Below are 144,179 nucleotides of genomic sequence, written 5' to 3' on the forward strand. Positions count from 1 at the left end.
TCCTGTGACGTGTATCCCCATGGCCTCAAACCAATCGAGTCCTATGAGACTCGTTCGTTCACCCCCTACTACTAATAAGTCTAGTGGACCTTCAAAACTCTTGTATTGCACGTTAAGGGTGGCCTCCCCCTTAACACACACTCTTGAGTTCTGTAAATCTGTTAATACAATATCAGAAGGCCTTAACTTGGCCTTAGACCCACTTCTGGAACAAATCTTCCTAAATGTATGCAATGAAATGATGGACAGGGCAGACCCGGTGTCTAGTTCCATAGATAATGGAACCCCTTGTAGCTTCACGTTGAGTGACAGCTTTTTCTTCATGGGCTTGTGTGTGCCTGTTCTACAGATGCTTCTTCGCGAAGCGCAAAAACCTACCCTATTCTGGCTGGGGAATCTGGTACCCTTCAGGCGTTCTTCTTGGGGTTGTGCCTTTCGTCGGCCCAGGCACACAGCTGCAATGTGCCCTTGTTTACCGCATGCCCGGCAGGTAGCGGAGCGGAACTTGCAGTCGGTTCTTCTGTGGCGACCTCCACAGCCGATGCACTTGAGCGGAGCCGAAGAGCTTCCCTTCTGGTTCTCTTCCTTCGCGGGGTGTAGACGGTCGACTTCCTCGTCCGGATCCTCCTCGGAGTTTCGTCGGACGTCTTCCTGGTGCACGGACGCGCCTCTGCACTGTTTCTGATCGGCCGCATGTTTTTGATGGACGCCTGCTGCTTCTTCTGCGGTGACTTCCCTTAAGGCGTCTTGGAAGGATAATTCTTCCTTAGCGAAAAGTCTCTGTTGTAGCTCGCGATGCCTTAACCCGCACACGAATCGGTCCCTCAGTCGTTCCTCGAGGTCCTTGAACTCGCAGGGCTTGGCGCCTTCCGTAGCGCGGCGATGTATTCCTTGGCTGTTTCACCGGACCGTTGATCCCTCTGCTCGAAGGTGTGGCGCCATGAGATAACGGACACCTTGGGGTGGAAGTGCTCTTTCAGCAGCTTCTTCAGGTCTGCGTGGCTTACAGACTCTACTGGAACAGGTGCTACAAGATTTTCTGCGATTTCGAAGGCGTCTTGGCCGCAAACGCAAAGCAGGGTGGCGGCCTTCAAGCTATCTTCCCTCACTTGGTTTGCCTTGAAGTAGTTCTCCATTCTGGATACGTAGGACTCCCACCGCTCTGGATGTGAGACGTCGAATTCCGAAAGCCTTCCGATTTTCGCCATCTTCGGATCTTCAGGAGACGGGTCTATCAGCCAGCCTACCCCCGAATGCGCACCGGATTGGCGGGCAGCTGCCGAGTCGACGCCGTTCCTCTTCCGCCGCTCAGGACTCCTTGGGTAAGCTTACACTTCTTCCTTTCCAGGTAGTGCAAGGCATCCCACCTTCGTCGCCAGTGTTGAGTCCGTGGCGGGAAAACAGACACGAGAAGCAGCTGGAGTTCTCAGTTTCTTTTATTCAGCGTTCAGCTTACAGGAAGATGGCTTCAGCCTCGCCCAAACGCCTCGCAGCCTCTTATATAGGCAACTCCCGGGTAAATGGGTTACTTTTCCCGCGCCAGCACCCGCGCATGCGCACGGCGCTGGCGACAGCCTGTCTGGTCCCGGGCAGCTTTGCACCTGCCCGGGACTGCCTGCAAACGCCCGAGCCGTTTGCAAAGGCTCGGGACATAACAGTTCCCATCTTCAAGAAAGGGGGAAAAATGGACCCAGGAAACTACAGACCAATCAGTTTAACATCAATACCTGGGAAGATCCTAAAAACGATAATAAAACTGCGAACAACTAGAAGCAAACAAAGTTATAACTAGTAGCTAGCACGGGTTTGTTAAAAATAGATCATGCAAAACCAATCTTATTTCATTCTTTGATAAAGTGACTAAACTAGTAGACCAGTCTAATGCTGTGGATGTGGTATACTTAGATTTCAGTAAGGCATTTGATAAAGTAGACCACAACCTACTCCTTAGTAAGCTAGAAAAAGATGGAATAGAGTAGACAATATACCACCAGATGGATCTGTAGCTTCTCTCTTTGATCAGTTTCCAACCATTGTTTCTTGTCCAGCTTTGTCCTGATCAAAGAGAGAAGCAACCTGGAATTAAGGAGAAACTTCCTGACAGTGAGGACAAGCTTGCCTCCAGAAATCGTGGGCACTCCATCACTGGAGATTTTAAAGAAGAGGTTAGATAGTCACTTGTCTGAGATGGTATAGGTCCTCCTGCTTGAGCAGGGGCTGGACTAGAAGACCTCCAAGGTCCCTTCCAGCTCTATTCTATTCTAAGAAGTCATTTAGCCTGTAACTGCCAGTTGCAATCTTAGACTTTCCATAGCTACTCAACACTCTGGTTTCTGTTACTCTTCTCTGCCAATGTTGCAAGACTTTCACTTGCATTTCTACTGCATTCATTGGGAGTTGCATTTACTGTAGATTAGAGAAACCAGAAATAAGCTCCCTTATTTCTGGTTTCTCTGGAGTGATATGGAAGCCTGGAGCTACTGGTAAAAGCACTTGACTCTGCAATTACCATAACTCCACAATTGGTTAGTAACGGCTATAACTTCCTGTATTAGAAGCAAAACTTGATTGCTGTTTCTTCCATGTTATATACTTCACCGTGTTTTTCAATCAACCATCAACACATAGTGGGAGGACATTCTTAGTGATGGCTTGTACTCTCTGGGGGATTTGGTTGGTTCCGAACAGAATTCCAGATGCAAACTTCTACAAGTCAATTCTACTTTAAATTGATTTGTATAGGATTGCAATTGTGCTTTTAAGCTAGCATTCAGTCATGAAAAGTGGTAATAAGGCTAATAAAAACAATAAGTAATAAGGCTAATAAAAGCAATAAGTAAATCATGCATACCTATTTTAAAGACCCCTTAGATTTTTATCAATAGTTTATTTATTTAAATTCATTGGCTACACGCCTCCAGTGGACTTTTATATTTTCCTCCCATGTTTTTCTCTGTAGAAAAAAAAAATCTTTCAAGCCCCGTGTTCCATTTCTTCATGAACAAATTACAAGTTGCATCAGAGTCTAATGCAACGTTTGCCTTAGGTATTGATGTAACTTCAGCTAACTTTATACTTTTCAGGGGCCCCAATACTGGCGCTTCACCAATGATATAATGGATGCTGGCTATCCTAAGCTGATTGTAAAAGGATTTCGAGGACTGAATGGGAAAATTATGGGAGCTCTTTCTGTGGCCCAGTACAGAAGCAGGCCAGAATCTGTGCATTTTTTCAAAGAAGGTAGGTCTGTTGTTTTCCCGTGTCTATCAGGTGCATTAAAGAAAGCGGTAAATCCTTTTATATTCTCTATCTATGTGGGTTGTCTTGGTAAAAATACAGGAGTGGTTTACCACTGTTCTTTTCTTGTGTAGTCTGCATTGATGCTTTTGCCATTGTCGCTAAAGTGATCATTTGCCTCCAGCATTTTCTTATATGGCTTCTGCCCAATAAAGGTGGCTGCACAGTGGGATTTTAGCTGTGAAGTGGGATGACCTTCACATATATTCCTGCTGGAAATGTATAACACTTGACATTTGCTCTCTCCCAGGAACACCCTGGACCACAATAGAGCAATACTGCAGGACTTAGTGGGAAGGTGCGGTTAAAACCTAACTAATGAAGCTGATTTCTTTGAAATATATTGCATTGCAGGCTTTTCTCTTGCTGGTACAGCTGTCATTCAGCACAAAAACGACAGTCTTTGATGCTTAAGTCAAATAAGTGACTTAATTAAATCAGCAGGAAAGTAGTCATTTCAAAGGGAAGCAATGGGATGAACTAAGCATTAGACCAGGGGTTCTCAACCTTGGCAACTTTAAGACTTGTGGACTTCAACTCCCAGAATTCCTCAGCCTCTGAGGACTTCAACTCCTCAGAATTCCTGGGAGTTGAAGTCCACAAGTCTTAAAGTTGCCAAGGTTGAAAACCCCTGCATTAGACATTTCATGAATGTGGCAACATGTTAAAATAACATCCACAGCATTCAGATTTTTTTTAAAAAAAAATTCCTTAAACTAAAAAAAATGTGTTGCTACTTTATTCTCACTGATCAAAAGATTTTAAATGGCTATATCTAACAATTTAAACATGTATTTTTAAGTCTGGTTATTGTTTAATACTGTTAAGCTTCTTCCTCTATCAAAAATATTATTTTAATTGTTGCCTTACTGCATTTGCATTCATTTTATTGCATATAAACAATTAATATGGTCCCCCTATCACAGTTGTTTTTGAAATCAAAATAATTTAAGGATATTTTACTCCTGTTTGATTTAATGGACCATCTCGTTCATTTAGCAGTTTGGCTGCCACAAGCCAAATTTCCATCCAGACTCTTCCCTGAACACAGTAATGTACAAATCCACTGAATGCTAAGTAATTAGGATGAGGCACTTAAATTTGCATTTTTTTTTTAAAAAAAATCCTGCAATCTATATCATTTGTGAAATGTAATCAGTTATTACACTAGTTACTTAAAAACTAGGTTTCACTGTATTACTTTTCTACTCTAGGTGGCAATGTTCAACAATATACCTACAAGCAAAAACCAAAGAAGTGTAAGAAGAAAGTTGTAACTGTGAATTATCCGATTTATAAACCAAAGACTTTGGTTCTGAGGCAGAGGCGCTTTGGACGTGCAGTACAATCTCGTCAGATCTTCCGAAGCATCCGAATAAGGCACTACCCAGTCATTCGGATCACCCATCATTTGACAGGCATGGTCCTTGTTTTGACTTGTTTGGAGGCTACGGTTCAATTGGGTTGTGCAATGCTACAGTTCGAAAAATGAGCTCCGTATGAAGCAGCCTAACCCTATGGAGGTTGATGATATCTTGCTCTTTAAACACTTTGTCCCAGGGCTTGTGTGCCATTAAGACATCTTCTGAATGGTTTCATATCATCTTCCTAATCTCAAGAGATGGTTTTGTATTTGCAGGAATACTGCAGCCAGAGGTTAAAATTACGTCATATTGGAGAGGATTTCCGAAAGAATTTAATTCTGTTATCTCTGTTCCTAATGAAGAGAAGGTGGATGGATATGATTACTATGCCTTCGCAAAAGGTATGTTGTGGTTGTATGACAATCACTTCAGATGGTGCCAGCTATTTGAAGCTGTTGTATTCCTCGAGATTCTCAGTTTCAGAATAGCCACATACCACACTTCTAGTCTATTTTTAAAAACAGTTTGAAGGGCTGGACAAAAATATAGCTTTGAAAACAGAGAAACATATACGGTTCACATGAATATGAATTTCAAATATGAAATAATTGCTGAGTAGCCATTTTTACAGTCCCATTTTATTGTACATATATATAACATACACTTGATAACGGATTTCTTTGGGTGGAATGAAACTACATTCTTTCATAGGCTACCAGGTACTACACTCAAAGCTTATCAAAAAACTCAGTAAAGGTCCTGGAATCTGACTTGACTCCTGAAAACCACATCCATGGAATTTTCTTGATAGTTATGGAAGAGGCTTGCCATTACCTTTATCCAGAAAATTTTTAAGGAATTGCAATAATGGCGGATATCTGTAGCTCAGGTATAGGATAAGGGTGAAGGTTCATTCTCCGAGCTTGTGGGTTGGTTTCTGAATGTTTCATTACCAGGCTAGGTAACATCTTCAGTGGAGTTTAGGGGATGTCAGTGTTCTTCTGTTTGTAAGGGCTTCGTGTGGTCAAGTATGAGGTCTTGTGATGAGTTAGGTGTGGATGTGTCAAGTGGGGTCTTGTAATTGGTCTTGTGTTTGGGAGGTTAGCATCAGTTGAGGCTCACTGGGAGGTCAAGAGTTGGTTGGGGGCCTTGTGTGGGATGGTTGAGGGTCAGTGCTCTCTCTGGTTAGCTGTGCGGTTGATTTGGATTTTGAGGGGTTCGTAGGCTGGTTATAGGTCAAGTATCTGTTGATGGAATGCCAGGCTTTGATGAACTCACAAGCGTGATGGGTGGTAGCGTGGCTGATGATTTTTGCTCCAATTGAACTGGTGCTGTTTGGTGTCGGTATGGGATAGAAATTAAGGATTTTGGATCATGGCATTTGACTACCAGCTGGTGTTCATGGATCCTGGTTTCCTAGTATATACAACCGTAACATTCAGAGTAACTCTCTTGTTGTAGTACTAATCTGACCTTGCTTGGCCATCTAAGAACAATGTCGCCACCTGTTCAGAAATATTAAATAAATAAAAATTCATCTCTATTTATTTATTTAGCTTAGAAGTACTATCTTACAGTGATTTTTTTGAGAAATATGCCTTTATATCATTTATACCATTCAAAATAACAAAACAGTGTTATTGTTCGCTTTTTGATAGCAACTGTATCTTACAGTAGCAAGTGTTGTGCAGTGTAAAACATTCTTTTTTTTTTTTTTTTTGCTGCAACTGATATTTTAAAACAGGAGTTTTAAATTAGGAATTGGCCAAAATGTGCAAGGCAAATTTGAAAGAAAAACACGACTTTGTGTGAGATGTAAAATCAGATAGCCTGGATTAAACAGGATATTAAATCTAATCCCATGAATCATGCTGCAACTGAATTTGGATACTTTGCTCTCAATAGAACCATTTATCTCAATAGATAATAGATAGATAAACGCTAGCAGGACCATAGTTGGCTAACATTTGTCCTTTCTGGGTAAAGAACAAGAGGTATTGACAGTGAGGTAGGAAGAGTTTGCATTTTCTAAAAGTTTAAGATGGTCTAGAGCAGTGGTGGCGAACCTATGGTACTCGTGCCAGAGGCGGCACTCAGAGCCCTCTCTGTGGGCACTCGCGCCATACCCCGGAGATGACAACTGTCCCTCTTCAACCAGTTGCTTGCTAACTTGCTGAGGTCCCACGTGGTCGGATGCATCCTGGCACAGCTGGTTTCCCTCCCCTTGTCCCATCCCTCCTGGCCTTGCATGCTGTCAGAATCCAATTATATTTCATCTTTAAATTATCAAATATAGAAACTCCCAATTCTGCCTTCTCTGGATTCTGCCATAAGAGGGAGAGAAGGGGGAGAACAAAGGGGCTTTATGGCCCTCACTTCCTTCTTTACACTTCAAAGAGCTGAATGCTGAATGTGTGTTTATTGTAACCTCGAAGTGTTAACATACCAAAGGAGGGAAGTTGCCTTTCATGTAGTTATCTGAAGTCTCCATCCAGACGGAAGAAAGAAGAAAAGGGAGTGGAATTGTGATACTTGAAACTATCACTGGAAGGGGGGTTGATTGGGTGGGACTACTGGGGAACCCCTTAAAACCTTGAATGGGAGAGCTTGAACCCCAAGTCCTGTCTAGCATGCCTGCAACCATTTTCTCTTAATAAAGGATTCCTGTTGGAAGAATTATTCCAAGAGTTCTGTCTTCTTAAGATGCAAAGTGGGGTGGGTCCTTACATTAGACAGGACTTGCAAAATTAATCCACCTGGAAGGAAGACCCTTGCCGGGGGATTTTGCAAAAATTTACCATGTCAGACAATGGAGCAAGAGAGGGGGAAAACTCCCTGGAAAGAGAGCCGCTGACCCAGTTGGAACCTTGCCAGATGTTGGGATCCGAGAGGTCAGATTCCTCAGGGAGAAGAAGTGGTGGAGACACGGGACCACAAGCCTCGCTGGTCAATGGGCGTTGGAAAGAAAAGTGAGTGGGGAAAGGAATCAAGAAAGGTGACCCTGAGACGGGGGACCAAGCAACCAGAATGGAAGCAGGAGATGGAGAAATCCCTGCACGCAAGTGAAGAGGGAGGAAGCTGGGCACCGTACTCAGACTGGATCCTAGAGAAAGCTATTGACCTGATGAAGAGAACTCTCAGCTCCCTAGGAGAGGAGAATACTGAACCCTACGGCCGCCCCAGTTCCTGGAGCCGCAAAGGGAGAGACACCGAGGGGGACATGGAACCTGCAACCCCAGGGACATCTACTGATCCAGGAGCTCCCACCCCCTACCGGACCACAGATGGCAATCTGGACGGAAGGCACTACCACCCACAACAGAGGCACCGATCCATTCCAAGACGTCCACCGTTGGAAGTGAAATTCAAAGGGGAGCCAACACGCTTGGGGTTTTTTCTAACCCAAGTCCTCAGCTACATGGAGGAATATGGGCAGGATATTCCCAGCGACAAAGCCCGCATCCGGATCGTGCAATCTGCCCTGGATGGACCAGCTGCGGATTGGGTAGTGAACTTGCATGACTCCAATGCCCCAGAACTCAGTAACTTCAACCGTTTCATGTCCTCTTTGAGAAGACGATTTGAAGACCCCCTGGCTGATCGCAAAGCCCGTGAAAGAATAACAACGATGAGGCAGGGCAAACGCCCAGTGGCTGAGTATACACAAGATTTCGGGCCATTGCCAGCAAACTGAATTGGCCAGAAGACATCCTCCTTGGCCATTTCAAAGACGGACTAAACTATGATCTATATGATGCTTGCCTGCCCCGAGGGGACCCACATCGACTTGAGGAATGGTACGTCTTGGCAGAGGAAGCAGAGATCGACATATTGAAGAGGCACCGCCGAGGAAAACAATGGAGCCGCCCCCCGCCTGAGCTGACACACGAACCGGTGAAATCATCGGCTACAGCCAAGAAGCAAATGGGGTGTTTCAAGTGCGGAAGAGAAGGGCATCGAGCTGTAGAATGCCGCTCAAAGGCCCCCCAGCACAACCCAGACAGATCCCAAATCAACAAACCCGGAAAGTATTCAGCTAAGCCAAAAGAAACGGCCATGAGAATGATGGAAATTGCAGAAACCCCCACCTCTGCTCACCAAGGGGAAAGGACTCCAGCCTACACCACAGGGCCGGTGGATGCCTCAGATGACAGCTCGGAGGGCGAACCCCTGGTAAGTGGATGCATCACACCCATCTTCAAAACAGTGACTATATTAATCCCCCCCATGCCCGAAGCTGTGAAGGTGAAAGCCTTAATAGACTCTGGCTGCACCCGCTGCCTCATTAGCCCAACACTAGTGGGGAATCTGGGCATCCCATCCAGGAGACTGGAACAACCAATCTCATTTGGCCAGCTAGATGGATCCATAGCAGGGGGGGTACCAGCTACCCTAGCCACTCTGCCAATACACTCTCCCTGGGCAACCATGAAGAGGACTTAACGTTTGTGGTGACCCCAGGTATGGAATGCCCAATGATTCTAGGGATGGAATGGTTGAAAAAATGGAACCCCTGGGTAAATTGGAGGACGACAGAAATCAAATTCCCGAAGGGGGACCCTATGGACTTAAAACCCCAAGGGAGGCTACCAGAATCAAGAATAGAAAAAGCATCCATAGGAGAGGAAAAAAGATTAACAGAAATACCAGAGGAATATAGGGACCTTGCTGAAGTCTTCAGTGAGGAGAGGGCGAATGAGCTTCCCCCCCACCGACCCACAGACTGTACCATTGAATTCAAGCCTGGGGCAAAACTCCCGAAGCCCAGATTATACTCCATGAGCCCAAAGGAGAAGGAGGAAATGGAAAGATTTATAAAAAAAAAACCTGGAGAGAGGTTTCATTGAGCCAGCCAAGCCTAAAGTGGCTGCCCCGGTCCTTTTTAGAGAGAAGAAGGATGGCTCTTTACGTTTATGCGTGGATTATAGGGCCCTGAACACAATCAGTGAAAGCAACCTATACCCGCTGCCCCTCATGAAAGACATGCTGTCACACCTATCGAAAGGGAAAATTTTTTCTAAACTAGACTTAAGGGAAGCTTACTATCGCGTGAGAATCAAGGAAGGGGACGAATGGAAGACTGCATTTAACTGCCCCATGGGGTGCTATCAATTCAAAGTCTTGCCATTTGGATTACAAGGGGGCCCTGCAGTCTTTATGCAATTAATCAATGACGTTCTAAGGGAGCACCTGTTTAAGGGGGTCCTTGTTTACTTGGACGACATTCTTATCTTTACTGAAACAAAAGAAGAACACGTCAAACTTGTCAGAGCGGTTTTAAAGAAGCTGCGAGCCGCTCACCTATATGCCAAACTCTCAAAATGCGAATTCCACCAGGAAAGGATAGACTACCTAGGCTATCGCATATCCCCACAGGGCATTGAAATGGACCCAGAGAAGGTCAGAGCAGTATTAGAATGGGCACCACCCCGCACAAGAAAGCAACTACAAAGTTTCCTGGGCTTTGCAAATTTTTACCGCCAATTCATCCCCTCATTTGCACAGATAGCCTTGCCCCTCACTAACTTACTAAAAACGAAGGGAACATCCTCAGTAAAACCTAGCCAGCCACTAACATGGACAATGGAGTGCCAAGCAGCGTTTGAGAGACTAAAGAGACTTTTTTCTGCCGAACCAGTACTAAGGCACCCAGACATGGACAAACCCTTCATAATACAGGCAGATGCAAGTGATGTGGCAGTGGGGGCTGTGCTATTACAAGAAAATGATGATGCAGTATTGCAACCCTGTGCATATACATCTAAGAAACTCACGGAAACAGAACAGCGCTGGCCCGTATGGGAGAAGGAGGCTTATGGGATACGTTGGGCATTACTCACGTGGCGACAGTTCCTGGAAGGCAACAAAATCCCCTTCCAGGTATGGACTGATCACAAAAATTTAGAAGCCCTGAAAACTTCCAGGAAACTCAACCCAAACAAGCCCGCTGGTCCCAGCATTTTCACCAATTCCAATTTAAGCTCAAACATTTACCAGGAAGAAAGAACTTCCTGGCAGATGCACTATCTCGCATGCCCCAATATAACAGCGCACGAACCACAGACTCTAGACCAATAATGGCAGAGTCACAACTGGCAGCGCCAGTAACCACAAGAACCCAAGCCAAAATAAAACCACAACTGGACAGCCAAACTGGGATTGAATTCAGAAAAAGTTTGGAAACAGATGATTGGTTCCAGAAAAACAAACATGTGTGCACAATGAGAGACGGATTGCCTTGGGTAGGGGAAAAGTTATATATACCAACAACTCAAAGACTAACTTTCATGCAACTTTGCCATGACACAAAATCAGCAGGGCATTTTGGATTTGTAAAAACTTTACATTTAATTAAACGGCAATTTTGGTGGCCATCCATGAAAAAGGACATTGAAAGTTATATAGCCAGTTGTCCAAAATGTGCCACGGCAAAGAGGTTGCAAGGGAAAGTGCCAGGACTATTGCAAACAGTGGCAAGTCCCTCAGCCCCCTGGAGAGAAATAGCCATGGATTTTATAGTGGAATTGCCAGAAAGCAATGGGAATACTGTGGTCTGGACGGTCACGGACTTGTTTTCCAAACAGGTGCACTTTATCCCTTGCCAAAAGATTCCCACTGCAAAAGCCTTAGCAAAACTTTTCATCCAACACATTTACAGATTGCATGGGGCACCCCAACGCATCATCTCTGACAGGGGGGTGCAATTTACGTCTGCATTTTGGAAAGAATTTTTATCCCTCTTAGGAACCACTCAGGGACTGACATCTAGCCACCACCCTCAAGGAAATGGGGGGGCTGAAAAAATGAACTCAGTACTTAAGCAATATTTAAGATGTTTTCTTAGTTTCCAGCAGACCGAGTGGGCGGACTTACTCCCCTTTGCAGAAGTTGCCTACAATAATGCAGTCCACTCCAGCACAGGTTACACTCCTTTTCAAATAGCCACCGGTCAAAGTTTCAACCCCATGCCAGAATTAACCCCAAACGAACCAACGATCCCCTCGCTGAAAGAATGGATGGAAAAATTACAAAACACCTGGCCAATAGTCAGAAAAGCACTAGATGAAGCTAGGCAGGCTTACAAAACACAAGCCGATAAAAAAAGGGTTGAGCCTACACCATTCATTATAGGAGAGATGGTGTACTTATCTACAAAATACCTAAAGTCCCTACAGCCCTGTAAAAAACTTGGACCAAAATACATAGGACCTTTTCCAATTAAAAGAATCATAAATCCAGTAACAGTAGAATTAGAATTACCCAAAAATCTCAGGCAAATACACCCAATTTTTCATTGCAGCTTGCTGAAAAGAGAGCATCAGTCACCTCTACGGCCAAAAATCCCCCCCCCCACCACCTCCAATCATGGTGGAGGGTGAACAACACTTCGAAATAAAGGAAGTCCTTGACTCTAGGAGATATCATGGAGCAACTCAGTACCTAGTTGCCTGGAAACACCTCCCTCCCTCACAAAATGAGTGGGTCCATAAACGTCATGTCAGAGCCCCGAAGCTATTGAAGAAGTTTCACACAGAGTATCCTAACAAGCCTGACTAAATTTTATACTTGTGTTTTCTTTCAGGTGGATCTCTCTTATTGTTAAGAGGGGCCGGATGTCAGAATCCAATTATATTTCATCTTTAAATTATCAAATATAGAAACTCCCAATTCTGCCTTCTCTGGATTCTGCCATAAGAGGGAGAGAAGGGGGAGAACAAAGGGGCTTTATGGCCCTCACTTCCTTCTTTACACTTCAAAGAGCTGAATGCTGAATGTGTGTTTATTGTAACCTCGAAGCGTTAACATACCAAAGGAGGGTAAGTTGCCTTTCATGTAGTTATCTGAAGTCTCCATCCAGACGGAAGAAAGAAGAAAGGGGTGGAATTGTGATACTTGAAACTATCACTGGAAGGGGGGTTGATTGGGTGGGACTACTGGGGAACCCCTTAAAACCTTGAATGGGAGAGCTTGGACCCCAAGTCCTGTCTAGCATGCCTGCAACCATTTTCTCTTAATAAAGGATTCCTGTTGGAAGAATTATTCCAAGAGTTCTGTCTTCTTAAGATGCAAAGTGGGGTGGGTCCTTACACATGCTCTCCTTTTCCTGGGCACGACCCACTGTATCGCCTCCTCAGCTGTTGGCCGGCCATCCAGCTCAGAGGTGGCTTCTTTGAACTGCTGGTGGCGGGCTGCAGCTCGCTGGCCTGTGTGTGCAGGGGGCCGATGGTGTCAGGCAGCAGCTGCCCTGGCTCTTGCCTTGCCCCATGGCAATGGCACCTCTGCCCTGCCTCGCCTCACCCCTCAGGACGAGCCTTCTGCCTACTGCCCCAACTGCCAGAGACCCCCTGGATCTCCCCCAACCCTGCCCACCCCCACAGGCGTCCCTCCCCACGAGCAACACTTTGACCACATCCACCCAATCTGCCATGACCACCACAGCCACGACCACCCAGTGGGCCACGCCCACCTGGCACCCGGCAATAAATAAGTAGGGTTTAGGTTGCAGTTTGTGCACTCAGTCTCTAAAAGGTTTGCCATCACTGGTCTAGAGGTTTCTTCCATCCTCCTTTACTCTTTAAAATGTCTCGCGTGCTTATAACATCACTGGGCTGTTTCATAGATGGGGTTTCTTTCCCTGACTTTTTTTTGAAGGAAGCCTGTAGTACTTAAACAGAGTGGTACTGAAAGAAAACCTTAGTCCCTGGTTTGATTTGACTGAATTTTCTAGGGTTTCTTTCTGACTGAAAATTCAACCCCATTTTTCCCAACGTGAGCACATAAATGAGGCAAATGTACCTTAGTCCACTCATCTTCCAATTGCTTGAGTTGCCCAATGCTATCTGTCCACTGGAGCAATCTATGAAGTACCAAGGTTTCTTCTGCAAGCTGTGAAACGGGGGTGGGGGGCTGTCTCATTGCCTCTTTCCAAACAACTGAAATTGCATGGAAAGAAATGCTCACCTTGAACTGAGGATACACATTATCCATGGTTTTTCAACTGTTAATACTTGTGAGATGTGATCTAACAGCCCTGTTCTCCCGTTCCATTCCCTTTCAGATAACTACTACAGCTTGGATGTGGGCAGCAGAATAGCAAGACCAGTTACAACGCAAACTGGGCAGACTGTGTCTAATGCTTGGTTCAAGTGTCCTGCAGAATAATTTGGAAACTCAAAGACCTGAAAGAGATACTTTTGTGTGACAGTTTCTCTATTTTTTATTAATAAAAGACAACCAAATGTTCATACAACAATCTTTTTTTAACATTTAAAAAAAGACTGCTTTAAGCTTGGCAGCTATTATACTAATGCAGAATAAAAGCAGACTAAACAGTATACACCATTTCCAAAATTTGTACAGCATTTAGTTAATATTGCCTCTGTTCAGGCCTCCTCTGCCACCCATTGCATGAGTTATACCTGCAAGAAAGATACAGCAGTTATATATATTTTTCAATTTTCATTTGCCTTTTGATATTTCAACCATCTACAAGAATTTCCCTGCCACTATTATTACTGTAAAATAATCATTCCATATCTTATCTTGAATATCATTGTCAAAAGCTTAACAGCCAACACATCCTCAATTTGGAGTGGAGAATTCTATTCCATTACACCCATCTTAACCAAGTCTAGATCAGGAAGCTGAATGGGAAATATCCTAAAGTTCCTTCAAATATTAATGGGAACAAGCTTTGGGATTTCTGGAAATTACAGCAACATGATTAGCAAAAATGAGGTCTTAACATTACCACTAAGTAAAATTAACATCCATATTTTAACACAAACAGCTTCTTCTAGTAATTGCAAATATTGCTTCTAACAAGATTTTCAATTTTTAAAAAGTTTCAGCTTAGAAATCACTATTTCTTTTTTAAGTCCATCTAATTTTACTGTGAGTCACGAGTCTTGTTCTGTTCTTGATCTTCTTTAAATGTTTTAATTTTCTTTGTAACTGAAATAACTCATTAGTTGGTATATAAGCTGATTTATCACTAAAAGCTTATGCCTAGGAATCTTCTAAACTAAGGCTCAGCACCTGCGTAAGTTAGATAAGGGTCAACGGCACTTAAGGGGATTAGATCTAGTTTGCTTGTGACTACGTACAGATTCCAGACTGATTGCTCTTTTCACTCTGCCCCCAGGTTCTGCCATTTCCTCTCTTACAATATGTAAGCTAGCAGGGGGAAAAATCCTACATTTTTCAAAAATGTTTATGCTGTATGCGTAGTTCATTTTTCTCAACAGTAAGTAACGTAACTTAGTTAACTAAGCCCCACTGTGATTGAAATATACTCACCCCTGTGTCTATTAAACTGACGACCACGGACTCCAGCCCTTAAGGTTGGGGGCTGAAGTCTAACGCGTCGGAAGGGTTTGGGATGATTGCTGCTTGTATCTGGAAAAGAAATAGTGGGGTATTGATTTTCTCATAGTCATAGAAGTATTATTCCTGATTTTTGTACTGCAGGACTGTGTGGGTATAACAAATAAAATCTTTAACTAGAAAATGAGTACCAGGTTTTTTTTTCTACATGCAACTTTGTAGATCATGTGAATGGTTATTTTTGTATGACACTTCAATGAATGGAAATACAAGCAAATTCCTGTATACTTTTAAAGTGTTTTGTCAAACATTTGGAGGATTGATGACCAGAGTTCATGCCCTAATGGATCTTTAAGTTGCAGAGAATGATTAGTGAGAATCCTTCCTTTTCATATCTACAGACTGCAATCTTTTCTAGAATACAAACTGTAATGGGGGAGAAATTCAAAACCATCACACGCTAAATTATTCTTTGTCTGATGTCCCATATCAATGAAAATTTATAAGAAGAGATGGTCCTCAATGTATTACTATAACATAGACCACAATTTCCATCATAAGTCATGACAGTTGTTAAGTCAAGGCACCCCACTTGATCAGACCCAACTTTATGATTTTTTGTGCAGTTGTTGTTAAGTAAATGCCACAATTGTTAAATGAATCCATGTATTCCTTTTTTTGGGAGGGAGGGTGGTCCATCATAACTTCAGTCCTTAACTAAGGACCACCTGTACTCCAAATGGTCCTCTAGATCCAGGATTTGATGGAGCTATATATACCTGCAGATGAACTAGAAGGAGGATCTTGACTGGTAGAAGGAAGATCTGATTCATCAGGAGTTTGAGATGATTCCTCCTCTTGCTGGCTATCAATGTCTAGACCCACCTCTGAAGAAATTCTATAAACAAAGGGATGCACAGGGAAGAAATGTGAATAACAACACAGGAAATATATACAAACATATCCCACAAGGGGCTTCAACCAGCCTAACTTGGAGCCCAGGAGAACAGCCTGGCTTTTAAGGCCCTCTGAAATATCTTAATTTTATTCAGAAAACCATCATAACTTTGAAAGCAGCCTAGGCTTTATGTTCAACCACACCTAGTGATGGCACAGATGACATATACCAGGGCTTTTCAATCAGTGGTATGGGTACCACCTATGGTACATTGGCACCTGGCAGGTGGTACGTGACCATCCTAGAAAAGTGGTAGCGGAGGAGGAGGAGGGGAGTGAGCTGAACCAGTGGCAGCACCGCACAAGCCTGAGCAAGAGATGGCTGGAGCTGCAGGGCTGTCAGGGCTCAGCGGAAACGCCAGGATCAGTGCTTCTTCGGGGCTGTCAGGGCTCAGTGCCAGGCTCCAGCTGGAGCTCGGCGCTGATCCTGGTGCTTCTGCTGAGCCCAGAAGAAACGCTGATCAGCTGGAATATTGTAGCATCTCCAGGGTCTTGTGATTTACATTCAGATGCTTGGCAACTGATTCATATTTACGACGGTCAGTGTCCCAAGGTCATTGAAGTGACCAAAACCTGCTGTAACCACCCAGCAGATGGGGGGAATAAAAACCAAACACCCTCCCACTCCATCCCCGCTGCCAATCCTCAACAGAAATGCTAACAACAATGAAAACCTCGGACAGGAGGAAGAGCGCCGCGGGGTGGGCAGGCAGGTGTCTTGCTCGGCTGTGCCTTGGGGGGCACTTTTTCAGTGCCATTGTAACATCGAACAATCATTAAGCAAACTGTTGTAAGTCGAGGACTACCGTACTTTATCACTTTTTTCCTTTTTTTTTTTTTGGTCATCAAGTTTTTGACACCTTGCTAGGCGACTGGTGGTACTCGGATATTGCCATATCCTAAAAGTGGTACAGTGAGTGAAAAGGTTGAAAAACCCTGACATATACAATGGTGAAACCTGGGTTTCGTCTTTATTGTTCTAGCAAAGTAACAGTAACATATCTGTGAGAACTAGAATGGAAGCTTTTATTTTGGAAGGATTGCTCCCTTTAATGGTGGGGTAAGGAAAAAAATGGAAGCATTGAAGTGAATCTCTCACTGATTTTCTCCACCTCTGTGTCAGTTCTCTGCTTATTTTTACTACAAGCAGTATGTATTGAGACTATTACTATTACAGCTGAGCAAAATAATAATGCTTTGCTCCAAGAAAATCTAGTCAATTTTACAAAAAGCTCAACTGGACAGTGTGAAAACTGAACAATGAAGTTATCAAACCTATCTATCAAAATTACTTCAAGTGGCTCTATAGCCAGATTATGATCAATAAAAAAAGAATTAACTACACTTAGCCTTAGCCAGACCAACAAAGTTGGATAAAAGAAAAAAAAATCATTCTGGTGCATAGAAATGTCCCCCCAAAATTTACCGGTGTTTCCTAATTTTACCTGCTGTTAAGTTTCAATACCCCCCAATGTCAGAAGAGAACTAGTCTGAACTAGAATGCTATAGATGCTATTTTTTATTATGACCCTAGTGAACTTGCAAATCATTCCCTGGAACCAATAGGGCAATTTTATATAAGGATTATATTCTTTTTTTTTTATTGAAAATTTTTAGATTTTACAAAACAATACAAATCCCTTCCCCAAACCCCCCCAATCCTCCCCTACCCTCCCCCAACCTTCCCAGAGCTGAATACAGGCTTAATTAAAAAAATTTCAAAAAGTCATAAAACAGATATAAACCATAAACAAATCTAAGTACATTAATTAAACAAGTTATAAAATAGATAACAATAATATATATATAAAAAGACAAAAATACAAGGAAATACAAGAAAATAGAAAAAAGGAAAAAGAAAAGAAGAAAAGAAAAAAAAAGAAAAGGAAAAAATAAGTCTAAAAAGTCTATAAAGTCTATGAAATATCTTAAGTTTTAAATATAAGTTATTGAAAAGCTAAATAATATTTTTTTATATCCAACTTATATTGTATAGTCTATCCATTTTTTCCATACCAAAAAATACTTCTCTTGCGATTGGTCTTTCAAGAAAGCCGAAATCTTTGCCATTTCCGCCAAATAAGAAACTTTAAAAAACCACTCTTGCGATTATATTCTTGAATAGGGATCAAAAAGGAAAAACAACTCACAAAGATCACTACCAATAAATAATTGGCAGAATGCCACAGGCCCAGATGCAAGTCATTCTGGCCAGGAATGTACAATTGAAATTCTGCCTTGGGCAATCCACCTGTGATGGCACAACACCTCCTACCCAAACAGATTAGCGCTTAAGAGGGCTCTCAGACTGGGAGGTAGAGTGGCTCTCCCAGAACCAAGTCCAAACAGATGTTAAGAGTATATTATTCTTGGAGAGATGGGAATAGGAGGGCAAACTCATATCGTTTGTTTTAAAAATACGAAAGTTTTAGTGATGGATAACGAATGATCAGAACTTCAGCCATTCAGTTGGATTGCATCCATCTTGTTCAGGTGCTTTTGCAGGCAAATTCTGATCTTAGCCAACCCAAACCTTCAACTTACCCTTCTGATTCTGCCTCCACAAAAACCTCGTCACCATCATCACCTGTTCCAGATTCTGAAGTGGTTGATAAGTTACCAGTGGAAGTTGTAACCATTGGAACAGACTGGGAGGCATGCTCGGAAGCATCGGCAGAAGCGCTTTCAGTAAATACAGACACTGGAAATGGGGGGGGGGGAGAACAGAGTGTAAGCCAAACCTATCCAAAAAGACAATGTTTTCTCTCTCTCCATCACACCGAATGCTATAAACACCCCCCCCCCCAAAATCTGGAAAGTAGAAATGTGTGTTATTATATATAGATACGCTTATATTGTTAAATATTCTTGCTTCTGTTTCACGCCAATCAGAACGATTGGCAGCATCAAGATGTTGCTAAACACTGGTAGTGTAGCATCTTACCAAGTTGTTCAAAAGATTTAATATCGCTTTCAAATTAAGCCCAGCACTCTCAAATTTCCTAGTGAAGCCAAGTCATACCAACCCTACCCACCATGATTCCTGGACTCTCAAAACAAGTTAAAAATGAACCTATTCCTGTATTACATATTTATAAAACATATTTTATAAATAAAAACATATTTATTGCTTTCATGACACAGTGCAATCATAGAAAAATTGTAGTCTGTGCTTAGAAGTCCCTGGTTGCAAAGCAATGGCCTTCTGCCTTCCTTGTGGTGACAAAGATTGAATTGCGTGTTGATTTGGAGGTAGGAAACAAGATCAAGATGAGAGAGAAGCTAATTCGGGATTTGTGGGATTTTACGTGAAAAACAGATGCCTATTTCTGCATAGACACAGCATCAGAGGAGGTGGAAGAAACTGAGGAAGGAAAGAGACTAGAGTGTCATAAACTACACTTTTTGTTACGTGATAATAAACTTCGATCCTTTGCTTATACTGACTTACAAATTTTCTAGAGATTAGTTAAGGTTTTCTGATTTTTCTTTTTCTAAAAATGCCCTTAACGCTCCCTGAAAAATAAAGGATTCTTTGTTCAAGAATGTAAGAAGTTTAGCACCACAGATGCCTTGCTTCTCTACTGACACCCGTTTGTTTTCAACTTCTACTTGAGAACCCACCAGCCAGTGTTTCTCTGGATGAAAAGCATCAACATCAGTTTCCCACCAAATAGCTCCATTTCTGTCAACAAACATTCTGTCTAATAACACTATTAGGAATGTAGAATCTGTACAAACTGGGCTCACCAGGTGCTGCAACTTGTAGTGGAGTTGTAGGGACACTACGACCTCCGGATTCCTCTTCATGGGCAAGAAAGAGGGGTGTTTCATACATTCCTAGACCTATCAAGAATTTGAGAAGAATTACTTTGATGCAACTCAAAAGCACAATATTCAGCCAAGAAAGCATTTGCTTCCCTGCTACCTTAATAGAAAGGCCCAAACAAGTTATTGTTTTTTTTTTTTTAAAAAAAAGGAAAACTCACCTAATATTCATACTTTGAAAAAGCAGAGAAAAATACAGCAATTTACATGGGAAACCTTTTGCACTTTTTAACATACTAGGCTTAATGCAACAATTAAAAGATGATCAAAGGCCTGGAGACTAAAACATATGAAGAACAGCTACAGGACTTGGGTCTGGCTAGTCTAAAGAAAAGAAGAAATAGGGAGACATGATAGCAGTATTCCAGTATTTGAAGGGCTGCCACCAAGAAGAGGGGGTCAAACTATTCTCCAGAGCACCAGAGGGCAGGACAAGAAGCAATGGTTGGAAATTGATCAAAGAGAGAAGCCACCTGGAATTAAGGAGAAACTTCCTGACAGTGAGGACTATTAACCAGTGGAACAGCTTGCCTTCAGAAATCATGGGCACTCCATCACTGGAGATTTTTAAGAAGAGGCTAGACAGTCACTTATCTGAAATGGTATAGGTTCTCCTGCTTGAGTGGAGGGTTGGACTAGAAGACCTCCAAAGTCCCTTTCTATTCTGTTTTGAAATATCTGTATCCTATATGATTTAGAAAATTTCATCAGTGCAAATCCTAACAAAACGTAGAGAAATGTGTGGGTATGTGCTTTCAAAGAGGCAGTAAATGATCTTAGAATTTGGTATCAGAGATTCTTTTTCATATTTGTATTTGTTTGTAGAGCATCTGCTAGAAGAGCATCAGAAAGTTCTCCAGTTTGAGTTCTTTTTGACTTAAATTTAATGCCACCTACTAAACATAAAGGGAGCTATTTTGTTATAGTGGTTAAAGCATAAGGCTAGAACACGGGTGTCAAACTTGCCACATCACGTGACGTGTCGTACCGCAATTTTTTTTGCATTGCCGGAACTGGGGTGGGTGTGGCCTCCATATGATGCCAATGGCCTGCGGGCCAGTAGTTTGACACCCCTGGGCTAGAAACTAGGAGATCCAGAGGAAAGCCAGCTGTGTGACCTTGGGCTACTGTCTCTCTCTCTCAGACCTAGCAAGGAGACAGTAGCAAACCACTTCTGAAATCTTGTCAAGAAAACTGCAGGGCCTTGTCCGATGGTCACCAAGACTTGAAGGCAGACAAAAAACAAAACAAAACAAAACATCACCTAGATATAAAAGAGAAGCACAAGTTCAGATATCTATACCTCCTTGTGATGCAAGTTGGCCAAGATCTGATTGGCCAGAGGTTTGTGGCATATCTTCAGGAGGTCCAAACCTGAACCGAGGAACTCCGGCAACCTGAGGAGAACTGAAAGACAGGTTACATCCCGTTTTACCCATCATTGACTAATTCTGCATCACTATGAGAGTTAGGGGAGGAAAAAAATTGAAATTATAAAGAAATTACAGTAAATTATTTATTAATTTATTAATATAGAAAATATATTTCTGTAAGGTTTTTAATACTGGAGTCCTACAATTTTCATTGTTTTTAAATACTTGTCATCATTATGATTTTGGTTGTTGTCTAAGACCACTTATACAATCTAAACAAACAAACAAACAAACAAACAAACAAACAAGGCATAAGGTTAATAGTATATATTAGTGAATACTAATATTCTGTAACATTAAAAAGGTTTGCTGCTCTTTTGCTGCTCGGAATCCACTTACTGAATTGCTTCTGCGAACCCATCTGTACGATGCGGTACCACCAATGTTGGGGTGCTTGGAACTGTCCGGTCCTCATCATCAAAGAAATGTTGCTGCTAGAGGGAGATTTTAAAAACTGTAAACAAACAGCTATTTGCATTGCTTGCCTTGAAAAGCATCATCTATTATGCTGGGCCCACTACTAAATGGGTTTTTAAAAAGCTAGATTCATTTTATAAGTCTGTACGGTCTCTGCCTTGGATCACCGAACCACTTCGTGAATTAGTACTTTGAGGAAACTCTAGAATAATTAAAACATGTCAGCTGAAGAATTCTATACTGATTTCCTAATCATGCTGAATTCAAAGAATTTTGTTGTTGTTGTTGTTAGTTGCAAAGTTGTGTCCGACCCATCGCGACCCCATGGACAACATTCCTCCAGGCCGTCCTGTCCTCTACCATCTTCTGGAGTCCATTTAAGCTCACGCCTATTCCATCCAGCCACCTCATTCTCTGTCGTCCCCTTCTTCTATTGCCCTCAATCTTTCCCAGCATTAGGCCCTTCTCCAGTGAGTCCTTCCTTCTCATTAGGTGGCCAAAGTACTTGAGTTTCAACTTCAGGATCTGGCCTTCTAAAGAGCAGTCAGGGTTGATCTCCTCTAGGACTGACCGGTTTGAACGCCTTGCTGTCAATAAGCCTTTGACCCATCTAGTTTATATCAAGGGTAGGAAACAAAATAGGAACATTCCATCCAGAAAGCAAAATAAACTATATGGCTGGATAAACAATGCCATCCCAATGAAAGAGGAGCAGGTTATTTCATTTGTGAGAAAGCATTCCAAATTCCAGAGGGGAGGTAAAGTCTACCTGGGAGTGAAGAATTTGCTGCAGTATCACAATGATTTTCAATCAGGAGCAGATGGGCTTGAATTTGTTACAAAGCCTATTTCATTATTTTTAATTAAACACATACTACTCTTTCTTCAATCAAAATGGAGCTTAATTTCAAATAACACCTCTGCCTCTCAATAGGATGATTTAAAAGTGCTGGGAAGCAGGTAAGTAAACAAAAGGCCTGCCACAGCACAGCTGAAATACAAATTCTGCATTTAGAAATAACAATAATTACTTACCATGCCACCTATACCTGGAGTTAGTTGAAGTCCACGCCCCACAGACTGTCTCCGAGCCGTTTGTATCCTCTGTATAGCCAAGAAAATTTTTAAAAATCAGTGACTTTAGTAGAAAATACCAGTTTTGTTTTTTTTTTAAATAGGATTGGGTAGATTGTTCTTTTTGAGACGGATTGGACTCTTACATTGTGATTTGGTTGTTTGTTAATAATGATTTATGGTTCAATGTTATGTTGGTTATTGCTCTTCCAAGAAATGACAAGATGCAAATATGAAGTCAGCCACCATCAGTTCTGCAAATGCTTATTCTTAAATCAATTTGCCTGCTGATATGCTATTTGAAAATGCAGCTTTGCACTTGACTATAAAGACTAAATGAATTTTCTCAGAATACATTCTCAACAAAGGCACTTCAAAATATATTTCCACTTAAAATAAGCCCGTGTAGGCATTTTAAGAATTTCTTTTTTTGGTGGGGAGGAATGCAACATCCAGATGGTCTAAAAGATAAAACTCTACAACATTCAAACTCTAATCCAGAAAATCGAGATCAATTTGGTTCACTTTAAAATCACATTCTAGAACATCCTGTCTTGAAAAGATCTACTTTATTGAAACTGGCCCCTGCTGACTCTTTCAAATTGTACTGCACAAAATAAATAAGCGATAGATACATCGCACCGTTTAATGGGAAATGGAAGCAAGGGGAGAAATGTGCTCTGTTTCTCATTTTTCCTTAAATAATACCATTCCTTTCTGGGGGATGCTGACGCATTTAGGAAAGAGAACATAAAGGCATCGAGCAAAAGACCACAGAGATATATTTTGGGTAGCCCACCGCACTAAGACAATTTAAAATTGAAAACTTAACTTAATGGGTTTGTGTTGGGGAAGGGGAATACCCAAAATAAAATGAAAAGAGCCAACAGTACACAAATTATTGGCAGGCCAGAACACTAGACATCAAAGGCAATCTTTGGTCCTTAAAAGAACATTTGGAGAGCCGCAGACTGCCCATTTCTGCTCGTAACAGTTTGCTTACTTGCTTAGTGAGTCTAACTGGACACAGTAGGATTTAAATTCTGAATTGGGCTACATGGGATTGCATTGTACAACTAGGAAATGACCTCAAATCTCACATTACTATAAAGAATACAGAGTAATTTGTTTTTGATCTTCCAGTTCAACTAAAAACTCTATCCTAACGTAGGGATCTATCTATTTACGAGGATCGAGGGTTAATCTATTTATCTACACTTAACATAAAGAAAAATCTCCAAATAGCTCAACATTCACATTGAACATGTTTTGGACAAATATGAATCACTCACGTGGTAATCCATTATCTAAATTATGCCCCCACTAGATAAATATGCAGAAGTAATATTCTTCTTTGATTTTACTTTTAAAGGGCTAGAATTCCAAAATATGTGCTAAATGCTATAATCCTGAATATTTTTGATGCACTTTTTGTCCAAATATCCTGCAATATTGTAGAGAAAAATAAAAACGTGTCCTGATATGGCAATTCATGATTATCCAAGAGATATTTGTATTTTGCTGATACAAATAAAGCAATGAGCAATCTTTCAAAGGCACGTTTCCCTGTGGTTCTCGCACCTGGACTGGGGGTCCCAGCTCCTGGGGTGGAGCAGGAATAGCATGGATAGTTAATCGTGGAGGTAAGGGATGAGGTCGAGGTGGACGGGGAACTTGTCTCTCAGAAGCAGATGTGGGCTGCTGCTCCCTTGGGCTTTCCTGAGAGAACGTAGACTCTACAGCACCTGTGCTCCCATCGCCTGATGATATACAAACAAATAATTACAAAGGCACACATTTGTAACTCCAAATCATTTCATGCTTCCCAAAACATGCTCCATTATATTTTCTGGAACAAATATTTCTATATATCACCCCCCCCAAAAAAAAAACACCCTCAAGCTAACAAAACAAGGACATTTTGTTGTGGCAGAGAGGTCTGATTTTAAACTTTCAGCGATTTCAAAGCGTCTTTGCTTAGTTGAGATAAGGAACTAGATGTTCATCCAGCAAAAAAAATCAGAAGCAATGAGCAAAAAATCAAAACAAAAAACCAAGCTTTAAAATGTTTTCAATGATTTAAAACCATTTATACACATATTTCTATAATCAAGGGCATAAAACACAGATACTGCTTAGAGAATAACCTGCTCAAAAAGATTTGCTTCCTTTAAACAAGCATAAACATCCAGTTAATCGTACCACAGTTCTGGGAGTCAGCTGCCCTCTGGCTATTTTCACCTCCAGCAATACTCTCTTCCATTTCTGTACTAGGATCCATTCCATCAGCAGCCTGAAATAAGGAAAAGGGGGGGGGGAGGGATATCAGGAATTAGCTGTTAATACCAATAGGGGCGGAAAGGGGGAAAAAAGAATATTTTCCCCAAGAAGTTAAAAGTAGATTTGCATCTAAAAGATTATTTTTTAAAATCATTAATTTTATCCAGATTAGGAACAAATAATATTCATACCTCAGCATCATCTGCTTCATATCCATCGTTACCATCCACGCTGCCAGTGCTTTCATTGCTATCCTCGCCTTCGTCCCCCATTCCTGTGTCTTCATCATCATCGTCGTCATCCTCATCTTCTTCATCTTCATATTCCTAAAAAAAAGAGATGGTTTTCTCTAAGTATGCTGAACTCTGCAGAAAGGGATGAAGTAATGGTCTTTGGGAACTAAATGGATCTTCCTTTGAGAATTAAAAGGTGTGATATTTCAATCAATAAAGTGCTATTGTCACAAAAGGCAGAAAGGGTCATAAAAATGAAAATAGGATTATGTTCTTGGATAAATGTCTGAAATTATTCCTAGCAGTCCTAGCTGTTGGAAATACAACCCTCAGTTCAGAATTTATGTAACTTTTAAAAATAAAAGGATAATGCATTTTTAAATTAGTAAAACACATTCTTTTTTATTGACTAATAGAACCAAGCACATCCTTGTTCTTGGTATTTATTGTGAAAATTAGACTGGACCTAAACTCTTTCTGGTAGATTCAGGAATATCAAAGTCTAATGTATTAGTTGACTGTGTGTAAAGATATGTAACGGTTGCTTCTACAGTGCCTGCAAAAAGCCACAACCGATACAATAATACTCAATCAGAGCCAATACATAGAAACTGAGGAGTCACCATAGGAATTTTGGGGACGCTAAATAGTTTCTTCTTCACTCGCAGGCACATACTAAATAAGAAAATAAATACAGTAGGCATTACTTCTGCTTCACCATCATTTTCCTCATCGTCATCCTCTTCATCATCACTGTCAATGACAATGACATCATCTCTCTTGCCCTGACACTCTTGGGATGAGGTTGTATTCTGCTGATCTGATTGAAGAGGTCCAAGGTCTATAGGGAGGGACTGAGAAGTTTCCTCGCTATCCTCCATAGGTGTATACTCGCCCTGCGTGACACCCTTCAAATAAAGAGGAAGACAATAATGGTCAGCGGAATTAAAACAAATGCTATTAACAACCATCCTCACAACTTTTTTTTTTTCCCTCTTTCACAAAACTGGATACAAATGAAAGAAAGTTTTTCGTGGGGCTAAAACCTTTGCTAGCTCAGTTTTAAAGGCTGTAGCAAATAGGAAACTGGTTTATAGATTTATAATGCTAAGCTTTAATCTGCCCCAAGGAAGAAGCCATGCTTTGATTTTGAGCAACAAGCTAGTAATAAATGGGACTCTGCATTACAAATTCTGCCCCTTTTGAATGTGACATCACAGTGGAGGTAAAAAAGGGGTGGGGCTTCCACTGCAACACGGCTGACCCCCTTCCCTTGTTCTCTTCTCCCCATGGACACTAGTGTGGTTCCTTGATTCTGAAGCGTTCTTAAAAAATCAACTGTGTAAAACTTTGTGTGAAACTACTGTGTGAAACTTTAAGAATTAACATGGCTCAAAATGCGAAGCACCCTTTCAGAACATCTGTCTTCAGAGGACATGCCCCTGAACTGACATCTATTTAAGTGGAATTAACTACTGCAAAGATCTCCTAGTTCCTCCTAATCACTGAGTGGAGCTATATAACTGCTCGTTTAAGCAGGAAGGTAGTAAGAAATCAGGTACGCATGCCAGGAGGATAGCAATGCAAAGAAAAGCTTCCTCGGAGAAAGAAAGGCTGGAACATTTGCAGAAATTCATAGAAATAAAATACAGGAAGTCTAAATTAGTAGGCATGACTCACACAGGGAGAGGTCACTGTCCTATGTAGCAACTACTTACTGAGAGTTGCCAGTCCCAACTGTGGTCGCTAAATGAGGACTAGCTGTAGGTGAGTAAAAGCCTACTGATAAGTGCAGTATTATACGCAATCGGATCCTGCATATATGCATGCACATATATACGCTTCTTTAATTCTCTCTTCTGCTAGCACCTCCTGTCCTGCATGAGAATTGGAGGGTTTATTTTTAAAAGCCCATGTAAAATCCTCTTATAATAAAAATTGTATGAGGATTGAAGGGGCTATGGAGATTATTGCTAGAGAGAAAAACTGATAAGCAACTCTAATTCATTCAGAGGGAAATTTCTGGAAGTTGCTACAACCTACAAATAAGATGTGGAAATTGTTCCTGCAATCAGGAACTTACTTCACCAATGGAATCCTGTGAATCCTGATTGTAAGTCTGAGCTTCTATTTCTCCATCCGTGCTCTCTTCTGCAGTTACTTCCTCCTGAAATATTATAGAAATGCATGACGTTTAATTGGGAAACGTTAAGATCGATATATGCAGATCGAAAACATAGTATTTTACAGTAGAGGCTATTACTGTAGCTGTAATAATTTGCAAATCTTAGTAATATTGTTACTGATCCACGAATACCAAAGTCAAACCTTTAAGTTTTAACAGCCTCCACGGGCAGTTGTTAAAACTGAACGTGTAGAATTATTGATAACTGGTCGTATATACACTCACTTAAATCTGCAATCACTTTATAAGTTGACATTTGATATCTGACAAACGAATATATAAGACAATTTTAATGAGAAACATGGTACAGGGAGTTCCTTGACTTATAACAACTGAGCCCAAAATTTCTGTTGCTAAGCAAAACAGCTGTTAAGTGAGTTCTGCCCCATTTTATGACCATTCTTGCTATGGTTAAGTGAATCACTGCAGCTGTTAAGTTACTAACATGATTGTTAAGTGAATCTGGCTTCTCCACTGACTTTGCCTGTCAGAAGGTCGCAAAAGGAGATCACGTGACCCTGGGACCCTGCAACTAATTCAGCAGGGGTCCCCAACCCCCGGGCTGTGGACCAGTACCGGGCCATGGCATGCCAGCAACCGGTCTGCACAAACAAGGAAAACCCCATCCACAGGAGGCAGGCAGCACCCAAAGCCAAGCCCCCTCTCTCCACGTAACCGGTTCCTGGTGCCCAAAAGGTTGGGGACCTCTGTAATACAGGATGATGTTCAAATTGGTTGAAAGCCAATATCTAAGGCTGCATTGTTGTTGTTTTTTTTTTCTTGAGATGCTCATAATCCCACAGTTCCCCTTACAAACCTCTGGCCCAACTCTTTGCAAAGTTCTCAGTTTCTTTGCAAGAGGCAGATCAACCATTTCCTCGGGCATCTGTTCTGAGTTTTCGACGGCATTCTCCTCTTCTTCCTCTCGTGCTCGTTTGGGCAGAGATGAGCTGGGAGTAGCTGAAACTAAAAGGGAAATGTTTTCCTTTAGTCAAACACATTACATTAAAGATCTAAGAAAAAGAAACAAACAAGCAAACAAACAAACAAACAGTGGCTATGGAATTCTTCTTTCAATGGACAGTGTCACATCCCCAAACTCTTCTTGTTTCACTTCATATGTATTCTTGTTTGGGCCCTGCCATTCTGCTGGGGGGGGGGGTTTCCTATTTTTCCTCTCCTGTCTCTATCCAAATGAGAGAAGAAAGTGCCTCCCTTATCAGGGAGACAATTACTGAGAAAAGGAAACTGGAAAAGACCTTGAGATGCGGGCCAACTTGTGCCAGTTACCCAAACATCGTGTCCCCTGGGGATTGGCTGCATTTCAAATGGACATTATGATTTTGGTGGGAGGAGGGAGACTGCTAGTTTAATTATACCGTTTAAGCGGGATTTTCCCCAGATCTTGCCTTGACTTTCCTACTATCACTAGCCCCTAATAAAAGTATCCTTTTGAGACAATGCCTGTTTCAAGAGTTCTGCTTTCTTGGGTGGTTAGCTGAGGTGAGTCCTTACAGACAGCTTGGTTGCTTATAATCAATGCTTCTAAAATGCTGATTTTTAATTAATTTTAAATTACATCATCAACATTTACATCACGCATTCTTTCCTAATCTGGGTACAATCTGGGTAGATTTCAACTCCCAGCCAAAGTGAATTTTTTTCCCTGAAAATTTGAGAACTGAGTCTAGACCAGGGGTAGGCAACCTTGGCTCTTTTATGACTTTGGACTTCAACTCCCAGAATTCCTGAGCCAGGCTGGCTCAGGAATTCTGGGAGTTGAAGTCCACGAGTCATAAAAGAGCCAAGGTTGCCTACCCCTGGTCTAGACAACTGAATCAAGAAGGTGGATGTGGTGGTTTCCAGAAAGCCAACCTGTGCCAAACACTGCCGTTGACGTAGAAGGTCTTTCTATCTGGGAGCTCTGCACCACCTCCATGATGGCTGGGGACGGTTCTTGGGCAGCCGGTTCGATCTGAGGATGACTCTGTTGAGTAGGCTGTACAAAAGCTGTGGCCTGAGTCTGTTGTGGAACCGTCAAGATGGGCTGGGAAAGAGAGGTCTGCACATTGGGGCTCGTGGAGCGCACAGACCCGCTTGTGCTTCCAAAGACTGGAACATGTTCAACTGGTCCTTCTGACTGCATGGCTGAAATGAAGTTAGGATGCGGGTCAGTTTCACACATCGTTTTAATGTTTAAGGTGAGAGCTGGAATCTCAGCTCAGAATGCGGGAAAATAATTCTAGAAGTTATGTCATCTCACTTCCTTAAAAAAAATAAAAACAGTGATGTTGCTGCTGACAGAGTCAAATTAATCCATATTTATGTTTTCTACCTTCAGGTAACTGTTACACTGAAATATGACTCATGTTAATATAGTATGGCATTTAGATATTGAGACAAGAGTCTCTTGCAATTTTAAGATGGATGCTATTTTCACCAACAAGGAACAGAACAACCTAGAGTAAACAAATACTACACCTTATAATAAATTGCTATCTTTTCCATCATTAAAATGAGTTCAGATTACATCCCACCAAATAATTTTCCCCCCAAGTTCCATTTCTCATCTTTTCACACTTTTAAGTAGATTTTTGCAACAATGCTCAAAAATTTCTAATTTACAAGATACTATCACAGAGATTTTTAGAGTTTAATGAGAAGACTCAGGCTGCATAAAATCCTTGAATTAGGAACATCCCAAGTGTTACGATGGGGGTGTTATAACCTTTCACTCCATCTGTGATTTTCTCAATCTCAAGCCGAATATACATTTTCTTTCTTTTAATTAAGGGGCTTTACATAGTGCTGAATACTAGCAGGTGGGTCAACCTTTTGACTTTGATCTAGAGGTTCAAAAAAACTTGCCTACATACTTACCTATTTATAAGTACCGTATTTTCCGGCGTATAAGATGACTTTCTAAAGCGCGGAAATCGGCGCCGAAGTCGGGTGTTGTCTTATACGCCGAGTCGTCTTATACGCCGGAAATTATGGTAGTTTCTGGCGGATAAGATGACTTTCTAGGCATGGAATCGGCGCCGAAGTCGAGGGTCATCTTATACGCTGGGTTGTCTTATACGCTGGAAAATATGGTAAGCATTTGATTATTATGTCTTTAATTCAGTATGTTTCAATCAGAAATTACCTTCCTGAGTCTCCACTTGTGTTGTTGGCATAACAGTGGCTGTTGGAGTAGTTGTAGGATTGGTGACTGTAGCAGGTGTAACCATTGGACGGATGCTAGCCCTTGGGGTGGGCTTGTTCCCGGGTATGGCAGCAGCTGTCACTTTGCTTGGGGTAGACACCACAGGAGTTGGCTTGATGTTGGCTGTTGGTGGATCTGAAGCACTAGCTCTAGAAATAATCCAAAATGGTATGTTGGTGGATGTTTTAAGCATGTAATTATGATTACAATGCAGCTTCTCTTTAGTAAAGGAAAAACCAACCAACCCAACCAAAAAACAAATAAAAATCTAAACATTTTTTTCCTTTCGGTGTTAAAAAAAAAGACTAAAATGTAGGGATCTTCCCTCAAAGGGAAAGAACCCTAGCTCCTTGACAGTTGTGGACATCTTTTCATACATGTTTCTCAGCTCAAGATCCTTGTGAAGGCAAGCTGACCATAATTCTTCATAGCACAAGTGTTGTGGGGAATGGGTGGAATCAGGGACAGGACCAAGAAATTCAAATTGTAGGCTTGATTTCATGGTGGTGACCGTCTTGAACATCTTTTTACTGATCCCTGTGGACTCCCCTACTTTATGATATTTCAATTGTGGCTGCATCATAGATTTGTCTACAAGTCTTATAACTTAAAAGTTTTTTTTTTTAATCTATTCTTAATTATTTCTGCTACGGAATGTGTCCTTTCCAAAGCAAAAAGGTTTAGAAATATCCATTTGGTGGTCTTTATTATTTTCACTATCATTAAAAACTTAGCAACTTTCATTCTTACGAAAGAGGAAAACTAAAGAAGAAAGGAGACAAAATGAGCTATGCTTTGCTTCTAAATTAAATTTAAGAAGATTCAAAAAGTATAATAGAAAAAAAATGAAGAACTCACATTCCTCGGTCACCTGCAGCTTGAGTTGATTTGAGAGTGATCTGCCTTTGCTGTTCTGGAGCCTAATGATAAGAATTAGTTTAAGCCAGAGGAGGCAAAAGATAACCACAAATATAATTGCAGTTAAGTTATTCATTTAATATATTTGAATACTGCTACCTATTCTTAAAATCTTGAAATAGCTTACAATCAATAGATATTCCAGGATAGGGTGGTATTTATCCTGAGCCTTTACTGCAATTTCATCAGGTTGGTAAATGGATGGTGTTTGCCCACATATATCCTCAAGCTGGATAAAGCATAGGCTCCTGCATATCATTTTTACTCATTCAGGACAGAACTGATGATTTTCCCATCTTAAATTATTCCTGGTTGCCTTGGGATAGGAGTCTAGAGAAATGGACTCCAAGGCAATCTACCAATAAAGGAGAATATTTGTAGCTAAGAGTTGAGGTGAGGGGTCCTTGGTGCTCTTTGGACTTGGCTGTTTTCTTGCAGACATTTCATTACCCAAACTAGGTAACATCATCAGTGCTAGTCTAGGCAATCTCTTTCATTAAACTTATGCAGAGGATGAAAGGCAAAGAAAACATAAAAATGTCCAATCTGCAGAGAAGTCTTGTTTAGCACAAAACATTTACCTTGTTAGTAGATTCTGGAGGCTCATCTCGCTGTTCATGATGTCTCTCTTGTTGCTCTCTGAGTTCTCGCTCTAGACGACAAATTCGGCCTTCATATTGTGATTTAAGTGCACTCATCCGAACTTCTAACTCTGTCTTTTGTTCCTCCAATGTGCTACTCTTTTGCTTCCATTCCTCATTTTCTTTAGTCAGCTGATCTTTTGCCCCTGAATTAAAGAAGAGAAAAATCAATCACTTCATTTCGATAGCGCTTACCAAAGTATTTCAGTAAAGAGATACATTTTTTGAAGAACCGGACAGTTTTATAAGCGTTACAAACTTCTTCCTTGGAAGAAGGAAAGAATTATATGCCTCAGCACTTGCTGTCCAAGGAATGTGCAGAAGCATCTCCAACACCACAGTTCAAACAAGCTGATTTTTTTACAAAAGGGAGGAGGATACCTCCTTCTTTATAGTGGTCCAGCACTAGCTTCTAAGGCAGCGTTTCTCAACCTTGACAATTTTAAGGCATGTGGACTTCAACTCCCAGAATTCCACAGTCAGCAATGCTGGCTGTGGAGTTCTGGGAGTTGAAGTCCACATGCCTTAAAATTGTCAAGGTTGAAAAACACTGTTCTAAGGATTCTGTTTCCTCTTGCAGAACTTTTCTACTTTCCTCCTTTTTCAGAAGAATTGGCTCCAGATTCTAAAGATGGCCAAATCTGCTTCTCTCCTCTGAGAAAACTAAGCATGAGCATAAATTGAACATGCATTTCCTACCAAGGGGGAAAAAAGAAGCTCTTGGCCTTATCTTATCAATAGAAGAGAGAGAGCTAATCTTATAGTATTGGCTCCACTAATGTGAAAATTTATTTACAGGACTTATATGGCTTCACATAATGATTCCAGGTGACTCACAACAATCCAGAAAAGATAGCTAAAAACAAAAGTATCAAAAATCTCTCTTTTCTCTAGTTCTCCTTCCTTCTCTGTTCTTATTAAATCTTTTCCAAGACAATAGCAGTTAGGAATTATCTGACAAAGACTCTTCTTTCATGTTAGCCCATATGCTACTTAGTTCAACAATCACTTGAAAAGCCAATAGTAATTCCCAAAAGCTAATTTATATCAAAATCAGATAGTCAATCTTCTACAAACTCACCAGTTTAAAACCGCATTTCTTCTAGAATTTAAAACCCTTAAAGCCAACTCACCTGCCAGCTGTGCAATCCTCTGCTTGGCAGCCAGAAGTGTCTTTTTAGTTTTCTCCTCTTTTTCAGCCACTTGCTGTCTGAGTTGTTCTTCCTGTGTTGTTTTTTCCTGTAGATCTTGTTGAAGGCGGGAAAGCTCTGATTGCAGCTGGGATACTTGCTCCTGAAGATTCTTTACTTCAGTCTCCTTCTCTCCTAGAGTCTATTGAAACCCAGGCATGGAAACATTAGGCCCCTGCAACTTTCCATAGCTGATGGATTGGTAAAATGCTAGAAATTCTTCACATAAACCTGCTACAAGAACTTTGAAGCATGCTATAGTTTGCTATTGATCAGGCTTCTATTATTTTTTTTCCCCTATGGTAGGAGACCAATGAATGGATTCTATAAAGCAGGGGTCCCCAACCCCCCAGTCCATGGACCGCACTGGTTCACGCAGCGAAGCCCTATCTGCAAGGTGCAGGCAGCATGCAAAACTATGGCCCCTCTGCTCCACGGAAAAACCTTTCTTCACAGAACCGGTCCCTAGTGCCCAAAAGGTCGGGGGGGGGGCACTGCTATAAAGCCTTTTGTCTTATTGTATAATTTCCCCAAAGGACTTCAGGTACCCAGAGGGAAATCTCCTATTTTATTCTCAGAACCACTATTTGTGGAGGCTTAAGCTTTAAATGCTTAAGAGTGACACAGTTTTCAAGTGACAATGCTCCACTTCTGTTTTGCTAGTAAGGGCATCAGAGCTGCACAGCTACTCCCCTTGAAAGTTCTCTTACCTTCTGAAGAACTTCAATCTGCCCCTCTAAAGCTTTTATTTTGACCTCAGCTTGGTTTAGAGCCTCTTTCATCTCCTGATGTTCTTTGTCTGACGCATGCTGTTCTGGCTGCTCCGCAAAAGACTGCGTGGAAGCCTCAGCAACCATCTGCAATTTTAGACCATTAATAATAATGTTTGTACAACCACATCCGGTCTTATAGATGCTGCTAACTTCTACAACAGCACATCGTACAGAACTCCTACACACTGGCCTGTCTTCTGCACCAAGGCTGTAGAGATGAAATTTAACATTGCAGGCCTATGCAGAGTAACAAGAGAGCTTCAACTGGATTGGCAAGTTTTTGTTTTGTTTCATATTTAGAGGCTAATATTATTAGTTGTTTTGGATGGTGAGATGGGGGCATATAAATCTAATAAATAAGTAGCTAAATAAATATTTCTTCCCCTAGTATTTGGGATGTGAGAGATAGGCAAATGAACAGACACACATACACATGTACACACAGATGCACATGCACATACACATAAACACATATGTACATATATTTTATTTCTCTTGTTTTTCTGAGAAAAAAACAGACAGATAAGTTTTCAACAGAATTACAGCACATGCTTAAAAGTGATAGGAGTTGATTGCACGCAGTCCATTTAGCCATTACAGAAGATCATTGAGCATTTCAGGCTATCCACATAGACTGGTTATTTGAGAAGATGAGTGTTTGTGAGTTGAGGAAAAGGAAGTTTTGCTTGGCTATGGCCCTAAGGCAGTGATGGCGAACCTTTTAGAGACCGAGTGCCAAAAAACCACCCCCCCATTGCCCCTCCTGCCCGCAGGGCCACTCACCGCCTCCATGGCCCTCCGCAGATCGCCCAGGCAGCCCAGCAGTGCCATGGCAAACATGCTCTCTGCCCCCGCCCCACAGCATTGTCTGCACACAACAGAATGTAAGGGCGGAGTTTTGTTCCTGCTGCTCAGCTGCCATGTCATTGGCTGCTCTGCTCTGTGCGGGCCGTGCCTGGGGCTAAGTCATCTTCCGGGGGGGCTGCTGGTGAGGAGGGGACTGTGGGGGGAGGTGGGGCTGAGACAATGACACGCGTGCCCACAGAGAGGGCTCTGAGTGCCTCCTCTGGCACGCATGCCATAGGTTCGCCACCAGTGCCCTAAGGTATCCAGCACAATCAATCAATGTTACAGTGATTGAGAGATGGGAAAGAAGAAACACATGTCTAAAGCAAAAGAAGTGGCTTCTCTTCAGTACCATGGAAAATATATTGAGGAAATCAAAAAAGGTATCATCAATGTTCAGTGTTGTTGAACACCTCTTAAATGTACAGATTCTCTCTCCGAGGGTAATTTTAGATTTAGTATGTAGAGTTAAATATTAGTTTAACTACACTAACATTAACAGGAAGCATGAAGGCTAGACAGATGTATGACCTCATCAGACGACTTTAAACCCGAAAACTATCAGGAGCTTCAAAGTTATGCTGCTCAACTTTCACAGGCCACGAATGGCAAGAGCCTTACCTTATCGTGCTGTGCTTTCAGCTCTTCATACTGAGTCTTGTAGCGACGTCCAATTTTCTTGACTTGAGTTATTGTCTTGACTTTCTCTTGGATGTCTACTACTTTCATTTCCAAGTCCTTTTGAAGGGTTTCCTTTTCTGTTTTTGTTTTTGTTAGGTCTTCCCGGAGGCTCTGGACCAGATTCTGATTTGTTGTCAGTGATGCATTGGTTCTTAGAAATTAATTGAAAAAGAATTAAATACAAATGAACACCATTTGAGCAATTTATATAGAATATTTGATTTCAGACTGCAAAGGTCTTTTCTGATCCCTCTTCTCCTGATTCCAAATTTAATACCCTACTTTTGAAAAGTGAGTGATGGGGTAGTGGGAAACTATGAAAAATACAGTGACAGTATTCTGCACAAATGCTATTCTAATCTGTCACGAAAACTCTGGATCTATGACTCCATGTACATCATCTAGGGAGCTGGGCAAAGATTTTTCTCATCCTGCCATTTGAGATAATTGGAGATGCAGGGCAGTGAAATTAGGATATAAAGTATTTGTTCTACTACAAAAGCTTTTCAGTTACTATAAAATTATCCAGCTTTATCCGCATTGCAGGAAGGAGGAAACAATCAAACATGGAATATCAAGAAATAAGATGCAGTGCATTTAAGAAAAGAAAATGCAGTACAAGAGTACACTTAGGCAAGTGGAACAAGGACATCTAATTCCCCACAAGTAAAATTTAACATATATATATATATATATATATATATATATATGGATTAAAATCAGTAAAATGTTTTGTAAACATGTTTTGAGCTCATAGAAAGGAATACAAAATATTAGTTTTCAGAGAAGATCTCAGTTTCCCAGAGTTTCCCAGATTACAAGACGTTCTTTACAAATCACCTTGCAATTTCTGCTTTAAGTCTGCCTATTTCTTCACTTAGCTGCTGAATGCGTTTGTTGTTCACCTCCTTTTCTGAAAGAAGCTTCCGATATTCTTCAACATCTGCATCTTTTTGTTGGCTTAATAAATGCTGGAAGAGAACATTAAACCATCTTAAACTTAAGGCAGATATAGTTTTACTTTACTTGTGCATTTCAAAAAGTGAAAGACTGTAAAAGTAAAACCAAAACTGATGTGGATCATAATGATCATATCCAAAGGGTTTCTTCTAAACTAGATACTAAGAACCAATGCTATAAATAGACATTCAGAGATTCAGGGAACTTAGGGTACAAATTTGATACGTAAGAAGGTTTATTTAATCTTATTAAAATGGATTATTGCATTCCCCAGTGAGGTTTGTTGTTATATTTCAAAAATAGGCTATCACTAAGAGATACTGTTGCTTGGACAAAGATGGCAAAGATGCTGGAGAAAAGGACACCATTTACATCTCTCTCTCTCTCTCTCTCTCACACACACACACACACACGCACACAACCAAGATATATTCTACTACTTCTTCACTACTTATAACTGATACTTTAGAAGAAAAAGTCTTATGAAAGCTTAAAGACTAATTTATTTATTTTTTATGACTTTAGTTTTATTTATTCTTATTTTTTCAAGTAATCTTCGCTCATGAAACTTTTCACATTTTATTATCGATCTCATTCTTCAAGCGTTTTCATACCTTAATTGCTCTCTCTTTTAATTTCATTCTTTTCTATATAGCAAAATGTGTGTCATGGATATATACAGACTCACAACTCTCGACAGTAACTATTAATCTCCTTTTTTCTTTTGTTGTCTCATTCTTCCTATGTTTTCAACCGTTGTTAAGAAAGGAATTGCTTTTAATTCTATAGAGATGTCATGCATGCTCTAGAATAGTGGTTCTTAACCTGGGCGATATTGCCCCCCAGGGGGCGATTTCATTTTTCAGGGGGGCGATGGAACGAAAAGGGGCGTCACGGGGGCGAAGGAATGAAAAGGGGGCGATGGAGCAAGAAGTTTTGGGGACACTTTTGAGACTTTTTCGTACAGTGAATCGCTGTATATCTGTCATACAAAAACATCAGATCGCTCGCTATTAGTGGATTGAATTGTGTTTTCAAAGGTTCCTCCAGCTAGCTTCAGTACAGAACGCCGTACATATGTGAATATACATCGCTTATCTTCATGCACGTTGTACAGCAGCCTCTACCCATACAGTGGTGCGCCATTGGCCAGAATATGGCAGATATGGGAAAAAGACTGGAAATAAATTATTTGCATCGATATGTCCTGATGACAATTATAAAGAAAACAAAAAAAAATGTTTGCATAAATTGAAGAATTGTTTCCTATGTTGTGATTGAGAGGATATGTTGGGGGAGGGGGGGGGCGATGACAACTTCCTCATTGGCTCAAGGGGGCGATTCATTCAAAAAGATTAAGAACCTCTGCTCTAGAACAGTGTTTCTCAACCTTGACAATTTTAAGGCATGTGGACTTCAACTCCCAGAATTCCACAGCCAGCAATGCTGGCTGTGGAATTCTGGGAGTTGAAGTCCACATGCCTTAAAATTGTCAAGGTTGAGAAACACTGCTCTAGAATCTAAAAGGAGCTCACCTGAGTCCGAGTTTTCCATCGCTTGACATCCTCTTCCAACAACTTTTTCTCTGCTTGAAGCATCCCACTTTTCTCACTGAGCTCAGCATTGGATTCTTGCAGAGGCAAGATATCAGCTTCCAGCTTACGTACCTGAAATCATCATTGGAGACAATTACTCAGAGCACTGCTTCCTCATACAGTCAAAATACAACCATCTTTTTCGCTTGGGGGAATAAACAGCTTGTTGCCTCATATCTTTTAATATATGAGCCATTTGTTGGTAAACAGACTGTGGGTTGTAACTGTAGACAGATATATGTTTTAAAGGAGTTTTTATATTTTCCAATTTTCCACAAATCAATAAGCGGACCTTGTTCATTCCGTAAAATTTAGAAGAACGAAACAGTTTTTTTTAAAAAAAGTACCAATAGTGCAATATTCTTTTAGAGTTCTGAACTGAATGAAAACTACAGATTTATAACAATGTAACCAAAGGGCCGATTTAGAGAATTGGTTTTAGAGGCTTCAAGGACAAATTTAAAATTCATACTAACTTTTGCTTGCATTTGCTGAAGATCTTGTTCCAATTTCTCTTTCTCTTCTCTTAATATCTTATTTGTTTCTATCAAAACATTCATGGTCTCGGTCTTCTTCATTAATTCTTCATGTTGAGCAATTGTTTTTGCAGTCACCTACAATACGACGCAACATTCAAATCCAAATATATGTGCAAATTCCGAACTTGCTTTCCGTTTTCACTGTTAAATTTCCTTGAGAAATGATTACTTATTAATGCCACAAAGTATTTGTACTAAACTATATGTAAAATATGTATGAACTCCCAAACTGAGGTCATACATGAAATATAATTTAGATTTTAATAAGATCCATGAGGCCTAGAAGACTGAGCTGCTTTCTCCTCCTACCGTATTTTCTGGCGTATAAGGCGACCCGGCGTATAAGACGACCCCTGACTTTGGTGCCAAGTCGCATGCCTAGAAAGTTGTCTTATACGCCGGAAACTACCGTTATTTCCCGCGTATAAGATGACTCAGCATATAAGACAACCCGACTTTGGCGCCGATTTCAACGCTTTCGAAAGTCGTCTTATACGCCAGAAAGTACAGTATATTCTCCTTTACATAGCATGCATTTTCTGCCACAGAATCTTACGTTAGTAACAAAACTTTTAGGACATTTGTATACTCATGTTCATATCCAACTATTATATGTCAACCAGGCACATTGGGTTTTACCATTATTCTATACCAGGGGTAGGCAACCTTGGCTCTTTTATGACTCGTGGACTTCAACTCCCAGAATTCCTCATGATTTTTCAGAGAACCATTAATTGAGTTTTTCATGTTTGCGTAATCTGGAATTCTTTTATGTAGCAAAAGTAGCATTTCTGAAAACAAGTCAGTGATAGTCCCAAAGGTGCTTTTTCAAGAGGCAGCAACTGGACTTTCTTGTTTTTTTTTGAACACGTTTTCTTCTCATCCCAGAAGTTTCTTCAGAGCTGAAGAAACTTCTTGGATGAGAAGTGAAACATCTTCCAAGAAAAACAAGAAAGTCCAGTAGCCTCTTGAAAAAAAGCACCTTTGGGATAACTGAGAATCCCCTTAAACAAAGTCAGTGGTATTGTCTAGACCAGGGGTCTTCAAACTTGACCCTTTTATGACTTGTGGACTTCAACTCCCAGAATTCCTCAGCCAGCATGTCTGGCTGAGGAATTCTGGGAGTTGAAGTCCACAAGTCATAAAAGGACCAAGCTTGAAGACCCCTGGTCTAGATATTATTAAAGCAATATTTCTTGAAAACTGTGGTCTTACAAAAAGTTGTAACGTTTGTTGGTTGACTCAGAACAATCATAAAAAAAAAAACGATAAGAAGGAATGTGTGGATACATACTTGTACTTTCTCCCTCTCTGCATTCAGACTTTGCTGCAGCTCATGCAGCTCTTTTTCTAAATGTTCCACCTGCTGGCGGTAGCGTAAGCTTTCTACTTGTGCCACCTCAAATCGAGTTTCTGCAATCTCCTTTTCTCTGCGGATAAACCTGACGTAGGGAAAAAAAATCCTAGTTAAATTTATAGCTGTCCAAAATAAGTCTTGATGGTTTTTCTGGTCCACAAAGCTAAAAACATTGAGATATTTAAAATTAAAATATTGAAATTTAAATGTAGACCTCTAGAAGGAAGCCAGGTGTGTCATTCACCAAAACTGGGATTTAGTGTGGGCACCATCGCACTCTAGATCTGAATATGGCATCATTATTTTGGAATGAAGAATAAATGTCTGATTGTGCTCCCAGTCCTGGGCAGCTTGCATCAATGGGTATATATGTACATGAGACAGTCAAACCTCAAATAAGATATAAAAACTAGATTTTGAGTGGGAACTTGGATTCATCTCTTAAACATAGTTCCCTATGATCAGCAGCTGCCAAAAAAGCCAACACGGTTCTAGGCTGCATTAACAGAGGGGTAAAATCAAGATCATGTGAAGTGTTAGTACCACTTTGTAATGCCTTGGTAAGGCCACATTTGGAATATTGCATCCAGTTTTGGTCACCACCATGTAAAAAAGATGTTGACTCTAGAAAAAGTGGAGAGAAGAGCAACAAAGATGGTCAGGAGACTGGAGGTTAAAACATATGAAGAATGGTTGCTGGAATTGGGTATGTCTAGTTTAATGAAGAGAAGGACGAGGGGGGACATGATAGCAGTGTTCCAATATCTCAGGGTTTGTCACAAAGAGGGAATCAAGCTATTCTCCAAAGCACCTGAAGGCAGGACAAGAAGCAACGGATGGAAACTAATCAAGGAGAGAAGCAACCTAGGACTAAGAAGAATTTTCCTGACAGTTAGGACAATTAATCAGTGGAACAACTTGCCTCCAGAAGTTGTGAATGCTTCAACACTGGAAGTTTTTAAGAAGAGACTGGATAATCATTTGTCTGAAATGGTATAGAGTTCCTGCCTTAGCAGGGGGTTGGACTAGAAGACCTCCAAGGTCCCTTCCAACTCTGTTGTTCTGTTCTGTTCTATTATCACACAGTAGATAAATAGGGCAGAGAACATACAGGGTAAAAATTCAAGACAAAGAAGGTGCAGACAATCATGGTGCTCCTATTTGTTTACTAGCACGGGCCTTCTAACAGTTGCACTGGTCCTAATATATTTTCATGTTCAATGTTTCACATACTGCATGCAAAGTGAACTGCAAAATGTATGCAGGTACCATGCAAGCATTAATCAAAACTTATTAGATCAACAAACTGAACACAGCAATACCTGATAATTTCTACCATTTGCTCTTGTGATTTTCCTTCTTCACTGAGAGACACATTCAGGGCTCCTGGCACGCCTTCCTTCATTGAAGCCATCATCTTGTTGCTCAGAGTTTCCAGCTGTTCGTGCAACAGTTGGCTTTGTTTCTCTAAGTCTTCACAGCGAGATGCAAGCTTAGAAGCTTCATCCTAGGAGAGAAGATCAAAACTGATCATCCCAGAAACTGAAACAAATAAATCTGAATTCAAAGACTAGATGCAGTCATAAAACCTGTCATAGATTATTAGACTCAGTACCTTTAATGCTCTTTCTCGCTCTTCCCATGAAGCTTTGCTTTCTCGCAAGGTGGATTCTGCTTTTTGGGCTGCTTCCTCTAATTGCTGCTTTATTGTGGAATTCTTTGCAACTTGCTCCTTGACAGCTTGTAAAGCTTCAACATCAGAAGAATGAAGCATCAGCTCCCGTTCATATTTACTTTGAGCTTCAGCAGCTATCTTTGCCTATAAGAAGCCAGAATGATCGTTGCTTCAGAGTTTGTAACAAATTCAATGATTTATTTTGCATATGCTTGCTTCCTAAATAAGAGCTTTATACTTGCTAAGTGAAATACAAATACTGTATATCTATGCAGAAAACAAAATCACCATGAGTCACACCAAGTTCACCATGAATGTTCCCCTAAAAATTTTGACATAAATGTTACATTAGGAGAAAATAATGGGGTTCAGTATTATTCAAGAAAAGTATACAGAGAACAATATCAAAACAGAAATAATATATAGGTGGATACTCCCAGAAACTTAATGTACAAGTTGCGGCCCAGTGTTCTATGTGCATCCCATGCATATTATATCACCGCTGAATTATGTGTATGAAAACATAACGGGTGGCCAAAAAGCCCCCTGTTGATTTATTAGGGATATGTGGGTAGTAATAAAAGATGATGTACTAAATCTCTTTTAGACTCTCAAGAAAAAAAAATCTTTCCAAATCACAGAACAGCAACAATAACAAGAGCATTTAATTTTGAAACATCTTCTGTGAAATGGGAAAAATTAGTGTTAGAATGCCTTCTTCATAATTGATACACACTTATTACTGACATGCAAAAGCGACTCTAATCGATCTACCCAATTTAACCGATACCTAACTCAACTGCAAATGTCTGCCAACATTTTAGAACCTTACTTGCTCTTGGCAGTCCCGTTTAGCTTGTTGTTCATTGCTGAGGGCTGTGTTTGCTCTCTGGAGAGCTTCCTGAAGTTCAGACTTCATATTGGAGAGGTTTTTCTTTAACTCGGAAAGCTATAAATAAAGCATCAAGGATCAATATATTTTTTTAAATGCTTATCTAAAAAAATAGTATAGATCTAGGTTTTAAAATAATAGTGATAAAAATGTCCTGATCCTTAAGCAATATAGTATTTTTTGCCTATGATATGAGAAATATAAAAATGTTTGGGATGATTTATATGAGGGAAATGTACTAAATACTTAAATATAATGGATTTTGAAGACTTGAATATGCTTAAAAAATGAAACATTGATTATAAATGTATTCTACTTTAAGACAGATAAGTTTTTTTTAAGACAGTATATTATTTCTGTCCTTTGTTCTTTCTGTTTCAAGATATGAAAAATATAAGTGTTGGGATGGTTCATATGAGGAAAAAGACTTCAATATATAAGTGTAATTAACTCTTAAGAAAGTTTTAACTGGTAAAAATGTTTTCTTTTGAATATTGTGGGGAAAATAAATTTAAATGAGAACTCTAAAAACAGGATCTATGACAATGTGATCTAGATGATTAATTAGAAAAGGAGCTTAATAATGAGGTGGAGGATATTTGTAGATATTTAATTGTTATCTTCTAAAATTATCAAGAAATGTACTAATTTAAGGTTGATAAAAGAAAATATTATTGAAAGAAGAGAAAATCAAGGAAAACTACTATGTGGAATATGGAACTATGGAAACTAATTGATATTATTTGTAAATACAAATCCGGACAACACACAGTTTACCAAATACTGATGGTGATATGTAAAAAAAAAAAAAAACCCCAATAAAACATATTTTTAAAAAATGTCCTGGACTTAAGGTTAAGTATTTGCAGCACTTTAGACAATAAAACTCCTTACTAAATAAATATCCTTAATACATTTCTGCCTGAAGATAGTCCCATTCTTAATGCAGTTATAGAGGAATCTAAAAACTTTTAAGATTCTCCCTGCCTGCAAACTATCAGGCTAAAAGTGTATCAAGAGACATTTATGCTTTTCCATATCTACAACCAACTATTTGCTAACCCTTCAGCATACCGTACTTCAATTTGGCTTTTCTCACACCAGATTTCTGATCTGTAAAAGATCAAGCTCCAGGAGAAGCAGACAGATGGAAAGTGAAATCCAATACTAGATATTCTTAACAACACAGAAATACAAGTTTTCCTATAATCCTTAGACCTTTGAACACACAATGACTGAAGCCACCATTGACTGAATTTTTCTACTCTTCCATAAGCTAAAAAGTAGAGGAACACAAACTGCAGATAAAAAGTATCTGGGTCTCTAAATCCTTTTGTGCAGCCTTTCTCTGCTGCCACAAATTTTAATGAGTAAATTAAAATTATATATGTTTTAATTATGGATAATCTGGAAAGCAAACAAGAGAAAGAAACCATGACTAGCTTTTAAAAACTTTTTTTTAATTTTGGATGTTCTTTTACCAAGCTACTTAACCCTTAACCAGCTATATACAATCCCAGACATACTCAAAAATCCAGAGGCAAAGTCTTTGACCCCCAAAAACAAAGATAGAGATACAAAGATATTGATTCTGGCAAGAGAAACAGAGATAGAGTGGTAGACAGAGAAAATTTCAGAAAGAGAACATAATATGAATGAATCATATCAGATGATGCAAATGTATGGATCCAGTATTTTAACCCTGCAATTCCATGTCTACAACTCCTATATTCAGGAATTTTAATTCCAATTGCTAACCTATTTATATTCAAATAACCGCATTCAGCTGATGCTGATAGAACAGTGTGGGAAATAATTCTGCATTAAACCATTCTTCCCATTCTAAATCTCCATAGCTTCCAAAATCTCCCAGCTGAAATTACAGCAATTTTACTTCCCTCATTCTTCTGACAGAAAGCTTCCCTGGATTAGAGTTTTCCATCAAAGAAGAGAATCAGTTGCATTTTGTAACATGATTTCTAAAGAAAATGTTTTGGAGGAATGTTTGAAATTGTTAAAAATTTGAAAATTATTTCAAGTTTTATCTTAATTGTGCTAGACGAGCAACAAAGTGCTTAATTTTCAGTTCTTCTGCAATTCTTTGTAAGAACATAATACAAAATGTACAGGATGACAAATAAAAGCAGAGCAACTTATATGTTGTCCCTGTGCTACTTTTCTTTTTTGTTATGCACAATAACAAGAAAGTCTGAGGCAGAAAAGAATCATGTTGTTATACCTGTTGTTCCATGTTTTCTATGGCTTTACGTTTTTCATCTTGAAGCTCCTGTTTTTCTTTCTCAGCCTCCATTAGTTTCTTCTCTAGCTGGGAATGATACTCTGAGGACTCTTTCAAGCGAGCCTCAACAGTGGCCCGAACCTCTTCAGTCACCTACACAGCAAATAAAATCAAGATAAGAGTATATTAAGAGTCATGCATCATTGCAATTGTATTGCTTGTTTCTTCAGCATGGAAAGTGTAATATATGTATCTTAAAGACAATTCTGTAGTCCAAATTGACTTAACAGCTAGTCTATTCATAGCCCGAGGAATATTTTTCAAGTATAAAACAAGTCTGAAAAACATGAATGGAATAATAGCGAGCTTTAAAGTTCCAAAGACAAGTCAAATACCTAAATAAATAAAATATTTGGAGAAAGGCAATGCCCTCAAAGCATTACCACTTATCCCATTTTGAAAATATATTGTTTCAACTGATTCATCTTACTCAATCAACGAAAAATAGAAAGAGAAATATAAAGGTTAGGCATATTACAGCATCTGATGAAGTCAGCCACCTCTTATGAAAACTTAAATCTTTTTATTTTTTCTTAGGCAATGCATACACTACAGCAGGCATTCAGAGAGCATATATATCTTACAAGGGATTACATCTAATGAAGTTAAACCAGTTTACAGGACATACAGCAATTTTGGCACGAAACATTCACATCTTATTTATTTGTTAATTGCTATCAAGATGGCCTACTACATTCTGAAAAGCAATGTTGAAAAGAACCAAACAGAATAATTAACCAGTCAAAAATTTAGAGCAAAACAATTAATTTAATCCAAAGCCTTAAAAAAATGGAAGCATTTTGCTTTAGCAAGAGAAATACAGATCATTTTGGAAATACACTTTAAAGTCAAACTGACTGTCCTTCTTTACCATTTGTTGTGTTTTCAAATGAAATACGAAAAGACAAAGGGTTAAGTGGATGAAAAAAAGTGTCTTGATGTATGAAAAAACATGTGTTCTCGATATATCAATTTTTTTACAGTACAGGTGGGCAAACCCAGCTTCTCCAAGTGCTTGCTTTGTATTTTCAAAAGCCTTTCTGACCAATGAATAACTGTTACTTGATATTCTGAGGTGATAAAATACATGTGAACCATGGTTCAAGACTAAAGTAGGCTTAATCCGTTAAATAAAGAAACCCTATCCATCTTCCAAATCAAGGGGAAAAAACAGCCAAAAATGCCAGCCCAATCCATGTGTCAGATATTCTACCAGCTACTTTACATTAACCAACTACTGAAAGACTTGATCGTTCCATTCTTCCTCCTGCCAAACTAAGTAAACTTCCTGGTCCACCAAGGATTGGCTAGTTCTAGCTTAAAGCTTGCAAAGAACAAAGACTAAGGTTCTGAATTTCATCTGAAAGCAAACTGGCCTTCAGTATTACTGAAACAAAATATAGATGATATGACCAGGAAACCTTTCATTAGCTGGCAATCTGGCTACAACATTCTGAAATTGTTCAGAAATACTTCTCCATAAAAGAATATTGGAATAACTTAATAAAGACTGAACCAACCCTGGTCACAGCCATTTATTCCCAAATTTGTCTAGGATCAGATGTAGGGGACAAAAAGTGGTCTTTCGAACCTTAAATGGAATACTTTTGTCTTGTTACAGGTCCCGATGAAAAGATTTTCATGTGGAATTTCATCATGAAAACATAGTTCCATAGCTAAATTATATTTAGTGGATAATATTAAAAATAGGTTACCTGCTTTTCTTTGTTAAGGGATTCTTCAAGGCTCACAACCATCGTACGGTACTGCTCCACATTACTTGTGGCAGTCTTTAGCCTCTCCTTCAAATCATTAATTTGGTCATCAGATTGCCTCAATCGACTTACAAGATCATCCACATCCTCTCCAACACTAGATTGGCCTAAAAATTTAGAAGCAATTATTAAATAAGGATTTATGAACTGAATCTATAGCGCATCTGTAGTACATTTTGAGTCCAAAAATAATCTTTTCTCAACTGATTTATAACTTTCAATATTTATTCACAGGTTTTTTTTTAACATAAAAGAATGACTTACTATCAACAAAGGAGGTTTTGAAATTTAAGGGCTTTTAAAGCTGGCAAACAGATAAAATCAGCTGTAGCCATTTCACTCATCATACAAAGCCAGAAACTGATTTGCAGCTTGTAAACAAAAAAAGATACTCTCCCATCCCCGCAAACCAGGAAAATTGGCAGATGTCAATCTACCATGCATAGGCTATAGCTTTGCCTGTTCAACAATGCTCTGCCTACTGCAATATCTTCAACCTCCACAAAACAGTATACAGGGGGTCCCTACTTAACAACCACTCATTCAGCAACCATTCAAATTTATAACAGCGCTGAATGAGGGGGACTTGTGACTGGTCCCCATGGTCACATGATCACAATTCAGGCACTGGGGGCCCAGCTCACAATTACTTTGCAGTGTTCTATGATCGCCATTTGCAACCTTTTTTGCCAGCTTCCTACAAGGAAAGTTAACGGGGAAGCTGGCAGGCATCTGCAAATGGGGACCACTTTACGAACCATGTCAATTTGCTTAATGAGCAAATTGCACAAGAGCTGCAATTGCCATTGTTAAACAACACACGTTAGGACCATGTCACTTGGCAATGAAAATTCTAGTCCTAATTACTATTGTTAAGAGAAGAATATCTGTATATTTTTCCTTATCTTTGAATGACTTGCACATACTTGGCTTAGGACTTTACACTCCACCAATTGTCATTTGGGGCCAACATTAAAACAAATTAAATCTGAATTGCACCATTTAGAAGATATATTAAAAATCCCTCAGAAAACTGCATCGTGCAAGCCTTATATTTAACTTCTTCAAAATATTTCTGGCACACTGAATTCTGCTCATTCTGCTAAGGTTCTTCTCCCCGTGTATTCACATTGGGTACCCTTACCTTGGCCAGCAGCTCTCTGCAATGACTGAGAAGCTATTTGAGCTTCCATATTGTGGAGCTGCTGCCTTAACGCTGCTATTTCCTTTTGAGCATTCTTCAGCAGTTCTTTGGTGTTAGCATGAAAATTCACTTCAGTTTCACACTGTCTTTTAGCATCCAAGAGGTGAATCTGAGAAGGAACATTATAGTACTTTACTTCAAAGCACCACACCTCAATTTCCGAGAAAATAGCTGAAAGCACACTCTTTACTTAAATATCAAGATTGTTTTGGCTTTTTCTCTCAAAACAGAACATTTAAACTTATCACCTTTTCATTGCTAAATAAATATTAAAAACTTCTTACTCCAAAATATAAAAGAGTTGAAATTCTTTCTGCCCATGTGATAACTTGTGTGGTACAAAACACTGCATCCACCCACTGATATAAAAGCACTACAAGACTTAGAATTCAAAACATCTAGAGAATATTATCTTGTCTCCCACTGGCATAAAACCTTGGGCTAGAGAATGCTGTTGTAAATCCCTGGCTCTCTTAAGGAAAGGGAATGGAAAGGCAGGAGAAAAACATATGATTCTACAGCAGCCCATGAAGGGCTGGAAGTCAATAGAAATATACTAGCTCAGATACAATGAATCCTTTTACAAGATGATCACAATATGCAACATCACAAGTACAGTGTACATAATGTGTCTTGGCATGATCCTGCCTTACCTATGATGCCAGATGACAAATAGAACAGAAGTGGAAGCAGGGAAAAAAATCCTACTGCTGGCAGGGATGATCAAAATATCTACTACCTGTGCCAGAACTCAGTCATGTCGGAGATCCACTAATACGCCTCCATCCCAAAAAAAGTGGGATAATTCCAAATGCAAATAGTTATTTTAATCTTTTCTATTCCGTAAACAAACTTTCTCTGCTCATCCTCTTAGCAAGAGGTTCATATGTCAGCATTGTGATGGAAAGATGTTTTAAATGTGTTCACTTAAATCTGCATCAAATTAAATTCATTTAATTATTTTTTAAAAAAAATATATATTCCTTTTGTTGAATAAAATCAAAATAGCTGTAAGGAATCTTTGGCTTTTTGTTTTACCATTTGTATACTCTTAAGAAACCAAACCAGTCCTCCAGGACTTAAATAAACTTCCAAATAAGGAATTTATAGTATCTTGAATTATAAATGACAAGATGGCTTCCTATTAAAAATGATTGCTCAGAAAGTCATATGAACATCTAATTCCTTCAGTTTCTAATACTTACATCCTGATTTTTGGAAAGTGTGTGTCTTTGCTCCACCTCATTTTCCAGTTTTTTCTTCAGCTGGGCTATTTCTCTTTCCAATTTCTCAATTTGATTATTGAGCCTCTGTCGAGTTTCTGTCTCTCCCTTTTCCAAAATTACCTGGTAAGTAAAATACATTTTAATATGTAGTATTTTGCCAAATCTTGCTCATATTTACCAAACATAACCAATAACAGCATTACAGATCAGTAGCATGTAGCACTTAATGATGTCAATGCTGCTAACATTGGATGTTTTTGCTTTGACAGCAGTTAGAGATGCAATCATTTTCTTCTTATGTTTTACTTTTAGAGGAGGAACCATGGTTAATGAAATAAGAGATGATAAGAATTGGTGGGCTGGAGAACTGGAGGGAGAGTCTGCATTTCAAACTAATTGGAAAATGTGATTTATGACTGTTAATTGGAGGAGGGAATTGTGCTTTGATACTATGTGCTCAGGGGAGGAGAATCCAGTTTTTGGCTTCCACTGTGTTAGTGCGGATGCTATGCTACTCAAATAAAGATTCTTTAAGGTAAGCAATGCCTCAAAATATAAGTCGGAACTATGACAAATGATGCTTCAGGAGGTTTTTGGTCCATATCTTTACAGTGTTTCTTCTATCACAGCAACTTTAAGATATGTAGATTCCAATTCCCAGAGTTCTGGGATGTGAACTCCCAGGGTCTTGAAAGTCACCAAGGTTAAGAAACATTTTTGAGGAGAATAGGGAGAAAAAAATAATGCAAAACAACTGAACATACCTGAATAGATTGCAGATTAGTAAGGAGCAGATTTTGTCCTCTATGTTCTGCTATTAAAGATTCTTTTTGCTGAGTCAAACGAACTTCGGCCATTTTTAAAATATCTTTTTCTTTTTTCAAATTCTCTGTTCTCACCTTAGAAAGAGATATTTCATCTTACATTAATTCAATCCATGTAGTATTTTAAATCCAAATTCACTGTTCAACATCTGAATACATCAAGTTAAAGTGGATCAATCAACTCATGATTAATTAGATGTTCCTTTATTATTTCTAATTTGGGGGGTATAATGGTAGGAAGATGTAAACAATTCTGTAGAAGATAACAGATAAATGTAATTCTAGAAAGGGTATGGCATCACATGAAGTCATTATACGCCTTCCACTTGGTTATTTGTCTCTGATATTTTTAAAGGAATCTATCTTGCTTCTTTCCAACAAATCAGACTTACAGAAACTTTAGAAAGAGCCAGGTAGGAACAAATCAGCAAGTATAATAACATTGTACAAACAAGCCAATATTCCAAAGAATGTCAGCTTAATGAAAAGTAACGATAAGCCTATTTTATTATGCTTGTATATTTATTTCACATTACTTCCAAATTCGAATTTGGCTTATGTATTACTCTTACTTTTAAGAATATATATTGTTTACTCTTAAGCTGTTTCAAAGAAAACCTACAACCATACCAATTACTAAAAATATTAAAAATAGTTAGAATAATTAAAATGATCTGTGTTTAAAGGTATGTTCAAAGAGTTACATTTTCAAGATCTAAAAAGGAAGCAAAGCAGTTAAGGCTTTTGGCTCCAAAGAGAATTCCTTTTAAAACATTTGGGGCAACTACAATGTAGACCTGAGAGCAGTCTGCAAGTATAGACAAACTTCATTTGTCATCAACTTTGATATTGCACATGTACAAGTTGCCCTTTCAGATATTCTTAAGACTTTTCATGGCAGAAAGGAGATTTGCAGCTGGATCTCTTGGGCCAAATGTCTATGCACTGGATCCAAATTATTGATCAAAACAGCAGTAACATCACTAATGATGTTACTTACTTGGGTAATGTAAGCAAACAATCAAGCTCAGAGAGCACCACAGTTCTACCCTAAGCCACAGATATTAATTGGATGGTCCATCCAATTAAGTCTGCTGCAGAAAAAATGTATTTCAATCCTTAGATTCCTCCATAGCCAAAACAAAACATGTCCTCCAAATTGTGATAAAATTAAAAGAGGCTTATTTGAAGTCTTTGCCATTACAAAATAAACAATAATGTAAAAAATAGCCATTAACAAATCACCTCTGCGACCGTTAATTTTTCATTGGCTCCTCTTAATTCTTGAGTCATTGCGTTGATGATCTGTTCTTGCTTCTGAGTAGTTGCTGACAGCTTTTGAATTTTCTCATGCAGTGATGTGATCTCTCGCCGATATCCCTCTACGTTATCTTGCAACATCTCATAACTTCACCAGGATGAAAACCAGGAAGGTTTTGTTCCATTGAAATTGATGTAACAAAAGCAAAGGGGAAAATCAGAACAAAAAGTCTTATTCAAATGTATAGGTAGCAAACAAGGGTAAGAAATTTTTTTGGAAGGTTCTGAGGTAAGATGGGCAGCCTATAAATTTTATAAATAAATAAATAAATGGGCATTTTTAATGATTTAAAAATGTTATAATGGGGAATGTTTTCTATTCATGGTTTCAACCATTCTAGTAATAGCAGAGTAGTTTATTATGATAAAATTTATTAAATTATTTATAAAGTATTTATATATGAAATAAATGAATAAATAAATCCCTCTTCCATTTCTTTTTTTCCCCTCTGTAGTCATACCCAATCTCCAAGTTCATTCAGATAATCTGAGGTGTTCTTTTTTGAGGGGGACTAGAGGGGGGTTAGAGGGAATGGTGCGCACACACATGCACCCACAAACTCTATTCTAGCTTCATTAAAATATTTTGAATGTGGGTCACTTTAGTGTTTGAGAATACTTAAAGCCTGCTACTCTGAATTCAGAAATGACGTATTCGTCATTTAGGCAACATCCTAAATTCTTGAACAAATTTTTTCTCAGTATTTACTCCACTAATTATTTCAGAATTATATCTATAATATGGGAACCACTTATAGTAATTTGCTAATGTATGAAAGCAAAAATCAGATAAAAGCAATTTGATAATATGCAACAGATACTAAGTAAACACATCTTAAAATTAAATGCAGTAATTTATTATTTCAGCAAATGCATAGAAATCTGCAGGACTAAGGAATTCTTATTTATTTGGTCCAAAGTTGATGATCCATTGCTATCTTTTCCCATCATGTCTACATTATACAGTATAACAATACTGTAAAGAAACTCCAAGGGGAAAAAAAACAATTTAGCTAGACAACACTGAAAATGAAGATTGTTAACTAGTGCAGACACAGAACTAGCATATCTTTTAAGCAAAATTTGGAAATAGCAGATCTGCATACTGCTTTCGCCTTGTGGTTTAAATTTCAACCACTCTTTTCTTTATTGAAAATAGGTGAGACAGACATTATAGAGAACTGCATTCTATCCTATAAATGAGAACTGTTCAGCCTTTCCCACTTCCATCCAAATTGTTTATATACATTTATTTGGTATGGGTATGGGCCTTTCTCTAGGCACAGTGTATCCATGTGTGTTAAATACAATCTCATATTGAAAACAGTATCTTGAAACTAACCATCATCACCAACATGCAGCTGCAGGTATAGCCAAAAGGATAATAGAGAGGGGTGTGTGTGGAAACAATAAAAACCAATCATATGGCATTCCCAGTTCCAAAGCTTAGATAATGCTTTGGTGGTGCAGTGATTGGAATGCAGTTTTGCAGGTTGATTCTGCCCACAGCCTGCAGTTTGATTTTGATGGGGCTCGTGGTTGACTCAGCCTTCTATCCTTCCGAGGTCGGTAAAATGAGAAACCAAATTCTCTGTAAGCTGTTTAGAGAGGGGTGTGAAACACTATGAAAGGTTATACAAGTCTAAGTGTTACTGCTAGTACTATTGATGCTACACTGATCAAATGCACAATTATCAGAAATTTTATCCAAGAAATATGCAAATTGATAACTGGAATTTTCTCATTAGTAGCGAAACATGCTAAATCAATTGTGAAGGGACTTCTTTTACTGAGTGTTGCTGATTTTGGCTTACCGCTTAGAGGCAAATTCAAGCTGCGTAGAAATCTTTGTATTCTGTGACTTCAAGTCAGTAACCTGTTCTTGAAGCTTCTCATTTTGTTCATTCAGCAGCTTGTCATTCTCTGCCTTTTCTTTCTTATAGTTCTCAAAAAATTCCTGCAGCTGTCAAGTGCATGAAATAAACAAAACCGTAGAGGGGTGAACAGAAGGCTAGATGGAATAAAAGCATGTCTGATTTTGTGAGCGTGTGAAAGGCAAAAACCCATACCTGTTTAAGGGCAGCCTTTGCTTCTGCTGCTTCAGTTGACTCGATCACTGGGACTGAAGTTGGAGTTGAAGCAGGGAGGGAACCTGACAGGCGTTTAGGGGTTGATGTCAGTTCCTCAGGCAAGATGCTTGAAGCTAAATTATACAAAGAAAAAAAAAAAAACTCCATGGAGATTGTATGGAGTTCAGTGTCCTGAACTCACAACATCCCACTGAAGTCAGGCAAGAGAAATCCTGAGGCAAGATGATCTAAAGAGATTTATAATTGGCTGAAGAACTGAACCCAAGCTCCCTTGTTTTAGACCAGTGTTTCTCAACCTTGACAATTTTAAGGCATGTGGACTTCAACTCCCAGAATTCCACAGCCAGCAATGCTGGCTGTGGAATTCTGGGAGTTGAAGTCCACATGCCTTAATATTGTCAAGGTTGAGAAACACTGTTTTAGACTAACAATCAAACCACTTGAGCATGCTAGCTGTCAGTCTCATGCATGGGCCAGATCATGAGCTTGCCAAACATTTTAGTTGGCAAAAGACATGCTAGCATCAATTTTTTTTAAAAAAAGTGGTGGAGGCCAAGACAAAAAATAAATCTTGATTCATTTATTTATATCTAAATGTAATGAGAATCAAATATAATTAATGTAGTTACTCTCTACTCATGTATCTCATACTTTATCTCTTCTGTCACATTTAAAATTCATTTGGTAGCAATCTCTGATGGGCTTGTGTACCTCTACATAAATGTTATCTGTAGTGACATATTCATTAGCTCTGGCATTCAAAGCTAGAAAGACTAAATTCAACCTGCTCCATCTTCTATATATAAATAAAAATGTAAATGTTCGTTTGTTCAAAATCTTAAATCTCTGAAAGTTCTTCACCGATTGCTTTGAAATTTTGACACAACGTTGAATTCGAATACGCACGTGCTTTTATATACCTATATTATATAGATGTCGCACCTGTGACAGGTTAAAACATGCTTTTTTTTGAAAAACAGCGCCATCTGTTGAACGTAAAAGCAACATACGCTACGATTTCAGACAATCTCTCTATCTGCACAGACAATGGAACAAACATTGTGAAATTAAACATATTCCAAACATGCGCTTTCTCTTTTCTTTCTTTTCCATTTAACCAGACTGAGCCACAGCAACGCGTGGCTGGGTACAGCTAGTAGTTTGATAAAATTATCACCATGACAATATGCAACAGAATAAAAAGGGAACACTTCCTAAAGTCCAGCTTGACTTCTGGTGACTTGATAGACATATGTAGTTTTCTTGGCAAAAAACCAGAAATAATTTGCCTTTGCTTTCCTATGGAATTTGAACTTCCAGTCTAGCTTGCAGCTTTGTTATTTCCTAGTGATTCCCATCCATGTGCTAATTAGGTTAGACCTGCTTCATTTTACAAGATTAATTAGATTCTAGTACTTAGCTACATGTATAATAGCTTAAACCAGAGGTGGACTGGCACCGGTCTGCAACATGCTAGCAACTGGGCCACCGCAAACAAGCAAAGCTCCATCTTTTCATGCAAACATGTAAAAAAACCCCGTAAAAATAACATCACAAAAACAAAGAAACAGCAAGAAGTCTAAAAAGTTAGATCAGCTTTTTTTGATTCTCTTTTGCATTATAGTTCTAAGAATTCTCAGAATGATAAAGTAATGAAATCAAATTAAAAAATAAACAATTATTATTTCTATTATTCTATTTCTGTAAGAGTAAAAAAGAAAAGAAAAAGATAAATGTTTCCCCTGTCAGTTGTGTCCGACTCTAGGGGGCAGTACTCATCTCTGTTTCCTAGCTGAGAGAACCAGTGTTGTCTAAAGACACTTCCGTGATCATGTGGCCAGCATGACAGCACAGGGAACAGTTATCTTCCCACCAATGTGGTACCTATTTATCTACTTTCATTTCTATGCTTTCAAAGTGCTAGATGGACAGGACCTGGGACAAGAATGGGAACTCACCCCATCACATGGTGCTTGGTCTTGAACTGCCTAGCTTCTGATCAACGAGCCCAGCATAGGCCACTGTACTACTTATTCTGTAAGGGTAGCCCATAGTAAAAATCTACATTGTAACTGCTGTTAATGATGAAAAGGCCAGAGAGGAATTTTTTCCCCCAAAGCCATGATGCAGTTCAGAAAACATCAATAAAAGAAAGCCTGCATCCCTGCCCAATTCTGACCTTGCAATGGAATGGCAACTCCAGTAGTTTGGGCCAGCAAAATCCGATACATGTCACGCTGACGAACGATGGATTCTACAAGCTGCATTTGATGGTGCCGTGCCTCACGCAGCTTTTCTAGCTCAATTATAGCTTCTCCAAGTTGATTCTGGAGCTCAGAAATCCTGTCATGGCAAGAAAAGGTTATTTATGTTAAAATATAGAAGTTATATAGAAGTTATATATAGAAGTTATGGAGGAATGATAAAAAAAACAGGAATAAAATTGCACTAGTAGAATTCTAAATTTAAAGAAGAGATATGAACTCCTCTAGTACACTGTGATTTTTGCTTATAAAATGGGCAGAACAGAGTTTCTGAGAAGTACCTAAATTGAGAAAATGTTCAACAAACATTTCTGCCGATATTTCTTCATGCTATCTTTTTGAAACTCAACTAAAAGTGTAAGTTTGCAGCTATGATACAAGAAGGAAACAGTGAGCATGCATCTGAAGCTTGATCTGAGAAGGCAACCAAGACCCTTGATTCTTCTCAATAAATAAATAAATAAATAAATAAATAAATAAATAAATAGAGTATAGAAGTTACTAAAAATATATAAGACTTACAATGAAGCTACCGTTTTTTTTACATGAATGGAAGAGATCCTGAAAACTGGGTTACTCACATGTATTCTAAATTTTACCATGATTAATTTAGACAGCTCTTATAAAATTATAATAAACCTTGATTCTAGACACCAAATCTTGGTGTTCCAAATTCATTGCCAAAGCTGCAACGTACTTGGTAGAAGTGGTTTCTTGTTCTTCTTTCTCCTTTGCCTCTCCCAGCTCTCGAAGAGCTATTAAGAGGCGTTGATTCTGCTGCTGAAGTTCTTCAATGTTTCTGTAGGAAACCAGGCGCTGACTTATTACTTCAGAAGAGCTGCTGATGTCTGCAGAACTGACTTCTTCATCACGGATGACATGATTACCTCGGGCTTCTTCAAGCTCCATCAATAATACTCTTATCTTCAAACAGAAAAATAGATTATTCACCCTGTAGAACTCTATCTGCCATCAAATAAATACATATCCTCCATTCTTTCAAATTTACAGGGTATCATCTGTTATCCCACAAACCCATTTTCAGAGTTAGTCAAGTTTCAGGAATGTTTAGTTAGCATAATTAAATCCTAACTACCTTCCATTCTTTTTTGATGGTTTTGACATCCATCCTTAAAACCATCTCCAAACTGATCAAAATCATACCACCGTTCAGTCATTTTTGCTATCAAAATTTGACAATGGGAATTCTAGCTGTGGAAGGCTAATGGGAGGCCTGAGAGCTATACATGGCCCATAGATTATTCATTCTTGAGTTCGAATAACCAAATATCTCACTATTCCAGTTATTTTTCCTTTAGGTCAGGAATCAACTGATAGAAAAAATAGGATTTTTTTCATTCCTAAGCTTCGTTCTCTTTCCATGTCTACTTTCTCCTTTCCGAGCCTCTTTTGTTTAGATGAACTGTATTCCATTGGCAGGTTGGCTCAGTCAAGGGGCTCATCTACTGTTTCACCCTCCTCCTAGGGCAGGGGTCTTCAAACTTGGCCCTTTTATGACTTGTGGACTTCAACTCCCAGAATTCCTCAGCCAGTGTGCCTGGCTGAGGAATTCTGGGAGTTGAATCCACAAGTCATAAAAGGGCCAAGTTTGAAGACCCCTGTCCTATGGAATACAGGAAGTCTATTTTAACAAGGCATCTGGAGAGAACAGAGAGTAGAATTATATACAAAGCTTGTACTAAAGAGCTCAACAGTTCCCATTTACTACTGAATGAAAGGTTTACAATAAAAAAGCATTTATAGATGTGTGTATTGTTATAACTTCAATTAAGTGATGGGTAGCAAGTTAAGGACCACCTGCATTTTCAAATCACGTGATTCAACAAGAAATGGTCTAGAGAACGAACCTGTTGTGAAAGATCTTTGACCTGAATTTCAAACCTCTGATTCTCTCTTTCAAAGACAGAAACATGCTTGTTTGCTTTATCAGCCTCTTCTTGTAAGCGCTGGATTTCCTGCAACCCAAAGTTAAGCATGACTACAACTGAAAATTGGTCAATGCTTTTGAAAATCTTAGTATTTGCAAAAAATAAAGAGAAGAAAAATATTGATTCATGTGATCTTAACATATATGTTTGTATCAGACCAGGCAATAAATAGGTTTATGACGGTCAGTTTAATCCAGGGATCCACAACCCCGCCTACCGCCCATTGGGAACTGGGCCACGCAAGCGATGGAAGAGTGTGCCAAATTCCATTTGCACATGCAGCATGTGTGCATGGGAAAATATCCCCTTCCCCCCCTCTGCTGGCAATCCCCAGAGCCGGAAAGGTTGGGGACTGCTGGTTTAACTGACTTTCTTAGAAAGAGAAAAAACGAAAAAGTAAACATATTCTGTAAATGCTATATTATAGATTAGAACAAGCAAATTAAATCTCTCCATTATTCCAAAATAATGGCTCCTGATGATAACAGTTGCTCAAATATATAAAGAAGTAAACTGTTCACACTCCTGTATAGCTAATAGGGAAAGTGGTTATATTTCTGTCTTCATAACATCATCTCAGTCAACCCAACTATTACTAATCAGTATGCTATGACAAATATCGCTTACAAGTTTATTCTTTGTAATAAATAAGCATTACTTTTTTTACTATATTATACGAATGTTCACTAAAATCATCTCAAAGCAGCTAATATAAAATAACACCCCCTTAACTTAATAAAATATATGGACTGATTCAAATAATAGTAATCAAATTCAGAAGATATATTTTAAATTGCTTGTGGGATGCCAAGAGAGAAGCAGCATGCGTAAAGCACTTTACAGTTATAGAGCGTTAGACAAGATGGTTCTTTACGTTGTGGGGGTGAATATAGATAGCAAGGATGTAGCTAACTAAAGAAAATGCCCTCAGAGTTTGAGAAGACTCTAAAACAGGAGTATGTTCCATCTAACCCAGGGGTAGGCAACCTTGGCTCTTTTATGACTTGTGGACTTCAACTCCCAGAATTCCTGAGCCAGCAATGCGGAGGGGAAAGGGAGAGGTTTCCAGCTGAGACATGCTGGCTCAGGAATTCTGGGAGCTGAAGTTCACGAGTCATAAAAGAGCCAAGGTTGCCTGGCTACCCCTGGTCTAACCTATCAACATAGGTCACTGTTTATGTAATCAACATGGAGGAAAAACAAAACAACATAAGTAGATGGATCTGGAAAAAAATCATTTAGATTATACATTGATTATCTGTTCCAAATTACAGAAGAATTTTAAGGCGTCTTCAAACAGCACTGAGCCACACAATCACTGAAAGCACACAGGGCAAATCTTGATGAGTGGTAACACCATATGTTGCACTGCTTGTTTAGATAAACGTAAACATACTATCTACCACTGAAAAAGCAAGTTTGTCAGGAACAATATTAGCATTTGTATCTATATAGATGTACATATTCTTATTTATGAAACTTTTAAAGCGGAAACCTCTACATGAAATCTAAAGTGTTACCATCCACTGAAAGCAACATTTTCTTTTTCATAAAGGACAGGTCTAATCCCCCCAAATCTGTTTTCTGTGATCATTTTCTTAGATTGATGTATACTGTAAATCCTCCATAAATTTTGGTCTGAAATCAGAAGTTGATGAGTTGCCAATGTATAGTATATTGCTTAAAAACAGTATGGGATCCTAGAGCACTTTTGTAAAGGTTGTTACATTTTGTGTGTGAATCATACTGACCTTCATAGCTTGCTCAAGTTTAGCAGAAAGACTTGCTACAGCCTTTTGGGAGCGTTCATATTCTTCTCGCTGACGCTTCAGAATGGGTGCCTTGGCTTCTACTTCCTGCACTATTTCATCCAAATATTTATTGATCCTCTTATTCTCTAATTTTTCCAAAAGCAGCTGATCCTGAGCTTCTACATAGGCATTGTAAAGCTGTAGTAAATAAATAAAAAATAGGAAATAATCTTGTCCAAGTTTTTATCCCAAAAGACCTTTTCAATGTATCATTCACTTATGTGTTTGAAGGGCTTAACCATCCTATATAATCAATCTGGACTTGTTAGCCCCCCTAACAGCCTATACACAGAGAGAAAGAATCTAAAACAGTAACAAACAATTTATCCAAAATGAAGTACTTCTGTAAATTATAATCCAGTTTTAAATATTAGTAAAAAACACATTTATTACTAAAGAACACTAGGTTTATATATATTTTCTTCCTTTTTCTATGTGGATTATGGGCAGGGATATCATATGAGGATAATCCCAAATACTCCTTGTTGACAATGAAAAAAAAATCTGTTTAAACACTATTCTTGGGAATGTTGTTACCATAAAATACATGATCTTGTAAACAGTACAAATATCATCGATTTAATTCCTACCTCAGTTAATTTCATACCAGGCTTGACCACTTTTGCAACAGCAGCAGCTGTAGGAGACATAGCTGCCAGCTCATCCTCTGAAAGTATGGCCCCTAGAAAAGATTAAGGTCCCAGCACACTTTTAAAAGGTGATCATTAATGTAATAAGCAATCTAATTAAACAATCTTCCTCTCACATATTTTTACCATATTAATTGTGCTCAGATATCCCAAACGACACCAGCTGCATGGAATGAGCCTAATCCTTTTTTCTATCCAATGTGCCGCTGGAAAGATTTCCGAACCCTTTGTATGGTCATTCCAAATGCTGGTTAGGTTTAATGAGGATTAATTTATGGAAATTTCAAAGATTAATATCAAAAAGGTTACCCATGATTGACATTAACTACTAGAAGCTCTTGGGCAACACGATATAGCAAATTATATTAACCAAAAGCTTTTGAACTTCTCCTGGCTGCACAACAGAAGTTGGAAAGAAGATCCCCTATGTCCAAAAAAAAGCCAAGGTGCTCACGAAACAATCTTAAACTATAGTTTGAACGAAGACATTTAGGAAACTGTGCAGACACCACTAATTAGAACTATTCAACAATCTTGATTTGAAGAAGAAAGAGTGATATTGCATTTGATTTAAGGAGGTATGTGTACGCTCATGGTACAATCCAAATCATCTCTTTCCCTTGAATCCAGATCTTTGCATCGCCTTATTCAGAGGTCAAGCTCACCTGTACTTTTTCAATTAATATAATTCTTGCAAAGTACCAATTGAGATTATTAATTTATACACTAAAAAAACTAAAAATGGCCATGAATATTGCTCACAAATGTTCCTGCTATAGCAAGGGGAAGACAGTAATTTTAAAAAAAATCACACCTAGGACAGTAATTTGTTTTCAAAGTATTTTTAGCTATTTCATTTTTAGTACTAGAATCATAGTTACTGCAATGAAATCAATTAACCAGTTAACGTTAATGTTAAGTGTCCCAAATTTTAAACTGTCCCTTCCCTAGAAGTTACCAGACCTTTTCGCTTGGTAGCTGAAACCAGATCATTTGCATTGTCCAATTCTTTCTCCAATTTGCTAATCTTTTCCTTCAGTTCTTTTTCAACTGCAGCCTTTGCTTGCTCCATCTCAGCCAAACGATCCTGTGTTTCTTTGTTAGCTGAGAATGGCAGAAAAATACATTGACAGCAAGAGTCACATGCATGTTCGATGGAAGATCATGCGATTCATGACAATAAGGCAGATATTTCCAATACAGCCTCTTTAGTAGTCAACTAAAAGAAAGACCAAAATATGCGGACTTGCATTGTTCAAACAGTATCTTCCCTCTTTCCAATGAAAACAGCAAATATCTTTTGAAAACAAGCAAGTCAAAAACAGAATAAATTAAGGTGGAAAAGGAATTTTATGATGTTTGGGACTATGTCTTGCTCTATCTATCTATCTATCTATCTATCTATCTATCTATCTATCTATCTATCTATCTATCTATCTATCTATCTATCTATCTCCAAAGATTTTGGGGTGGGGAAGTGAAAAAAATTTCTGAACTTTAAGCCAACACTGATTTTTAAAATGTTGCTTTATTATCATTTTAGACAATAACAATCATTCTGACAAGCCATATTTTGGCAAGACTTATTTCATATTGTCCTTCTTTGGCATACTTAAAGTAACTTGGGGCCTAGATTTGATTTTCAACAAATGTTAATTGGCAGATTGCAAAAAGCAGCAAGGACAAGTGATAAAGCCTCAAGCAAAATTTGAAATTCTCCAACGATATAATCCTTACCTTCACCAGCCTCTTTGAGAAGTTTGTGCAGCTCCTCCACAGCTTGAGTCAACTCATTACTCTTTGCTTCCAAGTCATCCGCAGCACTCTAAATGCAATGTATTGTAACTGAGCCAGTCATATTTACTAAGAAAAAATGTGCAGTTCTTTAAAGGTTAAAGCCTATGGAAGTGGACACAGGTTGAAACCTGTAAGATACTGCTGGGAACATGAAGTGGAATTTGTACAATATAAAAATCATAGCCCCAGATTAAAGTCTATGTGTGTCTGTTTTTTAAAAAAATATATTTAGGAGACATGTGTTTCTATTTAAAGCAGATTATATGGAAGTGTTATCTATGACCTGGCAATTAGTAGTAACATTCAAATATATTTGTCATTATGGCATTTGGCATGAATTATTCAAGATCATACTGGTAACTATACACTATAAAAGGGGGTCTTTGGCAATTTAGTACGTGAAGTAGATACAGATTAAGCCACAATGCTTCAGCTGAAAAACAATTTACCAAAAGAAGACAGTTGCATTTGATTGTCTGGTATATTTTTCACTTCCCATTAGGAACTATAGTCCATAAGACTGGAAGTGTCTCACTGTCCACAAATTATCAATATGACAAAGTGACTGTAGTCACAATCAGATTCAATGCTCATTTTAATGTTTCTCACTCTCTTGAATGTTGGAAAGGACAATACCTTATAAGCTCAGATACTACTTCTAAATTCTGTCCCCATTTCAGCATTACCCATCGTTAATCTTACACTGTACAATCATCAGTTTTGACAAGTGATTATTTTTAACCGTACTTTGGCACCAATTTTAGGCAAATTTTTGCAAGCAAAATCTTGAAAATTTTAAAAATTAGTACAAGTTAATACCACACTTTGCAAAGAACCTCAAAAGCTAAATACTGTAGAGTAGTTATACCAAATAAAATAAATCCTGCCTGCAACTAATACTGGATTCAAACATCTGATAAATAATATTGCTTTCAGTTGAGTGTGATTCTTAAGTCCATCCATTGTACCTTAATATTATGTGAATTAGACCACAGCAGTTTATTCAATGGCTATAATTAAAAACAGGCCTAAGTATAAACCTGGCCATTGTAAAGCTCATCAAGTAATTAGTACTGGCACTTCACGTTTATCATGTTAACTATAATTAATTTAATAAAGAAAAAAGAGGGGAAATTCTCATGGAAAATACAAACAGTAACACCAGATATTTCACATACGAGTTTAATTCCTTTGTCTCCAGTCCCCACAAGCCTACTTGAGGCGGTTTCTACCATTTTCAAGCTCAGATGGTGTCAAAGCCCCTATACTTGGAGCAGAACTGGAATCAGCAAGCATTTTTCTTCCACGCTGAATGTATCATGAAGGCAGAATTTACACATTACATTAACTGTAAAATGATCTGTCCTTTAGCTTAGCATGTTTTATGGGCCCAGTTTATGTAATTTGAATACCACAATTTATGTCAATTTATAGCTTGACCCATATATAATTTAAAGCTTATCCAATAAATAATTCCTAGCGGCACTATTGTTTTATTGCAATGATAAACGTACCATTTAAAAGGACAGGTTTCCCAATTTAACCAACTGGAATTGGGATTTCCCCCCACGGTAGCAGTTACTAATCAGCCCCTATGGTTTTTTTTTTCTATTTTGGACAGGGAGGGTGGAGGACAGCAGGGAAACAGAGGGATCACTGGCCACCAGCAACCTAATGGTAAATGCATGGAGCAGTGCAATTTGATACCACTGCTGATCCAAACTGATAACATGCCTCCTCACAGGACTATCCTCTTCTAAATACAGAAGATGAAATCATGAACAAATAGCAAAATCATACCTTATATAAATTAGATAACTTGATATGAGCATTTAGTTCATTGTGGAATCTCTCTTCCATACTAGCTTGTTGCTCTTTTGTCTAAAAAAATTAACATACATGTTTAATCTCTAAAGTTCTAAACAATTAAAGATAAAACAACCGATATATTCTTATACTCATAAAACAATTCAATACTTTAAAAATCCTGAATACTTTAAAATGGAATAAAGGATAAAATCTTTAACACTGGTAACATGAGTTAGTTTTCAACTAATTTTCCACCAACTGTTGCTTCCACGTATTCTGAAATGCCATAGTATTTAGATAGACATGATCTAAATGTGCCATATGCTTCACTGCACTTTTCCAAAAATACAAATAGTCCTTACTTACTGACCACAACGGGGATTGGCAACTCCGTCACTAAGCAATATAGTTGTAAAGGGAAGCATCACATGGCTGTGCCAACCTGAGCCGAGGTGGCGCAGCAGTTAGAATGCAGTACTGCAGGCCACTTTAGCTGACTGTGTTCAGCAGGTCAGCGGTTCAAATCTCACCGGCTCAAGGTTGACTCAGCCTTCCATCCTTCCGGGGTAGGTAAAATGAGGACCCAGATTGTTGGGGGCAATGTAAATATATATACACATTGCTTACTGGTGTACACCGCTTAGAGAGTGCTTGCATTTAAAGCGGTATATAAATCTCATAAATAAATAAATAAATAAATGTTAATTCAAGCTGTGGTTATTAAGTGAGCCATCACATGATTATAACTCGCAATTTCCTGCTGGCTTCTCCATTGACTTTGGAAGCCAACTGGGAAGATTGCAAATGGCAATCAAGAGACTCAGGGGATGCAGCAACCGTTGTAAATGTGCGCCAGCTGCCAAGTGCCTGAAATGTGATGACATGACTGCGAGCTGTGATGGGTGCAATATCAAGGACTGGTCTTAAATCTACTTTTTCAGCCCTGTTGTAATTTCAGTTACTGAACAAGTGGTCAATAAGCAAGGACTACCTGTATATGCATAACAAACCACTAAAAGCACTTCACCTCTGAGACTATATACATCGTTTCTTGGGGGGGGGGGGAAGTGGTAAGCTTTAAAAGATCCTTTATAGGAAAAGTATGAATGAAAGCAAAGCTGTCTCTCTGGTTTAATGTTTCCCCAAAAAAGGCCAAGCAGTTATATTTACCTCTTTTAATTTTTCCAAAAGATCCTCCACGTGTTTTTGCAGATTGTTGTTAGACTGTTTTAGTCCAGTGACTTGTTCATCCAGTCTAGAAACCTAGGAGGGGTACAAAATAAATATAAATAATTATTCTTAGATTTATGAGCTTTCCAAGTTGGAAGGCTAGAATAAATTAGAATATTTTATGTACAAGAAACATTTTCAGTTGTGACTTTGATTGATCTGCCTTAAAAGGGGTCTACAAGTCTAAGCACCCGATCCGCCATAGTAATATTGATTGATTGAAAACTGATTTCCTCTACCTCCTCTTTCTTGTTCTCCAGGCCACATTTGAGCTCCAATATTTCACTTCCTTTTTCTCGAGCAAGGACCAGAAGCTCATCTGTTTTGGCCTTCAGTTCAGTATTCAGCCAAGCGTTCTGATTCTGCAATAGCTCCTTTTCTTGTTCCCACCTCTGCTCACGGTGCTGTAAATATAATTTTAAAGTATATGAAATGTATTTATTTCACACTTTTTAAAAGTGCAAAAGAAGTTGCTCAAAGATATACAATGCAGAACAGAAGCTCTATCAAGATAGATTTGGGGGCACTTCATATCAATCAAGCCTATGCAGTTTCTTAATAGATTTTGTATGTTTTACACAGAAAGATATCCAACTGAACTCAATGGCTTGGTTCACACATATTATGATATGTCTGATGCTTAGCTAATTCAGTAAACTGTGGTTAAATAATTCTTTGGGCTATTTATGAATGTATCAATGAGGATTACTTAGGTATGTACTGTATATAACTCAAATAAACTACTCAAACACAATCCTGCTGTGACTTATTATCCATTTTTTAAATTTTGAACTTGCCTATCTACCTCATGCTGGTTACAGGCACTCTTCTCTATAGCTTTTGTTCTCTAAGAACAAGCTACTGAGATTTAGTGGCATGATTCTGACCCAGAGGAGCGTGGAGGACATGAAAAGAACAAGCAAAGCAGGAATTTAAGCTTCTGAAAACGTTAACGTGCCTACTTAAAAAAAAAAAAAATCAAATCAAAAGGAATGAAGCAAAAACCCAGGGCCCAAAATTTCAAACCTATGCTCTGTGGTAATATCACATTACTACCATGTTTTAGCTTTAAATAAAAGGGCAAATGTCATAAAAATCCTCGATTCTTCATAACATAAAATGCTTCAGTTGTGAGAGAATCATTATAGGGTCTTAGATATACCTAACTTTATAGCTGAATAAATGAAATAAGGTATTAGATATTAGAAGATCTGTGATAACCTCCTGTCTACAGCTGAACACTAACAACTTCCCAATACTTACTTTTACAGAAAGGGCTGATGTCTGAAGCTCATCCAGTTTTAACTGAAGCTCTATCTTTGCAGTGTTTGTTGCTGTAAGTTTCTCATTCAGACGTTTAACATCCTCTGCAAAGAAAAAAACACATATAAGATGTATCAAGATGATGTTAAAATGCCCAAAGTGAGCTAACACAACAAACGTTAAAATCAACTTTCTGAATTGAGCCTCATACATTATGTACCAGGGGTAGGCAATCTTGGCTCTTTTATGACTCGTGGACTTCAACTCCCAGAATTCCTGAGCCAGCATGCCTACCCCTGGTATATACTGTAATGTGTTGGTTGCCTTTTGTGGCATTTCACATTTTTTACTGTTCTCCTTCCAGGTCTCACAACATTAGATGTATATGATACATCTGATGACACTGAAATTTAACTACCAAGGTATAATCTATTACCCTGGCTTCCAAAGCAAAATCTCTCTTGACTGCTTTCCCACATACTGCTCATTCTCAACAATCAAACAACTTCTTGAGTGTTTCCTTCAACAGAATCAATAAGCAATTTACTGCACAACAAAGAAAGAAATCTTCTCTTTGACGATTTATTCCCAGTGTATTTATTGACAGAATTTGTATGTCTAGACGTGTTATTTTTTTTTCTGACAGAAATTATCATTTTTGGCTGGGAGGGGGAAATGATTCCTTGGATTTCTGCAATACCTATCATCTCAGGTTATCATTGAAGACTTTGGGGTGGCAGTAAACAATAAGAGCATCCTGTAGGACAGGCATGTCAAACTTGCGACGTCACATGACATCGTATGACATATCGCAAATTTTTCCCCATTGCCGGCAATGGGGTGGGCGCAGTTTCAGTATGATGCATTCGGCCCGCGGGCCAGCAGTTTGACATGCCTGCTGTAGGAGGTCATGTAAAACTGCTGATAACAATTGCAGCCATGGAAAAAGAGTTAACTCTCTGCTTCACTCTTTGCCATCCTGGTTGCTAGATTTAACACCATCCCTGCATAGAAGAGGTTTTGTCCATTTGTCCAGCTTCTGTATTGTCTCTTTTATACTAGTATGCCAGGTTGACTTATTAACATCTCCACTAACTCATTTTCACCTACTCCAGATATTTCTAGGAAGGTATCATATTTATTGCAATTACTTTTGCTACTAAATACTTAACTAGCAATTATGTGAACCTCAATACTTTTTATTTATGTAGCTCTGCAAAATTCTTGATATTTATAACTTCTTCTATTGTTTTCTAGTATGTTTGTTTGCGGTTTTGGCTGTAATTTTTTTTTTTTACCATGCAACCATTTTGATATCTTTCACAGTAGTAGTTTGAATAATATTCCATATTATTTCACCTGACATTTACAGTAAACATTCAAGTTCACTTTCGATTGGTCTCTAAAGTTTAGCTCAAAAAAGAATTAAACTTCTTAAATGGTTGCCAACTTTACAAATTCTTACTGTCAATTTAATCTCTGTGCTCTATGTTCTTTTTAAGACACTGAAGGATTGAAGCAGTCTTGCAACACAGCCTTTTACCATTTAAATGTTCTAGTTCTTGAGCTCTTCTTTCACTCGTCCGGACTAAATCTCTCTTCTCTGCTTCCAATTCTTCTTTTGCTCTGGTGAGCTGACTCTAAAAATAAAAAGAAAACAAGAAGGAATAGATTCATTCTCTGTTGCTTCTTAGGGCAGAATCAGAACCCAAAGGACAAAATAACCAGAAATTAGGTTTAGACTTGATATCTAGAAACCATTCTTAACTGAATAAGCTGTCAGCTAGTGATGCAAACTACAACATAAAATGGCAAGTTCAGCATTGCTAAAGCAGAAACTGAATCTGTCCGAACACTTCTAGTAATTTCTGCACTGGGCAGGTTGGATTTGAGTTTTAAGGTCCTGTCCGGTTCTAGAGAGGCATAAGATATGCCAATACTGCACTAGTTACTACAAAAACAACTTCAGTATTATTGCTGATGTCCAGTAAGTTTGATAATTATGAGAATTTAGGTGGAGAACGAGGGAATGATTACAAAAATAGAGTTGTGTCTTAGTCCAACTAAAAATTCTGAAGACTATTTCTCTAATCTATGCTCTCAAACCAATTATTTCATGGGTGTCAAACTGCTGGCCTGCAGGCCAGATGTGTCATGCCAAAACCACGCCCATCCCATTGCCGGCAATGGAAAAAAAGTCACGATATGTCGTGACACGTCACGTGACATTGCGAATTTGAAACCCCTGAATTATTTGAAGAACTATCAGCATCTTTAGGAATTGTCCCAGATCTAAGATCACACATCACACAGAGATCCATCCAGCAGTAAGAACCTGTACGTACAGTGCCTCCATCATTATGTAATGCTATACTATGATAATATATTGGGCTCCATTTCTACTATAACTGGGTGTGGTAAAATAACAATAGAATAAAGGCGATAGTCTTATGAATTGAAGTCAATGATTATAGAGCAAGCCTTACACTTTACAAATTTGATTACATGAAAATAATTTAATCCCAAACTGATTTCATCAGATAGGTAAATGACTAAAACTTTTGGAAAATGGGGCAAAATGCTGCATTTATTTATTTTAATAATAAATAATTTTATTATTTAAATAAAATAATTTATCCATTTACCCATTCAGCAATTGTATAAAAGTGGCAATATTCCAAAACAAAGAAAAAAATAGCATGGCTGTAGAACACCAAAGATTGGATAAGTTGCCTTGAATTTCTACTGCTCTTTACCAATTTTCAGCGGGTAGGGCCAGTCTAATCTAATGGTTAATGTACCAGGCTAAACACGAGGAGACTGTAAGTTCTAGTCCCGCCTTAGGCATGAAAGTCAGCTGGAAGACATTGGGCCATTCACCCTTTCTCAGCCCAACTCACTTCACAGGGTTGTTGTTGTAGGAAAAATAGGAGAAGGGAAGAGTATTAAGTATGTACACTGCCTTGAGTTATTTAAAAAAAATAAAAACAGGATTAAAAAAATACAAAATAGGCACAAATTATAAATTCCAATTCTGAATGCTTCTTGACACAGCCCCCATACCTGTATGGCCACATTGTGATCTTGAGCACCTTCCAGTTCTTTGTTTTTCTCATTTAGCTTCTTCAATTGCTCATCTGTAGAGTGTTCAAAAAGAAGGCTACTTTCATGTTTGTATTACAATAAACCATTCATTAGCAACAGCATGACCAAATAATAACACTTCCTATCCCAAGGAATAAATACTCAGACTTAAGATTCTTATACATCTATGGTACTGAAATGAGAAAACTGCTGTCTAATCATTTCAAATATGCCTCAATCATAGACAAGCTATAGAATTCTAAAAAAGTTACCTTCCATTATAACATCCCCACTGCTGGTTTGTGTGATTTTAAACTTTTGCACCAGCTGGAAGTCACATTCCTCTTATATAGGAGACTTTACATAGGCCTATTGAGGGGAATTTATTGCGAAAAGTAGCTTTAATACTTAGAATTACAGTCTTCACTCCTAAAATCTTGGAACAGTAAGTGTATAAAAAATGATTAGAATCATAAAAAAATAGCACGTTGTTCATTTTCTAAAACAAAACTTTTCAATATTTGTCTTAAATTTTATACAGTCATATAACTACAGTAATATTATTTTGTGACCCACTTAACAAAGTTATACTTACTAAGCTTGGTGAGCTCTTCTCGGAGATTCTGACATTCCTGTGTTTCATTAACAAGCCTCTCCTGACTCTGAGCCAATCGTTTTTCTACTTCAAAATATTGTTGCTCTGTAAAACATCCATTAATACACTTCAGTACTGTATTATCCCTTGCAGGAAAATAAATAAAAATGTAACCTTTGCACCTTTGGGCTATTGGCTAAGGCGTCAGGTTAGAAACTAGGAGACTATGAGTTCTAGTCCTGCCTTAGGCATGAAAACCAGCTGGGTGACTTTTGGCCTAGGAAGAGGAAGAAGTATTAGATGTACTTGCCACCTTAACTAATTCATAAAAATAATAAAGGTGGGATAAAAATAAATTTTACATGTTCCACTTTCTTTCTTGCTACAATGTCTCCATATCCAGTTAGGATATCTAAACCAGACGTCCCCAATCTTTTGGGCACCAGGAATTGGTTATGTGCCTGCATCCCACGGATAGGGCTTTGCTTGTTTGTGCAGACCGGTTGTGGCATGCCGCGGCCCGGTACTGGTCCACGGACCCGGGGTTGGGGACCCCTGATCTAAACTGTTTCTCCAAATTTGTCCCTATTTCTTCCTCACAGTTCAGGTTGGCAGAACACAATCTTCCTCTAGGTTTGGGAGAATCCAACTGTATCCAGATCAGCTCTGACATTATGATCAAGGAAGTTTACATATCTGTGGAAGTACAGTATGTGTAGGATTACTTCCTAAACTGATTTCAATAAAATTGTTAAGATAATCAAAGAGACAGCAACCTTTGGTAACTTCATATTTATATAAGCAATACAATGGATACTGTATAGTATAATACCCAGCCAGACCAAATATCTGACTTGTTTGGGGTTTAGAGTTAAGTGTGACAACAAGTCATAGTTATAAAAAATTCTGATACGGGGGGAAAAGCATGAGTGCAGCCAACACATCTATACAAATAGTTCTCAGGTTATGACAATTGAGCCCAACATTTATGTTGCTGAGACATTTGTTAAGTGAATGTTGCTCCATTTTATGACCTTTTTTGCCACAGTAGTTAAGTGAATCATTGCAGTTGTTAAGTTAGTAATACAGAATTAGTAAAGTGAATCTGGCTTCCCCATTGATTTTGCTTGTAAGAAGGTTGCAAAAGTGATCACATGACCCCAGGACACTGCAACCATCATAAATATAAACCGATGGCCAAGCGTCTGAATTTTGATCACATGACTGAGGATGCTGAAATGGTTGTAAGTGTGAAAAAGTCATAAGTCACTTTTTTCAGTGCTGATGTAACTTTGAACGGTCACTAAATGAACTATTGTAAGTCGAGAACTACCTGTATAAATCTTTATTTTGAGAATTTAAAGCTTTTGAGAATGGATACTGAACATTAAACTAATGGCTCATAGTGTTATTTTTACTTTTTGAATGTAGGTATTTTTCAGTTAAATGAAAGTTGGTGATACACTCAAAAATCTAAATCAGTACACCTTAATTAACAATAAGGGAAACCTGTATGTCAATAACATCTGGAGTCCTGCAAGTTCTCCCCTGCTCTAAACAGAAGATAATAATGTGCAATATTGCTGGGAATGTGTGAAAATTCTTTAGAACTTATTTTTTTTCAGAAATAAAACTTACATAAAGGAACCATACCTAGCCAGGGGAACTAATCTTATGTATGGATTACCCTGGATACTTAGTACCTTGCTTTCAACAAATCAATGCTATTTTAAAAATACCACATATATTTTGAGCAGGTGAAAAGTTTTTATTTAGTTACTTGGAGGATTTATATGGCCACCCACTCACTTTCTAGGCAGATTACAAAAAAGAAAAATGCAATATACAAAGAATATATTGATTTTTAATAGGTATCACACAATCTTTTTGTTAATAATTCTATACACAACAAACAGAATACTGTACTTATTATAGATCGGGTTTTTCTTTTTCTTTTGAAGATTTCCCCCAAGCGCTTTCAATTACCTTATGGTCAATGCAATAAAAAGAGGGGCGGAAGGGACAGAGAAGAAAATGGCAACTACAGTAAAACAGAACACCAATGTTAACTCTCTCTTTAAGGCACCAAGTTTGTTTCATAGGATGGGACACATAGGTTGTTTCTCACATACTATGAAAATGGATATCTAAAAGTATTAAGTAGATGGGGCAATATCAACAAGGCTTAGTAAATAAATTTAATGACTCTTAATATGACTAAGTTTGGACACAACTACAGCCACGCTGGCTGAAATCTGGTATAATACGATCAAAGTGGCAACATCCTAACTCAGCATCTACGTCTTACTGTTAAAAATTGAAGCCTGGTTCAAGTAGCCTTTGGTCCCATGCGGTGCTATGTTTTATATACAAATGTATCTGACTACAATATCCATCACTGCAGCCAGCAGAGCTCCTGGTAAAGGGAAATTCAATGCAACAGACAATAGCAAGTTGGTCTTTCCCCTTTTAGCTTTATTCCTTTGTAGAAATGTCCAGCACACTAGAATAAAGGCTGCCAGGCTGAATCCTCCCAATTTCCCCCTTTGCCCGTTTTCCCGACGCTCACGCAGGAAATGATGGACCGCCCGCGCTCGCCGCATCCTATCCGACCCAGCTTTTTTTTCCCGGCAACGCGACCTCACTCACCGCTGTCCACCTTGTAGCGCTCATGCCTAGTACGGAGTCCGTCGATCTCGCTCTGTTGATCGGCGAGGAATCGCTCCAATTTGCCCTGCACGGCTTTGGGCAGCTTGACTAATTCGGCGCGCTCCAAAACCTGCTGCAGGACCGCCGCCATCTTGGGCAGCCTGCAGAAAAATGCCTCCCTATCCACTCTCCACCTCCGTTTTTTTTTTGTGTGTGTGTGTTTTTCTTTGAGTCTTCAACCCCGGAAAGGATAGAGCAGGAAGGCTGGGAAAGCGAGTCACGTGACCGAAGAGCGCACGCGCAAAGCGCAGCAGTCGCTAGAAGTAAGCTATTTGGATTCCTGCATGTCTGTGTCAATTGAGATTCCCAGTCATCCAGGTTATAGTTATCCCAAAGGTGCTTTTTCGCGAGGCAAACCAAATGTCTTCAAAGAAAAACAAGAAAATCCAGTTGCTTCGTGAAAAATCACTTTTGGGACTACATGCCTATGGAGATTCTCGGTCATCCAGGCCATGGTTGTCCCAAAGGTGCTTTTTCACGAGGCAACTGGACTTTGTTTTTGAAGACGTTTTGCTTCTCATCCAAGAAGCTTCTTCAGTTCTGACTGGATGGTGGGGAATGGAAAGGTTAGCTATGCACTTTGAGATGTAAACCCTTCAAATGGTGCGGGAGTATGAATGGATTTCCAGAAAACATTGCACACTGCGGGAACCGTTTGCACTTCAGTTTGAGACGTAAACAACACAGATTCATTCCCCAACTGCTTGCGCCTGACTTCAACAATGAAGGGACACGGGGCAGAAAACATTCTGCAGCCAAGAAGACTCCACACTCATTTGCACTGCTCAGGTGACCCTGAGGACATAGATAAACCTCCACATAATCTCAATGACTCTAAAAGAATGCAAGTGTCTGCAAGGAATATAAGTCCTTCCATTCTCCACCATCCAGAGCTGAAGAAGCTTCTTAGATGAGAAGCGAAACGTTTTCAAAGAACAATAAGAAAGCCCAGTTGCCTCCAGAAAAAAAGCACCTTTAGAATTAAGATTCCTACAATTGATGTCGAGATTAACGTAGTGTAGGATGGGGATGCTTCGCTTTAGTGACGCGTGGAGCTTACCCAAATTCATGAACCTGGAAATGTGGAAGGCTATTTTTATTTTTATTTTGCATTGAGGGGATGTCAGCATTTGAAACCAACGAGGGCTGTGTTGAAGGATTTAGTTTCCGTAATTGATATGAATGACTTCAACTCCCAGCTGGATTCTGAGAGTTTGAAGTCGATGAAGTTGATGAAGTTAGGAAACGCTGACTTAAGCTACAGCTATTAGAAATAGCTCTCTTATCCCAATGAAGGAAATGCCACATCTCCCCCGGAAATACATCCAGTGTTTATGTCATCTTGCCTTACGCCATCTTGGATGTGGCGGAATTTATTTGGAAGGGGCGGTTTCGTATGTTTATATAAAAAATTAAAAAGACACAGGAGAAGCAGGAAGCAGCTATTTCAGCGCTTTCTGACATAGGAGACAAAAAAGAAAGAAAAAGAATTAGTACTGTATAAGAAAATCTGAAAACGCTTGGAATGCAAGGATTTGGGGGGGGGCAATTAAGTGCGTGATTACGTCATCTAAGTGAGTCCTGTTGGAGGAAGGCGAGTACTGGCGCGGAGAGATGACGGACGGAGGACACATCAGTGCTTGGGTAAAGGAAAGAAACTGGTCATGCTTTGGATGCAGTTGTACAGCAAGACAACTACGGTGAAACAAGAAATAAAACGAAAGAGGTAATTTGGATTGCAGCTGCTGTATAGGAAACTGCATTAAGAAGGCTGCAAGGGTGGAGATGGAAAAGTTAAGTTAAAAAAAATCGACGAGGTGCAATAATACTAATCCCTACGTAGCATTTCTCCTTTGTTGAGTTTTTAAGATTAGAAATCTAAGGTCTGTTTCCTTAATTTCTAGGGTTACTGAGCCTCTTCTTCTCCCCCGTCGTTTATTACACATTTTAAGATTAAGCAATTGAGACTTTGTAATAATGGGAAGAAGCTACTTCGTGGAGGAAACTGTTGGACAATATTTATCAGACTTGAGTGCTAAATCAAAAAGACTTATTACTGGTCTTTTAGTAGGGCAGGTAAGTCTGCTGTACTTTTTCACCTGTGTTTCCTCTGTTGCAGTTTGAGGAACCTTCTGACAAGAAAATACTATGCAACTTCAGTTATGTCATCAGTTACCAATGTACATCTTTATTATTATTGATGTATTTCATTAATTATACAATTCTGTACATGTTTATTTAGATATCATTTCAACACTGTATCTGTAAATAATTTAGCTATTGTCATGTAAAAGAATATCTAAACTGAGGTTTCATTACTGTACAAACATAAAATGAATAGGCTGCGTAGTTAGAGCGTCCTTTGATTCTTCTTTTCACAATCTGTTCCACTAGTATTTTTAGGATAGAATTTCCTTGGATTATTAGTGATTGTTAACAGAACTGATGTTGTTGAATGCTTCAAATAGTAGCTAGGGTGTTAAAATATTATTTGTGTATTTTGGAAGCCCTGGACTTAAAAGGAAATGGTTTTTAGTTATTTTATCTATGTGGCTATTTACACTTGCTTTAAGTTTGATATTTCTTATTTGGATTCAGGTTTCTGATGGCATGTACTGCACAGATAATCTATAAATGAATTCTTAGAAATGCATATAAGGTAAAGAAGGTCCAGTTGATGCCATTGTATAAAGAAGTGCCTTTAAATGGTCTCTATGGACTGCTTTTTGTTCTGTAAGCAACTTTATCTTTTCTATTTTTCAGTGTACCCAGCAAAGAGACTATGTTTTGCTGGCTATTCAAACTCCTGTAAAAGAGGAAGAAAGTAACAGTAGTGCAAACCACCATGCAGACTTATCTAATATTGATGAAGAATGGACAGCAGCACATGCCAGACAAGTAATAAAAATTGTCTTACTTTGACATAGAAAAGTACTTTTCTTGTAAACCTGTCTCAGCTTCATAATGATTATCTTTTTTAAATTAATGCTGCATTCTGCTGTTTTTGGACAGTTAAACATGGAACATTCATCTTCTTGTGCCATATTCGTTATCGGATGTTGGCGATCATGTTGTTTTTATCAGCAGACGCATGAAAAGTGCTGCTGTATGAGATATAATCAGATTGCTCTGCCATGTTGCATTATTGAATATGGCTTTGTTGCTTGCCAGGTAGCCTGGGACACTTACAAGTGGATGAGATATCTTGTCATATACACATAAGGCCGATATCCATGTGGGGAAGGTAGAAAGGATTTTAAACAGTGATGAGCTTTTGAGATGAATGGACATGATCTAGTTTTCTGGTATGCTGATGTTTTGCTTTCAGCTATGGCTGTCATTTTAAGAGGCAGAATAAGCCGCTTTACAGTGGAAAAGGGACTGACCAGGGTCTTATATTTGAATTTGGCAAACTGATCTCTGATTTGTTAGTCTGAGTTCTGCTCTCAGACCATTGGATTTCTTTTTTAATCAAGGGGTTAATTCCAGCACTGAATATCTGCATATTTAAAGTTAAAATGGGTATTATCATTTTATTCTTCTAATATGTGGTTTTCTTGGTCTCCCATGAGGCAATGAGAAAAGCTAAAGGACTGAAATCTGTGGCCATATGCCTCTGTTAGGTTCACAAGATTATACTATTGGAATTATTTTCATTTTTGCTTTTTTGTTTTTTTTAGTTTCTACTCAGCAGATGGGCAGAGATTGTGAGAACCATATTTCTCTCTAAATGTTGAGGTTAGGGAGCAGATGTTGCATAAAGTACACCCTAGAACAGGGGTCCCCAACCCCTGGTCTGTGGCCCAATACTGGCCCGCAGCCCATTGAGAACTGGACTGCACAAGCAGTTGATGAGTGCACAAAGCTGTATTTGCACAAGGGGTGTATGCACAAAACCATGCACTCTTCGCCACCACTACAAGTCCACGGAGCCAGAAAGGTTGGGGACCACTGTCCTAGAAGCTAGGTGCTGGCAATGGAACTACCAAGTCACTACTCCAGAGCAGGAGGTAGGACCAGGACATGAAGATCCATTGGACTGCTGTGAGGCATAGTAATAACTGAACCATTGCAAACCTGTTTAACTATAAATTACTATTTAAGCGGTTACTATGACTATCAAAAGCCACTGAGAGTTCAAGGAGCACAAGGATAGTTACATAACACCATCTTGGCTTTGCCACAAGTCATGAACAAATGTGATCAAAACTATCTCAGTATTCAAACCCATCCTAAAACCTGACTGAAACATATTTATATAATCTGTTTCCTCCACAGTTCTCCTCAAGTGCAGACTGCTCACCTTCTCAGCAAGTTAAAGATTGGTCCATAATGAAAAACCATCAGGTTTAAAGATGGCCTCTTGAGGAACGGGTGCATCACTGCCTCTTTCAAAGCAGGAGTGTTAGGCCAATAGTAACAGTAATAATATGTTTGCATTTGATTTGCTTAGGTATCAAGAATGCTTCCTGGAGGACTGCTAGTTGTTGGTGTTTTTATCATTTCAGTTCCAGAACTGGCAAAAGAAATCCAAAATATCCTGCGGAAGGTAAATAATAAAAGTAATATTTTGTTTTATTTTTATTCTTATTTCACTTACAAACATTTGTTTTATATTTTTACAAGTTACATTTGTTTTCTATTATGTAAATTGCCAAGATGAAATAGATTGCCGTGGAGTGAGAGAGGGGGGGGGGGAGAGAGAGAGAGAGAGAGAGAGAGGGAGAGAGATGAAATGCTCCCTTGCAGGAAAAGAGCCTCAACCAAGCTCACTCTTCACTTTATATTACATACAATATTGTCAATAACATTTGAAACAAATAACTCAAAGATAAAAGCACCCTTTCCTCTAGAATCCTTGGATAAACTATTAGATTGACCTTACTGTTACTTTTCACACTTATGGTATCCTTCCTGATATTATCAACATGTATGATAAACATCACTGTTTACTTTGCAATCTGTTATTACCAAATTCTGGTGCTCAAGGACAAGTGTCTGGGTTATGTTATCTGTCTCCATTCCAAGGCCACAAGCACTGGGTATTTCTACTAAGCAACACGAAGAGCTATACCAACAAAGGCATGAATAACAAAACTCTATATGCTTAATATACTCTATACCATCACAATGGGAGGATAGATGAGGTATCAAAGAATCAGATTTGACTCTGTTCTTGTTCTGCTTTTCTCCAAGCTTCTTTTTTCAATAGAAAAGTCTGCAGCTAGAAAGAGATTATGGAGCCTCTCAGAAGAAGATGTCTCAGATAGAGTGGCGCTTCATCTTTGTTCAACTACAAAGAAGTATCCTTGTTGCATCAGTCTTCATATGACTATATAGGACGATCTATGCTCTTTCTAAATTACAGTTGATAATTCAGGCTTTGCCTCTGCTTTTACCTTTGCACAGTTATACCAATTACAATTCAAATAATTCCAAATAAATTAGATAAAGGTTAGTTTGTTTTGTAGCTAGCTCTGCCCTGTGATCTCAATAAAAGCAAAAGCAAAATTCAACAACCTGCTATTTTTAAAATGTAGTTAACTGATATATTGATGCGCTTTGTTCAAATCTGTGGGAACAATTCATAGACAGGTTCTATCCTTTCGTGTTGTGCTGTCCAGAGGATTGGAAGTTTTCAGAACAAATTTGGGCTGAAGATCTAACAGAGATGGGGAAATGAAATATGTTTGTGGTGGTGGGGGATCAATATACAGTAGTGGCCAAAATTGTGGAAACCTTTTGGGAAAAGTGTACATTTGAAGTTTATCACCATGTCAGTTAATACTTAGTTGGGTAATCTTTAGCATGAATTACAGACTTACAACGTCTTCCGATGGAGTGATGTTCTGCAGCTATTATAATGTGAAACTAAGATTGAATGATTGCTTCTATGAACTGGCTTTTATTGCTGGGTTGCTTTTGACTAACAAGTTTTTTTAGTCAGCTCCATAGATTTTCAATTGGGTTAAGGTCTGGGCTATTCCCAGGACATTCCAGCAGTGGAATATGATTATCTTGAAACCACTTTTTGCACACAGCAGCAACATGACATGGAGCTGAATGCTGTTGAAATATAAATGCTTCATTGTCTTGGAAAAGATCATGTGTGGAAGGCTTCAGTTTGGGCTCAAGTATTTCATTAATATATTTTAGGCAGTTTATATTACCATTAATCACACAAATTCTGCCCACACTTTTTGATGTCATACAACCCAAAATCATAACACTGTTTCACGGTACATCTTCTCCAATACTTCTCCTTACGTATTTTATGCCATCACTACCAAACAGGGAGATCTTGGTCTCAACATTCCTCTGTCCAGGTTTTAGCTCAGTTTACTCTTTTCAACCTTTGAGATAAAAGTGGCTTTTTTCGTGGAATTCTAGATTTTAGGCCAAATTCCTGCAGTCTGCGCCAAACAATCCTTGCATTCAACTTCACATTGCATTGCGCCATTTCATCTTGTATACACCCAGATGATTTTCTTCTGTCATGTAGACACAGTCTCTTAATTCTTCTATCATCACCTGCTGTTGTGCACCTTTTTCTGCCTTTACCTGTGTGGTTTTGTAGTGACTGAGTCTCCTTATACCTCTTCAAAAACTTAGAAATGCCTCCTTTGGTTAAGCTTCCACCAATTTTTCTTCTAATTTCTTTATAACTGTAGCCTTGTTCACTTAATAATACTATTTGACATCGCTTTCTGGGTGACCAGTCAACTCTTTGCACCTACTTTAATTGTATTATGTTTTACAAGCTCACTAAATGAAAGAACATAAAAAAACCCAACCAACTTGATAGTGATCACATAACACACTGACAAATGTCCTTCTCTCAGCTTCAATACATGACATCAATAACTGAATCCTACTGTGATCTGATTGGCTCATTGCCAAAACAAGATGACATCTGATTGGCTCTCTAAACACTCATGCTCATTGGCTACAATCAGATGAAGGAAAGCTACCTGATATCAACCTAAGCAAGTTGTGCTTCCTTTTTATGGTTATTTGGCCAGAAATACAGATAATTGAACAAACTTTGTTGCATTACATTCTTGCTTTCCATTGATATATAATTTTATGGTACTACTCCCCAAAAAAGTGGTGTTGTTAGCCATCAAACCTCAAATGTACACTTTTCCCAAAAGGTTTCCACAATTTTGGCCACTACTGTAGATGTATTAATGGTGTCTATTTAACTACAGAATGTATTTTATCACATAAACCAGTAACTACTGGATATGTACGGCTTTCTCTTTGTTGCTTATATTAGCTAAAAGGAAGCATAATCTGATCTGAACAGACTCAGATCTTCAGAGATGGCTGGGAGGTGTTTCATTATAAAAGTCTTAAGTGCTTATTACTGAAGTATCTCTTAAATACACTTAGTTACTATTCCTTAACTGGAAACGAATACTTTGTCGTACCTATGATGTGCAAGATCCAAAGGTAGGTTCTGTATTAGGTAAGAACAATTAACTAATTGAATTTGTGTTGCCAATCTCAACTAAATTACCTGCCATTAAGTGGTACCTTTAAGTGGAACCATCTATCTTGTGGTTAAGGCGCCAGGCTAGAAACTGCGAGACTGTGAGTTCTAGTCCTGCTTTAGGCATGAAAGCTGACTGGGTGATTCTTGGGCCAGGCATTCACTCTATCTCAGGCCAACTCACTTCATAGGGTTGTTATTGTAGGGAAAACTTGGAGGAGGATGGAGTATTAGATATGTTTGTTGCCTTGAGTTGTTTATGAAAACAGTAACAGTGGAATATAAGTAAATAAATATAAATTATAGTTTTGTTCTTAGATTTCAGTAGGGGCTCCGCTAGCTCCCTTTTAAAGTTTGCTCGAAAGAAGTATGTTTGGGAGTAGCAATTACACATACACAAACTACAATTCTGCATGTGCTTATTTCAGAATAACTTTTATTGAATTCGTAAATAAATGCATAGATTGAGTAATTTAAATTGGGTGATTTATCATTTATGTTTTGAGATTATTTGAGTATTGTAATAATTGAACCTCTCTTTTTTTTCTCCTTTAGAGTACAGCTAAGCCGGCAGACTGGAAATACCAGAACGCTCTTTCTGCTTCTTGGCTATCTTTAGAATGCACAATTAATGTTAATATACATATTCCTCTCCCTGCCACCTTGGCCAGCCACAACTTAGAAAAAAATACAAGGGTAATTAAAAAAAACCATTTTGTGTTATTAATTGTATCATAATGCTTAACCCTTATTGGCTTTGTTGCTTTTGTCACTAGAATATTTTTACTTTACATCATTTCCTCTGCCTTCCTTAGTCTTTTGCCTGCACATCTTTCTCTGGTATCCTAATAGTTGTCAGCTAATTTCTTGCAAGCCCCTCAAACTGTGATTTGTTTCCCCAATAGGACTTTCTTTAACTTCTTTTTTTTTGTCTTGATTTTAAGAGAGATCATCAGTAATATATGCTGCTACTCTTGAAATCCGATATCAGAATGAGCAATGGAATGGAAATATAAGGGTTAAACATAACTTTTGGGTTTAAAAATACTGTATATCCTGTAGCAGTAGTATACAACAGTAAATGTCAACGATCGAAATATTGAACAGTGGCAATTCACTAACAAATACTTGGAAAATAACATGCTATCCTTTCATTGTTAATCTAGCATGTCCATACTCAAGATAAAGAAGACTATGACCTTGAAACACTAAGTTACCAATGGCTTAGACATCATGTCATATTTTTTATTTAAACATTGTTGTAGATGTATCCACACATGACAGCTAATACCCGTTCTTTAGTGACTAGTATAACAATTAGAAAGAATCAACTTCTCTGCTTCATAATCTAAAATTATTTAAATTACATTTAGAACAGAACATCTGAGGGTTGTCCTGCAGCTTAAGCTTTTAAAATTATTAAATGTATTTCACTTACGCTGGTCAGAAATGTAGTCAATCTTTCAGTAAAATTACCCCTTTTGTTTTTGATTCTGATTTATAGAATGGATTGGGACGTTGGGCCCAACAGATAGAGGAGGCTGTCTTTTTCATCAATGGACAAGCCAGACAGGAAAATGCTGACTTACTGGAAGGGCAGGTAGGTAGTAAACAATGTAAACTTGAAATTGTTGTCCTCTGTAGCAGCTTGCATGATAGGTTTTTCAGTGCTCTATTGAAAACAATTGAAACTTTTGTTAAAGCAAACCACTAATACAGCACATTTTTTTTTATATTGGAAGTTTGAATCAAATTTTGAAATCAAGATGACCTAAGGAGGTTTTGGCTGTGGTTTGTTCTCCAAGCTTGTTTCAATATAATTTCTGAATGTTTTGTTACCAAACTAAGTAACATCAGCAGCAGGATTTTCTTGTCCTATTTGCCTTAGCTTATAAATGTCTTGTGTGCCCTAAGGAGTATCTAATCCCAAATGTATGCCTCGTTTAGTCAAGCAGTAACATGCTAAATGAGCACACTGACCCTGACATACATTAACTTAATAATATATAATGATCAGATTTGGACAACTGCTAAGTTAGAGGCTTTTTAAAAAAATTGATTATGAATGGGCATTAGTTAGCATTAATAAATCTCACTAGGGCTCATATATGAACATCTCAACAAGCCCTCAAACTATCGTATAGAGTTATGGTTACATTTGGGTAAAAAAGAAAAATCCATATTATCCATGTAGAAATTGAGGGAGAGTTTATCTTCTTATTTCAGGGCATTTTGAAAAATTGCAGGTAGTCTTTGATTTAAGACCACAATAGGAACAGGAAAAGTGAGGCATCATTTGACTGCACCCAGTTTTATGACCTTTTTTGACACGGTTGTTAAGCAAGACGTGACTTGCACACTTCCCTACAGTTTTCCCTATTAACTTTCCTTGTTGAAAGCTGCCTGGGAAGGATGCAAATGGCGATGATGTGACTCCAGAACACCGGTATTGTTATAAGTGCGAGTCAGTTGCCAAGTGTCTGCACTGTGATCATATGACCCGTGGGACAATGCAACAGTCATAAAAGCAAGGAATTATTGTAAGTTACTTTGTGTAAGTTATCATCACTTTGAATGGTCACTGAACAAATGATCATTAAGTCAAGAACTACCAGTGTGTAAGAAGACACTCCAGTAAAAAACATCACCCTTTAAGCTATATTGTATTATTAAGTCACCAGGATGAATACATTAATTTTCTTTTATCCATTTCAATTTTGCGTATATATACCTTCAGAGATCTATTTTGGACTAATGTGGATTTTTTATCTTCCCCTCTAACTTCCAAAAATTTTCTAAGCATTTCCTGTTTTGGTACTTGAAGGCGTCCAAGTTTTAAACTCTCCAGCAGTAGAAAAACAGTGTAATTAAAGTCTGCTGTTACATTAATGCTTTCTGGATTCTCTCCCATCTTTTCTTGCTTTAGCCTAGAATGATCTTTAAGAATTGTCTCATTCTTTATTTCCATATTTTTCTTAGAATACAAATAACTATGCTAAGTTTTCTTTCTCTTTTCCTTTTTTTTTTTTTTAAAAAAAGCTTTTTTCATGTCTTGGTTCTTTCTCCTTGTTCCTGTCTCTACCAATGGTTTCAAATAAGGATGGTTTAATGACTTGGCACTCCATCAATGGTATTCTTCACCTCATCAGAGTGGGCTGATAAGTAACAGTAAACTCTGCTATTGGATTTCAGTCTGTAATCAAAGTACAGAATGCATAGAAACGTGGAGTGAAGTCATTCATGGCTTCAATGGTTTCTATCATACACTACTTTAAAAGGATTCTTCTTATAGTAAACTAGTCAGTGAAATCATCCCTGTTAGTTTGATCTCATGAGTCTAATAATGCTGAACCAATGCTGCTCCTGCCTTTCTCAGTCAAAATCCTAGTGTTAATGCCTTGACAAAGATAGTCTCCAACCTTCACTATCCCTGCCTTATCTCTCGCTTGCTCTCTCGCTCTCTCTCTCCCTCCCCCCTCCCTCCCCCCTCCCTCCCTCCCTCCCTCTCTCCCTCCCTGTCAATGCTCATAAATGCCCTTTTCTACACTGTCTGTTTTGCATAATTAACCAGAAGGTGGCACCAGATCACTTCAACAAAATGTTTCTGATGATCTAAAACTCCATTCCCAGCTGCCAGTGGTGCTAAGGGAGATATGGCCAGATATTCTTTCCTTTGATTTCGTCTTGCCTGTATTATTATATCACTCAGTAAGAGAACAGGTCAAACAGACACTTGTACATTGAGAGATTTTTTATCCCTTTTTAACTCAACAGCAGATGTAGACTTTAAGCCTGAGAGTCCAGTTGGCATCATTTGAAATCAAGAGGGCCTTATTCTCCTGAGAAGCGAAAGATTATTCCATGGATATACCTTGCTTTTCATTTTATCCAGTGATAATTCGTCTGTTATTTGAAATAGTTTTAAAGATTCAGAAGGCTGTTTTTCTACTGAAGGAAGAAGAACGGAAACAGTGCATTAGTCCTGAGCCTCATGGCATTCTATTGACTTTCTCTATCAACATGGAGCATATCTCCATGTTTGATTGTTTTTACAGTTTCCACTTCCTTTTCAAGCTCATAGCAAATAAAACATACAGTTCAGTCCTTTTCACAGAAATCATTCTCCTGCCATTGTTTGTGATCAGAATCTCTCCCCTTATGGAATTTCCCAGATTTTAAAGTATCCAACAATCTTAACCTTGAGTGGGGAGACCATTGACTCAGACCATTGATTCAGGGAATGTGTTTCTTATGATGAGTTTCTGTAAATTAAATTAATGAAAGCTAAACATTGCCCATCTAGCCCACAAACATTTATTTGAAATTATCAGGAGTAAACATGGTTGATTACATATAGACATTATGTAATCATAGACATTACATTATAGTTTAGCTTTACATTTTCATTGAGAAAGACAAAATCACAATCTTACCCAAAAGGCAGAGTTATTCCACCTGCAGTCAGAAAAGTTAATTTCATTCCTCTTAGTTTAATATATCAAAAACACTTGGAATATAAATGCTATTTCTCTTAGCAGTACCACACTGAATTCAGTAGGAGCAGAACCTGAATCTGTTCATATCCAGTTTCCTGGGAGAGCATTTTAATCTGAGGAAGTAAATCTATTTGCTGCTTCTTAAAAAAATCTCTCAGGTTGCCTCACTTCCTTTTCACTCACAATTTTAATAACAGAAAATCTGGGTTGCTAACGTCTCTTCTTGATCCAGAAATTCTTTCATGTTATAATTCTATTTATACCAATTGATAAGGTGATTTTGAAAATGTACGCTGATTGATATGATACTTCTGAAAATTGGATCCAACCATGATCCAAGTAATTCTTTCCAGATTTTCCTATCTATTGCAGCAAGCTTCAGTTCTCCGTTTTTATTCTTAATTTGTTACTGAAAAGATCTTATATATATATTCTTAGATTGTCCTAAATCAGAGTAGAGTTTAACCTCTTCTAAGATACCTCTTTTGCATCAAAACAGGAAAAAAAAGCCTTTGCATAGTATCTGTTTTGTTTCTAGATTGTAGCTTAATTTTGATATGTGCATTAATGCAAAAGTAGAGATTAAAGTCACATTGTTTGAGAATGTAATCTACAATATCTGTAGAGTGGTTAATATTTATACTTAAAAAAAGTAAAATATCATCAGAATTTTCTTTGAGTTAAGCATTACATTCTCCAGTATGGTGATCCTGCAAGTCTGATTATGCCTAGCTGATTCTATATTCTACCATAGTTTTAGTACATTTTTTAAAGTAAACTAATACTTTTTAGTATTAGAGAGTTAGTTTGGTGTAGTGGTTAAGGCATCAGGTTAGAAACTGGCAGTGTGTTTTTATCCTACTTCAGGCACAAAACCATCCAAGTGACTTTGAGCCAGTCACTCTCAACTATAGAAAGAAACCATAGGCAAACCATTTTCCAAAATCTTGCCAAGAAAACTGCACAGACTTGTCCAGGCAGTCACCAGGATTCAAGACTGATTCAAAGGCATATCTGTTAACATTAACTATCTAGAACTTACTGAACTGCAGACTATTACCTATGAAATAAATTATGAGTGTTTGCAGGAAGGTGGAAAACTTCACCAATTCATTAAAAGTTTTGGCACACACATCACAACAGCTAAGACATAATAAAATAGTCAAATGTCTAAATGTTTCTCTCTGATAGATTGTAGTTTAGCATTTGAACCTTACCAATATTCTTTTCAGTTCAGCTGTCTTCTATACTTGAATTATCCTTACAGAAAAAGTCAAGAGGATATATGACATCAGCTACTAGGAATCTTGATGTTAGGGTCTTAACACAATTGGTAAGTAAACTTTTTGACAAAGAGGTTTAAAAAGTAAGAAGATACATCCTCCATTCAGATCTCACTCACATATCAGTACATAGCCTTATGCAAATTGCTAATTAACAATCTTGGCTCTCCATCTCAGCAAACATAAAAATAATGAAAATCTACAGAGTGACAGAAGATTTTTCTGAGCTTTTCTTTTCTTTTTTTTTTGCCCATACCGCTTTCACTTTCTATGAGCAGCTTGAAATTGTAAATGATTGGTAAACAATGAAAGCTGGTTGAAATATCTGCTAATTTATTTAGGAGGCTGTAGGTAGTCTATTATCTTTCAGTATGAATGCAGATCATTTTAATAAATATTAATAAAGAATATGCATTAAGCATTTTCCAATGTAGAAAAATCCTGATGGCATTCCTCATTGAAATCACCCACTTTATGGAACAGCCTCTCTCTGGAAATGAGATTTCCTCCCTCTCAATTAGCCTTCTGGAAGTTATTTAAAATGGAACTATTCCAAAAAACCTTTGGACGTAATTGTTTATGTTTCTTTGTTTTTTTTTAAATGTCCTATTATGTTTATTTCTTTATCAAGGATATTTCAGTATTGTACATTTTGATGTCTGTTAATGTTGGTAATTAAGAGGATTGTTTGGAAATTTCAATGATATGGAACTCTAATAAGCAAAAATAAAATTTCACGTTTACAGTTATTAAAGATAGAATGGAATTGGCTAACATATGTACTATTTGTGATTTCTGCCTATTCTCTGTTTCAGATGCAAAGTACAAGCTCCAGATCAACAGCTACTGTCCAAATCTGTAGTGGCTCCATAAATCTTAAAGGAGCTTTAAAATGTAAAGCTTACATCCATAATAACAAGCCTAAAGTTAAAGATGCTGTTCAGGTATTTTTACTATCCCTCATCTTTGAAAAAAACTGGTTGTTTTCATGTTCCAGTCAAGATCTCTGATTTTGCTAGCAATTAATATAAATAAGGGATATAATTGCAATAGTTCAAATTTCTTGCCCAGAGGTTCCATGCATACTTTTCTTCAAAAACCTCAAATCTATATTAACCCTCCCTAGTTTTGTCATTTATAGTCCCAGTATATCTTCAAACATCTGATTGTGTAACCATCATTTTGGGGATACTATTGACAAGGTGAGCATAACTGGAGTGAGGTGACAGTCTTAAACATTGCTTTTTAATGGAAGTGTAGCTAATTTTAAAGTTCTTTTTCCCTTCAATTTAAGATCTGGGAGGTGTTATTATATGAGGGGACGGGTTTATGACTCAATGGTAGTCTTATGTCTAGTCATGATTTCTTTATGCTATGTTTGTACAAATAAGTCCTGGATTTATACAAATCTTTTCTAGCACAGTGTGATAGATGAACATAGCTGGTGTCTGAGGAAATGAAAGATGGTGAGAATAAGGAGCATTTCCTGTCTTTAATGTCAAACTATCCATATAAGAGCCCCATGGGGAGTTCAATCCATTTTCAGTAACTGCCTGATTCCTATAAAATGATAGGCACAGTCTTCCTCTGCTGAGGGAATAATAATCAGACAGGATGCACATTAGCAGGGGGCTCTATTCAAATAGTTTACTCTTTTAAAAAATTACTGTGGCCAAAAGACTCTATTGCCATTTCTACTGCCCAGAAATCTCGCCTAGAAGGCAGGCTGAATTTTCACTGTGTGTCATGTAACCTGGTTTTTTTATTATTATTATTTATCACACACTCTTTTCTCTGCAAAGATGGATGCATTTAGTTTTCTTCAGAGTCAGCATCCCTGGCAATGATTTCAACTCCTTTATAGCAGTCATTAAGTTTATATTATAAGTTTTAGAAGGAGTGCATATTAGGAATATATCAAACTGGGAACAAAATGTGGCAGAGGACTTCCGAGCCCATGGATCTTCTAAGGATCGGCTCAGAAGGGGGGATTTTGCACGTGCATAGCTTTCATACGTGTTGTTCTGTGCTTCTTTTGCAGGCTTTGAAGAGAGACATAATAAACACTCTCTCTGATCGTTGTGAAATATTGTTTGAAGATCTGCTTGTCAATGAAACACCAGGAAAGAAAAGTAAGAGAAGTAAGGAGCCCAATAACCTAATCGTATGTTTTTAAAAATTTAATATCGTTTGTCCAGACTAAGCTTATTTCCACATAAGTGTGTGATTTTTTAGAAAGTGCATCAACATTGCATGTGCATTATTCTATACATTTTCTCTAAAAATGCACTTTTTATAAGTATTTTAATTCTGGACTTTTCTGTCACAATATTTAGAAAATGGGTAAGGGATGTGTGAAGAAAACTAGAACCGACTTGGCATTTCTGACAAACTATGTTGCCCCACATTGAAGAAAATTATATCAAGCATCCCAGCATTATACCTGGAATCCCCAACATGGTGAAAAGTGTGCCAATGTATCTACAGGGAATTCCAGACACCTTTATCAACTTAATTTACATTTATATTTTTCTCAGAAGCTGAGGATCTCCTGTTGTCTTCGGAGAGCTGATCAAGCAGACATCTATGGCCTCTTATAATAGAAATTGAAACAGTTTCTCTTGCCTTTTTGTTTCCCTACACTCCTGCATGTACCGAGTAGAAATAGACAAGTATTCACAATCCTAATTTTAGGATTTGGAAAGCGTTCATATTTAACTAATGTGGCCAAATCTCTTAAAATTTTTAATTAACTCTTCAGGTAGTATCTGTTGTGTATATATGCGAATGCTATTGCATGATATACGGTATATATACTTACTACATTTACTGTTGAAACATAAATCTTCCAGAATTACTTTCCTTTTCTCAAGATACTCCACCTCTATCCATGTTTCCTTGTTCCTTAATGTCCTCTTTTGGTCTCACAGATTTCAGTGGCAAATGTTGCCGATGATTTATATTCTTCTTTTGCAGCAAAAATAACAAACAGTGTTTTGATTCACTGTGTTCTAGCTTTTATGGAGAATATGCCTTTGATGACATGGGTTAGAAAGATATTCTAACCTCATCTATATGCTCTGACCAGCAAGCAGTGCTTGATTAGAAGTACCATTTTTTTTCTCTAGGAAATGGAAAAAACACTATGTTGGATAAAACTGTCTTTCCTCCCTCTTTCTATGATGAGGAGCGTAGAGATGAGAATTATTGCCATTATAGTAAACTGGTGCAGACACTCAAATTTGCTTTGTGACGAGAAGCCACACATCTTTAATAATATTGTAATAATATAATAACAAATCATATTTTATGGTCTCATCATAGGACATGCTTAGCAATCAGCTTCTAAGCACAATTAATGTTTCACCCTCTCTTGGGTCTGGATGCTGTTTTAGGGATTGGAGCCTTTAATCATTTCAATTTTTAGAAGGCTCGCAACAGACAATCCATGGAGTCATCAGAAGGAATGTACTGTAAATGTGTTTTCCCCATACACTCTTTGCCTTTTTGAGGGGGGTAACTATACTTATCATTCTTCCACTCTTAAAATTTCCTTATCTCCATGAAAAACACAATGAAACAAAAAGCCTGGACATAATTGTGCTGTTCAACTTCAAATTTGAGTTTTGGCAGCATTGTCTCCCAAGTGCTGCCTTTGCCTCAAGAGAAGAGAATATATGTAGCTCAGAGTTGAATTATGCTCTCTGGTGCCCTCTGAATTTGGTTGTTTGCTTGCAGACATTTCATTACCCAACTAGGTAACATCATCAGTGCCTTTATCATTTAAAGATTCCTGCAACACTCTTCAATGCACTCGAAAAATATAAGAAGTCAATTTAATGTAAATTGGATGCTGGGAGCTTGCTGGTGTATTATTATGCTTATTCAAAAGTAGTAGTGATGCTATGTATGTGTTTCATTCATATATGGGATGTCTTACAATATTGAAAATTATATGTGTATTCATAATTTATGTGAGCGTGAACGGGATATAGCTCTTAATGCTTTTTATTAGTAATTAACAGGGATTCCCTTTCTTTCTTTTTAGATTCTGAAAGGGAATATCACATCTTGCCTTGCAGAGTTTTCACTCCCATTGTGGGATCCAGTGTGTTGCTTTGTGATTATAAATTTGGTGATGAGACAGTCAGGGAAATTCAGGAACGCTTTCTTGAAATGATGGACCAAGCTGTTCAATCAGATGATTTGCATATTGCTGAGGAAATGAATACAGGTAAATGTAGCTGCTAAGAATCAGATTGTTTTCTGCTGGGAATAACTCAGAAACAAAACTTGAAAGTGAAGCACATTTTACTTCAGAATTCTAAAAGTTCAGTACTTTAAATGGGTTCCAAAGGCACATGATGTATTTGTATGTCCAAAACATTTCCCTGTGATATATGAAGGAAGTTTTTGTGGGTTCTTTCCCACTTTTGAAACTTGTAAGCAGATAAGGGCATGGAATTACAGTTCAGTGCAAAATAGCATTTTAAATGCATGCATTTTAATATGCAAATTATTTTAATTTTTTGAAAGGAATGTTTCTTAATCATTAGTGGGAATTTTGCGCTCTGTGATCGAAGTATGTTTTATTTGTTTTCCTTGGAGCTAAGCACCAACTAAGACAATGTAGGAGATGTTCAACAAAATGGCCTAGGATCTATCTTTTGCTTAAAATAACTTGGGAGACTCCTGTTTACAACCAGACCATAGCCCAGAGAAAAAGAATCTTGGAATAATAGTGGTATTCATTTTTTTTCCCATCTGGTGTCAGAAGCTCTTTCAAGCACACTTATAAATCTGCCCTTTCATGAATGCTAAGCATGGGATGAGCTGTAGAACAATCTTTAGCTGAAGCACAGAAAAATATTTTTTTCCAACTAAAGACTGCATCTTTTATATCTTGTCTAATTTAACCCTAAATGAAAACACTAAAAATTCACTTTCTTGGCTAACATGAAACCAAAAAAATTCAGAAAATGAGTTTACAATTCTCATTCTCTCAAAATTCTTCATACAAGAATGGTGGCTTCTTAGAGAATAATCATTTCAAAGGAAACAAATGCTAGGATGATTTTCTGGAAATTACCTCAATATCCCAATAAGTGTTATCTGCAGTTGTATAATTTGTGCAACTGCATAATAGTGCACTAGAGCAACTGATGACTAATAGAGACCTGCTTTTTCAGTGGACTGTTTCTCAATTGAGCTCAGTGACCTCTGCTAGATGTAATTTATTGCATTGAATAAAACTTGCTAGTTTTAATATTTATTTAAAACATTTTAATTATTTTTGAACTAGTTTTGTCAAACATGATCCTCTGAACAACTGATAATTGAATAGGTACTTCACAGATCTGTATTTTAGGAACTTCTGTTTCTTATCATGAACAAGTAAGATATACATTAAGGGATTTGACTTAGTCTCAGCCTCTATTTACCAAAGGTTTTGAACAGAGAAACACAAATGAGATTGTGGGTACCTTACTGAGGGCAATCTCAATTTATTCTTAATCTAGTTGAAGATTTAATGAATCCAAGAATTCTGGTCCTACACGACAGAGTAGCCATGACTTGCATTAGAGTAGTTGTGATTAAGATGACTTCCATGGCAAGGCAAGCGGAATTGTTCCACTGACTCTTGTTATGGACAAAAGTTGGATTTTTTAAAACTGAAATACATTTGGGCGATGCAGTGACAATGTTTCTTAAACTTTGTTTGCCAGTTTTTTATTTCTTTGTTCCCCATTCTGGATATTAAACAAGTATACACAAGCAAAAAAGGTGTAAAACCATTTGGTCAGTTGCTGAGTTTACTTCATTTTAAACTGACATTAATAGCTTACGGCATATTAAGAAAGGCTATGATACTTAGTTAGGAATGCATCACTACAGACTTGGGAAAAAATAAAACAAAAACATTATATAAGAATTCCAATGTGGTTATCCCCAATAGAAGCTCTGAAATACCCAAACCTACTGGATATAAATAAGATAATTAGATACAAGAAATTAGTAAATGAACAGGGAAATCTGAAAACAAAACAAAAATTGGAACAAGATATAGGCAGAGAGATTGACTGGTGGACATTTACACAAATTCAGTCTAAATATACAGAGGACAAAAAATTATATGAAATACAAAAAGAGCCGCAAGAATTGTATAAAATTATACATGGAACAGAAATAAAATTAATTAGTAATTTATACAAATACCTATTGAGATATAAAATGGAAGACGAGATTGTCAAAGACACAATGATTAGATGGGCAAAATTTTTTGGATATAATATAGAATTGGAGAAATGGGAAAAAATATGGGAAATAAACATAAAATTGACTATGTCAGCGGCATTCAAGGAAAACCAGTTGAAGATGTTTTACAGATGGTATCTTCCACCAGCAAAGCTTGCTAAGATGTTCCAGAACAATTCGCCAACATGTTGGAAATGTAAAAAAGTACATGGAACATATTATCATTTATGGTGGAGATGCCCAGTTGCGAAAAAATACCGGACTACAATAAGAAGATGGATCGAAGAAATAATAGACTAATCCATAGACTGGAAACCAGAGATCTTTTTGCTGGGTATTTTAAACAGAAAATATAGTAAAGAAATACAGTACTTAATTTTACATATAACAATGGCAGCAAGAATAGCATACGCACAGTTCTGGAAAAATGAGAATATACCATTAGAGGAAGAAGTGATAAGAAAAATCCTGGACTGTGCTGAGATGGACAAAATAACAAAAGATATAAAAGAAAAGGAAGACACAGAGTACTATCTAATATGGAACAAGTGGTATGACTGGTTGAAGACTAGAAATAATAGAGGAGAATAAATGTGGAAAGGTCAAAAGTGGAAAATGTGTGTATAATAATGTACAGTAATAATAATATGTATTCTTAGTATGAAGTATAGTATGAAGGAAGAAAAATGCAAATAAGAAACAACGGGGCAACAAGGACAAGTATTCTAAAGAAGAATAAGGGGGAGAAATGTAAATAATAGATTACCGTTATGAAATCGCTGTTAAAAAAAGGGGAGGAGTATATATTGTGTGTGTAGATGTGTTATGTTTGGTTTTGTTGGTTTAAAAAATAAAAAATTAAAAAAGAAAAAAAAGAAAGACTATGATACTGCCAATATTAATAACAGTTCCAAGTGTACCTGCTGTGACACCTGATAGCCACTGGGATATTCAGATTTGTAAAGGGACATTTCTACAAAGTTTATTTCTATATAAAACTAAGGGACATGTTATTCTAGGACACCATCGTAACATTTACATTCAACATTGTCTACTAGAAATTATATGGGTAGAATTTCTGGTAGGAACACAATACTATGATTGTGCCTCTTAACTGCTCTCCTATAAGTAAGCATTATATATATATATATATATATATATATATATATATATATATATACACATATGTAGGTCTTTGGTTGTTCGGGTTTTCTCCCGTTTAAAATTGGAAGTGTCTTGGCGACGTTTCAACGAAGTCCCATTCGTCATCTTCAGGCTGGTGCTTTCAGCTTCGTGCTTCGAGGAGCAATGTGTGGTCTTAGCTGTTTCTTCCTTTTAACTGCCAGTGGGGGTATGAACTGATTGGGTGGGAGCTTGGCTGTGTTCTGATTGGATGGAGGTGTGTTCTGATTGGTTAGGGGTGTGGCTGTGCTCTGATTGGCTGGGGGGTTGGCTGTGCTCTGATTGGCTGGGGGAGTTGGCTGTGCTCTGATTGGTTGGGGGAGTGTTCTCTTTGGTTGTGCTCAGGTTAGTCTGAGTTGCAGGGGGGTTTAAGATTTTGGGCTGCCTTGCTATTTTTTGGCTTCGCGTTCATGGTCATGCCTCATCTTCATGGAGAGTGTCAGTTTGCTTCATGTATGGATTGGAGGGGTTTAAAGTGGCTAATGATGCAGCTGTGGTCTGGCTTCTGGTTTGTGGTCGTGCCTCATTGTCGGTGTGGCTTTGGGTTTGCTTTTTGCGTGGATGTGTGGTGGTGACATCCTGTGTGGTTTTTGTGAGTGTGGGTCTGGTATCATTTTTTGTGTTAGGGAGTCGTTTGTCAATAAGGGTGGGTTTCCAAATGGCTGGTAGGCGGGAGGTATCATCTCACTTGTTCATGCTGTGTGGGCGTTTTTCTATCTCGATGGCTTCTCTGATTATTTCTATCTCGAGCCATCGAGATAGAAAAACGCCCACACAGCATGAACAAGTGAGATGATACCTCCCGCCTACCAGCCATTTGGAAACCCGCCCTTATTGACAAACGACTCCCTAACACAAAAAATGATACCAGACCCACACTCACAAAAACCACACAGGATGTCACCACCACGCATCCACGCAAAAAGCCACAACGACAATGAGGCACGACCACAAACCAGAAGCCAGACCACAGCTGCATCATTAGCCACTTTAAACCCCTCCAATCCATACATGAAGCAAACTGACACCCTCCATGAAGATGAGGCACGACCACGAACGCGAAGCCAAAAAATAGCAAGGTAGACCAAAATCTTAAACCCCCCTGCAACTCAGACTAATCTGAGCACAACCAAACAGAACACTCCCCCAGCCAATCAGAGCACAGCCAACCCCCCAGCCAATCAGAACACAGCCATGCCCCTAACCAATCAGAACACACCTCCACCCAATCAGAACACAGCCAAGCTCCCACCCAAACAGTTCATACCCCCACTGGCAGCTAAAAGGAAGAAACAGCTAAGACCACACATTGCTCCTCGAAGCACGAAGCTGAAAGCACCAGCCTGAAGATGACGAATGGGACTTCGTCGAAACTTCGCCAAGACACTTCCAATTTTACGCGGGAGAAAACCCGAACAACCAAAGACCTACATACAAACACCCGCGAAAACCTCAGAAAACACACACACACACACACACACACACACACACACACACACACACACACACACACACACACACACACACACACATATATATATATATATATATATATATATATATATATATATATATATATATATATATTTCTGACTGATTACAGTGACAAATACTCCATTCTGTTAAGTAAACTAACTTGTGGAATGTATTTTGTTGAGTCTTATATTTTTGCAACTATAGAAATGTTGGCTACTTACGTACAGAATAATTACTCCATGATTTTAGTAATCATTGTACTTGTTGGCAATTCATAACATGGAGTTCATAGTTCTCTCTTCTTAAAAATGCTGTTAAATATCCTAAAATTCAAACCTGACTTGACTCCATAGTTGCCTGTACCTGCAAGTTGCTAAACAGTGACAGGAGAAGGAGTGGTGAATTCCTTGGGGGGGGGGGAAGACTATGGAATGCATGAGAGCCTTCTGTTGCAAGTTATGGAAAATGTTTGAGTGGCGTAGACAGTCTTTCCCAAAACAAAAGGAATGAACTCAATGGTGAACTATGAACTGTGGGTAACTCGGAATGGGAAAAGGGGTTTTACCTATGTGGGTTTTCGCAGGAAAATCCCAGAACTGACTTTGCTTCTGCTATGCCTAGATGGATCTTTCAAAAAAGCTATACTCTTGGTCAACCTAAAGAGCCAGGAGTTTCTTTTGTTGAATGTGCCAAATGGGATGATTGACAGAACAGTTCAGAAAATATAGCTTACATGAATTAATATAAAAATAGATTAATACCATCTCTGCTATAACTATGACTATTAATTTTAAGTGCTCATTGCTTTTATGCTGTATTTATTTACTCTGAGCATTCAGAAAAATGGCCATAGATGGAAATATTGAAAAAAAAAATTACTTGCTTTGAGTGGGTTCTTTATTTGGAGAAATAATTGTTGCACATGTTGCCTCCATAGTTGGGTTAGATCTATGTAAAAGCTATTTACATAGTTTATACATCATCCTTTCAAATAATAATAATAAGTATAGCACACAAAAGTTGCTGATGCTGAGTATTATGCAAGAAATCTTTGAGAGAATTTTGTGTGAAAGAAATCATGTATATTTGGTCATACATAAATGGGAAGCAAAATTAATAATCTTCTCCTGATTTTTTTCAAAAGATAGTGGAATTCATTTCTTGTTCAGTTCTTTATTATTCTATATATTTTATTTGGATATTCTGCCTTGGAATGTGAGTTTAAAGGCAGTGTTGTCTAAGTAAGACCCAGAGCTGTTTATAACTTGTATGCAAAATTAAATTACGCAACAAGAATTTGCATTCATAGACTTGATGTTTCCATCCTGGGCTCTGAAAAAAAACTCATTTTTTTAAAAGAGTTTTGATGAAGAAAAGGAACATTAGGTTAGAGATGAAGTTCAGGCAAGATACAAATACATGCTTTTGCCTCTTTTCTTTTAATTATAGTTGAAGTTATCCTGCCAAAGGAATTCCAAAATAATGCACAATCAAAGCAAGTGACAAAAGAAATGCTACTGTTGAAACTACATCAAAATATGGGTATGCGTATTTTAGCCTTTGCTCCTGAACTACTTAAAATAGTCATCTTTAATATGATTTATCACTTTCCTTGAAGCATTCTCATGCAGTCTTCTTTACATTTATGTCTAATAGTTTTAATGGTTATTTAAGATTGTTTTTAATTATTGGTTTTATTGTACATTGCCCAGAGTTACATTTTTGAGGTGGGTGTCTATATACTTAGGTAGATGAATGGAAGGATGGATATATGAGAGAGAGGGAGAGAGGGAGGGAGGGAGTCCATCCTCATTTAGCAACCAATTGCAGTTACAACAATGAAAAAATAACTTTGCAATCAATCCTGATATTTATAACCGTCTTAAGCAAAGGAAAGTTGCAGTAAAACCCTTAAGTGCAATTGCAGTTTCATTTAGCAATCACTTTGCTAAGCAAACAAGTACTGAAGATTGTTATACAAGGACTACCTATGGAAGATAGATAGATAGATAGATAGATAGATAGATAGATAGATAGATAGATAGATAGATAGATAGATAGATACATAGCTAGATACATAGCAAGATACATAGCTAGCTAGCTAGCTAGCTAGCTAGATAGATAGAAAGATAGAAAGATAGATACAGATAGAATGAATGCATGAATGAATGAATATAAAGAACACACATTGCCTATTGACTCAGTTGCTTTGGTTCTTGATTTTCTAGCATTCTTTTGCTGGTGCAGTTACTCCTTATTTTATTAATATACTTTTCTCCTTGCCTGAGATAGCCCAGAATAGATCCATAGGAGAAAGTCTATAAACAATGTACTACAAAATTAAACTAGTAAAAATGCAGTTTTAGCTGGAGATGAATTAAAGTAAAATTCATTTGAAATACCAATTTGCTTTATCTTTCAATTTTTTTATTTCTTTTCAGGAGTGGTGATAGCAATGGTAGTTGCCATATTTGCAGTAGCTTTCTCCTTTAACTACTTCAGCGATTAAGCTTCAGAAAGCAAGAACAAGTTAAGAACTCATGTCATTACAGATATACTGTAAGGATGCAAGCTTCTTGAACTGAATACGTTAAGATACCTTGTCATCTAACAAAGCAATACATGGCTCTAAAAAGCAATGGTCTATCCTCTTTCTGCATGAAAGTAATGTAGGTGGTATACATTGCTTTTTGGGGAAAAGTGAGAGAACTCACACTGACAACTGGCACAAAAAAAGGATTAATTTTTCAGGGGACATCTGAAAGATAAGACACCGATTTGAACTTTCTCCTTGCTTAATAAAATGTATAAAAACCCTGCTGACATGATTACTTGTGCTTTTTTAGGAAATGCTGGAACTGTATGATAGATGACAAGTTCCAGTTTTTTTGAATGAACTCATAAGTGTTTTTTTTTTCAATTACACACTGTGATTATTTATCATCCTTGATTCATCTACACCTGTCCTAGAGTATATGTGAGTATACAGTATGTGTACATGTGTATTTATTTCACAGTGCAGATAGCCTATGCCAACCATGATGGATATTGGTGACTCTGTTATATAATAATATAACATGGAATAAGACAGTTGCTATGATGGAAACCATAGGAATACAATATATTTTACTTGCCTGTGAAATACAAAACGTTATACCTCTGAGAGAGATTCCAGAGATTGGAGTCTATTACAGAGAAGGTTTGTCATTATGCCCATGTTCTCTTTGTGATGCTTTGTGATACTCCATACACCTTTCTCTCCCTCCCTCTCCCCACTTTTTTTTTTAAAAGAAACTGATTTATTCCTCTTTCCTATGGGAAAACCTCATATGTAAGTGATAGAGATTGTTCCTCTCCTGAAAGTAAACTCAAATGTCACCCTTTATTGGCATATAAACATGTTATAGGTTTGGATCATGTCTAACCTGCTGTGGTTAACTTTTGAAATATACAAACTTTATTTGCTTCCTGTTTTATGTCTCTTTCACATTGATCGCAAGCCAGAGCCTCAGGGATTGAACAGTTTACAATATTTCAAAAATAAATGAGTTAAAAGCTCTTTTATCTGAGTTGCTTTCAATGTATTGGGCCAGATATTAACTTGGTTATGTTGGTCACCTGATCTGTAGGAACTTTACTACTAAAGTTTGTATGTTGCTCCATTTCAGACTCTCTGTTAACACATTAATGTCTCTTTGACTTAGAACAGAAAAAGTCAACAAGTAAGGGAACATCTTTAAGAGATTCTGGACGTATACACAGATGCCCGTTACCAGGATTATGACTATGTGTTGTAAGAAATCTCAAAACAAAATACTTTACAAGGCTATTTTTGGAAGAAAGCAGTAAATAATGATGGAGAACACTCAGGAATGTCCTGGGTGTTCAAAAGCTTATTCACTTTGGGAGTGTCCTCTTAAGGAAGTGTTCCGTTTAGAATTCTTTCCCTATTATCAGTGCATTATGTCTGCCAGCTTTCACTGGTAGTCATTGTTAAAACTTGATCTGAATTTTATATTCACCTGTTCTCAGATTATTATCTTTCTATTCTTGTATATGAAATAACCACAATATGGGATGGATCTATGCCATTTTAGTGACTTTGAGGCTGGTGTGATTCATAGAAGACTTAACTTGTCCTTCTTTGGAAATGGACACGGAGAAGTTAAGATAGCCTAGAGTAAAACATCTAATAGGGATTAGGTACCAGTTCTGCCACCCCTCCAAATTAAGGGCAGGAAAACCTAACTCTTTTCTTCCTACCCCCTCATTTTTCTGCAGAGAGTGAATAAGACACCTGTCAGAATGCCTTAAGAGAACCCAGTTTAGAACCCATCCTACTCTGTTGAAGTAATGGCTTTGAACAAGTAAAGAGCAGGATCATGCTTGCCCCATCTTGAGCTTGCTTCAAGTTTCAATAGCTAAGAGGAAAATAACAAAGTGTTGCTTCATGAAATGACAGATTTTCCCATCTCTGCCAATACAACTGCTGGTTTTCAGACAACAGACTTAATAAATTAATTCATTAGAGATTCTTAACAGCATTAGAAATTCTTACAAGCAAGATCTTTCTGGTGCAATTGCCCTTCCATTCTCTGGGTCTTCTATGATGGTTCTGGTTAATACCACCTCTTGTTTTTAATCCTGCATTTTCCATTGCTTCACAGTTTCCACAGTAGCTAAGTGTAGGCTGCAAGTTTTGTTTTCCTGCGAGTTCTATTATAAAGCTACTTTAGATCACTGTTACATTGTAAGTTACTTATTTTCAATAACAATAACAATAATCTTTATTGATTACCCGTGGGCCATATCAAGGTATTTATTTTCAAGTTTTAAAAATATGATTCCCTTTCTGGTAGTATGGTTAACTCATTTTTTGATGAAGTGGTATATCACACGTTGGGAGTAATGCTGATTGTTGATGGTGGAACCCAGGCTAAACATGGTAACTCAGACAAATTCTGTGTGTAGCCAGGATAAAACTGATCAATAATTACCTCTGATGGAGCCTTGATCTCTCAGCAGGTTGTAAGATAATAATTCAGAGGAAATTGTATAAATCAGATAGTTTAAATATTGTTCCATTGCTGCATATTTCACATTTGTTTGGGTGCTTGGGGTTCTTGCTCCAGGTACATTCATCTAAATAATGCATTAAACATGATACATTTATCCTTTGAGAATTTAGAAATTGCTGTACTTTATACTTCTAAATAGTGAAGTAGTGATGCCTCCTTTAAGATGGCAACCAATGAGGGCAGTACTTTGTTAGCTGAATGACTTTATGATGTATTTAGGATAGGGTGGAAGTTAGAGTTCAGTTTTGAGCTTTGAGTGCTGTAGTTGGGATTTTTTTTTTTTTTTTTTTTTGGCAATGGAGGATGACTCCTGATCATCTTGCCTAGTTGCAGATGGCTTTGGACTCCTGATGGAAAGAGACTGCTGGGAATGAGCTGGCTTCCCAGCTGCCTCAGACAGTCAGAACTGCCTTTGGGGCATTTGCTGATTACTGGGCATCCAAGGAGAGGAGAGGAAGTTGTGGTGAAGCCAGGGTGGACAGCATTGATATTGTTGCAGTACTGAGGTTGGAACTGCTATTCAGCTGAGAACTCATGAAGCTATTGAGCAACACTTCAGCAGAAAATTAACTCTGGCAGTGCTGACACAGCGCCTTTCATTCAACAGTAATTTGGGCCAAACATGTGTTAGTGTTTACCCTTGCTCCTGATAGACTTCTGTGTTCAATTCAAGATGCTGGTGATTCCCTTTAAAGCCTTACATGGCATAGAACCGGGTTACTTTTCCCAATAACTTCCACAGGAAAAGCATGTTCTGGGTTCCTTTTTTAAAATCTTGCCATCTTATGTAACCTAGGCAGTGTGGCTTTCCTGTGGACACTTTCCAGTGTGTGCCACTGTTTTCTGGAACAATCCCCCCTCCCAATTATAACAGGCCCAATTCTTTTCACCTTTAGAAAAGCCATTAAGACCTGGGTCTTCCCTTAGGCATTAGGAGCCAGCTGAGTGGGAGTCCCCCTGTGGTTGTTTTGTTGTGCGGTTGATTGCCATTTTATGTTTTGTATTTTTATATTGTCTGTTTATTGCAGTGGTTCTCAACCTTTTTAATGCTGCGACTCCCAACCGTCGTAAGTCGAGGACTACTCAACCGGTCGTAAGTCGAGGACTACTCAACTGGTGCAGCACCATTTGCAGAATGGGACTTTTGGCGGGCTCAGCAGGACAGAGACAGCCTGGACAATTCCTATTGGCTTTTGAAAGCCAATAGAATTAGACTCTATTCAAGAGAGTCTACTCTATTGGCTTTCAAAAGCCAATAGAATAAAAGGGAGTAGCACAGCTAAGGAAAAGGGGGGAAAAATGGTGGACTGCATTGTTTGGCGACCCCCGTGAAATGGTCGTTCGACCCCAAATGGGGTCCCGACCCACAGGTTGAGAACCACTGGTTTATTGTTACATGGGAGGAGGTTTGCTTCTCTTTATGATCTATTGTGTGTTTATAAGCCAGCACTGTTTGAGTTGGGCAATGTAATAAATCTGAAAATAAGTAAATAAATGACTGATCTTATTGTAGCTTCCTTACTTTTTTCTCCTCCTATAAATCCTTCAGATGCATTCTATTTCTCAATTTTAAAATGAATCATTGTGATTGGAGACAATTCTTATAAGATTTCTCTGAATCCAAATATGTATATCTATGGAAATTCTAAGTCATCCAGGTCTTGGTTGTCCCAAAGGTGCTTTTTCAAGAATCAACTGGACTTGCTTGTTTTTCTTTGAAGACATTTCGCTTCTCATCCAAGAAACTTCTTCAGCTCTGACTGGATGGTGGAGAATGGAAGGATTTATATTCCTTGCAGACCCCTGGTCATTTGCATTCTTTTAGAGTCATCGAGGCCACTTGGTAGTTTATCTGTGTTAAGGCTTCTACCTGCCTTAATGTGTATTGCACAGTCCAGGAAGGCTATAGACCAGGGATAGTCAACCTTGGCTCTTTTATGCTCGTGGACTTCAACTCCCAGAATTCCTGAGCTAGCTAAGCTGGCTCAGGAATTCTGGGAATTGAAGTCCACGAGTCATAAAAGAGCCAAGGTTGACTACCCCTGCTATAGACTATTTTCCTTAACATCTTCCCAAGTGAATTTGAAGTATCTGTCCACAGAGTTGATATGTTTGGTGAATGTTTCAAATTCCTGTGTTTTGATCTTGACCCAAGTATCATCCACATACCTATACCAGTGAGTGGGTGGAATTCCTGGGAAGGAGTTTAGAGCTTTGATTTCCCTTCACTCCCTCACAGGAATTCCACTCACCGGTATAGGTATGTGGATGATACTTGGGTTAAGACAACATATGTGCACACTTTAAACCCAAGAATACACTAAGGCAGAAGCTTGCCCACCCCAAGAATAAAGCACCCAGACACAAACTGAGCAATGTGGTATATGCAATACAATGCAGCGAGACATGCAGATCTGTACATTGGGGAAACAAAACAATCACTTCATAAACGCATGGCACAACATAGGAGAACAAACCCATCAAGACAAGATTCAGCAGTCCATCTGCGTTTAAAAGACAAAGTCCACATTTTGGACAGAGAGGACCGCTGGTTTGAAAGAGGGGTCAAAGAGGGCATTTATGTAAAAATTGAACAGCCCTTTCTCAACAGAGGGGGAGGGTTATGACATCATCTATCTACAGCACAGGTCGTGTATGTATGTATGTGTGTATGTGTATATGTGTATGTATGTGTATATATATATATATATATATATATATATATATATATATATATATATATAATGTTTTCTGAGGTTTTCGCGGGTATTTGTATGTAGGTCTTTGGTTGTTCAGGTTTTCTCCCGCGTAAAATTAGAAGTGTCTTGGCAACGTTTCGACGAAGTCTCATTCGTCATCTTCAGAAGTGTCTTGCCAAGACACTTCTAATTTTACGCGGGAGAAAACCCGAACAACCAAAGACCTACATATATATATATATATATATATATATATATATGTATATGTATATGTATATGTATATGTATATATATATATATATATATATATATGTGTGTGTGTGTGTGTATATATATATATATATATATATATGTATATACATATATGTATATATGTATATGTATATATACACAAACACACCTATAATAAAGGTAAAAAAGGATATATGCAGTGTTATCTTCATTTTAGATATCAAAAGGGTTTTGCGGTTCCCGGTGTTTTGTTATTGGTGGCTCTTTGAGTGTTTTGGGTTGCCTACCCCTGATCTACAGTCTACAACACAATCCTTTCAGCAGTTCCAAGAAGGCTCCACACCCATTTGCATTACTCAAGCGACCCTGAAGACAGATAAATCTCCAAGTGGCCTCAATGACTCTAAAAGAATGCAAATGACCAGCTCTCTGCAAGGAATATAACCCTTCTATTCCCCACCATACAGTGAGAGCTGAAAAAGCTTGGATGAGAAGTGAAACGTCTTCAGAGAAAAACAAGAAAGCGCAGTTGCCTCTTGCAAAAGTACCTTTGGGATAAATGTGTAGGCCCTGTGTAACTCAATGTGAAAATTGCAATTCTCAAGGGTATATAACTACATTTTCCCTCAAATCAGCAAGCAAAACTAATTCAGATGATTTACTCAAGCTTAGTGATGCAGATTTTCTTTGGGTGGTTGATATGCTATAAGGAAATTCAAATAGCTGTACATTTAGTTTGTTTTCCACTTTGCCTGCTAGATTTTCATTCCATTCTGTCAAAGGTAGGTCTGCATTCTTAAATATTGGGCATAAATTGTACAGCTCTATGTATTACACAGGGTAATTTCCTTTGCAAATATATAAGATGATTAGTTTTTTCACTTTAACACATCTCAGTGCCCCTGCAAGTGTGGTGTTTCTCATAAACTACTACTTCTATGTTCACTTGTATTGCATAGTCACAACATAATTCCAGGAAGTGCTGTAAAAGTAAATCAGTTTCTGGGCAGGCCTTGAGCTTCTTTGAGTAAACAAGGCATTTTTCCATAAAAATAAAGAAAAGGCCGTGAGCTTGTTACACCTTACACACTTTCTAAAATGACTCAACTTTGAAGGGAAAAGAATGAATCCTAGCCAGATTTCATTTTATGTTATCATTCTACTATGATAACATTAGGATCAGTTCCTGCCAAATCAATTTCTTCCAAGAAGATTAAGGGCAAAATTATTTTATATTCCTAGTCTAGACTTACTGCAATTTCCTCTTGGTCAAAAGTATATAATGATGTATCTGATGAATCAGAGCATAGGTTCAAGACCTGTTCTGTGTCAGCATACCGTGGGTAGCATGTCAGAAAGCTATAACTCACTAATAATACACATGGTTTGCGTTTGGGAAATCCCAGATTAAGGCTCAGTTAATTAGAAATGGGAAAGAATCCTGGAGAACTACCACTGATTAACAATAATCTGATGGGGGCACCATCTTTTTTTCTTCTTACACCTTCTCTGTTCCCCAAGTTGCTGAAATAACTAGATAGCTCTTACTTCAGGTGTTTTGTAACAGGCCCTAGCGCCTTTAGAAATTCAACTAAATGACTTAAATGCTGAGCTAATTGGCCTCATTGTGTAGAAAACATACATACTTCTATATATTGATTAACCAAATACATAACTCTTTCAATGAGTTCTGCATGCAGAACTTTGCTGTCATGAGAAGATATCTTTCCATCAGGTTCTGTGACCAAATGGAAAAGAAATTGGATATGTTGTCAAAGTTTAGTGTGTGAATGCAAGAGAAAAAAGGGGAGAATATAAGCAAATATATTTTCTTTTGGCTTACTCTGCAGGGTTTCTCTTTTAAAAAAAACTAAAAATATATCCTTGAGATGTTGTTTGGCCACAACTCCTGATTTTTCTTATCTTTGCTGAAAAGGAACTTTTTGAAGGCCATAAATCCACACTTGACTCAGTTTTGTTACCTGTCCTTGGTTGAAAAGAAAAAGGATTTCTGAATGCCACCTTTGTGATCTTCTCATTTTCCTGCCAAAATCCTGATGGAGCCACCAAAGCCTTAATTTAAGTTTGATTAAGCCTATACTGTTTCCTTGGAGAATCGTAATATGCAGAAGCTTGGTTAGTTCCATCTGGGTGAGTGCTGACAATTTCAGTTTATAGACTTCCCCAAGAACACATGTTGGTGCATGCTTGGTTAGTTATATGTTATTTTTATACACATTTATAACTAGATCTATTAAAATTATGTTATGGATACAATGGGATATAGTTAATGTTCTACATATTTTATATACTTTTAAATCTTCAGAGTCTGCTATATGAAGCCTAGATGGAAGCTATTCAGTTTTAAATGAATAGCACTAAATCTTGTATAATAGACAACATTTTGTCTAAAAATAGTGTACCCAGTTCATTTCTACAAACATATATATGCAGAATAGTAAATTTTCTATATTTTTGAACTTTATGATTATTCCCAGTTTACAGCTAAAGAATGTAAGCCAGGAGATGATCAATCTAGAAATCCTATATTTGATTTAAGAAATCAAAAATACAAATACAAATCAAACTGAAGTACTACCTGTTCATCCATGAAATAGATAAATTGTCTAAAATATATATATAAAAGGAAGCACGGCCACCAACATTTTGCCAGGAACCCAACTTGTCTCATCTATCAAATACTATTTGGAAATAACCATTACATTTAACTCCATTAAGGAAAAAACAAGAAGGAAAGTGAATAAATACCATTTGAGAGAAGAATACCTTTCTACTATAGCTTTATTCCTCTTCTAGCTGGTTTTTTTTTTTCATTTTCCATTGCTTCTATGGGTCCCCTTTAATGGTTCACCACTTGCCATGAAAAGGTCTTGGGTTCAATTTTATATGTTAAATGCTTTTCTAAAATCTTGCCTTATGATGTTGACCTTTTTTTTATATTTTCAGGGATGGGTGAAGGTATTTTATTTCTTAGGACCAAACCCTTTTTTTCCCTAAGATTTGTCCAGGTTTATCTACTTTTCCACCTTGTCCTCAAGATATATGATCACTGTATATTAATACTTTTAGAACATGCCTATATTTCAATTTTTTAAACTGATTTTTTTTCAAGTTGGCCAGTGTTTTTTTTTAATATACATCTAAAAATGTTTTGAACTTGCAAGATAAATAATCCCAGGGCACCTGCCATTTTTTGCCCCCAAATCATTTATCTTTCTCTGCATTTCAACATTTCTAAGCATTAAGGCTTACTAAGTTTTTGGGGCATCTACTTCCTGCATACTTATGAATTATTTCTCTCTCTAACTTTTACTGATCTTTGAGGAAAGGATACCACTGGGCAGGGTGGAAAGTCACTGTCATCCTCATGTCTGTTATACGTTAATCTGAAAGTAGAGTAAGTTGGAACAGAAACAAGGTGATAGTGGTTTGTCTTTTGTGGTTTCACTTCCGTGAAATTGGTTCTGTCTGGCAAATTCCAGAGAGATCCACAGCCTGCAAGGAATCTGAGAGCAGCCCACCCATTGAGCCGGAATAGTTTTCATTCAACTTTCTGCCTCTCGGATATGTTAGACCACTGCTCAATTATTGCCAACCAGTTGAACTGGAGATTATGGGGCTTTACTTCCAATATTTCTCAAAAGGAAGAGGGCAGCCTCAATAGAAGTGAATGTCAACCTGATATAGGGGTTGTTGTAACTGTCTTAACTATCTGCCTGGCTGTCTAACCGTCCTGGAACATCACTTAGAGAATAAATGTAACTTAAGTTCTCTGTCACCGATACAGATGTGCAATAAAAGTATAAAGAGTTCTGAAATAGTAATTTATTTATTTTTCTCCCATTTCTCTTTAATAATTGCATATCTCTTGTCCTTTGTTTACTGTGAAATTAGTCACTCTGTTTAAGGCTGTTATTTAATATACATTGCACAACTGTTCCTGTTTACTTCACTTTTAGTAAATGAAATCTTCTGGGGAATCACGCTAGATGAGAGAGTGTACTCTAATGGTTGTAAAGACAAAACCAGAAGAAGTCATTAACTCTTTCCTTCTGGTCCCTTCCCTTCCTCTTCCCCTTCTCCTTCCCATCTCCCTCCCCTCTTAGAATAGTAGCTCTTCTCCCAAAGAAAAGCAGAAACTAAAAATTTTTTTCTGAGTCTTTCTCACAATTATATACTGATCGTGCCTGGGGGAGAAGCACTAGCCCCAACTGCATTATCTCATCTCCTGTCTACAAATAGGGAGGTTGGAGTGATGGTTTGTCCCATTACAGCTGCTTAAATACATGGAAAAATCAGTGTTTGCTTGTTCTTAATTGTTTTTTATATTGTCTGTATGCACATATTAAAAAATAGAATGGACCCATTTAAAAGGTATGTTTTCACTAGTCTTTAATTACATCAGCTCCAAATAGAAAGGATTAGTCATTGATAATTGTTTTACAAACACATTGTTTTAATTTACCAAGTGACATTATACAATATTTAATAAAGAAGTGTTTTAATGCATGCTTACATTTTATTTATACATTTTCCAGCACTAACCTAAGTTACTAATTGCGCACAATTAAAAGTGAGTTAAAATATGCTCTTTAATTTCTGTACAGATTTGGAGAGATAATGTATTTGATTAGCAGTTAATGCCATATGATGCCTTCCAAACAGCACAAGCCAAATATAGTATTTTTCAAGTCTCTTTTTTTGGCTAGCATTGTCAAATCAAATTATGATCTTTAGTTAAGTTTTTGTAATGAAATATTGGAAAAGCACACTTCATATTGTGCCTGTTTTTCAGACAAGCATCAGGTGTTGCTACTAAAGTGACTTACTTTACTGCCCATGAGAAATGGGCAGACATCATAGAAATAGATAGCTCTTCAAATAACCAGACCCTATGCTTTAAAGGGCTTTATAGCTGATCACTGTACCTTGGATCACACCCCCAATGCTTACATGCAGTCATTACAGCTCACCAAGCAGCAGAATTATATAGATATTATCTGGCATGTTCATAATCATTCCTGCTGTTGCAGTTTCTGGGTCTTCAATGAAAGTCCCATGAATAGCTCCTGCAAGTTGGCCAAAGCATGAATGACTGTGAGGAGGGCTTCCTGGTCCAAGAATGGGTGCAATTGGTATACAATATAAGATGAATCTGTGTAAAGGCCATTTTGGCCATAGCTGTCACCTGTTTCTTGAGCAGGAGCTGTTAATCCAGGAGTCTTTACCCTTAATGTGGCAAATGCTTTGCATCTCTAATAAATCAAACTTTCCTTTTGAGTATTAGCTGAAAGTTTTATGTTAGTAGCTCCATCCAAATATATCTTATATTTGAGGGCCCTGTCAATTTCTATATGTGTTTTACCTTAGCCAAATTCCTTCCAATGAGAATTAAAACAATCTCACTTCCTACTCCTACTCTTTCAAAGTTAATGTCGTAAGTATTAATCTATCTGCACTGGTCTCTGAAAATCATTCATACTGCAAAGGCTATAATTACAATTGGGTGATTTACAGCTTGGAAGGAAGATTTCACCAATCCTAATTTTATTTCTTGTAAAAATGAAAAGAATGGGAAAAAATTAAAATGGGTCATCAGGCTAAGTCCTGGACATCCCTTATTTCTTTTATAGCTTTCTATACTTTCTTAATAAGTCTTTTCTACTGCATCTATATGCAGCATTTCCTAAATAAATTTGGCCCCAAATGGGATCCAAACTAAAAATTCGCTGAGCACAGATGATGAAATACTAGATAACTTATCTATTGTTCAATTTCTTGATCATTCATGTCACCATTGTCAGGTTCTGGAATTCCTTTCTGAGGGAGTAACCCATATTCATTTAAGAAAGTCTCCACATCTTTAGCAGAAAATTCTCCATTCAACTGGTCAGTTACACTAATGAAATTGCTTACAAGCTCCCCACCTTTGTAGACAAGTATTGTTGGAAGAACATCACTGGAGAAACGGTCTCCTGCCCCTGTGTTAGCAGCCTTGAGTTTGCAAAATTTCACAGTGGAGTACTCAACAGCAAGGCTAGTAAGGCTGCTGTTGAGTGCCTCACACTCCTTGATGTCATCTTCATAGATGTGGACAATTACGGTGGTGGCTTTGTGTTCCTTCTCCACAGCTTCCAGGAATTCCTTCCCATCCTGCAAGTCAGAAAGGTAGCCATGCCTTGGCGCAAAGCTCAGTCGCTCGTGCATGTTCTTCATGCAGCTCTTCCGGTATTGCTGTAAACAATCCTCATCTTCTTCGACATTCAACAACTCATATTCCTGCACACTCATCTACAAATAATTATAAGAATACGCTGAACTACAAGTGCTGATTTAATTGCCAAGCACAAAATGAGGTTACATGCGATCTCATAGAACATAAATAAAACACTTTGTACTCAAAGAACAGCACTGAAAGTTCAAAAGCTTCTATGTAAATACATTTATTCCAATGGGCATCTGTTGGTAGGGCATTGATCCTGATGCAAGCTGTCCATCCAATGTTGGCAGCACCATCAGGAGGATTATTTCTACTAGTATATATTGTCACAAAATGAAAGTGAGTTGACTACAATATAGGCACCTCAACTAAGAAACTGAATCAGGCAAGCAAACATGCCATTGGTACAGGGTATGATAATAAGCCATATCTAGTTCTGGAACAATGAGGATTCTATTCTAGTTGTGCACTGTCAAGAAACATCACTAGTTTTTGCCAATAATTTGGAGCTGGGTGAGTAGTTACCATTAAAATTTTCCACAAGTTGGCTAATGCAGGGCATGGTAAAATTATAAAATGGTCATATCTCAATATTCAGTCTATCTTCGAGAATACATTTCCCTTGTTCTTTGCATCTTTAACACTGCAAAACTAGTAAAATATTAGTAAAATGTAAAAGTAGGGAAAACTATTTTCCAGAGAAATCCTTCCAATTTGGTTCTATGGCAGGTAAAAAAACAAAACCTTTTCTTCCAGATTTTGCTGTGCTCCCAGCATCCCTCTTCTAGGCTACACCAAGGAGTTGATGGCAAATTTCAACCGCTAAAAGATCCCCAACACTATTCCAGATGTTTAAATGATCCCACTTATATGTTCCAGGAAGTAAAAGAGGGAAACTACGGGGTCAACACAGATTTCTCCTCCATACTTTCTAGGAATGTGGAACGTATGACATGGCTTTTATACACAAACCATTATTAAATGGGCTCCATCTTCTCTTGCCTGGAACAGTTCTGATTTCAAATCATGTATGATGCTATATCCATCTGACATCTGACATACATGGAGAAAATGTAATTGTTATGTGCATTAGCACAACAAGCCTACCCATATTCCTTTAATATACGGAAAAACTATCTAAGACCTTTCCCCATGCGTCCTTTCCATTATATTGTCTTTCTCCCCTCATTTACCTTACGACTGACTTTTTCTCTGGTGTCTCTGTGATCTCTGCTTTGACATTTGTAGGGTGAGGAGATTTGCCTGATAAGCAGTTCTCTCTTGCTTGGAGGAAGATGGTCTTCATCTTGGCTCTCCAATTTAAATTTTCTCCAGTCATTGATCACCCCTTTAGGTCCTAGAAGAAGAAAATTTGTTCATTTAGTATTCTTTGGATTTACTTTCTTTTCTTTTTTAATTATCAATTCCTTTGATGCTTCAACAGAGGTTTAAAGAAAGAAGGTTAGTGAGGAAAATAGAAAAGTAGATGCATAGGCAGATATCTCCTAATAGAGTCTGAAAAATATTGCCTTATTATTGAAAAGAAATATCCACAAAAGCTTTTCTAAATTCAATTGTATTGTCAACTTCTCAGAGTCGCTTTGGATAGTGAAATGGGCAGCATATAAATTAGATGACAGATGACTCTCTTTTAGTTTGTCTGATTCATACTTAAAGTATCATTTTAACAAACATTTTCTGTGGCCATACACTGATTACGTACCAACAAGTTAGTGTTGGCTCTTAATAATCATAGAGATCCTACACTGGATTTTAGCCAAAAGGCTGAGAAGATAGATTTTTGTCCAGGATAATCTTCCCCAGCCTGGTTCTTCAGATTTAGAGATGATGCCATTGTGTCCATCCATTTTGCTCTTAGTCATTCTCATTTTAACTTTCCTGCCACCTTTCCCAAACTAGTGTGTTTGTGTGTAAATTATTTTGAATTTATATATACATTGAATTAACTCTACATGTCTCCTCTATTCTACAACATGTTCTTGCTACTGCACTACAATTCAGTGTTAAACAAGGTGTCCAGAAAGCAGTTATTTCTCGTTTGTACCAGGGATATTTTGACTTTATTACCTGTATGTATAGCTTCTGGAGCTTCAAATTCTTCTTCCAAATTAATACTTTGCTGGTGTTCCATGACTGTAACAGGCTGGAAGAGACTAATAGTCAAACAGACAAATCAACAAACATTTACACATAAAATTTATGGGCAAAGACTATAGAATTTTAAAGCAAACCGCTACATAATTAACAAGCAGTGGCCACAGGTATTTTATTTCATGAAATCTTTATAATTTTCTTTTGAATATCTCAAGGTTTACAGGAAGAACATGTCTAGTTCTTAAAAAGGATTATAAAAATTAGTCTAGACTGACATATAGGCTCAAATTGTTACAGTGTGATTAAATATTATATATTCTTGTTTTATCAAATATTCCATTTTTTAAAAAAAAAATTATATCGTCTCTGCATCCTTCCCCCAGATACACAATATGCAGTCATTTCCAAACAAAATCTGGACATCAATATTATTTCCCTGTAATGTATCTTCATAAGAAATATAGAAGGGAGGTATTCAGACAGAAAATACATCTCCATAAACTGGGTTGTTAAAAGAACAAAGGTGCTACTTTGATTGGACAAAGCAGTGATGAAATAGTATTTGTTTTAAAGCAAGAGTAAGTAATGTTTTGGGGGCTAAAGTTTATGTGGCATATCAAATGGTAAGAAAGAATATATTGTTATTTTCTCTAAGTTCTTTTGATGGAAAAATTGAATAAATAAAAAATTAGGGAATGAAAATGAAATTATATAATATCTACTCACTTGTTTGTGAGTTCAAGTTTTCCTGGCATTCTAAATAAAATGACATAAAAGAGCAGATGTATCTGCATTTGAGAAATATTTGCATTTAGTCTGAAATAGTTCTACTATTCCTTTGGCACGCATCTGGCTATAATTCTAAAGATATGCCATTTGGAATTATAAATGGCACTTAAAAAAAGAAATGATTGGTAAGTCAATACTTGTCATGGGAAAATGAAAAGTAAACATGCACTGGGAAGTCTTTGTGCATGTAGGTTTGGTGGAGAAGTGTGGATAATATTTTTGTACAAAGGGCAAATTGTTTGAATTTGATCTTATTCTATTTGAGGTTTATTTGACACACCCTTGCAGGTAAAAATATCTCAAGGAGGCATTAATCTAGTGATAATTTTAGCAGCTGCAAGCATGAACAAGGGAAAATTGGCTACATCACAATGAATACATTTCTTTCATGTCATATAATTACACAACATACCTAAATGTTTGTACTTCACTTGGTTAAATGTCTTTACTACTTCCCTATGAAATTTCAAAATCTGGGAGAGTACAGGCCATTGAAGTATAGAAATAATCTCAAAAGGTCTCAGTGGTAGGAGAGATTATGTGAGAAACGGTTTTGCCCCAATGGGATTGGCCTGCCCCACTTGCTCCACCAGAAAGGACACCAGGGGTTAAGGAATTCTGGCTGGTGGGGTCTAGGAGAAGAGCCTTTTCCACTGTGGTTCTGCCCTTTGGAACATCTTACCACTGGAGATGAGATTGGTTCCCACCCACTTGGCCTTCCTTAAGGACCTCAAAACCTGGCTCTATTGATTGACCTGGGCCCCCAATGAGGATACTTTGTGTTGGAAATGGCTGGTAGAGTACAAAGAAGCCACCTCCATACTGATTGTGAACTTAGTTCCTCGTTTTATTTTAATGAATTTTAATTTTTTTTAAAAATATTTTTATATCTGCGTTTTTACTGTATTGTAAGCTATCCAGACTCACTTTGATGGTGGGATGGGCAAAATATGCAATTAATAACTTATAAATAAATAAATAAATAAATAAATATGCAGATTTAAAAAGCTCCAACCTAAATCCCCAGCTTAACTAGTTAGCTGGGAAAGGTCTCTGAGGATAATGTCAATCGGTAACGATTAGATCAACTACAAATCCAATTCAGGGCAAGGCAGATTCTGATACGGTTTTCTTTTTTTAAATCAGAGATGGGCAGAATTCAGGACTGCAGGATCCAGTTAGAGTTTTAGCAGACTTCTGAACTCTGCCACCAATTTCAGACAAACATGATGGCTAAGGGAGATACAGCTTTTGAATTGCTCTCCACCACTAACAAACCCTGTTAATTTTTGTACACATACAGCGCAGGTGTCAAACTCAATCGCGCCATATGACATGTCGTGACGTTTTTTGCCTTTGCAGAGCAGGGGTGAGCGTGGCCTGCATGTGACACATCCAGCCCGTGGGCTGCCAGTTTGACACCCCTGATCTAGAGGAATGAAGTCCTGCTGGATTGAACTGGTGCTAGATAGAAGTCTTCTAATTAATAAAACACACCTCTGACACTGTGTTCTGTTATCCCTCCTGCCAACTTTAATGCCTTCACTTTAATTTTTCCAAGCATATCGGCATCTCCTCTTGGTGTATCAATACTGTTTTGGTAACAGAAACAGCTGGAACGATTAAGCATTCCTGTATTCGGTCATGTCATTCCCTTCTAATTTACCTTGCAATTATGTATAAATGAAAACTAGCATATACCTGCACTAATTGCTAAGAGGAAAAAACTAAGAGGAATGATGGCTTGAATTTATGTTTCACATGTGATACTTTTCAGGAATAGGGTCATATATTCTCCTCCATTTAGAAATGTGCAAAACAAACAAACAAACAAACACTCAACCCTTAGGTAGCTTTCCCTACTTATGTGTTGTGGTTTTTTTTTGCTGGATCTATATCTGCCACAATCAAAATGCCTTTTTGGAGTTTACAATGAAATCATAAAAAGGATAATACTATAAAATAATAGTGATATAATTAAATCAGTAGTTAAAAACAAAAATAAAACAAGCCCTACCACAAACAGAAGCCAACCACTGATAGCATCAATTCAACCTCCCCAGGCTGTCAGAAATAATTCTGTTTTCAGTAACATATGGAAAACCAGCAATGTGGGGGCTGATCTACTCACCAAAGAGAGACTCTTTGCAGTGCAGGTGCTCCAGTTGAGAGGAAAACAACAACAACAACAACAAAAACAACAATCCAACACCTACAAGATGGTTGCCGTCACCTCATAAAAATGAGGATCTGCTAGCAGTTTTCCCCATCATGTATGAATCAGGAGGCCAAAACTAATCGGAGAAGATAGTCCTGCAAGGATTTTGGTGCCGTGTCATATATTATAACGTATTTTGCACATTGTTCACCTACTGGATGCAATTTTCTCTGACAGGCACATCTTCTGAGCACATTTTGAGGAGACAATTGTTGTGTAGGGTCCAGAAAAACTAGAGGATCAAATCCAGAATCCAAAGGACAATAGAACAAAATTATGATTTGGGAAACACATATTGGATTAATTCATTTTAAAAGATTCAATGAAATCCTTCAATATCACTAAGGACAGCCTACCATTACTGCATCCCAAAATATTTAGAGAGAGATCTATTAAATGTCGGTTTATCCTTTAAACATAATGGCTCAATATTTCCATTGCTGAGTAGCATGTCTATCATATCTCCATCATGTCTTAATATACTCTGGGTAGAATGTCCACTATAATAGCTGCCACTGCCAGGACTACATAGGAAAACCTAGGAACAAATCATTTTTCATTTTTTACTTCTATATTGCAAAGTTTAAACAAAGTTGTCTTGATATCTTGATCAATGTAGGTAGCCCTCGACTTACAACAGTTTGTTTAGTGACCATTCGAAGTTACAAGGGCACTGAAAAAGTGACTTATAAACATTTTTCATCGATCCATCCATTGCAGCATCCTCGTGGTCATGTGATCAAAATTCAGATGCTTGGCAACTGACTCATATTTATGAAAGTTGCAGTGTCCTGGGGTCATGTGATTACCTTTTGCGACCTGGTTGACAAACAAAGTCAATGGTGAAGCTAGATTCACTTAACAACCGTGTTGCTAACTTGACAACTGCAGTGATTTATTTAAGAACCGTAGCAAGAAAATGGGGCAAAAATCTCTTTAACAACGGTCTCGCTTAGCAGTATAAATTTTGGGCTCAACTGTGGTCATAAATTGAGGACTATCTGACTCTCCTTTTTGACAGGATTGATCCTTCATGCAAATAAGTTTAGGGATCCTTTATGATTGCTAGATCCTCCTCGAAGCCAATGAACACTTTTTGCTCTTGCTATCTTCGTATCCTAGAGACCCTCTAAGTACAAAGATTAATCTGATGATAGATTATTGTCTGACTCTATTAAGTATTTCTGATTCTTCCACAGTACTTGTTCTGAGGTATCGTAGTCAAGCTAGTCTTTTGATAGTTTGTCCAAAAATTTTCTAGTTAGATCATTAAGGGATTTCAGTATCCGTGTAAAGCCATGGGCATCCTAGACTTTAAGTCTAATTGGTTAATCTTGTGTTTACCCATTAGCAAAGGATAATATGGCTAAGACAAGCCGTGTGATTATATATACAGTTTTCCTATGAAGGCCACTAGAAATGTTATATTAGGAATAAGCTGTTTTGCTTATTTAAAATAATTGCCAATCTAGCCTAGCATTTTGTTTCTACCATAAGTCAAACATAGTTTCTGGAATCTTATAAGCTAGATACAGATTTAGAAGGATTTTGAAATGTGTTTGAATATTAGTAGGTTTATTAGAAGGTTTTGTTCATTTTTTGCCTCTGTGTCTACATAATCATGATAACTTGGAATTCATATACTTAAATGTGGAGAATTCATTGTCTATCTTATTCTTGATTTACAATGTACACATTTGTTTAGTTCTTTTAGAACATCTCACAAATGTTTTCTATCACCAAAAGAGCTCTTGATGGGCTGCATCTGTATGTCCACAGCAATCACAAGAATGACAAAATGCCTACCTCATTTAAATCACATTCCCTACCAAATAAAATTACCGCAGTCCATATGAGGCCAATACATTCCATCTAATTTTGATAGCACTCTTTGTCAGTATGTGCTTTCTTATCTTCCTTTCATTACATGTTTATCTTCATCAGACAACAGAAAATATCATTTGCATTTTGCTAACACCTATGGTTGCAAATAAATGTTTTAAAGACATTCCCCACCAAACCCATTTTTCTTTAAAACAAAATCAAATGACCCATTTAAAATACATACTACACTGACAATTAATTCTCATCACATATCCAAAGTCTCTCCCAGTTCTGAACAGCATCTGCTATTTTCTGGCTGCAGCAGTTGAATGGAACTGATCCTTAACCCAGGATGCAGACTGTATATATTGCAAGATACGCAGAAAGATTCATATTAGATTAGGAAAAGAATCATATGATGGAAGAAGGAATAAATAAGCCAGGATCAGCTGATACTAGAATACTGCCAGGTTCATTTTAATTCACCAGGTTGACAGGAGGTTTAGTGGATTTATTCAATCTATCCTCTTTAGTACCGTTAATGCAATTCCTTATTTGGAGCAATGGAAACATTTTAAATAGGTACAGGTGAAAATTTAATTGATTGTTTTTGAATATGCCAGAATGGTGAACGTAACTGAAATTAACTACTTTGTTATTTGTTTAAAGTTACTTTTACTGGTCTTTGTAGCTGCAACACCCCTATGTGTATGTGGTTTGGTATTAAAATAGAGAACAAATTGTATTTTGTTCCTGACTTTTTAAATATTTAGAAGTGTTATATTTTACAATTTTGAGACATATAACCATTTTGTCATGCCATCCCTTGAGGTGAAATTTATTTGAAAAAAAGATTTTCCATCCTTAGCATAGGAGGGTGTATATAGATAGGTGTTAGTGAAAATCGTCTCCCTGACTCGTATTAGAAAATGCTTTAGCTGGATTTAAGACCTCTCGTTTTCCTGAAATTATGCAAACAGAAGGACCCCTTTAGGTCCAACTCTTTGGCCCATTTGAGTTTTAAAGATAAATTCCTGTCCTTTCAATGTTTTCAAATCCCAACGTTTCTCAAACCTCTTGGGCTGTCCAGCAATCATTTCATGATTGCCATTCTGAGACAATGGGATCACTCCTTCCTGATGCACAATAGGAGGGCTTGAAAACTGGCATAAAGTCAGTGGTGCACCCTCAGTTAATTTAGCTTGATTTCAATGAGTTCGCTGCCAATTGCTGCGCCTCTGAGGCATAAATCTGTGGTTGATTTATTTAATGGAAGATAAATTAAAGCAAGAAATTTAATGTCAGAAGGTAGGTGAGGCAAAGTTTTCCCCAAAGGGAAAACAGCTCACCCCTAAATTCTGCAGAACACCAGTACTTCTCCTGGAAAACTGAATCCAGTGCATTATCTATTCAACCATAGATGCCTTAATTGCTGAACTGAGATTGTTTGTCATCTAGACTAGTCATCCAACCAGCATGTGCCCAATAACAGTAATGAGATGAGGATTTATATTATTGAGTGAAGACTGGGTGGGTGGAAATGCTATGGGATCAGGGACACACAGAATCAACCTGGGTATGGCAGTTATGCCACGTATGAGGGTGCTCTATATTTCATGCTTACACAAATTTGGTGCAGCCAAGAGGAAAAATTTGAAAGCTGTCATTTTTGTGGTAGAATAACTACTTGTGATGACTGCCCTGATCCCACAAAGGAGCATCAGTATTTTAGCCCTTCCTTTTAGCTAAACAACAAAGAAGAGGGAGGAAAAGTAAAAACCAAGTTTAAAAAAGTCAATGAGTCTGTTAAAGTAACAAGACGATATCAAAGGACACAAGAAAAGAGCGAAGTCAAGAGACAAAACAAGTCTGGGTCCAAGTGCTCAGATTTAGAAAATGACAAGGGTGCTAGGATTCATTCACTGCTGCAAAAGAGAAAATATTCCCAACAGCAGGTTACCTTCCAATGGTAAGCTTTATCTCAAAAGCTGCATGCCTTCATCCTCTTACTTGATTGAATCAGTTATCTTTAAATCATGATTGTCCAACCTTTTGGCTTGCCTAGACTGCATTGAGTAAAGAGGAATTGCCTTGGACCACACATAAAATATATACTGTAATATAGTTCATGTATATAAGTAACAAATTTCCTATATTTTTTATTATCTTATAGACTGCATTACTAGCTTTCCAGGGCTAATGTGGCCCATGGACCCTTGGTTGGCCATTCCTACTTTAAATAAGATCTTTTTAGGATTTGTACGGCAGGAAAAAGGTATAGCAAATTCCAAGGATTTGCTGCCATCTAGTAATCATCTGGATTTTTGCAGCCCAAATATAGCGGTCCTGCTTAAAACTTGCTGGGCAGTCTTGGTAATAAATGTCATTCTTACAAGGACCAGTTCTCCATTATTTGATGAGATGAACATGGATTCTAGACACTAATAGGTTTGGGGACTCCTTTCCTCTGGCTTAGTCTCAGTGGTTGTCCTCCCTGTGTGCTATGATACTGAGTAAATTATGATAAGATTTAATTATGATTATCTAAAAGAGAACAACTGATTTCTGGATTTCCACTTTATGCAAAATCAAAATTTTAAACCATAGTTTGGTGTGCAACCAAAAAAGTTTACTCCATGCAAGTGGATGTTTTTTTAGTTGGGCAGGATGAGGATAATCATCAACTGAAAATGGTCAAACTAATTTCTACTTGATTAATTAAGTGAAAATTAATTTCTACTGTTGTCATGGTTGGATTATTTATTGATGAAGTGCAGATTTTCAATGGCTTCTTCCCTCTGTAAGGCTGGGGATCCAACAAAATAATCTTGTCTTATAAACGATGAAAGATTTCAGGAAGGTCTATTAGAGTAGCTGATGTTCCCAGTTGAAATCACAGTGGACTACCGAAATATCCCAGGCAGTTGACCGCTAAATACATTCTTGCTCTCTCTGATTTCCAAGGAATGTGGTCTTTTCCAGAGATGAAGCCAGAAAAGCAAATGGAATGACAGCTATGACACAGGTAGAAAGAAAATCATGCTGAATCTGATTGAAGCTCATAAGATGAGAGCTCATAATAAGGATAGCAAACAAGGTTTCTTTTCTCCACACCTCCATTATATTTTTGCAGTATCATCCAACGATACAGCAATTGTTACCTACAAAAAAAAGCCAGCTGTATCACTTGATATGTTTTCAAGAACTGTGAAGATAATGGCATTCATATACTCTGTTTACTTAGACTCTACAGTTAGTGAAGTTTTGGTAATGGAGGTGTCCAGTGCAGTTGATTCAGTTGTATTGGATGTGTTTCTGACATTGAGGTATGAAGGAGATATGAAAGATGCTTAGACACAACCATATTTTTTGTTTAATCCTTGCCTTCCTTGGCTTGTTACATGTAATAGGGAGAGAATGTCTGAATGGGTCCAAGATGTAAACTGCTCATTGAAACAAAAAGGAGCCTACAGAAGATGAAAACTACTATAGATCAATTGCTAAAATCTATCTCCTGAGTGAAATACATGAATGAGCAGTGACTGGTGAGTTTCAAGTATGTCCAAATAAAATTGATTTTCTTGATCCATTTCAATACAGTTCCAGGCCTGCATATGTAAGAAAAGTTTCCTTGGTTGAAATGATTTATTTATTTTTCCTGGGAGATAAACAAGGTAGTAAAACTATATTATTAACTTCTCCATTACTTTTGAGTTTATCAGCCATAAAAGCATCCTTCTAAAAAAAAATGATTTGAGTTGTAAGAGTACCATGATAGAATATTCTGAAATGGTATGGGCTTTCCTGCCTGAGCAGGGGATTGGACTAGATGAGCTCCAAGGTCCCTTCCAAGGTCTATTATTATTATTGTTATTGTTGTTGTTGTTATTATTATTATTATTATTAGTATTATTATTATGTTCCTGCATGATCAGCTGATTTCAGAAGGCAACGTTGGGTGAATTACATTTACTGAGAGGAAGCTGAACGGTTGAAAACAAAACAAAACAAACAACAGATAAAAGTAACTCCAGACACTGCTGCTGAAGATTGATCCTTTGGTAGATTAATTTAATGTTTGTGAGCAGATACTTGCATAGTAAATTAACACTTTGTAATATCTAAGCAGAGCTTCTCACTGTTTACGGTAATTGTCTGATTTTCTTCTTTCCTCCTCCTCCTCCTCCTCCTCCTCCACCTCTTATTCTGAAGTCTTAAACAACTCAAGGCCATGTTCCCTGACGGAATTGCTTTTCCTTCTGTGTTTAATGGTAATGAAGATTTTCTTGACTGATAGATCAATATGTAATGATTAGGCTATCAAGCTAGAAACTGGAAGACCGTGAGTTCTAGTCCTGCAAATGATTTGGAAGAAAATTTTGGACCTTCCAGAAAAGCAGCACATCTCTTCTGCTCATTAAAGTAGCCCAACTGTTTTCCAGGCTTGTGTGGCTAAAGAAAGTCCTACTGTTTGAAGAGTCCCATTTGCTTCAATGAATGGAATCTTCAAAGCAGTGACTTCTCTTTCTTCAAACTTGCACTCTTGTTAGTTAGAATACAAATCCAGAGTATAATAAACATTTTTTATAACTAGGAAAAGACCTCTATATCCCTCATGTTTCAGTAGGAAATGAAAACAGAAATAGTAAATCACTGAAGGCAACCTATTCAGTTTTTTCCAAACTGTTGCCTTCTAGCCATGTTGGATATCAACTTCCGAAAAGACCCCATCAACGTGGCATCACAGACTATTGTTCCATGTGGTTTCAAGCTATACTATTTCAGGAATTTCACAATATTCTTACAAATGGTTTAAAAGATTATTCTCTACGTCACACCTTGGTTGCAGTGGATTCTTTAACAGCTTTTTTTAGCTTTCCTGTGATGACAAACAATAAAGTTCCAAGTCTCTCAAGATACTACAGGATACACAAGACTCAGGGCCTTTCTAAGATTTGGGTGATCTGAAAGTATTTGTGTCTCCCCTTTTTTATTTTCACTTATTTAAGTTTATAGTGTTTTGAAAGGGAAAAGTAAGTTGCAAACTAAAGAATTATGTAAGAAATCTTTGGGGCTGTTTATGGGATGGGGAAGAAATGGGAAAATCTCAAAACGTTAACCACAAGCAGCTAGATATTTTAGACATTATCTTATTTGGATAAAGGATGGATTCTAGAATATAGAGGTTCAAATAGCTCTTAGAGACCCTGCTTTAATAATTCACAAATAAATGAATCCCAGAGTTTTGGCTTACTCATTTTTTTTAAAGACCTCTTTACCTTAATCCCTTACATTCTCGACAGTAAACTTAACAAGACCCATCATCAATCTTTCTGTACTTTGCTATTAAAGATTTCACAAAATGGCCACCTTTTTGTGCTTAACAGTCATATCTGATCTTGGAAAAAGTCAGTGTTGTGCTCCAAAAATTGATTTGACCAAAACAAACTGGATAGGCTGGAACAATTTATTACATTTATTAATATCTTACTTCTATCATATTAACAATTATAACTGAAAGGCAACTTTGGAGGATGCTTGGATTTTAAAATCCTCTCCAGAAGTATAAGTCTTACATCTTGAAATACAAGATGTGTTAATCTAGATTAACACAATTTTAAGACTTGTGGACTTCAATTCCCAGAATGCTGGCTTGCAAATTCTGGAAGATGAAATCCGCAAGTCTTAAATTTGCCAATGATGATGATGATGATGATGATAGTTGGAAGGAACTTGGAGGTTCCAACCCCCTGCTCAGGCAGAAAACCCTATACCATTTCAGACAAATGGCTATCCAATCTCTTCTTAAAAACTTCCAGTGTTGGAGCATTCACAACTTCTGGAGGCAGGTTGTTCCACTGATTAATTGTTCTAATTTGCCCTGCCCTCAGGTGCTTTGGAGAATAACTGCCTTGACCCCCTCTTCTTTGTGGCAACACTGGTTTCATGTCCCCCCTTGTCCTTCTCTTCATTAAACTAGACATACCCAATTCCAGCAACCGTTCCTTATATGTTTTATATGCCTCCAGTCCCCTAATCATCTTTGTTGCTCTTCTCTGTACTCTTTCTAGAGCAGGGGTGTCAAACTGTCAGCCCGCGGGCCGGACACATCATGCGGAAGCTGCACCCACCCCATTGCCGGCAATGGCAAAACTCTCCTGATATGTTGCGCAATGTCACGTGATGTTAAAATCATCATGTAAGCAGCATCCAATTAGCTTTGGCAGTTCTATACATCTGTGTATATTGCAGTGAATATTAATGTCTAATTAATTAAAGTAACTGAATAATATTGCCACTCATCAAAATGCAGCAATTGAAGTTCAATCACATAGGATTTCCATTGGATGCTTATACAGCGCCCAGCCCATAATTAATCAACTCTGTTTACAGTGACCTCAGTTCACCTGATTTTGCCAAGGCCAAAGAGAACAACTAGATCTTACCTTGCCTTTGAAATGCTTTGCCTATTCTTTCCAAGAATGAGACATCAAGTTTTATTTATTTATACAATTTATTGGCCGCCCATCTTACTACAGGTTTATTTGTTTATACCAGACCATCCCAAGGGTTTGGACCGATGATGAGAAAGATCTTCTTTCTTTACACAGGTATCCAAACAAAACAAAGCATAAGATAATTATAATCCTTGCTTAAATTTGTCTTATATACTTAACCATACTTAACCATTATATGGGAATATCAAATTCTATGAACCATGCACCTAAGAGGTACATATCACTACCCAGTTCCTGTTTGCCAATCTTCCAGCACTACAAGAAGAAGCAAAATGAAAAAAAAAATGGCCAAAGACAAGAAAAGCTGGAACAGAATTTTACGAACCAGAAAGGAAGAAAACCAGAGGAAAGAGCAAGGCATAATTTGGAGTTTAGACAGAAATCCTATGCTTGCTTATTTGAGAGTACAGTATGACCTTAAATGAGCTTATTTCTAAAACCAGTAGCTTTGTAAACCATACTACTGATAGCAGATTACGGCTTTATTTAGAAACTGTTGAGTGCTACTAAGTAGCTTTATTGGTAAGGGACTAATACAGCAATGAGCTGGCAATCTGCTAGCATTTAACAAAGGCATAATTTCTTGTTCTTTAAATGGTCACATCTCACTAAACAACCTCAACCATTCCTTCCCTACAGCGTTGTACACATAAGTTTCCAATGCATGAAAACTTTGTCTCTAACCTTTTCTTTGTATGAGGAGAAGAGAAGAGATCTAATACATACGTCTCAGCTATAGTTAATTGACTCCTATCACATACTCTTCCACTAGTGTTTTTCTGGGGAATATCAGTAATATATCCCTTGCCTCTACCTAAATAGAAGTATTAATATATATTGTGGATTAAGATTCATTTTTATTTCTTAACAATTATGTTGTAGCTCCATACAGTAAATCACAACATAGTCCTGATCCACTCAGCTAGAGCAACCTGACGGGAAACATTACTTCTTTTCATTGCAACACTACTAATTCATTTAAGAGTGTGGTTTAATAAATCTTCTTTAAAATGAAAGATGCCTACTTTTACATGCTGGCAAAGTAACAACCATGGATGACAGTCTTTGTTTGAACAGGAGTACAGTGCATTCAAGATTACATTACACAAATGGAAACTTTTTCTGAGTTATATTATGAGGACTAACTCAGTGTGATTTCATAAATAAACTGCAATAACTTTGTTAACATAGGTTGTAGCCTGGCACTCACTTACGTAGGAATAATGGTTACTGGATTTACTTCCAAACAGCACTCCACTTTCAAACATTTTGATAAATGAAAAGAAATGAAATAAATATCCTAAGTGCACTTATTGTACAATGCTTTCTTACTTAAAAATGAGCTTCACTAAACTCACTGACTTCTATGTAAGCACTTTCAAATGGTATGTAGGAATGATGGCTGGAGACAGGAGAAAGAGTCACAAACTGGACTACCATCAGGCAAAAGGTATCTTAGCCCACAGAAGAAAAAGGGATGTGGGAAGCATTTCAGAAGCAATCGTCGCTAGTTTTCTGGAAAGCAAAAGTAAAAGACTGGATGGGTGCTTTTAAACTTGCAAAACTGATGCCAGCGTTTGAGGTCATCTAAACAAGAAGCATAAACCATGAATACTAATGCTACCTTCATTGTAAAGTTACAGTAATAGAATATTGCAGGTGTTGAAGCACCTCTCCCCTCCTTGGTAATCTAATCTGTAGCCCTTCCTCCTTTTCTTCAAAGGTCATTTCCACATACCATTATAACATGCTTAACAGAAGTCAATGAATTTAGGGAAGCTCATTTCCTCCTGTCTCTCAAGATCATTCCCAACATACCATTATTTTACCATTTATTTTCATTGAATGTTTTAGTTATGCTTCCATGTTGCATCCATCACACAAGTCTAAGCAATTAATATTATAATATGCAATACAGGTAATACATTGCATTAGATTAAAAACATATCAATTATACTAGACTATAATCATACCGTTAATGGAAATTCTATATAATTCTATATCATTATAAACTGTAACACCAAATTGCCAGATTGATCTCATTTCAAGTACATTGCTCATCTTCACTTTACTCCCCAAGTGCATGCTTGAAATGCTGTTTGTAAGAGTTTCCTGAATACTAGGAGTGAAAGATGGAGGTCTTACATTGCACAGGGGAGCTTGTACTCATCTCTGAGTTACCTCTAATTGCACCTTAGGATTCAGTTTATTCATAGGATAAAAAATGATTGAGAAGAGGTACTTTAATAAGTGTTTCTCCCCTTGGCAGCTTTAAGATATGTGGACTCCTAAAACTGTTCTAAAACATTTCTTTAGTGTGCCTCATTAAAGTAGCTTTTCTGAAGTTCATGCCAAACCACATCAAAACCACACTTGCTTTAAAGAGGCATTATATTTGCACTCGTTTGCATTCTGAATTTCTGCTTCTGTCAGTTTTGAAGCATTGCACAGCCTTAATATAAAGTCAAACTTACTTTGAATGATTAGAGTCTCATAGTCTTTCAGCCTACAAAAACACCACAAAATCAAATCATAATCAAACTGTAGTAAAATTCCTGGTAACCTTCAGTAAAAGCTGTTTGGGATAAAAATACTTTTTTATATAACTTTAAGTCTCATATAACTTGCTGATACCATGCTAACAAACAAAAAAAAAACTACCTTGAGAATTCAGATAATCAATCCCAGGTTTTCTGATGTACTCCCCAAGAATCTTGATCCAGAGAGGCTGAGTGTTACAATTGAGGTTAGAGAGATACAGGTAGAGATTTACTCCTTTGGATAAGCATGACCCTTGCAGAAATAGCTCAGGACAGGTAAGAGGATTATTGTAAAAGGAATTAGCAAACTCTGTTAATTAGTTCAGACCAATGAAATGTGAGGCTTTCCAAAGATTTAAAGGATTTAATACGTAGGTACAGTTATGGAGAGAATCCAACCAGAATTCCGGATGAACCCTAAATATTGGGGTTAGCAGTAGGCTAAACAATCCGGAAGTCCAATAGTTGAAAAATTGATGGGATGTGTGGCACCACTATTAATATCTCTAAGAATATGATTCACATATGGATTAAGTACACTTTCCCAATGAGCTGCTATTGAATTGGTATTATAACTTTCATTTTCTTATTAGATATTGAGGCCTGCAGTATTTCATACTTAGGGTTAATGCCAATTTTGTTAACTTGTCTGTTGTCAAGTTTTTTTCTGTTTCTGCTTTTGGAATCAGTGCTAAAGGAGTGAGAGAGGCAGAAATGAATATGATACTAATTTTTCAAGTTCTTTTTGTTTTCAAAACAATTTTTATTAGTTTTCCATTTTACACCAACATAGCTTAAGAACCCATGTGGAAACTTGGTGATCCATTTTTTAAAAACAAACAATAACATAGTAAATATATACCCATTATTTCTTAAATATTTCCTTCTCTATCTACCGTATATGCCGGTGTATAAGACGACTTCCGGAAGCACTAAACTCGGCGCCAAAGACGGGGGTTATCTTATACGCCGAGTTGTCTTATACGCCGGAAATACTGGTAGTTTCCGCCGTATAAGACGACGTTCTAGGAAGGCGACTCAGCGATAAAGACGGGGGTAGTCTTATACGCCGGGTCGCCTAATACGCCGGCATATATGGTATATAGAATATTATAATCAGATTAGTACATTTTCATTGAATTCATTCATTACTATGTCTAACCATCAACTACATTAATCAATAATAATAAAAAATTAATCTATAAAAACCTATATTTCTTCTCACATTTAACTTAGGCTTAGTGAACTCCATTTATTTAAAGACATTATAATCAAGTCAATATCTAAAACCAATTCATTCACTAATGTAACATTTCATCCAAATCATATAATTAAAAATAGACTAACATTCTCTATCTATTTATATTGTTATAGACTCATTAAAACCTTTCTAAAACAAATTTTCATTGATATATCACTCTATATAAATTTCATTAATCAATAAGAGTTTACAAATTCATTATCCATCCCAAAGATCCTGTATCATGCTTTCTTAATTTTACAAATATTTAATCTTAAACTAACATATTCATTTACTATTCAGGTGCCCCAAGTGTTTTTTTATTTAAGCATTATTAACTCCAAAAGTAAATTCTTTTCTTTCTCACCAATCTTCTATTGTTTTTCATTATTTCTCCAAATCTCCAATAATTAATTCCATCATTTCCCATATTTCAGTTCTTTTCTCATTATACCATCTCTAATATTAAAAACATATAAAGCCCTTTTAACAAAGTCCAAGTCCAAATCAGTCCAGATCGCTATAAGGCCATTGCCACGTTACTATAATCAGATTTAATATTTATATCTTATTCTGGGTTTCTTTCTAATCCAAACAGATTTCCTTAATCAGGCCTCCACCTGCCACACTATACATTCCGAAAAGAAAGCTCCCATTGTGCATTTGGTTAAATTAATATAAAAGTTATAGTTAGTCTGAATGGTTCGTGGCAGAACATCATTTCTCCTTTCTTTTAACATTGAATAAATTTCACTTAAAGTCCCTTCTTTTATAGCGTCCTCTTTGATCACATGTTTCTCTTCTTCCCATATTTTTTCTTCTATCTCAAGTTTAAATGGCATCTGCAGATCAACTTGTCTTTCTAAAGTAAGATCATCTAGTTCCTTATCATAAGTCCTTTGTCCATTAATGTCAAATCCTTTTTCCAAAATCAATTGATTGTCCAACTGTGAATTTACTTCTTCCACCTCGGTAAGCAAAGTACAAGCCTCTTGTGTATAAACTGATGTTTCACTTAGTCCTTGTCTTTTTCCTTGTCGATACCAAGAAATGTCCTTTGAACAAGCAATTATCTCATCCATATTTTCCAAAATTTTAGCCAAAATATACTTATAAAGAACTACACCGGTGTCCTCCATTTTTATTATCTTTCAAGTCCTTATCCTTTTAGAGGAGACTATATTTAAAAAGCGATCACTATATCCATCTCTTCCCAGTTTCCTCGCCTTTTTCCTTTGTACAAAATGAAAGCCTTTCCAGTGAAGAAAAGATAGCAAGTACAATGAATACGTTTGTCAAAAGGTGTCCCCCAGAAAGTAATCAGACGTTCAATCCTTCCAGACACCATGAAGGTACAAGCAAACAATGTTCTCCAAATATTATAAAAAAACTTTCTTGAGGCTCCCAATATCCAAAAATAAAATCAACCATTAAAACAAAAATAAATTTAATCCTTTGTGCTTCTCTTCCCCCATTTTAAAAGCCGCTTCACCAGAAAAGGGAGTAATTCCAAGAGAAAAAAAAACTTTTCACAGGCATAAAGAAAGTAGAGGTAAAAGGAAAGTCTCACCAAGTTCTCCACGGTGGGTCCGTTTGCTTAGCTGATCTTGTGGCTTGCGGTTGGCGCAGCTAAATGATCGACCATTTTACTGGATGATCTTTACCTTGTCGGCCCAAAAGAAAGACTCGGTGCAAAGAGGATGCTGCTGCTCCTCTGCAACTACCGAGAAGCCTCCTCAATGGTAGACACTTCTCCAGAGCATCTTTTCGACCTTCTAAACGTTCTACCGGCAGGGGAAACTCGATCGGCAAAGGGACGACTCCCTTTGCTCAACCGCACCGCCACGAACCGGAACCGGAAGCCTAATTTTTCAGGTTCTTTTGACAATACAAATGTAACTTACTATGATGGTGAGTGTAAGAATGTAGAATAAAGATATTGTTTTGAGGTTAATATGTTCCAAAAAGACTATTTGATATCTCTTTGTTGCCACAGCTTCAACCTAGGATTGAATGTAGGCGCCAGACAAGTCAGCCTTTTAATTTTAGCTATTGAATCAGTGAAGATTAGAGGAAAATATATTGCCATTCTGACTGGCTTGCAAAATTGACATCCCCAATGCTGGTTTGCAGCATCAGGAAGGAGATGTTTTGCTCTCCTTAGCCCTAAACTAATTTAAACTCAGTGCAATCAAGATGTATGATACCTGGATAGATGTATTTCTAGGTGATTATTCAGAATTGCACAAATTTAATGGAGACCAGGTAAACTTCAGGAATGCATATAGGGGATTTGGAGTAACAAAAGGATCTCTGTATATATGTGTTTTAAAAAGAATGTTTATTCAAGTTTAAAAATACAGAAATAGAAAACTAATGCAAACTTAAGAAAAATACAAAATATGTGTGTGTATATGCACGCATATATATATCTTAAAGAAGTAAATCAATTATATAGTTGTTTCATTTACCTTACATAGTAAAGTATTTCTATCTAGAAATACAAAAACTTTTCTTCCTATGTCTTATATCTTGAAATAAATCTTTAAAGCATCATCCAAGTTGATCAGAAAAGATTAATCGCATCAATTAATGTCCCACAAATTAAATTCTTATAATCTTCTCTTCTGATTTATTATCTCTGTGTCCTTTTTATTTATTTATTTATTTTTATTGAAAATTTTTAAAATTTTACAAAAAAAAATTTCCCTTCCCCAGACCCTCCCAATCCACCCCACCCCTCCCCCAACCTTCCCAGAGCTGAATACAGGCTTAATTAAAATTTAAAAGAAAAAGTTTTAAACACAAATAAATCATATACAAATTTGATTACAATAATTAAACAAATTATAAAATACTTTAACCCCCATATTTAGAAAACAAAAAGAGAAAAAGAAAAGAAACAAGAAAAAGGAGGGAAAAAAAAGAAAAAAAATTCTTAAACTTTAAATATAAATTATTCAAAAACTAAATAATATTTTTTATATCATATTTATATTGTATAAAATTTATCCATCTTTTCCATACCAAGAGGTACTTCTCTTGCAATTGATCTTTCAAGAAAGCCAATCTTTGCCATTTCCACCAAGTAGGAAACTTTAAGAAACCATTCTTGCAAAGTAGGCAAAGATTCCTTCTTCCAACATTGCCCTACTAACAACCTAGCCGCTGTAATTAAATTTAACAATAATATAGTTTCTCTATTGTCACAATCAGAAACAATACCCAGCAAAAACAATTGTGGAGTAAATTTTATCCTTCTTTTAAAAATTCTTTGAATATTCCACCATATCTTAATCCAAAAAGCTTTTATATTTTTACATGACCACCAAATATGATAATAAGTAGCATCCAAGCAACCACATCTCCAACATTTAGGCTGCAAGTTTGGATACATACGAGACATTTTTTGTGGATCAAGGTGCCATCTATAAAACATTTTATAAAAGTTTTCCCGTAAGTTTTGGGCTTGTGTGAATTTAACATTCCTCACTCAAATAGTCTCCCAATGGAACCGATTCATCAAAGTTTTGTGCCCATTTAACCATACAATCTTTAACTAGTTCTGCTTCTGAATCCAATTGCACTAACACCCCATAAATTCTTTTAATATGGGTTCGTCTTTGATCTTTTATTTGTTTTAACAAATTCTCATCCTCTCTGAGCAAACCCACATTGCAATCTATCTTCCACCTTTCCAATAGTTGTCTATACTGAAACCATGAATAAATAATATTTTCTTGTATTAAGTCTTCCATAGATTTTAGTTGCCAATTTTTGCCATCCCATCTAAGTAATTGTGTATAAGAAATACTATCCATCTTAACTCCTCTCCTTATCCGTTCTTTTTATTTATTAAAACAACAGCTGGTTCATTTGTAAATCCTATATAACATTTTGTCAATATTGTTCTTATATCCTGTCATTTTAAATCCATATCATCCAAAGCAACCTGATTCTTGGTTGTATATACTTCTATCTCTTTTGAACCCATTTTTGGGTTGAACCCATTGAACCCATATAATGGACTTTCTGAAAAGAAAGTTTTGAGTACATTGTTGCCAAATATCCTTGAGTTCTCTAGAGATAAAATACTTTCCTCTATTCTCTAAGTTTTAGTTCTTTCTGGTTGCCTCTAGTAAACAATCTTCAAAGTTTCCACTTATATTTTTATCTAATCACAAATTTATCCTAAGAAAAAATGTCTTACATTTAAATTCAAAATCTTCATTTATTTTAAAAGGATCATAAACAAACTACAGGAAATAATCATAATTATTTCCTAATCTTATTTCCAGTCAATTTGGCCCCTTAATCCATTTAAAAACTTTCCAGCATCAAAGTTCTAATCATCTTTCTGCTGCTTATTTCCCAAAAACAAAGTTTTTTTTTACTTTACTTACACTAAACCTTTTTTACTGAGCACTGAAAAAAAAATCAAGCAGTATAATAAAACTCATCTTTCTGAAGATTCTTAATATCCAAAATGCAATTTACAAGCTGCGTTGGGGAAAAATAGGAGCATTAGTATGTTCACTGCCTTGCACTATTTATAAAAATAATAAAGGTAGGATATAAATAATTAAAATAAATTCCCAATGAAAGGGAGAGAACATGTGAGACACCCAGTATCTCTTTGAGGGTTCTGAAAAGCTAACTCTCCCAGCTCCCTGAATAATAAAACCCCCTGGAGACTGTGATTCTATGGCCTCATTGCAGAGAACATCTGCCTGAAGCACTATAAATTTTAAATCCTCTCAATCTAGAAGGAGTTAGAGAACCTGGTTCATTTACCAGCTCCTCTTTCCACTACAGTTGTCTCATGGAGCTCTCTTTTGTTGGCCGTGCTTCCCGGAAAGTGACTATACATATCTTATAAGATGTTATTGGCTGAATATTTGTTTTGGAGTAAAACTGATGTTAGGTCGTGGCTTAGCCAGTGAGTTTCTCAACTGAGGGTAGACCAGAACTTGCTCTTAGTCTGTTTACTATTACCTGCTCTATAATGATTACACCACACAGACACTCATTTGGCTGCAATACACTGGATGACTAGATGGCAACAGAAAAACATTGTTAACACTCCAAAATAAGCTTTACTCCAAGGCTACCCTTTCTTGTAAATACTTGAGGTCCACTCAGCTTTTTGATGCATCACCTGGGGTGGAGCTGTTCCTCCCACAGGTTAAGACTCATGAGCTTAAGGCTATCAGTTAGGCTGCAGTACTCTGTCTGATTACTAGCTAATTAGCATTAGCATCATCTGTATTATTGTTGAGTCCTTTCTGCAGGATATTGTGCTCTGCAACGGATAGTGGGTGGATGGGTGGATATACTGACTACCCATTGACTACCTCTTTGCTTCTGGGGTTTAGCTTGGGCAGTTTGGTTTGGAGTTTTGTTTTCCCTTTTTTTCAGCTTGCTTAGAGATGAATGGTGCTTGTGAGCATTTTATGTGTGTTTTGGGGTTATAGTTTGTTTTAGTTGCTCCTTGTGTTTATCTACAGTGTTAATATTTCTTTAGTTTGAGGTGAACATCCATCATAGTTGGCTATATCCTTTTTTGGCTGCTTTGTTGAGCTGTTTTCCATCCAATTGTCCAGCTTATTGGAGTTTTACATCTGAAACTGGTGGGCAGGGCATGCTATTGTAGACATTCATGCACAAAGAATAGTTGCCCCTTTGTGGAGATTTGCCTAAATTCAAATTTTTCCCAGTTGCTTTTTTTCTGAAACATTTGATGCTTGTATATGGAGAAATAGAAAAGAATATATGTATCTTAGAACTGAACCCACACTAATCAAGTAACAACCTAACCTCCACAAGAGGAGCTGTGTAAAAACATCTAGATGAGTGCAAATTCATTGCAGCAACCCAGAACACCAGAAAAAGGAAACACACCATCTACCCAATATCTTCCAATAAAATGGATACCCCTGCAACTTTATAAAAAGATCCTGATCACTCAACTCATTATAATATAATCAATATAAACCAGTGATGGCGAACCTTTTAGAGACCATGTGCCCAAACTGCAATCCAAAACCCACTTATGCACCGTTGGGTGCCAGGTGGGTGTAGCCCAGTGCTTCTCAACCTTTTTAATGCGACCCCCAACAAGTCGTAAGTCGAGGACTACTCAACCGGTCATAAGTCGAGGACTACTCAATTGGTGCAGCACCGTTTGCAGAATGGGACTTTTGGCGGGCTCAGCAGGCCAGAGACAGCCTGGACAATTCCTATTGGCTTTTGAAAGCCAATAGAATTAGACTCTATTCAAAAGAGTCTATTCTATTGGCTTTCAAAAGCCAATAGAATAAAAGGGAGTAGCACAGCTAAGGAAAAGGGGGAAAAATGGCGGACTGCATTGTTTGGCGACCCCCGTGAAATGGTCATTTGACCCCAAATGGGGCCCCGACCCACAGGTTGAGAACCACTGGTGTAGCCCATTGGCTGGGTGTGGCCCATTGAAAAGTTCAATCAATCAATTCCAACTTTGCAAGATCTTTTTTTTCCTGCAAGAAGTTGAAATTGACTGATTGATTGAACCTTTTTTTTTTTTTGCACACAGCGGCGGAGGCCTTAAGCAAAAAGGTTTTATAAAACCCAGCTGAAGGCCTAGGACTGGGGCAACAGTGTGCATGCCCACAGAGAGGGCACCCATGCCATAGGTTCGCTACCACTGACATAAACTATGATAACGATCACAATAGCAATAGCAGTTAGTCTTATATACCACCTCACAGTGCTTTACAGCCCTTTCCAAGCTGTTTACAGAGTCAGCATATTGTCCCCAATAATCTGGGTCCTCATTTTACTGACTTGGAAGGATGGAAGGCTGAGTCAACCTTGATCCGGTGAGAGTCAAACTGATGAACTGCTGGCAGCCATCAGTCAGCAGAAGGAACCTGCAGTACTTCATTCTAACCACTGCACTACCGCGGCTCAACTATAACACTACCATATCAAAAACATCTTAGACTATTATAATCACATGGCATCATCATAGCACACAATTAGAACTTTCCAAAACATCTAATTAAATGAAAAGATGCAGAAGTTCAAGAAGAAAAAGCAGGAGTCATCTACAACAGAAAGTGTAATGACTGTAACAGTCACTATGTAGGACTGACAGGCAAAAGACTAGCAGAGGGCATCCACGAACACCACCTTGCAGTCAGCAACATGATGGAAACTGCTTAATCTAACAACATACAGACAGATTGTATCATAGTTTCATCTGGGAACTGAGCATCCTAATCCAAGCTAAATCCAAAAACAGTAGAGGATTCATGAAAACTTGATATTCAGACAAATCAACTATCAATAGATATATAGAAAAGAACTACATTTACACACCTTTCTAAAGAGACAATTAACAATCTAAGAAGGAAACAGAACAGAATGCATATTCTCCAGCAGCCTACACCCAGATAAACAAGGATTAATACCAGACAATCAAGCAGGAAACAATACCCTAATCAAGGAGCAGCCAAGGAGAAAAACCACATCCCGATCAATGTGAGCAGGAAACAATACCCTAATCAAGGAACAGCCAAGGAGAAAAACCACATCCCGATCAATGTGAGCAGGGCATTGAACAGGGAGAAAACCCCACATTTAGTAACACTGATGATGTTACCAAATCAAGTAAAGAAATGTCTGCAAGGAAACAATTAAGTTCAGAAAGCATCCAGAACTCCACAGTTTAACCTCAAGCTACAGATATTTTCTTCTATTGACTGCTAGGTGGCAGCAAATATTTACAGAAAACTATTTGCTGCTATCCAGTGATTGTCTAGCCTTTGGCAGCCAGAACTAGCCTTAGCAATATATATGTTTTTTAAAAATAAAACATAAAATAAAAGCCCTGCCGTCAAATCTTCATAAACCTCTATAAACCATCGAAAATCCATCTTAAAGTAGTATTTCTGGGAAATAGGGGTCACTCTTAGAAAAATGAACTCTTCATTACACCAAGTAAAACTGAATTGGATATGTTTGTCTGAAATCATCATCAGTATTTGTTTTTAATTATTGAAAGTGCCTCCCTTGAAGGGTAAAATAAAATGCTAAAATCTTCATGATCAAGATTTCCCTTCTCTAGTTTTCCCCTTTTTCCCAAGTGCACTTTAGTTGCAACACAGAGAATTGAAAGAGATAATTTCTGTAGGCTTACTTTCTCAGAGGTTTTACCAGTGTATAAGGAGCAAAACGGAAAAGGCCAGCGCATAGCACAATTCAATATGTGGCTAAAGGAGTGGTGTAAAGGGGAAGGCTTTGGATATATTAGTCACGATGTCAGTAGCTGGTCCAATCAAAAGATGTACAAAAGAGATGGTTTGCATCCATCAAAAAAAGGGACTGAGTTACTCGGCTATAAATTCACAGATTTTCTGGAGGGAAATTTAAACTAAACAGCGGGGACAGGGAGTTAATTGATACGGAACAACCCTGTCCCCGGCAATTTAAAAACTATAGGGCTATCAGTGCATGTAGCATAGATGTGTGTGTGGACAAGAATACCAACCTTGCTATCAATCAAAATGAAGCCTCTAATAGCGAGTGCCACATAAAGTGCACTAACCAAATAGGTGGTAAGACAATAGGGGAACTCAGGCACCACACAGGTTATGTAGAAAGGAAACACAGGGCCACCCACAAAGGACTCAAATGTTTATACACCAATGCACAGAGTATGAACAGCAAACAGGGTGAACTAGAAATTCAGGTTAATGAGGGCAGATACGATATTGTTGCCATTACGGAAACATGGTGGGATGAAACTCACACATGGAACACACAGCTAGAGGGATTTAAATTATTTAAAAGAAACAGACCAAATAAAAGAGGAGGTGGAGTTGCTCTCTATATAAGAAATAACTACATCTCCACAGAAATAGAGTACAACAATGATAAAAACTGTCTTGAATGCATTTGGGTCAATATAAAAGGGGGGGAAAATGACATTGCCATAGGTGTATACTACAGACCACCCAACCAAACAGAGGAAATAGATGAACTTTTTGCCAGTCAGCTAACTAAGGTATGTAGGAAGCACATCACAATAGTAATGGGGGACTTTAACTACCCTGACATCAACTGGGAGACAAACTCCGCACCAAGTGGAAGATCAAACAGGTTCCTGGCAAACCTAGCAGACAACTTTGTCTCCCAAAAAGTAGAGAAGGGAACTAGGGGATTAGCCATCTTGGATCTAATTCTCACTAACAGAGATGAAATGATAGACGGTGTTGAAGCCATAGGAACCCTGGGAGGAAGTGATCATGCAATATTAGAATTCAACATTATAGAAGCACAACCAATAGAACACAGTCAAACTAGAGTCTTGGACTTCAAGAGAGCTAATTTCAATAAACTTAGAGAGGGCTTGGGAAGGATTCCATGGATGAGAATCCTTAAGGGGAAAACAACTCAAGAAGCTTGGGAAATTTTGAAAAATGAGATAATAAAAGCACAGTCTAGCACAATACCAACAAAGAGGAAAAACAACAGCTCTCAAAAGAAACCAGCATGGCTGCATAAAGAACTCTCTGACAAATTGAAAGATAAAAAGGACAAGTATAGAAAGTGGAAAGAGGGGAACATAACTAAGTCAGAATATCAGCAAATAGCCCGAGCTTGCAAAGATGAAGTGAAGAAAGCCAAGGCTCAAAATGAACTAAGGCTTGCGACCAAAGTCAAAAATAACAAAAAAAGCTTCTTTCAACATGTAAAAAACAAGAAAAAAGTGAAGGAAACGATTGGTCCATTAGTGGGTGGAAGTGGCAAGAAGGTGACAAGCAACAGGGAGAAAGCAGAACTATTTAACTCGTGTTTTGCATCTGTCTTTACACAAAGGGAAAAAACAGACCAACCTATCAAAAATAGTGCCATAAAAAACAAAACAGAAACACAAGTTAAGATAGGCAAGAAAATGGTTAGGGAGCACCTGTCCAGCCTAGATGAGTTCAAATCGCCAGGACCAGATGGATTACACCCCAGAGTTCTCAAGGAACTGGCAGATGTGATATCGGAGCCACTGAACTATATTTTTCAAAGATCCTGGAACACAGGGGAACTACCAGAGGACTGGAAAAGAGCTGATGTAGTTCCCATCCTCAAAAAAGGAAAAAAAAATGGATCCAGGAAATTACAGACCTATCAGCCTGACCTCAATACCTGGGAAGATCCTGGAAAAGATAATCAAACAACGAATCAACGAACACCTAGAGGCAAACAAAGTCATTACTAAAAGCCAACATGGGTTTGTCAAAAATAGATCATGCCAGACAAATCTTATTGCATTCTTTGACCAAGTGACAAAATTAGTGGATCAGAGGAATGCTGTGGACATAATTTACTTGGACTTCAGTAAGGCATTTGATAAAGTAGATCACAACCTACTACTTGACAAGATAGAAAAATGTGGGGTAGACAGAACCACCACCAGATGGATCCGTAGCTGGCTGACCGGCCGTACTCAGCGAGTGGTCCTCAATGGAACTGCATCTATATGGAGGGAAGTGTGTAGTGGGGTGCCCCAGGGCTCTGTTCTGGGCCCAGTACTCTTCAACATCTTCATCAATGACTTGGATGAAGGGATAGATGGGGAACTCATCAAATTTGCAGACGACACCAAGCTGGCAGGAATAGCCAACACTCCAGAAGACAGGCTTCAGATACAGAAGGATCTGGACAGACTTGAACACTGGGCACTAACTAACAAAATGAAATTCAATGGTGAAAAAAGCAAGGTTCTACATTTAGGCAAGAAAAACCAAATGCACAAGTACAGCATAGGTGGCACCATGCTCAATAGTAGTAACTGTGAGAGGGACCTCGGAGTCCTAGTAGACAATCACTTAAATATGAGCCAGCAGTGTGCTGCAGCTGCCAAAAAGGCCAACACAGTGCTAGGCTGCATTAACAGAGGGATAGAATCAAGATCACGTGAAGTATTAATACCACTCTTTAATGCCTTGGTAAGGCCACACTTGGAATACTGCATCCAGTTTTGGTCACCACTATGTAAAAAAGATGTTGAGACTCTAGAAAGAGTACAGAGAAGAGCAACAAAGATGATTAGGGGACTGGAGGCTAAAACATATAAGGAACGATTGCTAGAATTGGGTATGTCTAGTTTAACGAAGAGAAGGACAAGGGGGGACATGATAGCAGTGTTCCAATATCTCAGGGGCTGCCATAAAGAAGAGGGAATTAAGCTATTTCCAAAGCACCTGAAGGCAGGACAAGAAGCAACGGGTGGAAACTAATCAAGGAGAGAAGCAACCTAGAACTAAGGAGAAACTTCCTGACAGTGAGAACAATTAATCAGTGGAACATCTTGCCTCCAGAAGCAGTAAATGCTCCAACACTGGAAGTTTTTAAGAAGAGACTGGACAGCCATTTGTCCGAAATGGTGTAGGGTTTCCTGCCCGAGCAGGGGGTTGGACTAGATGACCTCCAAGGTCCCTTCCAACTTTACTATTATTATTATTATTATTATTATTATTATGACAGCTGCAGTGAAAGGGTTTAGGATAAATTAACCTGAATAGCCAAATGAGACCTAAATGCATTCAGTGAATATGGATGTTCATTGTAAGAGGAGAAAAAAAAATCAGAGCAGATGCATTAAGGGATCACATGCAAAAGCAGAAGTGACTTGGGTATTTTTATCAGTTGTGCAAAAAGGTAGCATTGGATTGGATTTCTGTTGACTGCTTTCTTCACAAAACTATGAAGCCCTAATGCAGTGGTTCTCAACCTGTGGGTCGGAACCCCACAGGTTGAGACAAACTGCATTACTAAGAACTCTCTCACTAACACTGACAAGGTAAGCACCTAGTATATAAGTAGACAGTAATTTCTATTCCCTTCTAGCAATGTAATATATCTCGATCAGCGGTTCTCAACCTGTGGGTCGCGACCCCATTTGGGGTCGAACGACCATTTCACGGGGGTCGCCAAACAACGCAGTCCGCCATTTTTTCCCCTTTTCCTTAGCTGTGCTACTCCCTTTTATTCTTTTGGCTTTTGAAAGCCAATAGAATAGACTCTCTTGAATAGAGTCTAATTCTATTGGCTTTCAAAAGCCAATAGGAATTGTCCAGGCTGTCTCTGCCCTGCTGAGCCTGCCAAAAGTCCCACTGCAAATGGTGCTGCACCAGTTGAGTAGTCCTCGACTTACGACCGGTTGAGTAGTCCTCGACTTACGACTGGTTGGGGGTCGCGGCATTAAAAAGGTTGAGAACCACTGCCCTAATGCCTTTTATCACAATTTTTCAATTATCCAGCCTAGGAATTTCCCTGTAGTCTCCTATTCATGTTCAACCCAGTTTAGCTTTTCGGAGGTTAACTAAGTGCCACCATTCACTGAATAACAGTTGTGTAGACCAAGGAAATTTCAGCAAGTCCACTGGGCTTTTTTGAGATCATCTGAAAATAGTGACTTATGACCATTTTTCACATTTATGACTGTTGCAGCATCCCCATGGTTACAGGATCAAAACTGCAGATACTTGACAACTGACTCATCTGATAAATAGGACATGAACCAATTAGACAATTTCCTCAAAAGTCATAATAATCTTTATTGAAGAAAAATTGATGGGCCATAATTAAAGAATTGTATTGACTACAATGCTTTAAGAAAAAAGACATGAAAATTATTTGGCTGAGCTCTGATTAAAACACTTTCCCCCATCTTCTCATACAGCAAAGATCCTGGGTCACAGAGACTGAGATACAACTTAAGTGGAAACAGGCAAGAGATTAGTTCACTTCTGATGGAAATACACTTCTGTAACACTGGCACAAATTTGGTCCTACCCCATTAGATTCTAGGTGGACAGACTTGCTGTGGATAATTGGTATTTATGCACTGTGGTTAATTGGTATTTGCATGAGAAATTAGGGATGATCAAGCTTTCTTAGGGAAGGCTTTGTATTCCTTACAGGGCCATATGGATGGGTGCAGTGCATCTGTGATGAGGCTCACACCTTGGCCTCTAGACATCATAGTAAATGGATGATTAAGCAGAGAAGAGATTTTGATACTTCCAGAAGATTAATGAACAAGTAATTGATGTGCCAACTATTACTAGGCAACCCATAGAGCTAGTTATGACAACCCTTCAAGAATTATTAAATGAAGATTCATGCTTTACTCTGTCAACAACACAGGGACTTGCACTTGTTGTATCATGAACTCCTCTGGGCAAAATTAGCTCATTTTAAGAGAAATAAACAACCCTGTTGTTAAATGAGGAAACCTTTATTGAGCTATTGCAAATCTGGTGTTTAAGTGTCCTTTTTAAAAACCTGTTCCACATTTTCTACAACAGTTTGAGATGGACTTTGTAGGGCAAATATTGGCCTGAAGTTCCACTAGAAGTTGCATTAACTAGGTAGGGTCAATGTTTGTGAGCACCAATTTCCAATGAATACATATTGATGTATACATTTATATATAGAATTGGTTGATTCTATGTTCAGAAATTAAAATGTGGTCACTTTCAAGATGCATTTTGCTATTGTGAGGATAAATTGTTTAACTAAAGGAGCTTTACAGTTTAACTACCCTGTCTTTTAAGGTTGCATGGACAATATAGAAGGGCAGGCACACATTTGTCTGGACACACAACCTACATATATAAGATAAAATCACAGAATTGTAGAGTTGGAAAAGATGACAAGGAACATCTAATTCAAACTGACAATCTCCATAAGTAAATTGGTCTACTGTTCTGAAGATCTTATTATCAGGAAGCTCATCCTTATATTTAAAACTAAGTAGCTGTAATTTATAGCTGTTATTTTTTGTCTTGCTTTCTATGCCATGGAAAATAGTTTGCGACCAGTTTCCCTGCAGCTTTCTTTATGTACCTGAACATAACTATTATGTCTTGCCTAAGTCTCTTTTTTTCCTCTTTATACTACACATTCTTTCTTCAGCCTATTCCCATAATGCATGACCTGAAACCTTGCCTAAATCTTATTGACCTCTTCTGAATCTGCTCTAGCCTGCCAATGCCCTTCTGAAAATGTTGACTCACAAAAATTCACAATATTCCAGGTGTGGTCACATCAGTGCCAAGTGGCAAGGAATAATGACCTCAGTTGTCTTTGATGTGATGCTTTTTTTAAATGTAGTCCCAAACTCCTTTTGTCTTTTAACTGATGTCTCACATTGCTGACTCATGTTCAGCTTATTAACTTTGACCACACCCAAATCCTTCTCAGATATATTGTTTCCAAGCCACAAATCTTGTACTGTATATATAGCCATTTTTTTCTCTCTAATTATAATATTCTTTTTAAAAAAGCAAATGTAATATAATTTTTTATTAAACATGATTTTTTCCTTTAGGAGAAATCTCCTAAACATCAAACAGCTGTATAATAACTATGAGACTCTGCACCTTAAATACCAACTTTTGGTTCTCAGCTTCAGATAACACTATGCTATTCTGGACTCTAGGAGAAAAAAAATGTAAAATATTGCAATCTCATCTCTTGCCTTCCCTCTATAGCAAAAATCAATCGGATATGGATGTCTAATGCATTATTAGACATTCTCATTCCAGATTGTGCCCTACAAACAGTCTACTTAAAACAAGAGAAGGCTTTTCAATTTTTGCATGGCTTCGTCTTAAATGTATCCGATTGCTCTCTCTTTTTTTTTTTTTTAAATTTTATTCATAATACAATTAAAACAACAATGGACAAACATGACATTCCAGAGTGAATTTTTCTATCAGTTCCTATCATAGTACAAAAATTTTATACATTGTTCTTAACCTCTATATAAACCTCATCTTTTATACAATACAATTATATATACAATTATATGTACAGTTATGTATATCTTTTAATTCTACCATTAGTTTGAAGTCCGAGCAGTTCTTAATTCATACCAGCTGTAAAATTTGCCCCAGATTTCGAAGTATTCGTGTTCCGTTTTGTCTTTCATAATCATTGTAAGCCTGTCCATCTCAGCACATATTAGAATTTTATGCAGGATCTCTTCTTCCGTTGGGGTTTCCTTGTTCCTCCAATTTTGAGCAAAAACCAGCCTGGAGGCCGTTAAAATGTGTAGCATTAAATAAAATACGCCTTTGTCATATTTTTGCGTAGTTAAACCTAATAGAAAGAGTTCTGTTTTTGGTTCTACCGCTTGCTCTAATATTTCCTCCAACCATGTTTTAATCCTGTTCCAAAAATCACAAGCTCGCGTGCATTCCCACCACATATGATAGTAATATATCCGAGTGCTCTCTTGCGGAGTCAAGGCAACTGGTATGAAAATGTCCCATTTATTGCTAGAGTTAGATTAAGAAAGACCCAGAACTTGGTAACTAACACTCTAAGTTATAAATTAATTTTTTTTAAAAAAAATATAGTGGCCCAAATCTTGTGAGACTGTGTGTAATATTGGAGTGAATGTCTGTGGAGCCTGACTGGGTACATGTAATGGTGTTAAGGCACCATGATTTGAAAAGTTTGCAAATAATAATATCATGTAAAATTTAACCACCCCCAAAATGTTTTTTTCTCTTTTTAAATAAATAGGTGCACACAAATAATTAGATATGCAGACCACCTTCATTGTGGGTGAATTTTATGATCTATCAAAACTGAAGCCTTATCTATCTTTCTTAGATCAAAATCTGGTGTTCTGTGGAATAATCCTGCAATAATGGATTGAGGTAAACAAACTCCCTGGGGAGTCTCTGGATCCCAATTGTGGATATTTCTGAAAAAAAAGGCATGCAACTTTGAAAAGTTTTATATATATTGAAAATCTACATTTGTGTTTGTGGGGAAAACATAAAATCACCTATGTAATTAAGGTATTTTGCATGCAAATTTCCATGTAGTAGGGAAATTTAAGTGTCTCCACCCTACCCCCTAGGAATGTAAATATTTGTTTAAAATCCCAGAACCCCTGATGGGCAGAATAGGCTCTTACTCATGAAGATAATAAAATTATCTGGGAAACATGCATGTAAGAGAGTCAATAGGTGGTGATGACAAATTTGATGGTAACCGTCTTCCAGTTAACTATAAAAGACCATGAAAACTATAGCATAAGTTATTGTGCTTAATTTAACATTATAAAAGGAAGCCTGGAAAATTCCTAGTTAGTGGGATTTCTGCAGAATATGTATTGCTATTTGCTTATTTCTGTTCTTCTGAAAGGCTGTCCTGAATAAATATGGGCCCAATGTTATTTATTATTATGTGCTGTCAATTCAATGAGAATCCCCTCTGCAACCAGATATGTAAATTTTCTCCATAAAAATCAGACTATAACCTGATATTTCAGGTCTTCCAGTGTTGCACCGATCATCATTGTAACTGAATTCCTCCACTTTGCAATGGATCTGAAATACCCAGTTTAATGAATTCTAATTGGTCTTGAAACAAACTCTGCCTATTTTTCTTCTGCCATGCCAAGCAAAAACTGCACAATGAATGCAGTTACTGGCTACTTCATAGAAGTAGCATGATTAACTTTCTTCAGCCATGGGAAAAAAAATTAGTCACTGTATAAAATGAGCTAATTATATCTTTCTATATAAACACATCCAAACAGGAGCTTTATAGTCACTGCTTAACTAATGTTAACAATTTGATTAAATGTCAGTTTGAGATAATGCTGAAAGTGTAGGACTAGTATAGGAGAAGCTTACTGGATAATTTTAAACCAGTCATTATTGCTCAGGATTTTTGTCGGACTGTACACTGAAGGAATGTACTGTTCCCCTCTGTCTCCAGAAGCTTCTAACAGAATAACAAAATAACAATGTTGGAACGGACCTTGGAGGTCTTCTACTTCAACCCCCTGCTTAGTAGCAATAGCAGGCTTATATACCACTTCACAGCTCTCTCTAAGTGGTTTACAGAATCAGCATTGCCCCCAACAGTCTGGGTCCTCATTTTACAGACCTCAAAAGGATGGAAGGCTGAGTCAACCTTGAGCCAGTGGGAATCAAACTGCCAAACTGCTGGCAAATGGCTGTCAGCAGAATTAGCCTTCTTACCACTGCATTGTAACTACTGTGCCACCATGGCTCAAGCAAGAAACCTTGTACCATTTGCGAGACCGCCTACTACCTCATAGTTCCCTACATCCGGTTAAATCCCACAGGCTGGGCCTCCCACAAGCTGGGCCTCCTTCAGGCCCCCGTCGGCCAAGCAGTGCCATTTGGCGGGGCCGCGGAGGAGGGCCTTCTCTGTGATGGCGCCCACGCTTTGGAACCAGCTCCCCCCGGAGATTAGGATCGCTCCCACCTTGTTGGTCTTCCGTAAGCTACTTAAGACCTGGCTTTTCCGGCAGGCCCGGGGTTCATAAAACCTGACCCCTGGATGATTGTCTTTGTATTGTTGTTCTGTTATGTTTTATGTGTTTTTTATTTTTAGCCGCCCAGAGTCCTTCGGGAGTGGGGCGGCTTATAAATTTTAAAAATAAATAAAAATAAATAAATAAATTTCACTCAAATGGCTGTCCAATCTCTTCTTAAAACTTTTCTTTCTTTAGAAGAAAGATAAAATATAAAAGGGGATAAAGTCATAATGACTTTTTAATCGATTTGCTCACTTCCTGACTGAGAAACAGGTAATAGATGCGCTCAGTTCAGGTGTATGAGATGATTCCACCTGCTCTATTATTTGCTCTGACTGGTGAGGAAAGGAGGAAGAAAGGTGATAAATCCTTAATGTGTAACTGATGACTAAAAAAATTAAACAATCCCACTATCCTTTGCCCTTTGAGAGATGTTTCCATATTTCCATTGTTTTCACTTTTTATGGTTGTCTAGTTTCATTCTCTGGCAGCACAAACTTTTGCATAGTTACTTGGAAGCTATCTTTTTATACAGGATTCACAATGGCTTGTTGTCTAATAACCGTGCTTAAGGGTGT

At 37.7% G+C, this 144,179-nt stretch overlaps 4 protein-coding genes across 12 annotated transcripts; 2 read left to right on the top strand and 2 right to left on the bottom strand.

Moving 5' to 3' along the window:
* Nucleotides 1-3,083: 3,083 nt before the first annotated feature.
* LOC120297690 (proteoglycan 4-like) lies at nt 3,084-13,857 on the top strand (the record flags this gene model as incomplete). The annotated part of the gene is made up of 4 exons (XM_039320609.1): nt 3,084-3,240; nt 4,512-4,715; nt 4,937-5,062; nt 13,720-13,857. Coding segments are annotated over 4 exons (591 nt in total), but the record flags the coding sequence as incomplete, so codon positions are not given.
* Nucleotides 13,858-13,860: 3 nt separating this feature from the next.
* On the bottom strand, nt 13,861-72,744 carry TPR (translocated promoter region, nuclear basket protein). 2 transcript variants are annotated; one of them, XM_039320616.1, is made up of 51 exons: nt 72,509-72,744; nt 69,860-69,964; nt 69,244-69,317; nt 67,724-67,820; nt 66,181-66,284; nt 65,157-65,321; nt 64,858-64,950; nt 63,679-63,759; nt 61,819-61,906; nt 61,045-61,185; nt 60,022-60,113; nt 59,372-59,569; nt 57,540-57,647; nt 56,369-56,595; nt 55,587-55,750; nt 53,387-53,520; nt 53,132-53,280; nt 51,243-51,405; nt 49,938-50,072; nt 49,153-49,293; nt 47,888-48,056; nt 46,684-46,850; nt 44,909-45,061; nt 42,610-42,726; nt 41,718-41,921; nt 41,425-41,609; nt 40,040-40,187; nt 38,683-38,820; nt 38,147-38,278; nt 36,492-36,622; nt 35,592-35,802; nt 34,062-34,208; nt 33,295-33,493; nt 32,102-32,307; nt 31,461-31,522; nt 30,543-30,751; nt 29,270-29,542; nt 28,212-28,360; nt 27,293-27,376; nt 25,917-26,117; nt 25,168-25,302; nt 24,899-24,989; nt 24,278-24,456; nt 22,658-22,726; nt 21,545-21,636; nt 21,076-21,179; nt 19,695-19,790; nt 18,489-18,645; nt 15,767-15,885; nt 14,961-15,059; nt 13,861-14,080 (listed from the first exon to the last, which is right to left on the bottom strand). In XM_039320616.1, the coding sequence occupies exons 1-51, from the start codon at nt 72,657-72,659 to the stop codon at nt 14,025-14,027; spliced, it is 7,092 nt and encodes a 2,363-aa protein (XP_039176550.1). In that variant the 5' UTR covers nt 72,660-72,744; the 3' UTR covers nt 13,861-14,024. The 2 variants fall into 2 exon arrangements, with proteins under 2 accessions (XP_039176550.1, XP_039176549.1); XM_039320615.1 differs by having other exon boundaries at nt 21,545-21,639; nt 72,509-72,743.
* A 1,266-nt stretch (nt 72,745-74,010) lies between these two features.
* Nucleotides 74,011-97,576, top strand: ODR4 (odr-4 GPCR localization factor homolog). Of its 4 annotated transcripts, none has more exons than XM_039320612.1 (14): nt 74,016-74,294; nt 74,473-74,644; nt 75,332-75,466; nt 77,022-77,117; nt 77,765-77,871; nt 79,987-80,023; nt 80,619-80,759; nt 81,568-81,663; nt 85,827-85,892; nt 86,658-86,786; nt 87,884-87,974; nt 89,891-90,076; nt 96,205-96,297; nt 97,197-97,576. In XM_039320612.1, exons 2-14 carry the CDS (start codon nt 74,546-74,548, stop codon nt 97,262-97,264), a joined length of 1,344 nt encoding a protein of 447 aa, XP_039176546.1. In that variant the 5' UTR covers nt 74,016-74,294; nt 74,473-74,545; the 3' UTR covers nt 97,265-97,576. The 4 variants fall into 4 exon arrangements, with proteins under 4 accessions (XP_039176548.1, XP_039176547.1, XP_039176546.1 ...); XM_039320611.1 differs by having other exon boundaries at nt 74,017-74,294; nt 87,884-87,983; XM_039320614.1 differs by lacking the exon at nt 85,827-85,892 and having other exon boundaries at nt 74,011-74,294.
* Nucleotides 97,577-107,159: 9,583 nt separating this feature from the next.
* On the bottom strand, nt 107,160-128,097 carry PDC (phosducin). 5 transcript variants are annotated; one of them, XM_039320617.1, is made up of 5 exons: nt 125,130-125,146; nt 111,846-111,875; nt 111,093-111,178; nt 110,198-110,361; nt 107,160-109,075 (listed from the first exon to the last, which is right to left on the bottom strand). In XM_039320617.1, exons 2-5 carry the CDS (start codon nt 111,872-111,874, stop codon nt 108,548-108,550), a joined length of 807 nt encoding a protein of 268 aa, XP_039176551.1. In that variant the 5' UTR covers nt 111,875; nt 125,130-125,146; the 3' UTR covers nt 107,160-108,547. The 5 variants fall into 5 exon arrangements, with proteins under 5 accessions (XP_039176551.1, XP_039176553.1, XP_039176552.1 ...); XM_039320619.1 differs by lacking the exons at nt 111,846-111,875; nt 125,130-125,146 and adding an exon at nt 127,819-128,097; XM_039320618.1 differs by lacking the exon at nt 111,846-111,875 and having other exon boundaries at nt 125,130-125,284.
* Nucleotides 128,098-144,179: the final 16,082 nt, after the last annotated feature.

Source organism: Crotalus tigris, unplaced genomic scaffold, assembly GCF_016545835.1.
Source record: "Crotalus tigris isolate CLP2741 ecotype Arizona unplaced genomic scaffold, ASM1654583v1 scf7180000023662.225785, whole genome shotgun sequence".
Classification (NCBI taxonomy): Eukaryota; Metazoa; Chordata; class Lepidosauria; order Squamata; family Viperidae; genus Crotalus; species Crotalus tigris.

Excerpts from the sequence above, each read along its gene's own strand:
- TPR (XM_039320615.1), bottom strand. The coding sequence starts at position 72,659 with ATGGCGGCGGTCCTGCAGCAGGTTTTGGAGCGCGCCGAATTAGTCAAG. Across the intron at positions 65,322-66,180 it reads CATCAGCCCTTTCTGTAAAA|CACCGTGAGCAGAGGTGGGA; the intron begins GTAAGTATTGGG and ends TTATATTTACAG. Across the intron at positions 61,907-63,678 it reads AGTTATCTAATTTATATAAG|AGTGCTGCGGATGACTTGGA; the intron begins GTATGATTTTGC and ends CATTGCATTTAG.
- PDC (XM_039320617.1), bottom strand. The coding sequence starts at position 111,874 with ATGCCAGGAAAACTTGAACTCACAAACAA. Across the intron at positions 111,179-111,845 it reads AAACTTGAACTCACAAACAA|TCTCTTCCAGCCTGTTACAG; the intron begins GTGAGTAGATAT and ends TTTGACTATTAG. Across the intron at positions 110,362-111,092 it reads TCCAGAAGCTATACATACAG|GACCTAAAGGGGTGATCAAT; the intron begins GTAATAAAGTCA and ends TTCTTCTTCTAG.
- ODR4 (XM_039320611.1), top strand. The coding sequence starts at position 74,546 with ATGGGAAGAAGCTACTTCGTGGAGGAAACTGTTGGACAATATTTATCA. Across the intron at positions 80,760-81,567 it reads ACTTAGAAAAAAATACAAGG|AATGGATTGGGACGTTGGGC; the intron begins GTAATTAAAAAA and ends TCTGATTTATAG. Across the intron at positions 81,664-85,826 it reads CTGACTTACTGGAAGGGCAG|AAAAAGTCAAGAGGATATAT; the intron begins GTAGGTAGTAAA and ends TTATCCTTACAG.